Genomic DNA, 144,179 nt, shown 5'->3' on the forward strand with positions numbered 1-144,179 from the left:
CCACTGTTCAAAGAGCCGTCAGTGCGAACAAGAGGTGACCGAGACGTGTACCAATGGTACTCAATGGCATCATGCAGGGTGATACGCCAGTATGGCGATGACGAATACACGCTTCCAATGTGCGTTCACCGCGATGTCGCTAAACACGGATGCGACCGTCATGATGCTGTAAACAGAACCTGGATTCGTCTGAAAACATGACGTTTTGCCATTCGTGCACACAGGTTCGTCGGTGAGTACACCATCGCAGGCGCTCCTGCCTGTGATGCAGCGTCAAGGGTAACCGCAGCCATGGTCTCCGTGCTGATAGTCCATGCTGCTGCAAACGTCGTCGAACTGTTCGTGCAGATGGTTGTTGTCTTGCAAACGTCCCCATCTGTTGACTCAGGGATCGAGACGTGGCTGCACGATCCGTTACAGCCATGCGGATAAGACGCCTGTCATCTCACCTGCTATTGATACGAGGCCGTTGGGATCCAGGACGGCGTTCCGTATTACCCTCCTGAACCTACCGATTCCATATTCTGCTAACAGTCATTGGATCTCGACCAACGCGGGCAGCAATGTCGCGATTCGATAAACCGCAATCGCGATAGGCTACAATCCGACCTTTATCAAAGTCGGAAACGTGATGGTATGCATTTCCCCACCTTACACGACGCATCACAACAACGTTTCACCTGGCAACGCCGGTCAACTGTTGTTTGTGTATGATAAATCGGTTGGAATCTTTCCTCATGTCAGCACGTTGTAGGTCTCGCCACCGGCGCCAACCTTGTGTGAATGGTTTGAAAAGCTAATCATCTGCATATCACAGCATTTTCTTCCTGTCGGTTAAGTTTCGCGTCTGTAGCACGTTATCTTCGTAATGTAGCAATTTTAGTGGCCAGTAGTGTATTTTCAAGTAGCAAAATTATAAAACATGATAAGTTTTGTAATACTACAGCCTTTCTTCGCAGATAAAACTTAGCGAATCCGTATTAATTGCATCTGAAACAAAATTTTATTATTAGTGCTTAGAACCAGTTACTTCATTGATATGGAACTTAGAGTATTCTTAATAAATTATTTGTTTTCTAATTTGTCTCCTTATTTTCTGAAGTGAAGAAGCGAGCAGCTTAATACTGTGTGTCAGAATACCTCAGCAAGTTTTTGCTTACAAGTAATTTGTATGTGGAAGAAGATAATGTTGTTTTATTTATTTTTTTATAATCATGAAGCATGTGCGGTTTGACACTTAGAACCTTCGATATCTCCACTCTTCTTATATTTATCATCAAAGAGTAGGTCTCAATGAAAAGTGACCATAACTTCAACCGTTTCACAAAATATGATAGGAGACCTTATTCCAAAGCCGACATACAGCCAGCAAGATACGAGAGGAAGGTGGATCACTGTATGGAGAATAACCAGTGTATGCGTAATGGAGACCCTTCTCTCTCTCTCTCTCTCTCTCTCTCTCTCTCTTTCTCTCTCACTCTCACTCTCACTCTCACTCTATTCCTATCCCTGAGTGACTACACACAACCGTTTCCCTGCGCCCTGCCTTTAACCTCTGCAAGCCCTTTGATAAACCGCTTCGTTGTGTGAGTGACAGGTGAGCCCTCGACTGACTGCTAGGTCAATACGTACATTCCGCTGCTTCCTGGATAACATAGCTGCAGTTTAAACTGTCCTTTGATCATCCGCTCTACCTATCTTTACTTAACAAAATATCTCTGCTGGACTACAATCCGAATGCAGTCTTCCGGAACGCAATCTGATTTACAGAGAATAACCAGCATTGCATAGGTTCGTAACACACCTAAGCTGCGTGCTGTCAGAAAATACACTCCTGGAAATGGAAAAAAGAACACATTGACACCGGTGTGTCAGACCCACCATACTTGCTCCGGACACTGCGAGAGGGCTGTACAAGCAATGATCACACGCACGGCACAGCGGACACACCAGGAACCGCGGTGTTGGCCGTCGAATGGCGCTAGCTGCGCAGCATTTGTGCACCGCCGCCGTCAGTGTCAGCCAGTTTGCCGTGGCATACGGAGCTCCATCGCAGTCTTTAACACTGGTAGCATGCCGCGACAGCGTGAACGTGAACCGTATGTGCAGTTGACGGACTTTGAGCGAGGGCGTATAGTGGGCATGCGGGAGGCCGGGCGGACGTACCGCCGAATTGCTCAACACGTGGGGCGTGAGGTCTCCACAGTACATCGATGTTGTCGCCAGTGGTCGGCGGAAGGTGCACGTGCCCGTCGACCTGGGACCGGACCGCAGCGACGCACGGATGCACGCCAAGACCGTAGGATCCTACGCAGTGCCGTAGGGGACCGCACCGCCACTTCCCAGCAAATTAGGGACACTGTTGCTCCTGGGGTATCGGCGAGGACCATTCGCAACCGTCTCCATGAAGCTGGGCTACGGTCCCGCACACCGTTAGACCGTCTTCCGCTCACGCCCCAACATCGTGCAGCCCGCCTCCAGTGGTGTCGCGACAGGCGTGAATGGAGGGACGAATGGAGACGTGTCGTCTTCAGCGATGAGAGTCGCTTCTGCCTTGGTGCCAATGATGGTCGTATGCGTGTTTGGCGCCGTGCAGGTGAGCGCCACAATCAGGACTGCATACGACCGAGGCACACAGGGCCAACACCCGGCATCATGGTGTGGGGAGCGATCTCCTACACTGGCCGTACACCACTGGTGATCGTCGAGGGGACACTGAATAGTGCACGGTACATCCAAACCGTCATCGAACCCATCGTTCTACCATTCCTAGACCGGCAAAGGAACTAGCTGTTCCAACAGGACAATGCACGTCCGCATGTATCCCGTGCCACCCAACGTGCTCTAGAAGGTGTACGTCAACTACCCTGGCCAGCAAGATCTCCGGATCTGTCCCCCATTGAGCATGTTTGGGACTGGATGAAGCGTCGTCTCACGCGGTCTGCACGTCCAGCACGAACGCTGGTCCAACTGAGGCGCCAGGTGGAAATGGCATGGCAAGCCGTTCCACAGGACTACATCCAGCATCTCTACGATCGTCTCCATGGGAGAATAGCAGCCTGCATTGCTGCGAAAGGTGGATATACACTGCACTAGTGCCGACATTGTGAATGCTCTGTTGCCTGTGTCTATGTGCCTGTGGTTCTGTCAGTGTTATCATGTGATGTATCTGACCCTAGGAATGTGTCAATAAAGTTTCCCTTTCCTGGGACAATGAATTCACGGTGTTCTTATTTCAATTTCCAGGAGTGTGATTACACAGAACGTTCAGTGGTACGTTTACAGTTTTCAGTCATCTGACTGGTTTGGTGCCACTTAATGTTTCATTCCAGTTCTGATACAACTTTCGTCACGGCATACAAGCAATTACTAACGTCAACAATAATCTTCGTTACACATTGTAACTTCTCAGCCCTCCGGTTTTTTCTCTACTACTGTTAATTCTGGTGCTAATTGTGCACTCAGATCATATTCCTTATTAAATAGTAAGTCACTTGCACACAGGGTTGTCCATTTGTAGTAGGTCAAACGGATATCAACTGCGTTTTTATAAAATATGAACCCCTAATCTTTATTACATATTCGTGTAGTGCGTAAGGAAATATGAATGTTTTAGTCTGACCACTTTTTTCGCTTTTTGACAGATGGCGCTGTAATAGTCACAAACGTATAAGTACGTGGTATCACGTAACATTCCTCCAGTGAGGACGGTCTTTGCATTATGATACATTACCCGTTTCAAAATGGACCGTTTACCAATAGCGGATAAGGTCGATATCGTGTTGATGTATGGCTATTGTGATCAAAATGCCCAACGGGAGTGTGCTATGTATGCTGCTCGGTATCCTGGACGACATCATCCAAGTGTCCGGACCGTTCGTCGGATAGTTACGTTATTTATGGAAATAGGATGTGATCAGCCACATGTGGAACGTCAGCCACGACCTGCAACAAATGATGATGCCCACGTAGGTGTTTTAGCTGCTATCGCGGCTAATCCGCATATCAGTAGCAGACAAACTGGGTGAGAATCGTGAATCTAAAAAACGTCGGTGCTGGGAATGTTACATCAACATCGATTGCACCCGTACCATATTTCTATGCACCAGGAATTGTATGGCGACGACTTTGATCGTCGTGTACAATTCCGCCACTGGGTACAAAGAGGAATTACGGGACGATCACTGATTTTTTGCACGCGTTCTATTTAGCGACGAAGCGTCATTCACCAAAAACGGTAACGTAAACCGGCATAATCCACGATGGGTGCGACAAGTGGAACATCAGCTACCTTGGCTGGTTCATGTATGGTTCGGCATTATGGGAGGAAGGATAACTGGCTCCCATTTTTTCGATGGCAATGTAAATGGTGCAATGCATGGTGATTTCCTACGAAATGTTCTACCGATGTTACTACAAGATGTTGCACTGCATGACAGAATTGCTATGTACTTCCAACATGATGGATGTCCGGCACATAGCTCGCGTGCGGTTAAAGCGGTATTGAATAGCATATTTCATGACAGGTGGAGTGGTCGTCGAAGCACCATACCATGGGCCGCACGTTCACCGGATCTGACGTCCCCGGATATCTTTCTACGGGGAAAGTTGAAGGATATTTGCTATCGTGATTCACCGACAACGCCTGACAACATGCGTCAGCGCGTTGTCAATGCATGTGCGAACATTACGGAAGGCGACCTACTCGCTGTTGAAAGGACTGTTGTTAAGCGTATTGCCAAATGCATTGAGGTTGGCAGACATCATTTCGAACATTTATTGCATTAATGTGGTATTTACAGGCAATCACGCTGTAACAGCGTGCGCTCTCAGAAATGATAAGTTCACAAAGGCACATGTATCACATTGTAACAACCGAAATAAAACGTTCAAACACACCTCCGTTTTGTATTGTAATTTAAAAACCTATCTGTACCAACTGTTCGTCTAAAATTGTGAGCCGTATGTTTGTGACTATTACAGCGCCATCTATCACAAAGTGATAAAAATGGTCCAATTGAAACATTCATATTTCTTTACGTACTACACAAATACGTAATAAAAAAATGGGGGTTCCTATTTTTAAAAAAACGCAGTTGATATCCGTTTGACCTACGGCAGTGCCATCTAGCGGGCCAACCATAGCGCCATCCGGTTAGGCCCTACAAGCTACACAAGTTTCGTTCTTTGTGGTTGTTTCGTTTGCCGCTTATTTCGTGAGACATTTGGCCCGGTCACTATGAATGGACCAGTTTGTATACTGAGGACAGCGAAATGCACAAATACAGATGGTGGTAGTATCACAGACACAAGGTACGAAATGGCATTGCATTGTCAGAACTGTCATTTGTGCTCAGGTTACTCACGTGAAAAGTGTTCCGATGTGATTATGGCCGCAGGACGGAAATTAACAGACTTAGAATGTGGAATGGTAGTTTAGAGCTACATGCATGAGACATTCGAATTCGGAAATCGTTAGGGAATTCAATATTCCGAGATTCACAGAGTCAAGAGTGTGCCGAGAATACCATATTTCAGGTATTACCTCTCACCACGGACAATGCAATGGCCGACGGCCTTCACGTAACGACTGTGAGCAGTGCCGTTCGCGTAGAATTGACAGTGCCAACAGACAAGCAACACTGCCTGAAACATCCGCAGGGAACAATTTGACACCTACGACGGACGTATCCGTCAGCACAGAGCGGTGAAATTTGGTGTTAATGGATTATGGCAGCAGACGACCGTCGCGAGTGCCTTTGTTAATAGCACGACATCGCTTGCAGCGTCTATCCTTCGCTTGTGATCAGTTTCGACCCCGTTGTTGTTGTTGTTCTTGTTGTTGTTGTGGTCTTCAGTCCTGAGACTGGTTTGATGCAGCTCTCCATGCCACTCTATCCTGTGCAAGCTTCTTCATCTCCCACTACTTACTGCAATCTACATCCTTCTGAAACTGCTTGGTGTATTCATCTCTTGGTCTCCCTCTACGATTTTTACCCTCCACGCTGCCCTCCAATGCTAAATTTGTGATCCCTTGATGCCTCAGAACATGCCCTACCAACCGATCCCTTCTTCTAGTCAAGTTGTGCCACAAAATCCTCTTCTCCCCTATTCTATTCAATACCTCCTCATTAGTTACGTGATCTACCCATCTAATCTTCAGCATTCTTCTGTAACACCACATTTCGAAAGCTTCTATTCTCTTCTTGTCCAAACTATTTATCGTCTATGTTTCACTTCCATACATGGCTACACTCCATACAAATACTTTTAGAAACGACTTCCTGACACTTCAATCTATACTCGATGTTAACAAATTCCTGTTGTTCAGAAACGCTTTCCTTGCCATAACCAGTCTACATTTTATATCCTCTCTACTTCGACCATCATCAGTTATTTTGCTCCCCAAATAGTAAAACTCCTTTACTTTGAGTGTCTCATTTTCTAATCTAATTCCCTCAGTGTCACCCGACTTAATTCGACTACATTCCATTATCCTCGTTTTGATTTTCTTGATGTTCATCTTGTATCCTCATTTCAAGACACTGTCCATTCCGTTCAACTGCTCTTCCAGGTCCTTTGCTGTCTCTGACAGAATTATAATGTCATCGGCAAACCTAAAAGTTTTTATTTCTTCTCCACGGATTTTAATGCCTACTCCGAATTTTTCTTTTGCTTCCCTTACTGCTTGCTCAATATACAGATTGAATAACATCGGGGATAGGCTGCAAATCTGTTTCACTCCCTTCCCAACCACTGCTTCCCTTTCATGTTCCTCGACTCTTATAACTGCCATCTGGTTTCTGTACAAATTGTAAATATCCTTTCGCTCCCTGTATTTTACCCCTGCCACCTTCAGAATTTGAAAGAGAGTATTCCAGTCAACATTGACTGGAAAACTGTGGCCTGGTCAATGATTAGCGATTTCAGTTGGTGAGAGATGATGGTAGGGCTCCAGTGTGACCCAAACATCACGAACCAATGGACCCCGGTTGTCAACAAAGTACTGTGCATCCTGGTTATGACTTCATACTGCTGTGGGCTGCTTTCACATGAATCGGCCTGGGTCCTGTGGCCCAGCAGAACCGATCATTCAGTGGAAATGGTTATGTTATGCTACTTGCCGCTTCATCGCGAAGTCAGTTCGAATACAAAATCCTGGAACGGCAACACTTTCGTAATTATGGAGGATTTAAAGGCACATTATTGTTTCAGTGAATTTCCAACGACTTGTTCAGTCTATGCCACGTCGATTTGCTGTACTAGAGCGGGAAAAAAGGAGCTCTGACACGGTATTAGGAAGTATATCGCATAACTTTTGACATCTCAGCGTACATCGTAGTCTTTATAGGAGGCCAAATGTAACAGAGTTAACTATACTCGAGGAGAAAATATTGTAGATGACGCATTTAAGAATTTTATGCAGAACATGTTGTATATGAGAACAACAACTCAGAAATACTTTATTTACAGACGTCTGAAATCTTCACATCGGTGGAGGTGAAACTTTCTTGCTCAAGATCCCACACTTGACACTATGGGGCGGCACTTTGGCATCATACGTGTTGATCTTATTAATTGTTGGTAACCTACATGAACGTTATCTTATGAACCCCCAATAGACTAGTGACAGTGAGGAGTCGATAAATTGGCCGCTGTCCCCCAAGTACTGATAGTTAAAAGTCGGCACTATTCGGAACAGCTCGCCTCAACTGTTCTCCGTTTTATATTGCTGCCACCATCAGCAATACCTGGGCTGCGCCATTGAAATTTCTTGACGAAATGTGTTGCAGAAGATTAACTAATCGATAACAGCACTTACACCTACGTTTAAATGCATTATGCAATATGAGACGCCGGCCGTGTTGGCCGAGCGGTTCTAGGCGCTACAGTCTGGAACCGCGAGACCGCTGCGGTCGCAGATTCGAATCCTGTCTCGGGCATGGATGTGTGTGACGTCCTTAGGTTAGTTACGCTTAAGTAGTTCTAAGTTCTAGGTGACTGATGACCTCCGAAGTTAAGTCCCATAGAGCTCAGAGCCATTTGAACCAACCAGTAAGAGACACTACAACTTTGCTGTGCGGCTGGTCCCGGCGGAGGTTCGAGTCCTCCCTCGGGCATGGGTGTGTGTGTTTGCCCTCAGGATAATTTAAGTTAAGTAGTGTGTAAGCTTAGGGACTGATGACCTTTGCAGTTAAGTCCCATAAGATTTCACACACATTTGAACATTTCAACACCACAACTTTCATTGCTCGTTGCAGTGTACTGGAACAGCCTCCATTTAATTTTGTATTCCTATGTACTGCATATGAAGATGACCGTCTTTGTACTGCTCATTCAGGAATTCACGCTGCTTCCGAGACAAAACTTATACCATAGCAAGTGATCGCTTTTAGTCGCGCAGGCTCGTGAGCTGGCGGTACTCACAAAAAATAAACGTTCCCCATGTCTCTTTTGTTAACCCTACAGCGGCCGTGCCACATACTCCTCTGCCCGTGAGGTAAGCGGCTCATTTTACTTAGCTTACGTCCGAATTCACCAACCCCAAATAAAATGAAGCACATATTAAATTACTGCAGTATCTGTAAGCATTTTTGTTTGCTACCGAGCAGGAAAAATACGCTCTTAAGAAGCATTGTTGTTTGTTGAACATTCAGCATTCGGTTGTAATTTGGTAGCTGAATATTATTGAAAAATATGGCTGGGGGCAAGGGTCACACGAATGCTTCATTCGCACCTAATGCGGCCCGCAGTCCACAGTATGGCGACCACTGCTCTAAACGAAAACATTCTATTTTATTTTCCATGTATGTTTTATCTTCATTTTGTCTGTGTATAGCAATATTCGTTCCGCTAGAAGCCAGTATGTATGCGATTGAGCGTCAAGGCCGTCACAAGTTATTGTTCCGACACTAAAATATAACAGTGTGGTACATACGTACTACGATTGTCAACCAGCGAGACTGGATCGTTGGTCTAGGCTTAATTTAAAGTTAGGTTACTCTCTTTGGGAAGTGGCAATGAAATAACAGACTCAGTTAACTGTCTCCTTGGACTGCATTTTTAAAGACCGGCGGTTCTGCGCAACACTCCACAGCGGCTATAGATTTTGCTTGGACTGCCGATGCGAGATACTGATGATAGCGAAGCTGTTGCCACTGCAGGTAACTTCGTCAGAGGACATTATTACTGGAATTATCGGCAATTGGCAATTACCTTCGGACAGAATGCAAAATGAGATTCGCGATTGCCAGTCATCTGCTTCGGACTTGCACCGGAAACGTACACACTACAACGCACAGCTTAGATTCACCATATGGTTGCAGTCATATCTTACTAATAGAAAACAAAGGGTGTCATTACGTAACACCTCAGCAGTAGGCAATCAGACATCATCCGACTGGGAAAAAATTGCATGTGGTGTTCTCCAAGGTTCCATACTAGGTCCACTAGAGTTTCTTGTGTATATTAATGACCTGTCATCTGTTACAGTAACGGATGCTAAGTTTGCTTTATTTGCAGATCATAGAAACACTGCAATAAATAATAAATCAAATATAAATTTAGAAAGGGCAGCTAATCAAATTTTTACTGACATTAATAAGTTGTTCATAGCCAATTCACTGTCATTAAACTTTGAAAAGACCCACTATATGCATTTCAGAACTTCCAAGAGATTTCCTTCTGGTGTGTGTATAAAATATGATGACATGGAAATAGGAGAAGTCGAGAGTGTAAAATTCTTGGAATTACAAATTGATAATAAATTCAGTTGGGAGCAACATACTAACGAACTCCTAAAGCGCCTAAACAAGTCTGAGTTTGGAATGCGAATGATGTCAGGTATAGGAGATATAAATATAAAAGACAGACATATTTTGCTTATTTTACTCCATTATGTCATATGGTATCATATTTTGGGGTAACTCCACAAACAGAGAAAAATTTTTTACAGTACAGAAGCGTATAATAGGAGTAATGACTAGTGTAATTCCAAGAACATCATGTCAAAACCTATTCAGAGAATTGAGCATATTAACCACAGCTTCTCAGTATATTTATTCCTTAATGAAGTTTGTTGTAAATAATACATCTCTTTTCCAATTAATTGCGTAGTACACAGTATCAATACTAAGAATAAGAACACTATACATACGGATTTAAAATCACTTACTCTTGCCCAGAAAGGAGTCCAGTATTTACCAACGCATATTTTCAATAAGTTGCCAGAAACCATTAAGAGTTTAGTTTCAGACAAGGCACAATTTAAACGTAATTTAAAAGAATTTTTGGTGGCCAACTCCTCCTATTCCATCCATGAGTTTCTCAACAAGTGCAGTAGACCATTTTAATGAAAATTTATTATACTTTAATTTTTGACAATATTCGGTTGTAACAGCCAAGTAACTACATACGGTGTGAATGATGGATGTATGGAAAGCAGATGTAAGTCTTAAGTCTGTAAAAAGTGGAAGTTCAATTTTAAATCTTGTACATAATCTGACTGTTCTTAACTGAGGATCACTGAAATGAATAATTTACTTAAATTTTTGACAATACTTGGTTGTAATAGCCAAGAAACTAGCAAATGTCTGAATGATGGATTTAATGAAAGCAGATGTAAGTATTAAACCTGTAAATATTATAAGTTTAAATTTAATTCATATACATAACTTTACTGTTTATTGACTGAGGATCATTAAAATTAATGAGACTCAAATTTTTCTAATTACATTTTTGTAATGTGTTTATCTGAAATGTTCCACACCCAGGAGGATTCCCTCTTTTATGGGTCTATGGAACGAATAATTAAGCTAATCTAATCTAATATACTGAGAACTCTGTGATGTGTAGCTCAGTACTAGTACAGGCACAGAGCATTCGCTGACCTTTCTGAAACACTTCAAAGACGAGACACTGCTTTAATCATTTTGCTGAGTGATATGTAATGTCATTGCACGATCAGTACATCAGGTACAGCGTCTGACAGCTGAAGATACCAAGTACTAGTTGGGCCGAACGGTGACACAGAGTATGATGACGACATAACAAAAGCATCGTAAACAACGGGGGTGGCGATACCGTATCTACAGTCTCGCCAGAGACACAAACGAACAGAATCAGAGGACAGAAAGGTGAAGGTAGATGCTGTAGAGTTTTTGTAAAGCTTCTGTTTCCACAGTACCACCACCACGCCAGCTAGAGGCAGTAATTATTAGCAGTTGGCTCGTTGATAATTGTGTAACTTCATTGCCGACATCAGATGATGTGAGGTAGGAAATTCTTCACAGATGGAAGTACTTTACTTAACTTGCGGCTGTCTTAGTGCTGATGTTGTAATACGGGATTGCTGGACAAAAGATCAGAATAGTGCAGCAACTTCACAAGTAGCACAAGACAAAAATCTTGCACTGTCAAACGGTCTTCAGCACATGACGATAGCTTCACCGCATTGTACAATCTTAGATGTTCAAACGTGCAATCACCAGTCTTCTGCTACAATGTATAACTGTGATGTCTTGACGGAGACGTCAGTGGCATAGAGTAGGAGTGTTACTCTGCTCTTGATCATCACATTCACAACTGGCCTCCTCCACGCCAATTACCTGTGAAATACAAACGGCAGCTTAACAAAATCGGCTGGCAAGGGTAGAAAATTTCTGTTATTATTTCATTGGGTGGTTGGCATGTGAATGGTTCATGGATGCCGTCAGAGAGAAGCTCCTACAATCACTATAAGGAGCTACTACCATAAGGTTCATCTTGTATTTATCACTGATGTGCCGTTAATCAAATTAATGTACCATCTTTTACCAACCAATAGCATATCAGTGCCCGTCAAAGTAAATATGACACGGTACAGCAGTGTTAGTGTGGTATCATGTGCCAATACCAACCTGCAGTATAACAAGGTTAACAATGGAACTGCAGGTTTCCGTTCAGTGCCGACAGCGGTCGTGCAGTATCTGGCGGACCAAACTGAGCCAAAACTCCAGTGACTTTGTACTACGAGCGACCTCTACCACCGCAATATTTGGAACCGTAGGCAGCGAAACAGCCACTCGCGCTCGGAGACATCGGAGACACAACGCTAAATGAAGATACGTGGACGCCACCTAGTCGTGGTGGTGTATGGCATATTGTATGGGCTCGACTCTGTTTCTCGTTGCGTCATCAGTGATGAGTCATCGTACATTTGGAGAAATGCAGGTTAGGTAATGTTCTGTTTGAGGTGTTTCTTGTTCACTAATCAGTTCTGCAGCTGTCCAGCTTCCCAATGACGACAGGTGTTGACCCACTCTGTAGCCTCTCTCTCCTTACCATTGTGTACGATGTCATACATAACTGTCAGAATCTCGACTGGAGCAATGCCTTCATCTTCGATCAGCTCTTTTCCTGGATACAGCGGAAACACCTCTCCAGGTCCTAGTAGATAGATTTATAACGTGACGAATAGTAGCACTGCAGCCGCAAAAGTTCCTGAATTTACCTGAGCTACACTAAATCTTTCAGCATCAATTACTATTTATCAACTGAAGCAGAAGTACGCGGTCATAAATTGACTTCATCTTAAAGGGGCACAATTTTTTCTTACGTACTTTGAAACATTCAAATTTTTCCGTCCTTCTGAGCTTCTGTTGCGTCTGGCGCAGACCCTGTCGATGCCGGGTCTAGAATCCACGCACTCGTAGCCCGCTAGACGATTCCGGCGACGTATTGCTTCGCAGACGTCCTCTCAAATGATTGTTGGTGGACGTAGATTATTTCTATGTTCTACTACACACTTACCATGAAGCTAAATAACGATCACCTGTCTCTCTTGGAACCACAACACAGGGTTGAAATAATATCTTCTATACCACTAATCAGTGCCCTGTAGCAATCATACTGCATTCAAAAGATTAACAGATCCGAGCACTGGATTCGGAAAGGAGCACCACATTCAGTTACAACTACTTTACGACATATATTCCTATTCTGCTACGATACATGGACGTGATCAGTTTGTGACTGCCCGCATCTCGTGGTCGTGCGGTAGCGTTCTCGCTTCCCACGTCCGGGTTCCCGGGTTCGATTCCCGGCGGGGTCAAGGATTTTCTCTGCCTCGTGATGGCTGGGTGTTGTGTGCTGTCCTTAGGTTAGTTAGGCTTAAGTAGTTCTAAGTTCTAGGGGACTGATGACCATAGCTGTTAAGTCCCATAGTGCTCAGAGCCATTTTTTAATTTGTTATACACAAAAATTTGTGTCGGACCAGAACACGAACCAGAATTTCCTTGCTATCGTGAGCGGTCGCCTTAAACAACTTGCCCATCCTAGCAATCCTTCAGGACCGATACAAGCTTCCACATGTTCAAATGGTTCAAATGGCTCTGAGCACTATGGGACTTAACATCTTAGGTCATCAGTCCCCTAGAACTTAGAACTACTTGAACCTAACTAACCTAAGGACATTACACACATCCATGCCCGAGGCAGGATTCGAACCTGCGACCGTAGCAGTCCCGCGGTTCCGGACTGCAGTGCCTAGAACCGCACGGCCACCGCGGCCGGCGCTTCCACATGTCACTTAGTCAAAATCCTTACGTTCGCACAATTCGTGACTGGACAAATATTATATTGTCATTTTAGCCAGTCAAACGTGAATACACCATTGACGCTCATGTGGATTAATATACCTAATTGTATTTAATCTCTTTATCATCAGATCACAACAGATTTCATGGCACTGTAAACCATTTACTGAAGTGACATGATCTGAAAACGGATCTCAGGCTCCATATACCGAACTGCTTAGGTTTTATGGCTTTTATGACACCACAGAATGTGATTTTCAGTGCCACGAAACCAGTTGTGATATAATAATAAAAAAATTGAATACAGCTAAAGCAGCATCTTAAATCTCCTAGATAAATAGTCACATCTGTATTTGCCGAGTCGACATGGTTTTCTGAAACATCATTGATGGTTACCATGTCTCGGCTTATACAATGTCTCCACCTTTCCAATGTTTTTTATACCAGTCTTTGATGACAATCTCAATTCTTTAGACGATGATCGGTTTCAGTCCGTAACGACCATCCTCAGATCTATAATATACAAATGCATACACCTAGTGAGCAGTGTGTCTTTCAACATAAAATAGCAATAGTATTACAATATACTATCACACAACCAGGGAAATGTACAGGTAAAATACGGCAAAACGTACCTATTTTACACCATGTCCTAAAGTGCTAAGGCCATATTGGCACCGACAAAACATATAAATATAATCAGCACAGCATCGTCATATACATCTAAAATAAGGTGTAGAATAGGACACTTCGTCCACACAATGATTATTGCAACTGGCTACTGAAGTAACAGTAGCTACCAGAAATCTGTTTTCCTACATCCTCCCTAGATGTCGCTACTATGGGTTTAGATGAAGTCATCATATAACACAAAAAACATTATCTGATAAAACACATTATATAAAACACATGTAGCAGACCTTTAAAATTAATTACTATCATGGAAACCGTGATACATTAAAGAATACAGTTACCCACATAAAATTATTAACAGGAAATATATGAAGAGAATAGTTCCGATCCTTTCTATGGTGAATTTATGGTCAACAATTAATATACGTAATACATTGCCTGTAGCAACCTATAAATTGCCTATGAAAGATAAAATGTCTATATGACAGCTGAAAAAGACAGATCAATGATCAGCGCCCTCTGTTGGGTCGGCCGCCAGAATGTTATGTAGGCGCGCACCGATCGTAAGAACTTAACCACTAGAGGGCTTTACATACATCGTGATATGTCTCCCACAGAAAACGTTTAAGCAACATATTAACAGTCATTAAATAAAATTGAGTAGTCTGGCTATACATCACATGAATAGGTTGGACTTAATCAATTACAGATCTGAGTTTCTCCTGGCGGTTTGCCTTGAAAATGGCGGGGTGTTCTCCCGCCGAAATATCGGCGGTCGCTGAAAGTGTTACCTGGCTGAATTCCCGGAAGTTATTTGATAATCAATTACAGGCCTCCCCTGAACCCACTTCCTGGCCCCTCTTCGGCGCACCTCGGTTGGACGACGCCGACGCCACCATGGCGCTTGCCCAGCCCGACTTCGCCTCGCAACCGCCACCGCTGCGGCATTCCAGCCGCCTCGCGTGGCTGGCGGCGCCCTACTGTTCGGCGGCTGGGTTCCACCGCCTCCTTCAGGAGGTCGTAGCTGCAGATCAGCCTATGGCACCAGGCTATATTGGTACTCTCTCACCCGTGGTCACCCCTGCCGCACCCGCTTTTCCTAGGGGTGAGGGGAGTTGGAGCCAAGGTAGCCCCTGAGGGCCAGCAACCCATATAACACCACACAGGACGAGGTTGTCTACGCCCAAGGCATACCCAAAAGCACCATGGTAAACACCAGCTATTTACATACACGGTAATGGAAACAGACATTCCGAGCACTACTTCCTGCAGGGGGAGCTCGAGCCACGGCCTGCTGGAAGTATTACTACGCCAAAACCTGACTGGCTGGAGACAGCTATTTAGGGGTTAGATCCAGACCCGAAGGTCAGTTCAGGCCAGATGCCGACCTCGTGTACTACGACTGTTGAAGATTACGTCTTCGCCTCGGAATTGGACTATTACTAGTGTGTGAGAGTGTTACCACTAACCTTTGTGGAAAATTAGAAGTGAACTTCTGTATGCCTCAATTAGAAGACTTTTTTCGTTAGTGTTACCTTTCGTTCGTATGTTCAGTCATCAACCTTGTGAACTTACATCAATAAATGTTATGTTAGTGAAAAATTGCGAATTGTCAGTCACAACACTAATGTTTCCCAAATCTCAGTCCAATAGAACTGTCGTTCTATTTTGTTCATTCCTTCGCTTTCCTTTCGTTCCCGCATTATGGCTCTTGATGCTAAGTGTAGTGACTATCTGATTTCGGCAACTTAGATAACTGAACTCAACATAGAATACCCTCACATTATATTAATGACTGTTGATATTCTGCACTTCATTCGGGGGATGCAGACTTCGAGGTGTAATCGTCTCGAAAAGTTGGCTGGTTATGATTTCTCGCGAGTCTATTTTAAAATTAACTGGGCTTATGACAAAAAGTGCAGAGGCCTTTTTATCCGTTATATCAGTTAATCCTAGTTCACCATTTTAGAGTCCAAAGTGGCTACTTCAGCAAGTACTCTGAACACTTCAGCTTTCCACAAAAAGTTTGTGATTTTGGACATTATTCTCTTCGCTATCATTCTCGGTATTGGAAACAGCTGGACAGTATAATAAGCTTTAGCAAGGATGCATGAGTTGATATACTTTGTCCTTTGAACATGGCTCATATATCGAGTTAAATTCTCTGTAATGTCTCCTTGCACTTTATCTGTTGCAACCTTCCAGTTTAAAGTTGTCATTTTCACGGGGCATGTTGTCATGGTGATCCCAAGTGTTTTATGTTGTGGGACTAATTCCGCCCACTCGACGTTAGTATTATCAAAACCTCTGAGTTAACATCTTACTTTTTTTCGTTTGCATTGGCTCCAGATGCTCTACAGTTCCTATCAATCAGTGTTGCTAGCGTGGTTACCTCTTCATTATTCATTATAATGACCCCTACATCGTCAGCATAGTCTCTTATAACTACTTTATTTCCTAATAATGTTAAGCGTTTTTATCTAGCATGGACATGTCGGAGGAAAGGTTCCGGTGAAATGGCAAAGAGCAATATGGACAGAGGACTTCCTAGAGGAACACCTCGTTGTATTTGTATCGGCCTGGACTGTTGACAATTCACCGCTATTTTTTCATTTATTCCAGTTGTTATGTTCTTCATCAACTCTATGACCCTATGGTTGAAACCTATTTTCTTTAACTTCTGTAGAAGGTATTCATGGTTTACTAAACCGAAGGCTTTATAAAAATCTAAAAAAAGGAACGCACACTTTATGTTTGTTACAGAAGTAATTGTAGTGATATCCCTGAATTGTGCTAGATTTTGGAAAATGATTCTGCCTTGCTTGGAGTTCTTGTGTTTACTAATAGTTTTATTTGTAAGGCATAAAATGCTCTTGTTTACTTTTCTACCTTATAATTTATAATCAGAATTCAACAGTGAAACTGAACGAAAATTATTTAAATCTTTGTTTCCATTGTTTTTTGGCACAAGAACAATTTTACTCTCCTTAACCTCAGCAGGAATCATTTTACCCTAAATAACCTAATTTAAAATGTCCGTGATTTTCGCACCCACTATTGGCCAGTAACGGATGCAAAACTCTGCTGGCAGACCTTCCGATCCGGGGAATTTTTTTGGTGGTGAGGCACACAGAGTTCTCTTCACTGACTATCTCGAGAATATTTCCGTTGTCATCTTCTGCCTGCTGTGGGGCTAGGATGTCAAGTAATTCTTCCAAGGATGCATCAGTACTTTGATTTACAGATTACAGCTCGCAATAATAGCGACAAATCTCGTCCCTCATATCCTGCTGGGTACTGAGAATCGCACCGTTTTTTGTTCGAATTTCATCAATAAAAGCCGGCCACTGGTGGCCGAGCGGTTCTAGGCAGTTCAGTCTGGCACCTCGCGATCGCTACGGTCGCAGGTTAGAATCCTGCCTCGGGTATGGATGTGTGTGATGTTCTTAGGTTAGTTAGGTTTAAGTACTTCTAAGTTCTAGGGGACTGATGACCTCAGATGTTAAGTCCCATAGTGCTCAGAGCTATTTGAACGATTTCATCAATAAAAGTCCTTCTTCCGTTTTAAGTACGCTTCACTAAACGATACAGGGAAGTAGTTTCGTCTTCTGACATCGAATTTGCCTTCGAATTTATTTTCAACCCTTCCATTTGATTTCACTTGATATTAAGTAACTTGGCTTTGATATTTTTGATGTCTGCTATCCGAAGTGAGGAATCTGCTGATACCTGATCATCTCAAAACGGAATAGTAATATTGTATAGTGCATTTCGTTTCTCTTGAGCTCTGGGCACTGTATTAAATAAGAACCTTCGTCAACTTTGGCTTCGCCGTTTTAACCCACCAGTCCATAGCCGTGGCAAATCTACTACGAGATCCCAGGTATGTTGCCCATGCTTCTTTAATCAGGTCTTCAAAATCATGATTCACGAACAAGGAAATGTTCAAATTCCGCTGATTCTTGAATCGGCAGACTGGCAGACTTGTTAGATTAATGCAGGCTAAGACACTTGAATGGCCTGAGAAGTACGTAGGAATGGTTTCTACTGTTCTCACGGAATTTTCAAGATTTTTAGAAATATAAAATCTATCAATCCTGCTACGAGATGTTGCCGTGACATAAGTGAACTCAACAATGGAGGGGTATTTGAATACCCACATATCCGATAATTCTAAACCAGTAACTAGTAGTTTTAGTGCACTTGAGAAATTAAAATTAGGCAACTTATCTTTCCGATTTAAAGCACAATGAAAATCACCCCCAAGTAATAACTGTCTTGGATTTTTTCTTAACAAGAATATCAGTTCATCTTTGAAGAAACGTGCCCTGTCGGCTTGGTGAGAACTTCCTGAAGGGGCATACAAGTTGATGATAGTCACATCATAGATATTTAGTCCTATTCCCCTTCCAGATTCCAGTCGTTCCATCTCACTTACTGGATTCGGTTCCCTCACCAAAACAGCTGCTCCAACACTTGTTTCGGGAGGCACATTTATGTAACTGACAAAACCGGGAATTACTAAATCCGACATTAGAACTTCCTGTAACGGGACAATATCAGTCGCGGCTTCTTACATAAAAATTATTTAAGTGCCGATAATTTCAAACCGGAGGTAATTTTATTTGTGTTGATAGTTGTGACAGAATAAGATTGCGTCATAGCGCTGCCACTATGTAGTTGCTTGAAGAACTAATTTAGTTTCCAGTGGTTCAGGGCTCAGTAAAACTATTAACAGTTTTCTCGGAAGGCTGAACGTGGAATAGTTTATTAGTTACTGCCCTGACTTTTTCTACTTCTGAGGGTCCTATTGTACCGCTAGCAGGCTGATTTCCTTGTACACTTTCTGATTTTTCCCTCCAGTGATTGCCGGCCACGGTGGCCGTGCGGTTCTGGCGCTGCAGTCCGGAACCGCGGGACTGCTACTGTCGCAGGTTCGAATCCTGCCTCGGGTATGGGTGTGTGTGATGTCCTTAGGTTAGTTAGGTTAAGTAGTTCTAAGTTCTAGGGGACTTATGACCTAAGATGTTGAGTCCCATAGTGCTCAGAGCCATTTGAACCATTTGAACCCTCCAGTGATTCTTGTAGGAACGTTTTGTTTCGAAGATTCTTTGGGCTTGGGTCGCCCTTTCCGGATTTTCCCTTACCTTGGTTACGAGCTACATTCACCTTTGGCTGCGTTTGTATTCTACTTCGCGGCTCATCTGGAGCAGCAGCGGACGCTTTCTGAATTTCTGTTGCTGGCGCCTGATCTGCGATGTTGACCGTGATTTCATTTTGGCCACAACTTCCTTGTTCTTTATTAATATCGATTATTTAGTGATCGAGGGAAAGAAATGGAGACGGCAGTTTTGCAACCTCTCCCTGAATATGTTTACTAACAGATAGCTGCTGAGCTTTGCAATCAGCTACTTCACCTGTTGTTTCTTGCAAATTAATACTTACTACACCCCCAGTCATTTCGTGGTACCGTGTGTTTATTATCTTTCTGTTCATCAGTTTCAAATCTCATTCTGCCTTTCGGTGCCTCTGCCTGCTCATCGCCCTTTTTCTGCTTGCGAACTGAGGGAGTTGTACAGTACAGCTCTCCTCTGAGCAACTACCAGTGGTCTCCAGAAATTGTTTTTTCGGTAGCATTTCAGTTTCACGAGTAGTGGATCAGGGTTTCCTTTTGTTGTTAACGGGCTAAATTGACTGTTATCGTGAAGGGGGACATCAGCTTGGCCCGCTGCGTTAACATCCTCAACCAGTGGATCCGGACTCTTCTTTGGCAACAGATCATTTAAGGGAAGTTTCTGACGCTGTATAAAATTAGTTTTAAGAACAACAGTTCGAAGCGCGCACTCCTGTCTCAAGTGGCCGGTTTCGTTACATATATGACATGTTGCGTCCTGACCTGTACAAACAATTTGTGCCTTATTCCCACAAACAGTTATCTGAGACGGAATATTTTTCTTAACGTCCAGCTGGACCCCGTTGAAACACTGTAGTTTAAACCGGGCGACAATCTCTCATTGACAACTAATTTAATGTCTCCGTAGTTTGAAAGAGCTTCCTTAACACTAAGACCGCCGAGTGGTCTATTTGACCACTTTTCATATTTTAACATATTATTATTCGGTCAATTTCTATTCTATTCTGTTGTGTGTTAATGACTTTTCCTAAATGATCATGTAGATCATATAAATAGTCCAATATTTATTTTATCTTCATTAGTTTTCTTTGAATGACCACTTATACTAAAAACCGCCGAGTGGTCACTTCGACCACATTACATGTACGAGGGCGGTTCAGAAAGTAACCTCCGATTGGTCACAGTGCGGGTTGTGGGGGGAGTAGCGACGCCATCTGTGCGTTCACGCACTCAACAGGTCAGTCGGCATCAAGCCGTGGTCGAGTGAACGTCGTACCTGCGCTAGTTTAGTTTTTGTGGCAGTTTGAAATGTGTGCTGCAATAGAAAACCCCGCCAAATGTGAAGTGCGTGCTGTCATAAGGTTTTTTACAGCCAAAGGATATTCTGCAGCAGCTATTCATCGTGAGCTTTGTGCCGTGTACGGACCAAGAGTTATGACTGAAGGAGTTGTCCGTGAATGGGTACGTTTATTTAAAAGTGGACGAGAAAACGTTCATGATGAAGAGAGGAGTGGTAGACTATCATTGGTGACTGACGAACTCGTTCAGACAGTTGATGCAAAAGTTCGTGAAAATCGACGATTCTCAATGTCGGAGTTGTCTACTGGTTTTCCACAGATTTCTAAGACTCTCTTGTACGAGATAGTGACAGCAAGATTGGGTTACCGTAAGTTCTGTGCACGATGGGTGCCCAAAATTCTTACCGACCACCACAAAACTCAAAGAAAGGCCTCTGCATTAGACTTTCTGTCACGTTATGAGGACGAAGGAGAACCATTGTTAAACAGAATCGTGACCGGTGACGAATCCTGGATTAAGTACGTGAACCCTGAGACAAACGAACAATCAAAGATGTGGGCACATTCAAATTCGCCTACCAAACCAAGAAAAGCCTCGAAAGATTTTTCTGCCAGAAAACTGATGGCAACGGTGTTTTGGGATGCCAAAGGGGTGTTGTTGGTTGAATTCATGGAACGTGGTACGACCATTAATCAAGACGTGTACTGTGAAACAATAAAAAAGTTACGACGGGCTATACAGAACAAACGCCGTGGTATGCTGATTTCCGGTATCGTTTTTTTGCACGATAACGCCCGTCCTCACTCTGCTCGCGGAACAACGGCCCTTCTTGAGTCCTTCAAGTGGGACGTTATCAACCATCCACCTTACAGCCCAGACCTAGCGCCAAGTGATTATCACCTCTTCATGCATTTGAAGAAATGGCTCGGGTCACAGCGGTTTGATGACGACGAAGAGCTCAAAGATGCGGTCACAGGCTGGCTCCAGGCACAAGCGGGTGATTTTTATGCAGAAGGAATTTCAAAGCTTGTGAAGAGATACGATAAGTGCCTCAATCGCTATGGAGACTATGTAGAAAAATAGTGCAAAGATGTAGTTGTAAGATGTATATATTAAAATATTTTTATTTAACTTGGTGTATTTTTGAATCAACCGGAGGTTACTTTCTGAACGGCCCTCGTATATTTGAAAACAGATTATTTAAGGATTGTTGTGCGTCACTCCCCGGATTTATTCTTAGCACCCTTGAACAATGTACTAAATATGTTGGTTACTGAAGTTGATTCGCAATGTTTGAATTTAAAAGCTCAACAATTCAATATGTCATTTATTGCTATAGGGTTTCGCATAAATAAGACTGATTATTTGAGTACTGTTCTCAGAGCAGTAGACATGGCTCAGATGTCACGGCGATACAAACCACGGCCACGGCCGCTTTCAGATGAAGAAATTGTCGCACTTTTGTATGAATCGGATTTTGAAAATGATCCTGAAGGTGAGGACCTTGTGAAATATTTTACACATGAAGATTACCAACCTTTCACTAACGTGGAGAGTCACAGCTCCGAGACTGAAGATGAAGGTTATTTACATTCACTTATATTATTATTATTGTTATTATTATTATTGTTACTATATGAATAATGATCACTATTATAATAGAGCTGACACTTCTACTGCTACTTCTGTTACTGCTATTTAATTGTGTGGTATGTTGTCTTTATAATGAGTTGTAGCTTTCTAATAGTCTCTTCCTCACGCAGCTGCTGAACCAGGACCAAGCAGTAATATAAACAATGCTAGAGAAGGACCTACCCTGGGTAAAAGAAGAACTGCACCTCCTGTAAGTGGACCAATACAGAATGGACGTAGAAGAGGAGAACGAAGTGAGGGTTCACTTCCAGAACCTGGCTCAAAACTCCTGGGGAAGGACGGGATCACGGAGTGGACTGTAGCAAACTTCGGTGTTACTACTCCAGGCAGGATAGGTCAACAGAATATATTGAAAGAAATACGGGGACCTACTCCACACGCAAAGCGGCACGTCTCAAATGATAATGTTTCGAGTGCCTGGCGCCTTTTAGTTGATCAATCAATGTTGAAACACATAAAGAAATGCACCTTCTTGGAAATGATTCCTGGAGTTTGCATTTAGAAGAATTAGATGCATTTGTTGCTTTATTATATGTTCGTGGTGCACTAGGTGCCAGATGTATTGAAGTAGATGAGTTGTGGTCGAAAATGATGGGGAGGTCCATTTTTCACTGACACAATGAGCAGAAACAAGTTTCGAGAAATTTTGAAATATCTGCGTTTTGATGAAAAAAATACAGGGTCGGAACGTTTGAAAAGTGACAAATTTGCACTTATATCAACTACTTTGAACCATTTTGTAGAAAACTGTCAGTTGAATTACATATCTGGATAAAATGTCACTGTGGACGAACAACTTTTCCCCAGCAGAACCAGGTGTCCGTATTTTCAATATATGCCGAATAAGCCTGATAAATTCGGAATCAAATTCTGGCTTCTAGCGGATGTAGAAACAAAATATCTTTGTAATGGGTTCCCTTATGTAGGAAAGAACGAACAGAGGGCACCTAATGGGAAACTTCCAGAACAAGTAGTAATGAAGTTGGTAGCTACATATCGCAATAAGGGGCGAAATGTGACTACTGATAATTTTTTCACTACCGTCACACTTGGGGAGAGACTGGAAAAAGAGAAAACTATTCTTGTCGGCACTATCAACAGTGCAAGAAAAGAAATTGCGAACACTATAAAAAATGAAAACTCCCCTTTATACGTCTGTTCTCTTGAAAAGGGAAGGTGGTACTCCGGCAGTTTACGAAGGGAAAAAGAACAAAAATGTTCTTCTGTATAGCACCACGCACACAGATGTTGAAATACAAAATAATTCGAAACACCTTTCCGAAACAGTGAGCTTCTACAATAGCACAAAATTTCATGTAGATGTCTTGGAAAAGATGACGAGGAAATATTCTGTCCGCTCTGGTACTCGTCGATGGCCTGTACACGTATTTCACAATATCCTTGATTTAGCCGCCATCAACGCATGGATAATTTTCAAGCTAGTGACAGGGATCAAAATAAGTAGGAGGAATTTCATCTTAAATATAGCAGAAGAATTACGTAGAGCCTATATGGAAACCAGAAATCAGGAAAGAATGCCAAGGGATGGAAAAGAAAAGGAAGAAAAGGATGATGGTGATGAAGAATGGGAAGAAGCGGAAATTCCTGCGAAAGTAAGAAAACTATGCCAAACGAAGAAATGCAGAAACAAGACAAATGAAGTATGCAGTAAATGCAAGAGATATGTTTGTGGGCTGTGTACATATAAAGTAATAAAGACAGTAGTTTGTAATGCTTGTAAGTAGGATTAGGTACTATATATGGTCATATTTTATGATTGGTCTTTCTCTTAACATATTCATGGATACTTAGTTTCTCAAGTGAGATTAATTTCTATTAATTTTCAAACTACTGCAATACAATTAGTATGGTTGCAGATAAATATTGTGAACTATGTTCTTTAATATTAGTAATATTATGTTCCCGTTGTTGTTGTAAAATACAATGATACTGTTATTAAACGTACTTAAAGTGAATGTTATCAAGGTCATTAATATTTACATTAAACAGCACAGCATGTACTTACAAAGAAAGTGGTCACTTTGACCACATCGGCAGTTCTAAGTATAGTACTAGTTCCGGCGCTTCTAGTGTTAATCTTATCATTTTTAATTTCAACGGGAAGAATCAAGACACGAACGGCTTTGTAATCAATGTCAGCTCTATAGATGGAAACCTTAATTTTATAACCATTTAACCATTTCTATGCAGAAAATCTACCTCATAGCCCGTCTTTCGTAACACTTTATCAACAGACGCAGCACTGAATAACTTGGCTGCGGGGGTAGCCGCGCGGTCTTAGGTGTCTTTTCACGGTTCGTGTGGCTTCCACCGTCGGAAGTTCGAGTTCTCCCTTGGGCATGGGTGTGTGTATTGTCCTTGGCGTAAGTTACTTTAAGTTAGCCTAAGTAGAGAGTAAGCCTAGGGACTGATGACCTCACCAATTTGGTCCCTTAAGACCTTACAACAAATTTCCAATTTTACTCAATAAGTTGACAAAAACACAGTATTTTTTTCCTGACCCATTTACCAGGGATGGACGGTTTCAGAAATGAGACCAATTGCGTGTGTAATCCAGTCATCTATTTCCAGGGATGTTGGCTGAACAGAACGGGATTCCTTATCAAAATCAAATACCAGAGTATTCTTTCTGAGGTTCGTAGCCATGGTTAATCCAGCGACAAAATTTCAGTTAAGCAACCGAAATTACAATTAGCAGCAGCACGACCACAAGGAGCCATCAGATCACACGGAATATGAACAAACACGGAGATTAACGGACGGACGGCATTCGGCGAAGCACTAGTGCAGTGATGTAAACACGGAAGTGTAGCACAGCAAGAAACAACGTCCACTCGCTAGCGCGGCTGAAAGGGGACACCATTAGGCTATCTGAGCACAAACCACGGCCATTCTTCCTTATGTCCTCAACCACTGTATATTCTTGTAAGGGGAGGCAATGTAATTGAATGTCCCTAGCACAGTGTCGGCGAATAGATACGATATTGCGTTGCCTGTGTAGTTCAGAATTACGGTGTAATGTTCTTTTGGCCATACATTAATGTCCGATGGAAAATCACATCGTAATTATAAACAACAAAGTCACTGCAATATCGTAATACACCAAAGACTGATCACAACATAGTCACTGCAATATCGTAAGACACCAAAGACTGATCACAGAGGCCAATTCTGCGTTGCGATGATGAAAACGCGGATGCTCCAAGTTCCTTCATAGGCAGCTGTCCTGGCTTGGCTAGCCGTTTGCGATTAAATTCAAGGTTTACGTCAGAGCGGTAAGATGACAGACACTTCACTCAAAGACTCAGATTGAGGAACTGCTGATGCGGTTGGCGTGTGTGGTCAAAGTGAATCCTCAATGTGAATTGGCACGACGGCTGAGGCGATATGTCATTCCGTGACCGTACACCAGCATAAGAACTGTCGCAGCGTGCAGCTATGGCGCAATCTGCTCGTTGGCAGGTGACTGCGCAAATCAAGGTAAGAAATTATGGGACAATCCAGACGCAGAAGAACCAGCTGGATAAAGCATTTGAACTGACTATCCAATACCGTACATTTCACAGATTTAAAATAGACATTAAAAAATTTAAAAAGTAGAAAATCACCTGGATTAGATGGAATTAACTCAGAACTGATAGTACATGGTGTGTCATTACTAATATTCAGAATGTTCCATCTCTGTAACATGTATTGGCGTACGAGTGAAATAACCAGAAGAATGGAGATTCGCTAGGTGGTCATTTCGCGAGATGTATGTAGGAGGAAGTATTTTGTTGTAAGGCTCTTCCTGGACACTGCTCTCTAAATTTCAATAGAAAACATCTTCGTGATGGACAATACCTGTCTTGTAATGTCTTCCACTGGAGTTTGCTGAGTATGACTGTAACGCTCTCGCGCCGACTAAACGATCCCGTGACGAAACGCGCAGCTCTTCGTTGGATCTTGTCTATCTCTTGTATCAGCCCCACCTGCTGAGGATTCGAGACTCATGAACAGCACTCAAAAACAGTCGCCTTGCAAGCTACGTCCTGGTGAGGGGTATTTCCGTAAGATTCTTCCTACGAATCTGTCTGGCATCTGCTTTTCATATTATTTGTTTTATGTGGTCATTCTAATTAAGGTGGCTCAGGACTAGAACTCAGATGTTGTACGGTAGATACTGTTTCCAGCATCTGTCGATCTGTAGTGTAGTTGTACATTAGTGGATTCCTTTTCCTGCGTATGCGCAACATGTTACATTTATTCACGTTTAGGGACAACTGCTAGAGCCTGTACCATTCATCAGAACTTGGCAGGTCATTCTACAAATCGATAGTGACATCTGAAATTGCTACTTTCTTACAGGAAATCGCGTCATCTGCCAATTGTCGTAAGGATACAGGGTACTTATAAATGGTGGACAAATTGGAATTGTTTATGACTTTATTAAATTCTATGGTCTTTCCGAATTATATATATATATATATATATATATATATATATATATATATATATATATATATATATTTCATTTGGAACCCTAATATATATATATATATATATATATATATATATATATATATATATATATATATATATATCTCTTAGGGTTCCAAATGAAAAATGACCTGCATATACCAAATTTTTAAGTTACAGTCACGTACGCCGCCACGCCCTCTTCATTTCTGTTTCAGAAACCAGTATTATTTCGAAAAGAACTGTGAACTTACTGTTTCCAGCGATTATACGTATGATAAATTGCACATGTTGGTAACAGTGCAGGTATCTAGTGTCTGTAAATGATTATCTTTACTAGTATTCACTTTTGTTTCGCTGAAGCAGTTGGTTCAAGTGTTACTGAATGTTTGTTGCACAAGTGCTACATATATTTGTGGAAGTACATATCCTTTAGCGTAAAATAAATACGAACTACGCCACGAATCAAGAAATTCAATAAAAGGAAATTCCGTGGTAACCAGTTCGACAAACAAAGAAAGCCAATCTGTTGAAGGTAACCGATGTATCAATTGTTCTGGGAAGAAACTCTCACATGGCACGCCTCCTGGTGATTCAAAATTTTGTGTAAACAGTGATGCTCTTTATAGTAGATTTTTGTTGTTGATGTGGGCATCTTACCTTCTTTGATAGAGGAAGTGGCGAAATGTTAACAATGTGATGGTGTAGGGTGTCTGGAAAGAACTGAACAACAAAGTAGAAGGAAGAGGTTAGCGTCAAAATTATTTGTTACGTCTAGATCCTGCAATAAATCTACCTCGAAAATTACTTCTAACATTCTGCATAATTCATATGATGTGAATTTCAAGTTAGTGTACGCAATGCGTGCAATAGGAGAAGGAAAAAAAGGCTGCTAAAACGTTTTGTGGTTTGATGTACCTTCCTCCTTCTCCTAGTAGGTTCACCAAGAATGTAAAAATACTTTTAGGTGTCTTGACGGTTGTGTCTAAAGATCTATGATACGTACATTAGAAGAAACTGTAAATATTAGTGGAACCAAGGACATTGCTGTTGCACTTGATGGGACATGGCAACGTCGAGCATATCGTCCCTTGAATGGTGTTGTAAATTCTACTTCTCTGGATAATGGAAAAGTTGTTGGTAATGAGTGCTTATGTAATGACTTTTTGGTAGGAAAATATTATTAAAATTAAAATGTAAGATGTGATATTTTTTATCCTTGTAATGTACATAATAGGTGGAATTAAATATGTGTAGTACCTCAGCCATCATGTCATTCATATCTGGTAAATATTTAGTCTCCTTCAGATGTATAACATTGGATAAAGTGGTACATCAATCTGAGGAAGCATTTTGGGAAAGAAATTGCATCAGTTTTTTTGTAATTTTTAATAACCCTAAGGAGGTTCAAAACTATTCAAAATACTTCTAATCTGTTCAGAAAGTGTGCTGCATTACCTGATATCAACAAAATATATGTAAAACATATACATTATAAACAGTGCCTGAATGAAATCGGTGTTGTTTTTTACATAATATTGAGCCGGAAAAATACCCAGTATCCTTAAAGAGATTCTGACGCTTACCACTAGCATAAGAATTGGGACGAGCAGCGCTATTTGCCGACGACCAGCTACTCGAACAGAGCAGTGAAGGTAAACCACAAATTCCGGTACATGGATTAAATAATATAAATCTAATTTATGACCTAACGATGTCCACAACTACAGCAAGAATAATTAAATTTATCTGAAAAATACCGCATGAGAGCCAAGGTAATCTGCAAGTAACATGAAAACAGACCAGATATCACACTGCCAGTATATATGATCTGAAATGCCTTTTGCAGAAGAGACAGTCTTAAATAAGAAAATTAATACCTGGTAGTATATATGTGGCACGATAAGAGGAACACTGAAGGAAAACACGAGTAGAGAAACCCGAATGAAATTGTAAATGGTTACAGCACTGCCCACAGTACTATGTGGAGGAGAAAGCTGGACTTAAGTATCAAAAGCTCTAAGACAGTTTTAAACATTTATGTAAGTGAAAACCTGCACAAGTGAAGAGAAAATAAGAAACGAAGAAACAAGGGAAGATCTTTGTGTACATCCATTGGCAGAAAATCCCTCGACTAGCGATGAAATACAATCCTATTGCAAGAAGGAGTGTGGAAGGCCGAGGATGAGATGTCGAGGCAGCAGCCAGCCAGGAGACCTAATCTTGGACTGGCAGAAGAAGAAAAGAAGAACGCGCACGCTTCCGGACATGCGTTAATGCGTTTCTTATCAAAGCTTTGTCTAGTAAGTCGTCTCTACAATAGGGATGGCCGCTATCGCAGAAACAACTGGTTTTCGGTTACATCGCTTTATCTTTCAGGGCCAGTTTCACCGAATTACTAAAGCCGCACAAAATAAGCGGCGTTGTATTCCTGTTTCTCCTGTAATACACACAGAAATCGATCAAAGACCGAAAACTTAGGGCTCTCTCAGTTTTAAGGTACGAGGAATCAAAATATTTAATTAAATACGCAAATAAAAAAACTTAAAACCGTCCACCTATCGCTGCTTTTCTCTGAAAGTGATAAATAGCTGACTGCTACACTACTATTCTCCTAGCCATTCCAATTTTTTGAAGCTCTCCTCAAAAGTCATGTTGTTATCGGACTTCATAGCACTATCTGGACATTACGAATTGCCACAGGCAGTGGCTGGAAACAGCGCTACAAGCAGATCGAGGCATATTACGTAGACACATGCAGAAGATTAGCTGTTTTCTATTTTTTTTGTAAACTATGAGCAAATTGTTAACTTTTATAATTTTTCCTTGTCACAAGTTCGTTGTGGTTCCTACCGTCTGTAGTGTTTTAAAGCACATGGAGCATTGCACGGCACTTCGTAAAATACTTTCCTGTCGGTATTGCTGTTAAAATAGCACTAATCACTTTTTCACCGCAATATTTCAATGCACTGCAAATTTTACGAATAAAAATTACTTGTTCTTTAAAAAAGAATTAATTTAAAAAGTAAACAGATTACCGCTACTGCTGTGGCTGATTGAGATTTCCTTTTTTAACCCGTTTGTTAGTAAAAAATAAAAATAATTTGTGTAAACAAGATCAAAAAATACCGAAAAGTACCAATTATTCAGAACTAAAGTACCGGTGTGGTGTCACCGCCAGACACCACACTTGCTAGGTGGTAGCCTATAAATCGGCCGCGGTCCGTTAGTATACGTCGGACCCGCGTGTCGCCACTGTCAGGATTGCAGATCGAGCGCCACCACACGGCAGGTCTAGAGAGACGTACTGGCACTCGCCCCAGTTGTACAGCCGACTTTGCTAGCGAAGCTACACTGACCGATACGCTCTCATTTGCCGAGACGATAATTAGCATAGCCTTCAGCTACATTTGCTACGACCTAGCAAGGCGCTGTATTCAATTGATAATTAATATTATGAAGCATGTACCGTAACGAGAGATGTTCTACAATTGTGGATTAAAGTTAAGTATTCTACCAGTTACCTCCTGTTTTGCTAGTCTTATTTCTCTGACCTGTTCCAGGCCTAACGCCAGTCAGCGTATAATTAAACGCGTGCATTTCGGCCTCCTCTAGAAAAACAGTGTTGGCTCTTCTGCCAACACTACAACCGGTATCGGTTTTAACCAGTGGGTTTTCCTCATCCCTATTCTACAGTCCTATGACGTCTGTAATAGGAATTATGGAATAACACGTACGCGGGTTAGCCCACCGATCTGTCGTTTACTGCACGACAAACGAAATGCTGAAAAGCTGTTGAGTGTGGAGCCACGTTTCTTCAGATACGGGCGTAACTGCTGAGCTGCTTTACACTATCCACCCACCATTAGCGATGTTCGGGCTTCTTTTGGACGCCCTGGAGACATTACATTCCGATATCAGGCTGAAACTTTATCCGAAGGTGATATCCACTCACCTGTTTCCTCTCCGCTGTCATCTAGCTGTACGTCAAGCGAGAACAGCGGTGGCGTCGGTTTCATCGCGGCAGGTGCGTGGTGGCGGAAATTACTGTTTGCTTCTGACAGAGTCGGGTGAATAGACCGCCGCCGGCACAGCCTGGTGACTGCCGGGAGCTTTGATGTTCTCCGGCTTGTCTTCGGTCTCGGCGGAGGCACGTCCCCCTGTCGGCCTGACAGCCAATTAGCATCTGCCTAGGCCGCGCCTGCCCGTCGCAGGCTGCTGGAGTTTCTGCAGACACGTCCCATCCTCATGCCGCACTCACCTCAGCTCCTCGACCTGACGCCACTCCGTGGGCGTGCAGTCCTATCTACGTGGGACGTGACGCGCCAACTTAACACCACCTTCTGTTCGAACAGAATTCTGAGTCATCTTGTCGAGTTGTTCTTTCTTCTTTTTCAGGTGGAGCCCCTCTACGCCCACACAAAAGACCTAATGCCATCTCTGCATAAGGCTTAGCGTTCACTAAATGTGTTCTCGTAGCCGCGCGGTATTAGCCGAGCGGTCTCGGCCGCTGCAGTCATGGACTGTGCGGCTGGTCCCCGGCGGCGGTTCGAGTCCTCCCTCGGGCATGGGTGTATGTGTTTGTCCTTAGGCTAATCTAGGTTAAGTAGTGTGTAAGCTTAGACACTGATGACCTTAGCAGTTAAGTCCCGCCGGCCGGAGTGGCCGAGCGATTCTAGGCGCTTCAGTCTGGAATCGCGCAATCGCTACGGTTGCAGGTTCGAATCCTGCCTCGGGCATGGATGTGTTGATGTCCTTAGGTTACTTAGGTTTAAGTAGTTCTAAGTTCTAGGAGACCGATGACCTCAGATGTTAAGTCCCATAGTGCTCAGAGCTATTTGAGACATTTTGAGTTAAGGGGCTCCGGAACGCCCTATACTTGCAATGTTAAAATAACGCTTATAAATTACATCTTTCCTCACAACGTATTTGAGGTAGGAAGTTGAACTTTTTACACATTATTTATTGGAATATGGGCTACAACTTAACACAGAGATTATACAACATTTTAGTTCAGTTATTAAAGATGATTTTTTTCAATTGTAATGAAAATTCACATCTTTTTTTTTGCAAATTTTTATTTATATATTCAAAAATATACAGTTTTTTGGAGAAAGGCTGTGTTAAATTATGCAGAAGGTACTGTGTAACATTTACTGATAGTTTGAAACAAATATTTTTGGAAGATCCTTAGAAAACATGTAATTAGTATGAGAAAATAAAAGTTTTGGGAATCGAGTGACAAAGATTGCAATAACTTTTTAGTGCATTCCAGGTCCATAGGATGGATTATCTTTATCCTCTGCAAACTCCTCCTCCAGCTTCCTCTTGTTCCTCCTCCTGTTTACTCTTGCTTGTATTTCTAGACTCTTTACAGCCCTGTCTGCAGCCCGAAGGCGTTCCTTGTCTAAAGCAAGCATCGCTCGTTGTTGTGTTCGTAGATTTTGCTACCATTTTCTTCAGTTGCAGTTACTGCAACACTGTTCCAAAAGGTGGTCATGTATGAACACTTATCACATTTCAGTTGTATTTCACTAGCAAGTCCTACGTGCTTTATTATGGAGAGTTCCAGGTCAACTTCACTACAATGAATACATCTTACACAGTTTGAAAAAATTCCTTTGAGAACCGACATATCAAATATTTCATTCACATCCGATTCGCCCATAAAACATTCATAGTTTTCACTCATTGATCCAAGCTTCTTCTGTGAAGTATTTTCTTTCCCACTTTGACTGCTATGGGCAGGTGTACTTGAGAGGTTAGGTTCACACACCTGGTTATCGTCTTTAACACATACCTTTGGCTTTCCAACATTTCTCCTTTTCTTAAAAGCCTTCAGAGGATGTCTAATAACTTTACTTTTACTCATTATTATACTTCAACAAAACAGAGACTCAAGAAACAAAAGTAATTACGAATATTTTCGAGATAACGACAGAGTAAATAAACATGAAACAATCGACAATCACACCAGCGATATATATTGAACCATCACAGGTTAGCCACAACACATACTTTATCTCACATCACTAAAATGTACCTGATGAACACGGACGTTAATAATAACACCATTTGACAGCAGTTTAACAGCGCCACAGTGGGTCACGCCCTTGTAGAACACATTTCAAAAACAATTTAAAAATAGTTGTAGTCTTCGGAATTGAATAAATTATATATCTATTAAAAGGTAATAGTCTGCAGATTCAGAAAACGCAAAAAAGTAAAAATTGAACTTTTCATGATTTTGAGCCTTTCCGGAGCCCCTTAAGTCCCATAAGATTTCACACACATCTGAACATCTGAGTTCTCGTAGCAAGTGGGTACTGCGATGTTTGCGTGCGTCTATTTAAGGTTATCCATTAATACGTGCTCGTCTGCAGATAGACTGAGTCGAAAATTGATCGAAGGGTAGCGGTTTGAAGGGCAGAGGAAAAATATTGTCAGGGTAAGAGTCAAGGGAAAAAAGCCTCTGCTATAGTAGGGTCGCATAGTAAGAGCAGTAGCGGATTCCTTGCTGCCTCCGACTGGTCTGGCATGGGTAGATTTTGTTAGTAGTGACATCATGCATCAATATCTCATCAGTGCCATAGGTCGTAATAGCGAGAGGAGTCCGCTGCGGCAGTGCTGTGTACACTCACTGCCTTAGGCCCCCTGCTGCGCCATGTCGTTGGCGATGTGACACAGCTTCATCAGGCTAAAGTTGAACGGTGACATCTCGCTGTTGATTTTTGGACAACGTGGTTGTGGAGATGAAGCAGCGATTAGTACGATTAATCAATTATTCAAAAACAGTCTTAATCGCATGACAGACAATCTTATCAACCTTGACAATGGCTACCAGCTGTGTAATGCGTGGAACCCCGTCATCTCTAATATCTGCTCCAGACCAAGACGTCAGAGTACTCCGATGGCCGCGGCAATTGACAACGCCGAAGACAGCTGAGTTCTGCAGTTCCAGCAGCGCAGGCGCTGCTGACGGTCGGTATGGTTTAAGTGGTGCTAAGTCTGGTGAAGAGTTTGACACAGCACTGAATCAAGGCCCCGGGAGTAGACTAAATTCCATTAGAACTACTGACGGCCTTGGGAGAGCCAGTCCTGACAAAACTCTACCATCTGGTGAGTAAGATGTATGAGACAGGCGAAATTCCTCGGACTTCAAGAATAATATAATAATTCCAATCCCAAAGAAGGCAGGTGTTGAAAGATGTGAAAATTAGCGAACTATCAGTTTAATAAGTCACAGCCGCAAAATACTAACGCGAATTTTTTATAGACGAATGGAAAAACTGGTAGAATCCGACCTCGGGGAAGATCAGTTTGGATTCCGTAGAAATGATGGAACACGTCACGCAATACTGACCTTACGACTTATCTTAGAAGCTAGATTAAGGAAAGGCAAACCTATGTTTCTAGCATTTTTAGACTTACAGAAAGCTTTCGTCAATGTTGACTGGAATACTCTCTTTCAAATTCTGAAGGTGGCAGGAGTAAAATACAGGGAGCGAAAGGCTATTTATAATTTGTACAGAAAGCAGATGGCAGTTATAGGAGTCTAGGGACATGAAAGAGAAGCAGTGGTTGGGAAGGGAGAGAGACAGGGTTGTAGCCTCTCCCCGATGTTATTCAATCTGTATATTGAGCAAGCAGTAAAGAAAACAAAAGAAAAGTTCGGAGTAGGTATTAAAATCCATCGAGAAGAAATAAAAACTTTGAGGTTAGCCGATGACATTGTAATTCTGTCAGAGACAGCAAAGGACTTGGAAGAGCAGTTGAACGGAATGGACAGTGTCTTGAAAGGAGGGTATAAGATGAACATCAAAAAAAGCAAAACGAAGATAAAGTAATGTAGTCGAGTTGACTCGGGTGATGCTGAGAGAATTAGATTAGGGAGTGACACACTTAAAGTAGTAAAGGAGTTTTGCCACTTCGGGAGCAAAATAACTGATTATGGTCGAAGTAGAGAGGATATAAAATGTAGACTGGCAATGGCAAGGAAAGCATTACTGAAGAAGAGAAAATTGTTAACATCGAGTATTGATTTAAGTGTAAGGAAGTCGTTTCTGAAAGTATTTGTATGGAGTGTAGCCATGTATGGAAGTGAAACATGAACGATAAGTAGTTTAGACAAGAAGAGAATAGAAGCTTTCGAAATGTGGTCCTACAGAAGATTGCTGAAAATTAGATGGGTATATCACATAACTAATGAGGAGATATTGAATAGAATTGGGAAGAAGAGGAGTTTGTGGCACAACTTGAGTAGAAGAAGGGATCTGTTGATAGGATATGTTCTGAGGCATCACCCATTTAGTACTGGAGGGAAGCGTGGAGGGTAAATGTCTTAGAGGGAGACCAAGAGGTGAATACATTAAGCAGATATAGAAGGATTTAGGCTGCAGTAGGTACTGGGAGATGAAGAAGCTTGTACAGGATAGAGTAGCATGGAGAGCTGCATCAAACCAGTCTCAGGACTGATGACCACCACCACAACAACAACAACAACAACGCTAGGGGACTGATGACTTGAGAACAACAACAACAACAAGCCTAGAGGACTGATGACTTCAGATGTTAAGTCTCATAGTGCTCAGAGCCAATTTTAGCTGCCACGGTGGCCCCCTCCGACGCCATGACGGCTTTGAGGGACGCCGTGGCTTCCTCCACGGCGGTGTGGAAGTCAACGCCAGAGTTCTGAGCGGTGACAGCCACATCCCGCCCGTCCCCCTCTGGACGGCCGCCCGTGCGGCTGAAGGCGGGAGCTGCTTCTGCGCTGACGCTCAGCTTAGTTGGGCTGGTCTGTGCCCGTCGTCGTCGCTGTCGTCTTCTTCTCCGCTGCGTACATGCGGCCGCAGCCGTCTCGCCGCCACCGGCACGGCCGTGGTTAGAAAAAGTCGCGGATCCGCGCCAGCTGGTCCGCTAGACCTGGCGCAAGTCGGCGGCACTACTGTGCCTCGGTCCCACGCGCGGCTGTCGTGCTCTCCGGAGCACTTGACGCACAGCGCCGCGTTCCATCAATACTTGGTGACGTGGCCCTCGCCCTGGAACTTGAAGCACTGGGACTGAGGGTGCATGCCGGAATGGAGAGCTTCTGCCCTGACAGGGAAGCCTAGCAGCTTCCGCAACGCGGAGACGTCGCCCCTGCCGTCAGCCGTTTGCGCGGTCACGGCATAGACTGGCGGTCTGGTTTGGTTTGTCCGGTTGTGCAACCATGCTGCCACATTACCGAAACCGGCTCGTAGCAGACCTCGGACCGCTGCCTCGTCGCAGCACCATAGTAACCCCTTAGGAGCGCTTTGGTCACCTTCATTCTTGCGGGGGAAGGTATCTTCTCACGCGCCGGGGGTGCGTCAACGACATGGGCGGTCACAGCGCTGAGAACGCAGATCAGCGAGTCTTAATCGACAGACTCGTAGCCCACCTCGTTCTTGCCGCAGCTCGTCATTAAGTCGAACAGCGCTCCCACCCGCCTCTGTACTTGACCTACAAAGGGGAAAAAGGCTGCGACTAATCTTCTAGATTTTTCTTTGCCTGGTCGGCAGACCCAGTGAGTCTGAAGACCGATGGCCAAATCGTGGCAGCAAGTTTCTTCTGCACAGTCTTCTTTCCAATGCTGTGGCGCGGATAACGCGACAGTCTGGTTGCGTTGTGAAAACAACACACGACGATTTAAATATCTTCAAGATTTCGAGGCCCCGTCAGGAACTCTGTAAATACACTACTGGCCATTAAAATTGCTACACCACGAAGATTACGTGCTACAGACGGGAAGAAGATTCTGTGATATGCAAATAATTAGCTTTTCAAAGCATTCACACAAGGCTGGTGCCTTTGGCGACACCTACAACGTGCGGATATGAGGAAATATTCCAACCGATTTCTCATACACAAACAGCAGATGACCGGCGTTGCCTGGTGAAACGTTGTTGTGATGCCTCGTGTAAGGAGGAGAAATGCGTACTATTGTTTCCGACTTTGACAAAGGTCGGATTGTAGCGTATCGCGATTGGTGTTTATCGTATCGCAACATGGCTGGTCGAGATCCTATGACTGTCAGCAGAATATGGAATCAGCGGGTTAGGAGGGTAAAACGGAACGCCGTGCTGGATCCCAACGGCCTCGTATCACTAGAAGTCGAGACGGCAGGCATCGTATCCGCATGGCTGTAGCAGATCGTGCAGCCACGTCTCGATCCCTGAGCCAACACATGGGGACGTTTGCAAGACAACAACCATCTGCACGAGCTGTTCGACGACGTTTGCAGCAGCATGGACTATCAGCACGGAGACCATGGCTGCGGTTACCCTTGACGCTGCATCACAGACATGAGCGCCTGCGATGGTGAACTGAACGACGAAACTGGGTGCACGAATGGCAAACGTCATTTTTCGGATGAATCTAGTTTCTGTTTACAGCATCATCATGGTCGCATCCGTGTCTGGCGACATCGCGGTGAACGCACATTGGAAGCGTGTACACGTCATAGCCATACTGGCGTATCACCCGGTGTAATGGTATAGGGTGCCATTGGTTACAGGTCACGGTCACCTCTTGTTGGCATTGACGGCATTTTGAACAGTGGATTTCAGATATATTACGACCCGTGGCTCTACATTCGATCCCTGCGAAACCCTACATTTCAGCAGGATAATGCACGACGGCATGTTGCAGGTTCTGTACGGGCCTTTCTGGATACAGAAAATTTTCGAGTGCTGCCCTGGCCAGCACGTTCTCCAGATCTCTCACCAATTGAACACGTCTGGTCAATGGTGGCCAAGCAACTGGCTCGTCACAATACGCCAGTCACTACTCTTGATGAACTGTGGTGTCGTGTTGAGGCTGCGTGGACAGCTGTACCTGTACACGCCATCCAAGCTCTGTTTGACTCAATGCCCAAGCGTATCAAGGCCGCTATTACGGCCAGAGTTGGTTGTTCTGGGTACTGATTTCTCAGGATCTATGCACCCAAATTGGGAGAAAATGTATTCACATGTCAGTTCTGGTATAAAATATTTGTCCAATGAATACCCGTTTGTCATCTGAATTTCTTCTTGGTGTAGCAATTTTAATGGCCGGTAGTGTATTAATTTTAATTTTCATAATTAACAGCCTCAGTTGGACAGTACAGCACTCGTGGCTGCCGCATCGCATAGTTAACTATTAAAATTAAAATTAACACGACAATTTGCTCCTCGCTGCGGCCACATCACAGAAATTCATCCCAAGCAATCTTCGGCCCAGTGAGCGTAGCACGCTGCAGCTGCAGTGTGCACGCGTCGCTGTCTCAGACCGACAACTTGGGAGCCTGGGGACCGTAAGATCTGACACGGCAACTTTTCAGTGTGCATACAAGCTAGCGTTCCCCTCTCAGTGGTGTGAAGACATGTCATTCGGTTTCCACGTTAAACTGTACGACCAGATTCCCAGGTGTGATTGCTGGGGTAGATTAAAAGCGTGGATCTTTTCGAGCTGGCTTCAGATTGAAATAACTTGCTAAAAGGCAGCTGAACATCTCTTTTGAGACATTCCCAGCAAATAATACCATATGGCTTTACCTTTTATGAAGCATGTCATTCTGTGTCACAGAATCGGTATGCCAATCGCCGGCCGCGGTGGCCATGCGGTTCTAGGCGCTGTAGTCCGGGACCGCGCGACTGCTGCGGTTGCAGGTTCGAATCGTTCCTCGGGCATGGATGTGTGTGATGTCCTTAGGTTATTTAGCTTTAAGAAGTTGTACTTTCTAGGGGACTGATGACCTCAGATGTTAAGTCCCATAGTGCTCAGAGCCATTTGAACTATTTGAATTTCGGTATGCCAATCAGGCAAAGTCACTATGAGCGTTAAAGCGTCATCCGACCGACGCACCAGGCTGAAGTTACCCGTTTGAGGAAACACCGTGTCCTGACGCGTGAAAAAGTCCGTAACTGCGTGCTGCACATCCCAGTCCGACAAGAGCAGTCGACACTTTAAGGCGTTTTTTGAGGTACCGAAAGCGTGATAATCGCAAGGGGAGAAATCTGAACTACATTGAGGATTCTCGGGTGTCTCCCATTTGAGTTTAGTGAAACTTCGCCGTTACCAGATTTGCACTGCGGGAACGTTCGTTGACGTGAAGCAGCAGCACTTCTTCTGGAAGTTTTTCCGGACGTTTCGCCTTCAACGCGTACACATTTTTCGTTTTCCTCTTGATGTATACTGGTATTTGTCCTTCGGCAGCCAAGAAAAGAATAACGGTGCTTTAGTCTTGGTAAGACGTGTCTGGTAATAACGTCGGCATAGTTCAAGTTTGCACATTTACCGCACGCACGTCGGGAAGGCGCTAATGCCACATCAGTCCCCTGCCTACGCGTCAGTGCTTGTATACCCGCATCGGAGTCGCGCTACTTAGCATGTTTGCTGCGGCAACGCCCGCAAACGGAAACTTTTTGATCGCGCCTCATAAGCTGAGGAGAATACTCAGAGCCTTTTATAGGATTTAGTTGGTGCCTGGTATCAGATAGTTAGAGAAAATCACTGCTGATGCTGAAATTAATTTGCACACATTCCTCTGTTCTTTTAATGAAGAAGTTGCGTATGTGGGCACCGATGCTACTACTCTCACCAACCAGCGGAGGAAATTACATGAACTATAAAGGAGTGCGCTGTTCAAAAATAGACAATTTAAGCAACATTCAGTCTCTCACAGAGAAATGACAAGAGGAGAACATTGAGGAAACGTAACTCTGTGATGCGTTTCTTTAACACATTTAAGTGGCGTACTAAAAAACAAAGTTGTATTTCACGCAGTATCCGACCACACATAACAAGTCTCACATGACATCCAGACGTAAAATCTCCTGTCTGCACCGGCCGGGGTGGACGAGCGGTTCTAGGTGCTACAGTCTGGAACCGCGCGACCGCTACGGTCGCAGGTTCGATGCCTGCCTCGGGCATGGATGTGTGTGCTGTCCTTAGGTTAGTTAGGTTTAAGTAGTTCTAAGTTCTAGGGAACTGATGACCTCAGAAGTTACGTCCCATAGTGCTCAGAGCCATTTGAACCATTTTCTCGTGTCTGCCCTCACAAAATATCGTCTTCAAACGAAAGTTGGCTCCCATCTCCGTTTTAAAGACACTACGTAGTCTAGATACCAGTGTGGATGGGCAACTGATGGATATACTCGCCCTTCATGCAAAACCATTCTTTGAATTTACAAGTTCCTGTTCCATACACGCTGATGAGTCAAAACATTATGACCACTTGCTTAATAGCTTGTTGGTTCATCATGTAATTCGCATAAACAACGGAATGCTGATTTCCGAACACGGTGATGGCACCCTATAGCGACCAAAATGGGTTCCATAGAATTTACATGTGGCGAATTTGGTCGCCGAGACATCAACATCAGTTGAACTGTTGATGGACGGTTCTGGATTCGAAACACGGAAAATTATACTGCTGAAGGACGACATCGCCTTCGGGGAAGACATTAAGCATGAAGGGGTGCGGGTTGTTCGCTGGTGTCAGAGTGTCTTCAATTACTGCCATAGGTCCCACACATGAGCAGGTGAATTTTTCCAATAGCATGATACTGCTCCCACCAGCTTGCATCTGTCATGTGCTGCACGTTTCGAGCCACTGCTCATCTCGATGAGGGTGTAAGGTGGCAGCTTGAATGAATGTTAATTTCGCACCTTACATGAGATTTTTTATACATCATAACAAGTAGATGGATATGTCACCTGACATATTTCAGCGATAGTGAGCAGATTTGCCTATCAAAATGTACAGTATGCAATGCGACGTTATTAACACACCAAACCCAAATACTGCATGTCAGTGGCCAAAAGGTGAAAAAAGTTCCTAGAAGAAATAGGTTATTTTGAGGGCAGACGCGAGTTGCGCTGACACAGCCCACATATAACGAAAGGTTTCTAACAGGGGTTGGTGATTCGCTGTGAGAGAGACAACGAATACGCCGGGAGATACAGCGAGTGGAGGAGGTAGCGTTCGAGCACTGCCTGTGACGGAGAAATCCCTCAGAAAAGTGTGTTGCGACATTTCCAGATGGATACAAACAAGCCAGAGTCGCAGTTGATCATGTGAAAAGCCTGTGGTATGCTTGTGACGTATCCGTGTAACTTTTAGGCTTCAGCAGCGGGCACAAAATGTCTGATTGCCTGAAATAGAAGGAGTAAAAGTGGCGATATTTCGACGTAATTTAAAGGTAGGCCCTTTTCTATTGGCCGGGGTAGTTTCCACAATACGAAAGGAACGTTCCCATTTGTCTGAAAAATCCATCGCGTGAAGCACGAAACGACACAGGTGGGGGATAGTTTGTTTAGAAAGACACAATACCGAAAATTTCAGGGACTCTCTTCTGAACCAGCTTCTATTTAAGTGTAGAACAGGGCGCATCATGCTCTGTACGACACCAAAAGAGGAATTTTGGTGTGAACACTGCATTCACTTTGATGACTTTCAGCTGGGAATTAGCTGAAATGTCGTTGAGCTCTGATAGCAGAGAAACGAAACATCCACGTAGTTGAAACTTCCTGGCAGATTAAAACTGTGTGCCCGACCGAGACTCGAACTCGGGACCTTTGCTTTTCGCGGGCAAGTGCTCTACCAACTGAGCTACCCAAGCACGACTCACGCCCGGTACTCACAGCTTTACTTCTGCCAGTACCCCGTCTCCTACCTTCCAAACTTTACAGAAGCTCACCTGCGAGCAGGAGAGGTTCTGTTAAATTTGGAAGGTAGGAGACGAGGTACAGGCAGAAGTAAAGCTTTGAGCATCGGGCGTGAGTCGTGCTTCGGTAGCTCAGTTGGTAGAGCACTTGCCCGCGAAAAGCAAAGGTCCCGAGTTCGAGTCTCGGTCGGGCACACAGTTTTAATCAGCCTGGAAGTTTCATATCAGCGCACACTCCGCTGCAGAGTGAATATCTCTTTCTGATCCACGTAGTTAATTGTTCATGCGAGAACTGAGGTAGCGTTGAAGTATACATGCTGGTCCGTATATGGATCTGTATATCGCCATATTTTCTAGATTACCGACGAGTGCATGTTTTCCCGCCTAATGAGAAACATAAGACAATTTCAGCTGCTAAAATCACTAAAGATTTTGATTAGCTTTTTATACGGTTTTTAGAGGGCGAGAGCAGCAATGCAACTGACAGCAAGTCGCAGCTAAAGGTAAATGCCACTGCCAGAGGAGTAAAATTGTCAGCTTGCATCCACTGTGAACCTGAGCAGCCTTGAGTAATCTTTTGCTCATCTTGTCACAAAAACCAACCATCCCCGGTAGACTTGATTGTCATCCTAAATAGTACCGAGCTTAGGACCAGAATCAGATGATTTGTCGTAATATTGACCACCTCATATGGGGCCACACAGTCTAGAAGTAAGAAAAATCTTGTAGAAAACCTTCTGATTAAAGTTGATATTGTTGTGTTCAGTGTTGTTTCTGCTAATCAGGACGCAATACGGTATCTTCACAACTGTCCTGAAATATCATGTTACAGCCTATGTAAACCGGTGCGCTTCTTTGACAACGAAAGAGAAATTAAACATGTTTTACAGCTAACCACCGCTGTCACAGAATAAGCGTCCACTCCTAGCCCCAGCAATTTATTCTAACGACGATAACGCCCTCAAAGCGTGTGCAAAAGGAGTGGGGTGTCAGAACGCGGTTAATGGAGTCGACCATCAACCTAGTGTAGCAAATACTGTGATTCGCCTAAAGAACCAACAAGTTTCCATTGATCAACGGTAGTATCTCGATGGTCCCATGCCCACTGCAATCGTATCTGTTCAAAATGGCTCTGAGCACTATGGGACTTAACTTCTGAGGTCATCAGTCCCCTAGAACTTAGAATTACTTAAACCTAACTAACCTAAGGACATCACACACACACCCATGCCCGAGGCAGGATTCGAGCCTGCGACCGTAGCGGTCCACGGTTCCAGACTGCAGGGCGTAGAACCGCTCGGCCACTCCGGCCGGCTAATCGTGTCTGACAGTATCGTTGTGTTGGTATGTGAACACACAGGGGGGTCTGCTGCGGAGCTCCATGTTCAACACCGTATGGTGAACTCTATGCTCTGAAACATTTGCACATGCAGCAGCATTCTGCTCTTTCGGCAGAAATGCCACAGATCATCATTTATTCTAATATACACAGCAGACAAACGTCCGAGCCGCATGTCCTGTCAAGAGTCGTACACGTCCAACCATTTAGCGTCTTTTCGTAGTTTCACTGTCCAATCTCTTCCGTAAATTCTCACGATTATGGCACGAGAACATTCGACCTGCTTCGCTGTTTTCGAGATACTCGCTTCCAGGCTTTGTGTAATAATAATCTGTCCTTTGTCAGAGACGCTTATCTCAACACATTTTCCCATTTACAGCCTATATGTTCGCTAGGGTGATCCACTATCCGTGTCTGCACTTTTGTTACCATGTCACATGCCCGCTAAACCCCCAGGCGGCATCCAACGTCATGGTGGGAAGTGGTGATAATGTCCTGGCTTAAGAGTGGAAAACTGCAATTGGTACGATAGAGACTGTTGGATAAAAAAATCACAAAGCCAAGATGAAGTTGAACGACATACACAAGAGTATGAGGACTCAAATTATTTAAATACATTCCGTAACAGTCATGACTGATAGTTATCTTTGAGTTTGGACGTGATAAGTTCATGTTAGTCAATAATGCCCTTAACGGTGACAAAAACGTGATTATCAAACACCTCACTGAGTTTTAACTAGGTCGTGTAACAGCGCTACGAGAACCTTGATGCTCGTTCTTCGATAGCGCAGAAAAATTTTGCTGGAACGAAGGCACCGTACATGATTGTGGGCAGCAGTGGTCACGAATACGTACAGTAGCAAGAAATCCGGGCTCCGGACGGCCATGTGGCTCTACCGAGAGGGAAGATCATCGTGTTCGGCACATGGCTGCAGCGCATCCTACTGCATCTGCAGCAGCAATTTGAGCAGCAGTTGTCACTATGGAGACACAACGGAATGTTTCACCCTTTAGCGTGAATTCCACTGAACCCAGATCACATCAATTTGTGACTTCATTGGCGTCAAGCGACAGCTCATTTGAGGGAAAGGTGGGGAGCTGTTGTGTTTTCTGATGACAGCTGGTGCAGCCTCAGTGGCAGTGATGGCTGTATTTTGGTTATAAGGAGGTCAGGTGGGGGCCTGCAACAAATGTGTGTGATGCTTCACACACCTGGAGTTATAGTCTGGGATGCGACTTCATGTCAGCAGGAGCACTCTCGTGGTTATCCCACGCACCCTGACTGCAGATTTGTAAATCAGCTGTTGATTGGATTTGTTGTGCTGCCGTCCACAAACAGCGTAACAGAGGGTGTTTTCCAACAAGGTAACGCTCATCCACATATCGCTGTTGTAACGTAACATGCTCTACGGATATCGACATGTTGCTTTGGTCTGCTCGATCCCCAGACTAGTCTCCAATCGACATCATTGGTTGGTAACTCCAGCGTCATCCACAAACAGCATCTGTCCTTGTATTGACGGAACGAGTGCAACAGGCATGGAACACCATCTCATAAACTAACATCAGTAACCTACGTAAGACAATGTATACACACTTGTACGCTTTCATTCAACGTTTTAGCGGTTACACTGGTTATTAATGTACCAGAATTTCGCCTTTACAATGGCCTATATCACGCATACATTGTGATCCTGCAATTTTAAATGTATTACAAAAATTTCATTACTCTACATTAACTTTTTTGATATTGAAATTTTTTCTATCAATGTGCAATCCACAACTAGAACCAACTCAAAACCATTGACATAAAAATGCGCGTTGTAAATAATAGTAACACAAATCATGACTAGAGCTCAAGAAACAAAACGGCGTACAAGACCACCAATGTGTGTGTCCTACTCCTTCAGACGTTACAGAAGTACTCTATGTTAGGATCATCATTATACGCGCGTTCGGATTCAAGACTTTCTTGCAGATAGAACTCAACACGTCATTCTTAATGGAACTAAATCGACAGATGTAAAGTTAATATCCGGAGTACCACAGGCAAGTGTGGTAGGACCGTTGCTGTTCACAATCTATATAAATTATCTAGTAGAAAGCGTTGGATGCTCTTTAAGGCTACTCTCAGATGATGCACTTGTTTATGCCAAAGTAGGAACGCCAGAATGCCGTAAAAATCTAGGTGTAACCATCCATATGAAACAGATGGAAAAACAGACACCAGAACTAGAATTATCGGAATAATCTTAAGGCAATGTAACTCATCAACGAAAGAAGTGGCTTATAAGGCGCTTGTTCACCCGATTCTTTAGTATTGTTCATCCATCTGGGATCTCTGTCAGCTAGGACTCATAGAGAAGATAGAGAAGATCCAACGAAGAGCGGCGCTTTTCTTCACGGGACCGTTTAAGTGTCGAGAGTCCGCAGCTCGTGGTCTTGCGGTAGCGTTCTCGCTTCCCGCGCCCGGGTTCCCGGGTTCGATTCCCGGCGGGGTCAGGGATTTTCTCTGCCTCGTGATGACTGGGTGTTGTGTGATGTCCTTAGGTTAGTTAGGTTTAAGTAGTTCTAAGTTCTAGGGGACTGATGACCATAGATGTTAAGTCCCATAGTGCATTTGAACCATTTTTTGAACTGTCGAGAGAGCGTTATGGAGATGCTGAACAAACTCCACTGACACACGTTACAGGAGAGGTGTTGTGCATCACGGAGAGATTTACTATTGAAATTTCGGGACAGCACTTTTCAGGAAGAGTCGCACAACATATTACTTCCCCCCACATAAATCTCGAGTATTGATCACGAGGAGAAAACTCGAGAAATTAGAGCCAATAGAGAGGCTTACCGACAATCATTCTTCCTACCCACGATTCTCGAGTGGAACAGGGTTGGAGGAATCAGATAGTGGTACCGAAAGTTCCCTCCAACACACACCATTAGGTCGCTTGCGCAGTATGAGGTAGATATAGATAGATGATTTTAAAGCGCTGAGAACTTTTCTAGGCGTTCCAATAGCTACTCTACGGCGTTCTGGAATACGCAATACGACATAGCATCTATACACACCAGAAGATGCAACTTAGAAGTTGCAAAACCGGTTTTGTGGATCTATAAATGACTTGAATAAACACACCTACAGAATGCTATTGGACTTTCCATTCAGTTTTTATTTAATAACTACAACACTTGTATTAAAGAACTGTTTACTGTACGAAATGCCAATCAATCATGCACTACCTCAACGTGTTAGCGCTTTTTCTGTAATCTCGCAAGGAACTCGTGAAGATACTATCATTGTAGCCTCACGCACCAACTCAAAAAAGACTGTATTCAGCGCGCCAGAATCGGATATTGTGGGTAAATTCGGAGATGATACTTGTTGTGACTTGGCAAGACAGCCAAGCCACTAGGAGGTAGCCGAAAGGCACGCGTTTAAGCTCAAGCAGGCTGGCGTGAGGTCTGGAACAGGTAAAGTAATTGAGACTAGCAAATAAAGTACGTAGCTGCGGGAATACTTAACTTAAATCCATAATTGGTAAACATCGGTCTCACGGTACATGCATCACAAGATAAATGGCAAATGATAATGGCGCCTTGCTAGGTCGTAGCAAATGACGTAGCTGAAGGCTATGCTAACTATCGTCTCGGCAAATGAGAGCGTAATTTGTCAGTGAATCATCACTAGCAAAGTCGGCTGTACAACTGGGGCGAGTGCTAGGACGTCTCTCTAGACCTGCCATGTGGCGGCGCTCGGTCCGCAATCACTGATAGTGGCGACACGCGGGTCCGACGTATACTACCGGACCGCGGCCGATTTAAAGGCTACCACCTAGCAAGTGTGGTGTCTGGCGGTGACACCACAATACTAGCCAGTCAACGCATGGGCGAAACAATTTCATCATTTTTTCTTAAAATTCCAGCTTTAGTACAAAACGTTTAAAATTAATTTTACGATTTAAAACGGCCACTATAAAAGGTGAATTAAGTAACTTGGGTACCCTTAATGCACTCCTGGAAATTGAAATAAGAACTCCGTGAATTCATTGTCCCAGGAAGGGGAAACTTTGTTGACACATTCCTGGGGTCAGATACATCACATGATCACACTGACAGAACCACAGGCACATAGACACAGGCAACAGAGCATGCACAATGTCGGCACTAGTACAGTGTATATCCACCTTTCGCAGCAATGCAGGCTGCTATTCTCCCATGGAGACGATCGTAGAGATGCTGGATGTAGTCCTGTGGAACGGCTTGCCATGCCATTTCCACCTGGCGCCTCAGTTGGACCAGCGTTCGTGCTGGACGTGCAGACCGCGTGAGACGCCGCTTCATCCAGTCCCAAACATTCTCAATGCGGGACAGATCCGGAGATCTTGCTGGCCAGGGTAATTGACGTACACCTTCTAGAGCACGTTGGGTGGCACGGGATACATGCGGACGTGCATTGTCCTGTTGGAACAGAAAGTTCCCTTGCCGGTCTAGGAATGGTAGAACGATGGATTCGATGACGGTTTGGATGTACCGTGCACTATTCAGTGTCCCCTCGACGATCACCAGTGGTGTACGGCCAGTGTAGGAGATCGCTCCCCACACCATGATGCCGGGTGTTGGCCCTGTGTGCCTCGGTCGTATGCAGTCCTGATTGTGGCGCTCACCTGCACGGCGCCAAACACGCATACGACCATCATTGGCACCAAGGCAGAAGCGACTCTCATCGCTGAAGACGACACGTCTCCATTCGTCCCTCCATTCACGCCTGTCGCGACACCACTGGAGGCGGGCTGCACGATGTTGGGGCGTGAGCGGAAGACGGCCTAACGGTGTGCGGGACCGTAGCCCAGCTTCATGGAGACGGTTGCGAATGGTCCTCGCCGTTACCCCAGGAGCAACAGTGTTCCTAATTTGCTGGGAAGTGGCGGTGCGGTCCCCTACGGCACTGCGTAGGCTCCTACGGTCTTGGCGTGCATCCGTGCGTCGCTGCGGTCCGGCCCCAGGTCGACGGGCACGTGCACCTTCCGCCGACCACTGGCGACAACATCGATGTACTGTGGAGACCTCACGCCCCACGTGTTGAGCAATTCGGCGGTACGTCCACCCGGCCTCCCGCATGCCCACTATACGCCCTCGCTCAAAGTCCGTCAACTGCACATACGGTTCACGTCCACGCTGTCGTGGCATGCTACCAGTGTTAAAGACTGCGATGGAGCTCCGTATGCCACGGCAAACTGGCTGACACTGACGGCGGCGGTGCACAAATGCTGCGCAGCTAGCGCCATTCGACGGCCAACACCGCGGTTCCTGGTGTGTCCGCTGTGCCGTGCGTGTGATCATTGCTTGTACAGCCCTCTCGCAGTGTCCGGAGGAAGTATGGTGGGTCTGACACACCGGTGTCAATGTGTTCTTTCTTCCATTTCCAGGAGTGTATTTCTTTAACTTTTAATTTCGTAGTTTCCATGCCGCTGAGTATTGGGATCTTCAGTTATGAGTTATTTAGTTAAGGAGCACAAACCCTATTTTCATCCTAATTTTCCATTCAGCATCGTTTGCTGTTTACTGTATTTGCCTTGTATTACTGGTTAGAAGTACTAGACATCAATATGTGTGGGTGTATTTTGACCGTGCACGTTACTCTAGTCCACCAAGTATTTCGTGGAACGTTAATTTTTGGAGATTCTATATTTCATTAACTAACATGTGGGTTTATTAGGGGACGAGCAGACATAATAGTCTTTGCGCAAATAACGGCCATTAGAAATTGGGGCACAATACACTACTGCAGTCGTTCGGAAATTGCATATCGGAGTCACTCGAAACCCACAGCTAGATACAGTCATTTGAAGGAGCCAGGCTGCGTTGTTCTGCAGTCACGTTTTGTGTCGTTTTGAGACCTTCTGATCAGAGGTAATTTCTCAACCTGTGTAGTTATTACAATCTTACACAGAAAATTAGGTTTTTCTAACACAACTTTGTTCAAAGAGTGGTTGCTAAGCGACAAAATTTCCATGTCAGCGATTGTTTCATCGGAGATTAATGCCAACTAACACCAAATTTTGTGGAATAAGTCCAGGCGTGGAGAGCGGTCAGCCAGTGCTCAGTACAAATTAAATTTTGAATTAAAACGTTCTTATGTTTTTACTTCTATTTATATAAAAAAAATATTAAATTTGATTGTAATACAATACGCAACATAGTAAACAGTGTTAATATTAATAGTACTTCACAAATATAATAATTAATCAATATTATAATAATAATTATTAAATAATACGTACGAATTTACTTTGTTTTCCACTCATTGAGGGTATGCGCATATAAACGCAAAGGAGGCAGTCAGTTATGGGATCCATGTGACATGCAGAGAGCAATACAGCCAGTGACAGTGCACACGCCTTTGAATTCTGCTGCAGCCAACTGTCGACTTCTGAGGAATACGCTGAAGAGGAGAGTTTCGAAGAAAACTCTGCATGTTACTTACAACAAGAGGGTATTTGGAGGCTTTAATCATTTTTACTCAAAAGAAGAAAAGTAAATAATCGAGTATCTTGTATTGCTGAAGACAAACGTTTTCACCATGACACTTAAGGATCTACGATGCAGAATATTTGAATTATCCGAGAGCATAATTTCAGTAAAGAGACCAGAATGGTTGAACTGGGGTAGACTGTTGGTTTTCGGTAAAGGTTTTCAACATTCAGGCTACCGTCAACTGCCTAGGATATCCATTGTGGAATAGGTCACGGGTACTGGTGAGGGCAAAATGACTACTTATCTGAAAACTGTTTTGGGCATTAATCTACATATTTCATATGCTCGAAGTACATTTTTGCATGTATGGAATTAAATATTTACGGTAAGTGCAACTATTACAGCTTGCTGCCTGTCAATATGAGGAGAAGATTTGTGAAAAAAATTTCTCAATATGAACGACTCTGCCGAAATCTATCAAATTTACTCTCGTTATTTTCTATGCTACACTGAGGGCCTAACAAACTCGTATACCTGACTAGTATCGTGTAGGGTCCTCCATGAGCACGAGGAAGTGCCGCAACACGACGTGGCATGGACTCGACTAATGTCTGAAGTACTGCTGGAGGGAGCTGACTCCATGAATCCTGCAGGGCTGTCCATAAATCCGCAAGAGCACGAGGAGGTGGAGATCTCTTCTAAACAGCAAGTTGCAACGCACCACAGATAAGCTCAATAACTTTCATGTCTAACGAGTTTGGTGGCCAGCGGAAGGGCTCAAACATAGAAAAGTGTTCCTGGAGCTACTGTCTATCAATTCTGTAAGTGTGCGGTGCCGCACCGCATTGTTTTGCTGGAATTTCCTGAGTCCACCGGAATGCACAATGGACATTAATGGATGCAGGTGATCAGACGCGATACTTAAGTACATGTCACCTGTCAGAGTCGTATCTAGACATATCACTGCCCCATATCACTCCAACTGCAAACGATCCACATCATTACAAAGCCTCCACCAGCTTGAACAGTTCCCTGCTGACATGCAGGGTCCATATATTCATGAGGTTGTCTCCATATCACAGTCCATTGTGGATGTTGATGGGCCCAGGCGAGGCGTAAAGCTTTGTGTCGTTGAGTCATCGAGGGTACACGAGTTTCGTTGAATGGATATCACGCTGACATTTGTTTGTGGCTCAGCATTGAAATGTGCAACAATTTGCTGAAGGGTTGCACTTCTGTCACGCTGATTGATTCTCTTCAGTCGTCGTTGGTCCTGCTCTTGCAGGATCTATTTCCGGATGCAGCGACGCCGGGTGTTTGAAGATTTACCGGATTCCTGATATTCACGTGACACTCGTGAAATGCTCGTACGGGATAATCTACACTTCATCGCTACCTCGGAGTTGCTGTATCCCACCGCTCTTGCGCCGACTATAACACGAAGTTAAAACTCACTTAAATCTGGATATTCTGCCAGTATAGCAGCGGTAACCGATCTAACAACTGCACCAGACGCCTGTTGCCCTATAGATACTTAACCAACTGCTGCGCCGTATTCTGCCTGTTAATACACCTTTGTATTGGAATACGCATGTCTATACAAGTTTCTTTGGTGCTTCAGTGTAACAGCATGACTAGGATAATATCAACTGGGTGATAAAGTGAAATCCTAGAAATAAAGAATATTTTTGTGAGATCCTATGCAGTCACTGTTATACACTATGTGATCAGACGTATCCGGACTCCTGGCTGAAAATGACTTACAAGTTCGTGGTGCCCTGCGTCGGTAATTCTGGAATTAAATATGGTGCTGGGCCTCCCTTAGTCTTGATAACAGCTTCCATTCTCGCAGGAATACGTTCAGTCAGGTGCTGGAAGGTTTCTTGGCGAATTCTTCACATAGTGCTGCACTGAGGAGAGGTAGCGATGTCGGTCGGAGAGGCCTGGCACGAAGTCGGCGTTCCAAGACATCACATAGGTTTTCTATAGAATTCAGGTGAAGGCTCTGAACAGGCTGGTCCATTACAGGGATTTTACACTCCACCGCAGGCCGTGGATTATGAACGGGTGCTCGATCTTGTTGAAAGATGCAAACGCCATCCCCGAATTGTTCTTCAACAGTGGGAAGCAAGAAGATGCTTAAAACATCAATCTAGGCCAGTGCTGTCATAGTGTCACGCAAAACAACAAGGGGTGCAAGCTCACTCCATGAAAAACACGACCACATCATAACACCACCGCCTCCGAATTTTACTGTTGGCACTACACATGCTGGCAGATGACGTTCACCGGGCATTCGCGATATCCACACCCTGCCACCCGATCGCCACACTGTGTACCGTGATTCGTCACCCCACACATCGTTTTTCCACTGTTCAGTCGTCCAATGTTTACGCTCCTAACATCAAACGAGGTGTCGTTTGGCATTTACGGGCGTCATGTGTGTCTTATGAGCAGCCGCTCGACCATGAAATCCAACTTTTCTCACCTTCCGCCTAACTGTCATAGTACCTTCAATGGATCCTGATGCAGTTTGGAATTCCTGTATGATGGTTTGGATAGAAGTCTGCCTATTACACATTACGACCCTCTTCAACTGTCAGCGGTCTCTGTCAGTCAACAGACGAGGGCGGGCTGTACGCTTTTGTGCTGTACGAGTCCCTTCACGTTTCCTCTTCACTATCACATCGGAAACAGTGGACCTACGGATGTTTAGGAGTGTGGAAATCTCGCGTACATACGTATGACGCAAGTTACATCCAATCACCTCACCACTTTCGAAGTGCGTGAGTTCCGCGGAGCACCCGATTCTGCACTCTCACGATGTCTAATGACTACTGAGGTCGCCGAAATTGAGTACCCGATAGTAGGTGGCAGCACAATGCATGTAATATGCAAACGTATGTTGTTGGGGGTGTCCGGATACTTTGGATCACATGGTGTACCTGTTGTGTATGTTAGTGAAACAGTTTAGCGGCTGTTACAGTTCTCAAACTTAGAGGCCTCGGAGAATGCATGTAGTTGTTCAGCTTTTATAGAATATTTTGGGTTGACAAACGTTCCCTGTTACCCTAACAGCTTAGGAGAAGGCACTGGATTTGATGATAACTGCTTATGGCTCCGCCGCCTCTGAAGCACGCGTGGTACACCTGCCATCGTACAGAGTTCCTGAAGCTCCATGCACAAAACGGGGGACAATGTGACTCACAGGAAATTTCCGACCATCCCGTATGGATCAGCAAAGAGGACGAGTCTCCGGTACGTCACACATGTTGGGCTCATATGCTGCTGTTTCCGCATACTGTAACGTTTTTTCTGCGATACTGAAGATCCGTTGAAGACTGTTGTCGTCGCAAACGCGAATTCGTGGAGATCTCCTAGGTGCATCTAGCACAGGTTAACGTTCCACGCCTAAAGGCGGTTAACTCGAGAAGTGCTGTCATTTTCACTGCACATTCGGCTGTCACAGACTGCTCGCTTATCAAGTCTACACTCGCCCCAAACGTAGAATTCGGACGTCATATACACGTCACATGTCCAGAACGGCCAAATCTTCAAGTGACTTTTGGCCACTAACTTCAGTAGATCATGATACCTACAATGCATGTAGCAAGATGACGCGCAGATTGTACAACTGTAAATATCTGAAATTATTAACTACGTGATACAAAGTTTAATTTTAAGAGTCCTACATGTGTTTCATTTTCCCTCCGTAAATAAAGATCCGATCGCATTCACTTCTGGACAAGGTGCGTATACAGATTGTTTCAAACCTTTAGGGTCAGGGTTATATAGGCGGTGGATGATTCTAAATTCTGTTTGTAGATGCGGAACAGACTGTCGGGAATGAATGTTTCAACCGGTACGATGAATGACCAACGCGAAAAAGGCACACGTTTTGTAATCTGCTTACTTTCCATAAGAAACAACTGCCTTTCGCAGAGCCATTTGCGACAATGGGTCACGTAATTGCTACCGTTTTCTCGGCAACTTCTCTACTGCACCGCCGCCAAGCGGATCGATCGTATAAACACATTGTTTACATGGAATGAAGAAGCACATTCATAGTGCAAATGAGGTCGTATTTCGGACCTTATTGTCATTCAATAAATATTAAAAGGTGTTTTAGAATGGGGATGAAATAAAACGTGTTTTTAGGGTTCCGTCAGTTAATTTGTAAAAACGGAAGGCTGATAGGATCGATTTATGTCCGTCCGTCCATCTGTCTACGTGTTTGTCTCTCCCCCCGACTGTTAAGAAGCAGTTTTCTCAGGAACGGGTAGACGTAGGAAGTTCATATTTATGTCAAATATCAAGCTCCATTGTATCTTAAAGATGTATGAATTTTGAGCTTCTAAGCCACTTCAATCATTTTAGACGGCCATTTGTATTTCATATATTCATACTCGACAATTCACTTATCAGAACTTGTAAGGTGGTTCCCAATAACCCAGAATCATGAAATTTTGTAAGAAGCGAAGTTCCACAGTAAAAGTAAATAAAAAAATCCGAAAATTGTTAATTTGTAATTACACAAAATGAAAACATAGTTTTTCGTGATTTTTTATCCGTCTGCCTGTTTATCTGTCCGTCTTTATAGGCCATTTTTCTCTGGAATGGTTTAGCGTATCACGTTGAAATGTATTTCACATAATACGAAGCACTGTGGTCCCTTGGTGGTGTAAAATTTGTAAGCTTCTATCTCAATGAAGTTAAAAGATACGGCCATTTATGTCACATATTTTCATACTCAAAAACTGGCTCATCAAAACCTATAGGGTAGTTCTTGAACTCTTAGAATCATGAAAATTGGCAAGACGCCACGTTTCACAGTACAAGTAAAGGGGTAGGCATTTAAGACCCTTTACAAGTTGGAATAGAAGTTCAGATTTGTCATATAGTGAAGTCGATAGTCTCTTGGCGGTGTAAAATATTTAAGTTTCTAACTCAGTGCAATCAAAATATTCGGTCATTTAGGTGACGTATATTGATAATCGCAAAGTCACTCATCAAAACCTATAGAGTCCTTCCATTATACTATAATCATCCAATTCGCCAAGAAGGAAAGTTTCGCAGTACAAGTAATGTAATTTAATACTAGCCAACATAAATATTTAAGACTGTAGACATGTTTCAGTATGTAAATAAAAAGTTTTTATAAATATTTTCTCTTTATGTGTATCAACTCAAGACCCGTGCTCGCCTCTTTTTGTATGTCCGGGCCTGTCTAAGAAATTGCTACAGAGATTTTGATAATTTCTTGGAATCATAGGACCAATGTCTTGTCAGTATCGAGATCGGTAACAGGCGAACATCGTTGTGACACTCTATTTCCAGGTTGGATGAACTACCTATGTACATAATTACGTTTGTACAGAACTCTTGTTCGCGAGTCCTACTCTGTCTTTTTTGACTTTTTTTGGGCAGTGTGTATCGATAACACTATCTGTATTGAGAGCGAATTACAGTACCCTGTATTAACAGATTTGTATAAGATTTGAAAACTAGGAAATGTGTGACACAAGTTCATTGTGGCACTGGCGTTTATTTTTTCATTGAAAGGGGACTGATGGAAGTAAACTACGATTGGTGATTGTCAAGGAAGGAAAATAAGCACACACATCAATGGTAGCAGTAGTTGAACAGTAATTGGGTTTTCTGCTAAATGTAATGGGGCATGTGCTAGCTGCACATTAAGATAACGCACTAAAATGAGTCACAGGGTGTACCTGTTGGATAGACAAAAAGAACCTTGAAGGCACCTGGGAAGCACAACAGGTAAATATGATGCACACAGACGCAAGAACAAAGTCAACAGACCTACAACAATAAATAGTGGATAATAAAGAACGTCAAAATCGTACCTAGTTTTGAATATATTAAAATGAGTCTGAAATCTGTAAAGAAACTCAAACAGCTTACTACAAAAAAACAGTACATCACAAAGGAAATGTCAAACTCGCGGATTGCTCGTTATCGATTTCTTTTGAACTTCACACATAAGGTCACAGTTCATTCTTGTTAAACTATTTTCGATATTATGAACAGGACTCGGCTACTGTGAACCGTATATGCTATATTGTACTCAGCTTTAATTATTAAACACTCCTGGAAATTGAAATAAGAACACCGTGAATTCATTGTCCCAGGAAGGGGAAACTTTATTGACACATTCCTGGGGTCAGATACATCACATTATCACACTGACAGAACCACAGGCACATAGACACAGGCAACAGAGCATGCACAATGTCGGCACTAGTACAGTGTATATCCACCTTTCGCAGCAATGCAGGCTGCTATTCTCCCATGGAGACGATCGTAGAGATGCTGGATGTAGTCCTGTGGAACGGCTTGCCATGCCATTTCCACCTGGCGCCTCAGTTGGACCAGCGTTCGTGCTGGACGTGCAGACCGCGTGAGACGACGCTTCATCCAGTCCCAAACATGCTCAATGGGGGACAGATCCGGATATCTTGCTGGCCAGGGTAGTTGACGTACACCTTCTAGAGCACGTTGGGTGGCACGGGATACATGCGGACGTGCATTGTCCTGTTGGAACAGAAAGTTCCCTTGCCGGTCTAGGAATGGTAGAACGATGGGTTCGATGACGGTTTGGATGTACCGTGCACTATTCAGTGTCCCCTCGACGATCACCAGTGGTGTACGGCCAGTGTAGGAGATAGCTCCCCACTCCATGATGCCGGGTGTAGGCCCTGTGTGCCTCGGTCGTATGCAGTCCTGATTGGGCGCTCACCTGCACGGCGCCAAACACGCATACGACCATCATTGGCACCAAGGCAGAAGCGACTCTCATCGCTGAAGACGACACGTCTCCATTCGTCCCTCCATTCACGCCTGTCGCGACACCACTGGAGGCGGGCTGCACGATGTTGGGGCGTGAGCGGAAGACGGCCTAACGGTGTGCGGGACCGTAGCCCAGCTTCATGGAGCCGTTTGGAATGGTCCTCGCCGATACCCCAGGAGCAACAGTGTCCCTAATTTGCTGGGAAGTGGCGGTGCGGTCCCCTACGGCACTGCGTAGGATCCTACGGTCTTGGAGTGCATCCGTGCGTCGCTGCGGTCCGGTCCCAGGTCGACGGGCACGTGCACCTTCCGCCGACCACTGGCGACAACATCGATGTACTGTGGAGACCTCACGCCCCACGTGTTGAGCAATTCGGCGGTACGTCCACCCGGCCTCCCGCATGCCCACTATACGCCCTCGCTCAAAGTCCGTCACCTGCACATACGGTTCACGTCCACGCTGTCGCAGCATGCTACCAGTGTTAAAGACTGCGATGGAGCTCCGTATGCCACGGCAAACTGGCTGACACTGACGGCGGCGGTGCACAAATGCTGCGCAGCTAGCGCCATTCGACGGCCAACACCGCGGTTCCTGGTGTGTCCGCTGTGCCGTGCGTGTGATCATTGCTTGTACAGCCCTCTCGCAGTGTCCGGAGCAAGTATGGTGGGTCTGACACACCGGTGTCAATGTGTTCTTTTTTCCATTTCCAGGAGTGTATATTGTCGTTGGTAGGATGTGCGATATTAGTTTAAATTTTCCTGTTCGTATTGGAAAAAATCACCGCCCCGTTTAATTAGTGGGAAATATGCAAGTAACAGAATTAAAAATTGGAATTTCTCAGTTGATATCACTCCATTTTTCTGTTACTGTAACCAGTTGTTTGGAGCACCAGCTTTGCTGCAGCTTCAAAACGTTGCACGTTCTTGCCCTATAGGGTTTCTCCTCTGTTTGTCGCAGACTTCGGGACAACCTTAAGAACGTGACGGTGAAGATCCCAATGTTTACAGTTCATGGCTGATCGTCGAATTTGAAGCAGTTGTTTTTATAACAACTTGCCGATATATATTTAATGTACTAGAGTCTCCAGAAGGTCGGGTGCATGCACAGTTAAAAGTTTTCCAACAGGTGTCATCCTTACTGGGACCAATATGTTACCGCGACTAGAAACGTACAAGAGTAGATTCGTTGAATCCACACAAATTTGCTAGGAGCTCTCGACAATCGCACAGTATACCATTAGATGATATTGTTGAATTATGTGAGGCGCGATTCATCAATAAACACTCGCCAACGGATTTCTAGAAGACGATTTGGAATGTACGAGTGGAACGGTAGTTATATCTCAGTCATAAAAACGTTTGGAAAGAGTGAGTTTAGGTTACTTTCAAGGGAGAGCTCAATGCTATCTATAGGCTTTCCATTTCAGGAATGTACCGCTAAACTTCCCACAGTCTGTATTCTTCATCAAAGTGAAGACAAACAAATAAATTATGGAGTTCGCATCCGAAGACGAGTACTAAAAGTACTGCCATCCCTGCAGTTCTGAGCCGCAGAACATCAAGAATTCGGAAAATCAAGTATAACATGCTGAACTACGAAGACGCCCATTCCAATGGTGAAATAAATAAAACTGTGGGCGATATCGGACACATCCCCGAAAATTGTTGCTAACAGTCTTTTGCTAAATGATACACTGAAAACAGATTTCAGTTGTATGCAATTAACCTACAGGAATAATTATTATAGCTTCAACGAGCAAGTCAAATCGAAAGAATTGTACCCGGCGAACGGTCTACCCGACGGGAGTCCCTGGTCACACGACATTTCCTTCTTTTATTATTATAGCTTAATAGTATTTCACGAAAACAGTATTCTGGGGTTAGTTTCTTGCAATTCTTCTCCATTAACCCGAGAGTTTCGTGTTAATCCTTTGTAGTGTGCTCAAATCAGGATCCGGTTTTTGTAGTTCAGATTGTTAATGATAGGAAAACTATGTATTAGGTTGCTCCGTAAGTCCGTAGTGGTTTTGTTTTGTATGCTGGTATTGCAGTTGCCACGGTTTTATTTATCGATCGTCATTTTTTATTTGTAGTTCACTGATGCTATTGGAGTTCACACGCTGTCATTTTGTCATTCGGAGATAGTGAGTGGAGATGCGGGCGCTTTAAAATGGAGTGCCAAATGGAGAAGGCATATTTCCAACATATTCTTCTGCTAGTTCAATGGCATGATGACAGCAGCGGAGACAGAAACTTTTGCGTCGTGTATGAGTGTCATGCCATTGAGCAGACCAAGGCAAGGAAATGCTTTCCTCGTTTCTAGGAGGACTGTTCTGACATTAATGGCTCTCCGTGTCCAAGAAGACACTAGGGCTTCGATGAAGATCGTTTAAACTCATTAATCAATAATGATCCACTCCAGGAAAGAAAGGACAAGTTGAGCCCAAACAAAACAGCAACTCCCCGTACAAAGATTTGTGCGCATCGGCGAAAGTTAATGTTAAGCATCTGATAGAATAGCGACGGTCTGATGTACTACGAATTGCTTCCCCGAGGTGTAACGATCACTGCTGACATTTCTTGTCAACAATTGAGACGTCTTGAAGATGTAGTCTAAGAACAACGAACAGGAAGACCGCGTGAGAGACGTTACTCCATGACAACACCCACCCGCATTCTAATAGACTGACAGAAAACATTATAAAGGAGTTTGGTTGGGAAGTCCCGCACTCACATATTTTTCACTTTTTCCGCTCTCTATCGAATAACCTTCAGGAGACTTCCTTTCTAAATGAAAATGCGCTCGAACATGGCTCGACGTGTTCTTCGCCTCAAAACCATGTAATTTATACAGCTGCGGAATCGAAAAGTTACCCCAGCGTTAGCAGACTGCTGTAAATAGTGAAGGAGAATATACAGGGTGATTCAAAAAGAATACCATAACTCTAAAAATGTGTATTTAATGAAAGAAACATAATATAACCTTCTGTTATACATCATTACAAAGAGTATTTAAAAAGGTTTTTTTTCCACTCAAAAACAACTTCAGAGATGTTCAATATGGCCCCCTCCAGACACACGAACAATATCAACCCGATACTCCAACTCGTTCCACACTCTCTGTAGCATATCAGGCGTAACAGTTTGGATAGCTGCTGTTATTTCTCGTTTCAAATCATCAATGGTGGCTAGGAGAGGTGGCCGAAACACCATATCCTTAACATACCCCCATAAGAAAAAATCGCAGGGGGTAAGATCAGGGCTTCTTCGAGGCCAGTGATGAAGTGCTCTGTCACGGGCTGCCTGGCGGCCGATCCATCGCCTTGGGTAGTTGACGTTCAGGTAGTTACGGACAGATAAGTGCCAATGTGGTGGCGCTCCATCCTGCTGAAATTGTGGAATTTGCAGCTCTCTGCTAGCTCTGCAAGTCGATTTTCCTGGGCTGCGAACAAATGGTTGCTGGATGCGTGCTACATTTTCATCACTCGTTCTCGGCCGTCCAGAACTTTTCCCTTTGCACAAACACCCATTCTCTGTAAACTGTTTATACCAACGTTTAATACACCACCTATCAGGAGGTTTAACACCATACTTCGTTCGAAATGCACGCTGAACAACTGTCGTCGATTCACTTCTGCCGTACTCAATAACACAAAAAGCTTTCTGTTGAGCGGTCGCCATCTTAGCATCAACTGACGCTGACGCCTAGTCAACAGCGCCTCAAGCGAACAAATGTACAACTAAATGAAACTTTATAGCTCCCTTAATTCGCCGACAGATAGTGCTTAACTCTGCCTTTTGTCATTGCAGAGTTTTAAATTCCTAAAGTTGTGGTATTCTTTTTAAATCACCCTGTATTATTGCTGACTTAAGACTCTGTGCGGTGTATCTGTCGCGTGGATTAAACTTATCGAAACACGGTACGAATTTATGCACCTACCCAATGTATGACAATAACGTAGAATCTACGTTGTTTGTAATGCGCAGCAAGTTTGAGTTGTGCAGTTCAAACACGACCAACGTATCGTTTGGGATTTATATTATCTCTTCTGCGGAATCTCTGCTCCCATGCTCGCATTTTTCCGGCTGCGACACTCAGCAGTTTCCTGATGAGTTTCTGTGTCGGCCGAAGCATGTACGTGATAACATTTTCTGAAAACCAGTAAGAATGTAGTATATATTTCTATATTTCGTGAATAATTACGCTTCTCGTGCTGACATGAGCGGTAAATTAGAACTGCGCCTGTAGTACATTATGTGATCAAAAGCTTCCGGACAAACCCAAAAGCATACGTTTTTCATATTAAATCCATTGTGCTACCACCTACTGTCAGGTTCTCCATACCAGCGATATCAGTAGTCCTTAAACATCGTGGGAGAGCAGCATGGGGTGCTCCGCGGAACTCACGGACTTTGAACGTCGTTGTGATTGGGTGTCACTTGCGTCGTACGTCTGTACGCGACATTTCTACACTCATAAACATCCGGAGGCCCACTGTTATTGATGTCATAGTGAAGTGGAAACGTGAAGGGAGACGAACACAACAAAATCGTACGTCTGTTGACAGAGAGAGACCGCCAACAGTTGAAGAGGGTCGTAGTGTGTAACAGGCAGACATCTATCCAGACCATCACACAGGAACTCCAAACGGCATCAGCATCCACTGTAAGCACTATGACAGGCGGGAAGTGAAACAACTTGGATTTCATGATCGAGCGGCTGCTCATAAACCACACATCACTCCGGTAAACGCCAAACGACGTTTCGCTTGGTGTAAGGAGCGTAAACATTGGACTATTGAACAGTGGTAAAACGTTGTGTAGAGTCATGAATCACTGTACACAATGTGGCGATCCGATGGCAGGGTGTGGGTATGGCGAATACTCGGTGACCGTCATCTGCCAGCGAGCGTAGTGCCAACAGTAAAATTCGGAGGCGATGATGTTCTGGTGTGGTCGTGTTTTTCATGGAGGGGTCTTGCACCCGTTGTTGTTTTGCGTGGCACTATCACAGCACAGGCCATAAATTGATGTTTTAATCACCTTCTTGCTTCCCACTGTTGAAGAGCAATTCGGGGATGGCGATTGCATCGTTCAACACGATAGATCACGTGTTCATAACGCACGGCCTGTGGCGGAGTGGTTACACGGCAATAACGTCCCTGTAATGGACTGGCCTGCACAGAGTTCTGACCTTAATCCTAGAAAACACCTATGGGATGTTTTGGAACACCGAATTCATGACAGGCCTCACCTACCGACATCCATACCTCTCCTGAGTGCAGGACTCCGTAAAGAATGGGCTGCCATTCTCCAAGAAACCTTCCAGCCCCTGCTTGAACGCATGCCTGCGAGAGTGGAAGCTGCCATCAAGGCTAAGGGTGGGCCAACACCATATTGAATTCCGGCATTGCCGATGGAGGTCGCCACGAACTTGTAAGTCATTTTGCTGGCCGCAGTGGCCGAGCGGTTCTAGGAGCTACAGTCTGGAACCGCGCGACCGTTACGGTCGCAGGTTCGAACACTGCCTCGAGCATGGATGTGTGTGATGTCCTTAAGTTGGTTATGTTTAAGTAGTTCTAAGTTCTATGGGACTGATGACCTCAGCACTTAAGTCCCATAGTGCTCAGAGCCACTTTTTGTAAGTCAATTTCAGCCAGGTGTCCGGATACTTTTGATCACATAGTGTACTTAATTTTTCATCTAATGCTGTAAAAGTTTGGCTGTTTAATATTTAGTCTTCTGTGTATTGCATCTCCGTATAATGGAAACACAGTTATGACACGTCCACAAAATAATGCGATGTACATTTGAGACTAATCTAACTGAGAAAAGTGGGTTCAAGGAGATACTTTTGTCGGATTTGTAGCCATTTGTAGCCAAGATGAATTGATAAAAATAATTAATTGAAGATACTCGACCACTTTAGACCATCAGCTATGTACGAACAGTATTTTATTACCTGCCTTGGTTGTGTGACGCCAGAGGACACTCCATAAGACAGCAGTTGTCCACAAGAACGCTGTACTGACCTGAAACAAAAGGGTCGATCTCGGTTATGTCAAACGTAGAAGGCAGCCGCGTGTATTAATTATACTTTGCAAAGTATTAATTTTCTTTAATATCATCTTAGTTCGTTATGCAATGGCTATAATTCCCTTGATCATAAATTTCACATATTAATTTAAAATTAAAGGAAATAGTGTTAAGTAAATTTGTTGCAGAGGTGAACTGATCATTCTGTTAGTTGATGAACACTTGTCATAACTGTACACAGTTATGACAAACTGAACTAGCAATTCGAAGAACGAGAACGGAACATCGTACCTTCCTGCAGGTGTTTATCAGCGAGGCTGGGAATGATGCGATTCTGTAACATATCGGCGTACCTCTCACACGTCACGGTAGCAGTTACAAAAACAGAATCACGCATTTCCACGAAGAAAAATGGCCCGATAACGGTAGATGTGGTAAATCAAACCCATACCGTGACTTTCACGTCGTGCAATGGAGTTTCCACGACAGTTCTAGGATTTTCGATAGCCCAAATCCTGCAGTTGTGAGCGTTGACAGACCCTCGGAGGATGAAATGAGCTACGTCGGTCCGCAACACGTTACTCAACCAATCGTCATCTTCCGCCATCCTTTGCAGCGCCCACACCGCAAATGCCCTCCGCTTCACTAAATCGCCAGGTAACAGTTCATGATGCCGATGGATTTTGTACGGATAGCATCGGAGGGTACGCCTCAGTGCCAGCCATACCGTAGTGTATGGAATGCCAGTGCAACATGCGACTGCACGAGCGCTGACATCCCCGTGCATAGACGAACCCACAACAGTCTCCATTTCTTACTGAACTGTCTCAGCAGCATTACGCCTTGTGCTCGGTCGGCCACTACGGGATCTATCGTCTAAACAACCCGTGGCTTCGAACTTCGAAATCATTCTCGCCACAGCTGCATTTGTCAACGGACCTTTACCCCTTCGAATCCCCTTCCTCTGGCAATAGGATAGTAACCCTGAACCAGCACATCGCCATTCTGATAATTCAGCTTCACTAAAAGCGCCTTTTCAGGTAACGTGAACATGCTGCGACTGCTGGCGCATCTGATTCTCTCATTACAGCTCCTTTTATACACGATTGTCATGCGCAGTCACTGACGTTTTGCTGTCCAGCGCCATCTGCCGGACATTTTTTCAAATTTTGTATTTTTTTTAGTTCTAATAAAACCCCATGTCATTCCAAGCATGTGTGTCAATTTTTACCTCTCTATCTACATTATTCCGTGGTTTATTAAGATTTCAAATTTATACTGACTATTTGATCACCCGGTATTTATTTTTCAGCGTAGTCACCCTTCCGATGAACACAGTTCTCTCAACTAGAGGCCAGTTTTTTCACACCGTTTCTGTAGAATGGAATGGAACCAAGTCGGGAGTGTACGGAGACTGATGGATGACAATGAACCCAAAGAGCAGGATTGCGGCAGATGTTGCAGCGCTCGACTATTGTCTATCATTGTCATGCTGGCGGAGGGAGTGCTCCACTTGTGGACGAATTTTTCGAATTAGGATCTCGATTAGGGAACGCTGTTTCTCACGCACCGACATAGTTACATTACATGCTGCCATGTTACACGCTACTATTCGGAGACCTCTTGCGACAGAGAGCTGGGAACATGCAGACATGAAGAATGAAGACGTAGAACTTTGATAACGTTCGTTTTATTTAGAAAGTCTTCAGAGTTTTCACATAAAAAATTCGGAGACATTTTACTCTTCGACACGCTCGTATCTTGGTTACCAGTCGATTGGTACAGTCTTAATGCCCTTTGGAAACCTGAAAAAAATGGATTGAACCTGTTTAACTGCATCTGTTGTTTGGAAGAAGTCTAGCAGGTTTAAAGAAAGCTGCGCTTCACAAAAGTTAAATTGTTTGTGATTACTTGAGAAAACTGAGTTTATTCCAAGATTTTTATAATGCTTGATCTTAGAATGTGGCTTAAGTTTCTGCAACAGACGGATGTCAACAGGATTAGTCTGAACTTTTAAAATATTTTATCTCATTTTTACGCTCTTCTCCAATAGTGACAATGGGTGATGTTGATGAGAGGTAGGTTTAATTTGCTATCAGTGAGCGAGTATTTCTCAATGTTAGACATGATGGCCGAATCGAAGTGTATGACTTGCGTAGAAGGAGGTTGACCCTTGTGGTCTTGCGTACAGCAAGATGAATGCCGCTAGGTCACAAACACCTGTAGACACTTGAACAAAACACAGCCATTCCGGTCTTAATAACGTGATCAGTCTTGATCTTAAAATATTTTATCAGTTTTGAACAGTTTAGATCTTTGAAGATCATCTTCAGACAATTATAGCAGGCAGAGCAAAACATATGCCAAAAGGCACATTCTTCGACTGCAGTCGCAGATCGCTAAAGGAGACACTTAATGGTCTGAAAATTATCTACAACAATTGAAATCCTGAAAATATGAATGAAAAATACTGGATCAAGACTGCCTACTTTGTTAACAATAAAGAAGCGACTTTGACGTTGTGGGGCCGCCGTACCGACTCAGGAACGCGGACCAACATATAAAACGATTCGCTGTGAAGACCACAGCTAGCACTGGGAACAACCGCAACAAGGAAAAGAAGGATGACAGAGACGTTCTCGGGTTATGTCATCCGCCACAAGGTCGAAAATTTTCGTCATACATGAAGACTCAGAAATGATGTTAGGCAACGTCATTCGGTCACTGGTTGCAATTGCGAATTTTGCTCGCCACGCCAGAGCTCATAAGACAGAGAATTCAGTATCCTAGGGAACGAAGCGCAGGAAATGAGGAATAAAACTGCAAAGAAGCTACAACTAAGAGATTCATGCAGCCAGTCAGTGTGAAATAAATCGATCATCGACGCAAATATGCAGAAAAATCAAGAAACACTCATAGGAATTGTGCACCTGTAAAAAGCGTTATACAGTCCAAACAGGGGGCAAGACGTTCGAAATTATGCGAAAACTGCCTCTAGTGTTCAATCTAAGAGTAGTGAAAGCAATGATGGAAATAACAGGTAGGTAAAACAATGAGGTTAATCTCCAGCGCGAAAGGATATCGATGATAAGATTCCCGGATTACTTTCCTATCTGTTGCACACTGAGGTGGCAAAACGGAATACTTCATTTTGTAGCGCGTAGTGCAGTTACTCGTCCTGGCAGGGACTCAACAAGACTTGGAAGTCCCCTGCAGAAATACTGAGCCATGGTGCTTCAATGGTCATCCGCAATTGTGAAATCCTTACAGATGCAGGATGTTCTGCACGAACTGAACTCTCAATTACGGCCCATAAATGTTCGATGAGATTAATGTGGGGCGATATGGGTGGCCACACGAGTTGTCTGAATTATCCAGAATTTTCTTCCAAATAATCGCGAACGGTTGTGGCCTGGTGACATGATACGGTCGTTCAGGAATACGAAGGCCATGAATGGCGGGAAATGGTCTCCAAGTAGTCGAACACTGCCAATGAATGGCTGAAAATGGTCTCCAGATAGCGAATATATCCAGTTTCACTGAATGATCGGTTCAGCTGGACTAGAGGATGCAGTTCATTCCATGTAAACTCAGCCACCACCAGCTTTCACAGTGACTTGTTGCCAACTTGGATCCACAGCTTCTTGGAATCAGCGCCATATTCGAACCTTACTATCAGCTCTTACCAACTGAAATCGGTAGTCATCTGATCAGGCCTTGGAGAGACGCTGCAGGCTATGTCGTGCTGTTAGCAAAGGTACTCGCCTCGGTCGTCTTCTGCCATGGCTCACTACCGCCACATTATGTAGCACTGTCCTAGCGGATACATCTACAGCTACATACATACTCCGCAATCCACCATACAGTGCGCGACGGAGGGTACCTCGTACCACAACTAGCATCTTCTCTCCCTGTTCCACTTCAAAACAGAACGAGGGAAAAAGACTGCCTATATGCCTCTGTACGAGCCCTAATCTCTCTTATCTTTGTGGTCTTTACCCGAAATGTAAGTTGGCAGCAGTAAAACTGTACTGCAGTCAGCCTCAAATGCTGGTTCTCTAAATTTCCTCAGTAGCGATTCACGAAAAGAAAGCCTCCTTTCCTCCAGAGACTACCACCCGAGTTCCTGAAGCATTTCCGTAACACTCGCGTGATGATCAAACCCACCAGTAACAAATCTAGCAGCCCGCCTCTGAATTGCTTCTATGTCCTCCCTCAATCCGACCTGATAGGGATCCCAAACGCTCGAGCAGTACTCAAGAATAGGTCGTATTAGCGTTTTATAAGCGGTCTCCTTTACAGATGAACCACATCTTCCCAAAATTCTACCAATGAACCGAAGACATCTATCCGCCTTCCCCACAACAACTGCTATTACATGCTTGTCCCACTTCATATCTCTCTGCAATGTTACGCCCAGATATTTAATCGGCGTGACTGTGTCAAGCGCTACACTACTAATGGAGTATTCAAACATTACTGGATTCTATTTCCTAATCATCTGCATTGATTTACATTTATCTATACTTAGAGTTAACTGCCATTCCTTACACCAATCGCAGATCTTGTCCAAGTCATCTTGTATCCTCCTACAGTCACCCAACGACGACACTTTCCCGTACACCACAGCATCATCAGCAAACAGCCGCTCATTGCTATCCACACTATCCAAAAGATCATTTATGTAGATAGAAAACAGCAGCGGACCTACGACACTTCCCTGGAGCACTCCAGATGATACCCTCATCTCCGATGAACACTCACCATCGAGGACAACGTACTGGGTTCTATTACTTAAGAAGTCTTCGAGCTACTCATATACTTGGGAACCAATCCCATATGCTCGTACCTTAGCTAGGAGTCTGCAGTGGGGCACCGAGTCAAACGCTTTCCGGAAGTCAAGGAATATGGCATCCGTCTGATATCCTTCATCCATGGTTCGCAAGATATCATGTGAAAAAAGGGCGAGTTGCGTTTCGCAGGAGCGATGCTTTCTAAAGCCGTGCTGATGCATGCACAGCAACTTCTCTGTCTCAGGGAAATTCATTATATTCGAACTGAGAATATGTTCGAGAATCCTGCAACAAACCGATGTTAGGGATATTGATCTGTAATTTTGGGGAGCCTTCCTTCTACTCTTCTTATATACAGGCGTCACCTGCGCTTTTTTGCCGGCCGAAGTGCCCGTCCGGTTAAAGGCGCTGCAGTCTGGAACCGCAAGACCGCTACGGTCGCAGGTTCGAATCCTGCCTCGGGCATGGATGTTTGTGATGTCCTTAGGTTAGTTAGGTTTAACTAGTTCTAAGTTCTAGGGGACTAATGACCTCAGCAGTTGAGTCCCATAGTGCTCAGAGCCATTTGAACCTGCGCTTTTTTCAGTCGCTCGGGACTTTACGTTGGGCAAGAGATTCGCGATAAATGCAAGTAAGGAGCTAATGCAGTAGAGTACTCTCTGTAAATCCGAATTGGAATCCCATCAGGACCGGGCGATTCATTTATTTTCAACCCATTCAGCTGCTTCTCAACCTCAGGGATGTCTATCACTGTGTCCTCCATACGGGAATCCGTACGAGACACAAACGGCGGTATGTATGTACGATCCTCTTGAGTGAAAGATTTCTCAAATGCTAAATTTAAAATTTCAGCTTTCGTTTTGCTGTCTTCCGTTGCCAGGCCGGACTGATCAGTGAGTGACTGGATGGAAGCCTTCGACCCGCTTAATGATTTTACGTAAGACCAGAGTTTCCTTGGGTTTTCAGCAAGATCTTCGTCGTACGCCCTCCGTTGATTTCTGCGGTTACTTCAGGCAGTGTGAATTTACTGTTAGCACTCAGAACTCCACGCAGACGTCGGAAACCTTTACAAATGAATCACCTGAATACAAATGACTGCCCCGCCAATGCACTGCCGTTTTACACCTTGTGTACGCAGTATCACCGCCATTTGTATACGTGCATATCGCTATCTCATAACTTTTGTCACCTCAGTGTACATATGCAGTGCAGGGCCCCTGGAAATCAAGCCACCACATGCTTGGATGTGCTGCGCGGTCACCGCGCGGCCCCTGATTACCTCCGGCAGCTGTTTATCAATAGATCCACTGCACGGTTTACCGCCAAGCCCCCGGCGACTGTCACAGCGTCCGCGATCGCACACCGCGCAACTAACAAGGGAACCTCCCCATCGCACTCCCCTCAGATTTAGTTATAAGTTGGCACAGCGGACAGGGCTTGAAAAACCTAACACAGATCAAACGAGAAAACAGGAAGTAGTTGTGTGGAAGTATGAGAAAAATAAGCAAAATTACAAACTGAGCAGCTGTGGAACGAGAGGTCCTTGGTCCAAGTCTTCCCTCGAGTGAACAGTTTACTTCCTTAATTTTCGCAAAGCTATGATCTGTCCGTTCGTTCATTGACGTCTTTGTTCACTGTAATAAGTTTAGTGTCTGTGTTTTGCGACCGCACCGCAAAACCGTGCGATTAGTTGACGAAAGGACGTGCCTCTCCAATGGGAACCGAAAACATTTGATGGCAAGGTCGTAGGTCAACCGATTCCTCCACAGGAAAACACGTCTGATATATTCTATACGACACTGATGACGGCATGTGCGTCACATGACCGGAATATGTTGTCGAGCCATCTAACTTGTACACTTGGCCAATGGGTAAAAAGATTCTTCTACCTTTCCCGATTTAGGTTTTCTTGTGGATGTGATAATCACTCCCAAAAAAGTGATGAAAACATAAGAGTTCGTCACATAAACTGCAACAAATGAATGCAACAGTTTCACAGTCGCACAGTTTTCCCTGTGCTTTGTCAAAAGATATGTTTTTTACGTTTTCAAATTTTTCCGTATGTAGACTGTCAAATCCTGCATATGTCCAAGCAAATCTGAACATGTCTTGGAATTTTGGAGAGCGAAGTTGATTATTTGTCAGTGACTGAACTTTGATAATTGTCTAAAAATAAAAAATCAAACTTTTCACTCGAGGGAAGACTTGAACCAAGGACCTCTCGTTCCGAAGCTGCTCACACTAAACATGGGACCCCGGCGCTCCTGAGCTCACATGATCCTTGATGTTGCTTATCTTCCACATGGACTACTCAGTTTGTATATTTTGCTTATTTTTTTCATAGTTCCACACAACTTCTTCCTGTTTTCTCAATTGATCTGTGTTCAGTTTATCAAGGCCTATCCACTGTGCCAACTTATAACTAAATCTGAGGGGGGTGCGATGGGGAGGCTCCCTTCTAAGTAGCGTACCCGTCGCCGTGAAGTGCGCTGCAGGCGCGAGCGACCTACATGCGCCACCTACTATTTATCTTTAGTTATATGCGTTTATTATTTACTCGTGAAGCAAATGTAGTTTACACTTTGTCACTCCATAGCGAGACACCCGCCGCATCAATGCCGTCTGACCGAGCGAGGTGGCGCATTGGTTAGCACACAGGACTCACATTCGGGAGGACGACGGTTCAATCCGGCGTCCTGCCATACTGATTTAGGTTTTCCGTGATTTCCCTAAAACGCTTCAGGGAAATGCTGGGATGGTTCCTTTGACGCAGCACTGCCAACATCCTTCCCTAATCCGATGAGACCGATATTGTCGCTGTTCAGTTCAAAAAATGGCTCTGAGCACTATGGGACTTAACATCTATGGTCATCAGTCCCCTAGAACTTAGAACTACGTAAACCTAACTAACCTAAGGACAGCACACAACACCCAGTCATCACGAGGCAGAGAAAATCCCTAACCCCGCCGGGAACCGAACCCGGGAACCCGGGCGTGGGAAGCGAGAACGCTACCGCACGACCACGAGCTGCGGACAAGTCGCTGTTCAGTCTCTTCTCCAAATCAATCCAATCCAATCCAATCCAATCCAAATCAACGGCGTCTGGTGTCGAAAATTTGTTGCCTTAGTATGCCAACCAGAAAACTTTCACTAGTCTGCTTTACACGTCACTTTACCTTCTTTTATACAGATATCTGGTGAAGGCAATGTCCTGAACGCGTAATATTGAGCCAATAAAGTTAAATTGCTTCCAATCAATAACTTTTTCCTCAGATACCTAGTCAGAATTTCGCAGACCACACATATTATTCAGCGTGGTCGCGCATCTTCTTCTTGACTTCATGTTGCAGCTCTGTTATATAAATTTTCCCTCCATTTTGAATGGGCGAATTGTTGCGATCCTGAACGTGGGTCTTTAAATACCCACCTGCACTTACTTATCTAACCCCGGCCTCCGAGTATTACGATAAAAGTGCTCGTGCGAGAGAGTTACGGCGGGTAATAGCCGCCTCCGGTGCAAATACAGGGAGAACGTGCCCGCCGCCGAGCGCTCTACATGCGGGGATTACGTCAGCCGGCGCTGAGGAACGAATGAGTTAAGCTAAAAACTACACGAAACAGAAACCCCAGGTGTTTGAGTTGCGCCGAGCTGGCACCTGCCGCAAACACTTTGTTCAGTGGTGCGATACCACTTGTCAAATTACCGGGTCGTCTCTCTCTATTTGTATCAAATATATTATAGCAAACATAGTTGTTTCCAAATTTTAATCCGTTTAATCATTCATTTTACTACATTTTGACTCCAGCTGAAGGGGCTTCCATTCTCGTCATACTACGGTACAGATTCTCCATAAATACATTGGTTGGAGGGGTGGGGGGGTCATTCCGTAGTGTATTCAACAAAAATGTACTGGATATCCTACGGTAGAGATTCTCCATAAATATGACATAGGCTACGGGGGTAATTCTGTAGTGTATTCAACAAAAATTTACTGGATATCCTTCAAAGCTTATTGTCTTTAAGTAGTGTTCATTATTTTTTCCAATACCACTCGTTTATGTGCCTGTTCAGCTGGTGCGTTTCTGGTGCCAGTTTCCATCGGTCGTCATTTTGATCTTTGAGTCGACTTCGATGCTCATTTGTCTTCTGCTGATCTTTGGCTGCGCGGATTTAACGGCAGCGCGTGCGCTCTGCTGGAAAGGTGTGTCGGGATCGGCGGTGAGCGAGAATCACGCGGGACTGTGTACGCAGGCAGGACGGCAAGAGGACGAGTCGGACAAGGAAGGAGCGGGGCCAGCGGCTACGGCGTGTTGAGTTGTGAGGACGGATCCACCGCCCATGGTGATTTGGTTTGCCTAGAGGTCAGAAGGACAAGCTCCTTCGAGTCTGGTATAAGCTACACCGACAGATGAAACTGGAGTCGCCGAGATGCTTCGGTGAGTTGCGTGCGGCTTAAGTGAATATGCCAGTGTACTAAAAAATCCTTTGGAATTGTTTTAGTTGTATTTCACTCACTTCGGTGTCGTGACTAACCTTCTTGACGGCAGTTGAGGAAGTGTGGCTACACCCAACCAACCAACATGAAGCGGGGTTAAAGACGTAGCTAGAAGTGCAACAAGTAGTGAGTAAGTCCGGCTCTAGCGTTTCAAGACACGCCAAGATACGTCCTCTATTCTACTTTGTAGTTCATTTGGTAGTTTGGCGTGGCATGATTTTTAGCGAACTTATTAATCAAAGTTTAAGGGCTCTCACTGGCCAAGTAACTCACGGAGGCTAATTTGCTTCTGTTCAGTTGTATTGATCACCTGTTCTCTAGGTAAGATTGTGTGGTTTATGTCTCAGAATACTGTCAGGATGTGGCTGAGGTGGAAGTGGGGGCCTAAAAAAGAACATGTGTTAATTTTTCAACTCCAGTCGGAGGCAACCGGCCAATGCGTCTGATCTCTTCGGGGGCCAGTCAGTAAAAGAGGGCCATCCACACGCCTCGTTCGTGCAGCTCGACGTGGTGGGCGCTCACACGTGATCTCCTGGACCTTTCTGATTGGCTGCTGTAGGAGCTCTGCCTAGGCAAGCGACGCTTCCCTAATTGTCACCCCGTCACCAGAAAGGCTGTTTGTTCGTCGAGAACGTGAACAAGCCGTGTGATAGCGGCACATATTGGAAAAATCTGATGTGTCGCCAACCCAGGGCCCGTGCACGGCTTTGTGAAGATCCATTGCCATCCATAGCTCACGCATTTAGGAAAAAAATTCCCTTTTCTTTTATTGAAAATAAAGGACTCCCGTACTCAATCCGTCAGCACCTGTACAATACTGTCTGCCGTTGATGTGTGTTGTGTGACAGATAATTGGCAGCTGTCGACGTGAGTATACGGGAGCAGAGCACGACGTGGGCAGAGAGATATTTAGGGCCCTGTCCTCTCCTTTACATTTTGGGTTATGTTCTCACTGTTGCGTGATTCCATCTTTGCGGGGGAGAATTACAGCATCTGAAGTTCAAGTGCAGTACAGAGTTGAATACATTTCTATGTCATTTCCTGTCTCGTGGATCTCTCGTATTGAGTTAATGCTTCGTCTGATTGCGTCTATCGCTAATTCACACGTAATATTGAAGCAACCTCATTTTAGGGGTATTGTCATATGGTCATGTTTTAGTTGTAATCATTCTAAGAATATTGTTGATTAATCAACTGAGTAAGTAAATTTGAAGATTGGTTTGGTGAAATTTAAAGCACCTCCTTAATTGTTTTGTTTAGGTAAGATGGCTAGCAAAACATTAAGATCTGTGTTCTTACCCCTAATCTGGTCCTCCGCTGATGGCAAGTAACGAAAGTTCTGATGGGAATTGTATGGCCATTTGTACTATTTAAGTAAAGCTTCACCTGAGTATATTTACCTAGTCATATTCCAATTTCAATTTTTATGGGTCTTGTTCTGGTTAAAGAAATCTGTTAATTGTCCACGTGATCTGGCCTTGTAAGGTAGTCTCCTGTATTATTGTGATTGTGATTTTGTAATACTTTTCATTGTAATAACATGTGTAGCAACTACAACTGATTACTATTGTGATTTTGGTGTGCCACTACTATTACACATTTCACCTGTGCTTCGGGTGAACGATGGAAAGGAAACATCATCATGATACATTACATAATTAAATACTGCATTTAGTATTTCTGATTCCAGTTTGCTGTTTGCAATTTGAGCACTAGCTGGAGCTACGCGAGATAGAATGGAAGATTATAATCTCTTCAATGTCTTTACATGTGACCTGAACTTCCCGGAATTTACTGATAGATATTTCGCCAGATATTGTTTTGAAAGTTACTGTAGGATTCACACAAATGCAGTAGCTGCTGTTTATTTTCTGCATCCGTTTCCCTGTAGTCATTTATGCAGCGAGAGAGTTACGGTCTCCGACTATGCAACGTTCTCCAAACTGTGCATTTGAGTCAAGAATTATCCATCTTGTCTATTATTACTGTAATTGGTATATATTTATTCATATTACCGTTCATTACATGTTTCAGATTTAACCCTAATCGTCTTGCGTTTACCATCTCTCAACTAGATATTCTCAGTCAGCCGTAAGCTGATAGGGACTAGCAATTTGACCAAAAACAAATACTCTCCTACCTTTCTTGAAGACCATCGTTTGTGTAGTAACTTCTTGGCCATTAATCCCTCTGTCTTCTCAGAAAATCTCGAAAAGTTGGTGTCTGTTTGCAGGTAGGCGGTTTAAAATGTCTTTTGCAGTCGGGTTGTTGGACTAGTTCTCTCAGGCTATGGTCAGACAATATATTCATTGTTACAGCACACGACACTTTGTCCTTCCCGCCTACAACGTATGTGTAACTTTCCCATGTGATTTTAGAAAGGTTACAGTCACTATGTATCGGCACAGTTTTAACAAGGTATTTTCTTGCTATTAGTTTTAGTCCATCTTCGACAATCGCGCCCGGTGCATCTATACAGGGTGTTACAAAAACGTACGGCCAAACTTTCAGGAAACATTCCTCACACGCAAAGAAAGAAAATATGTTATGTGGACATGTGTCCGGAAACGCTTACTTTCCATGTTAGAGCACGTTTCATTACTTCTCTTCAAATCGCATTAATCATGGAATGGAAACACACAGCAACAGAACGTACCAGCGTGACTTCACTTTGTTACAGGAAATGTTCAAAATGTCCTCCGTTAGTGAGGATACATGCATCCACCCTCCGTCGCATGGAATCCCTGATGCGCTGATGCAGCCCTGGAGAATGGCGTATTGTATCACAGCCGTCCACAATACGAGCACGAAGAGTCTCTACATTTGGTACCGGGGTTGCGTAGACAAGAGCTTTCAAATGCCCCCATAAATAAAAGTCAAGAGGGTTGAGGTCAGGAGAGCGTGGAGGCCATGCAATTGGTCCGCCTCTACCAATCCATCGGTCACCGAATCTGTTGTTGAGAAGCGTACGAACCCTTCGACTGAAATGTGCATTAACCACATGTTGTGTCGTACTTGTAAAGGCACATGTTCTAGCAGCAAAGGTAGAGTATCCCGTATGAAATCATGATAACGTGCTCCATTGAGCGTAGGTGGAAGAACATACTGACGACACTAAAATGAGCTCTAACAAGGAAATCAAGCGTTTCCGGACACATGTCCACATAACATCTTTTCTTTATTTGTGTGTGAGGAATGTTTCCTGAAAGTTTGGCCGTACCTTTTTGTAACACCCTGTATAAGGAACATTACTGTGGAAGACAGTAGTATGGCCGGCCGAAGTGGCCGTGCGGTTAAAGGCGCTGCAGTCTGGAACCGCAAGACCGCTACGGTCCCAGGTTCGAATCTGCCTCGGGCGTGGATGTTTGTGATGTCCTTAGGTTAGTTAGGTTTAACTAGTTCTAAGTTCTAGGGGACTAATGACCTCAGCAGTTGAGTCCCATAGTGCTCAGAGCCATTTCAACCATTTTTTTAAGACAGTAGTGAGCTACGTAACATCGAAGTAATAAGTCTCTTCTGAATTTGCTAATGCGGTAATCAGAAACATTTTTGAAATCTTCTCGGGGTGTTGCGGAGTGGGTTGTGCTGAGAAATAATTGTTCTGTAAAGAGTTTGATACGTCATTGAAGTTACCCAATCAGGTCTTCGCGCTTGGAAATTCGACCTGCCGGCCAGAGACGGTATCGCTAAACGTGTTCCTCGTTTTGTTTTCTAAAACCGAATTACAGAGCGATATAAAAATTGGACGTGGAATGATAGTAAGGATCAAATCCGAGGCAAAGGCTGAGTAGTCGCGAGCGCCTATCATCTACGCACTGAAGAAAACTAACACTAACTGTACATCGTGCGCCGCTTGAATCTACGTGCGCAACGGCCTCATCGGCTAACCTTAGTGTTAATTAACTCAGAAACGGCGCCAAGTATCGAATTTTTTTCTTAAGCAACATTTCTCAGAAAAACCTACTCTGCAACATCCTTACAAGTGTTTCGAACTGTTTTTGAATGCCCTGCATATGTACTTATAAATCAGCATTTAACACAATTTTTTTACAATAAAGAACATCGCTACCATATGCATAGAACTGAGCGCCACAGAACAATCTACAGCATTCAAAGTTTATGTTACTCTGTTATTATGTGTACTTAATATACGTAAACTTATTAATTTTTTGCCTTTTTGTAGATGTCTGCTTCGACAGCTCCCCTGCCGATAAATCATATTGTATGGTCTATGACTTGGAAGAGCTGTTGAACGGAATGGACAGTGTCTTGAAAGGAGGATATAAGATGAACATCAACAAAAGCAAAACAAGGATAATGGAATGTAGTCAAATTAAATCGGGTGATGCTGAGGGAATTAGATTAGGAAATGAGACACTTAAAGTAGTAAAGGAGTTTTGCTATATAGGGAGTAAAATTAACTGACGATGGTCGAAGTAGAGAGGATATAAAATGTAGACTGGCAATGGCAAGGAAATCGTTTCTGAAGAAGAGAAATTTGTTAATATCGAGTATAGATTTAAGTGTCAGGAAGTCGTTTCTGAAAGTATTTGTATGGAGTGTAGCCCTGTATGGAAGTGAAACATGGACGATAACTAGTTTGGACAAGAAGAGAATAGAAGCTTTCGAAATGTGGTGCTACAGAACAATGCTGAAGATAATGTGGGTAGATCACATAACTAATGTGGAGGTATTGAATAGGATTGGAGAGAAGAGAAGTTTGTGGCACAACTTGACTAGAAGAAGGGATCGGTAGGTAATATGTTTTGAGGCATCAACGAATCACAAATTTAGCATTGGAGGGCAGCGTGGAGGGTAAAAATCGCAGAGGGAGACCAAGCAGATTCAGAAGGATGTAGGTTGCAGTAAGTACTGGGAGATGAAGAAGCTTGCACAGGATAGAGTAGCATGGAGAGCTGCATCAAACCAGTCTCAGGACTGAAGACCACAACAACAACAATGGTCTATGAATCTGGTGGTCGGAGTAAAGATTAGTGTTTTAAACAACGCATACCATCCCTGTTGCCTTTGTCTATATTATTTCGTTGTCAGATCAATTTTTGAACTCACTACACCTAATGTTTCTGCTTGCCACTATGGACAGACTTCCAACTAGCGAGTCCAATCTGTCTTTCATAGCTGGCCGAGGTGGCCAAGCGGTTCTAGGCGCTTCAGTCTAGAACCGCGCGACCGCTACGGTCGCAGGTTCGAATGCTACCTCGGGCATGGGTGTGTGGGATGTCCTTAGTTAGGTTTAAGTACTAAGTTCTAGGAGACTGATGACACATAGTGCTCAGAGCCACTTTGAACCATTTGTCTTTCATACCGGACGTTCTATTCGCTGTAACAGAGAGATAGTACCCGACAATAATTGATTGTAAAATTAGTGAAAAATTTGTGCTCACTTTGCAAAGGCTACGCTATTAACATATTTGAAATGGGATGATTACATCAAGCCAGGACAACGAAAAAAGAAATGAATTCTTATATTTTTCTGCAGGTAATCTGGTAAACTCCGGGCCATCTGCAAAATGAACGGCTACGGCAACTATTCCAGAGTACCGCTCCAGAATTTCAAGCTTCTATCAAGCGACCGTGACAACATATATCGTAATCAGGGAACAGGAAATCAATAATGCCAGCACAAAAGTATAACAGAGATGTTCAACGAACTAAAATGAGACTCATTTGATGAATGGTGACGTTCTCGTTAAACTCCATTTAGTAAATTTAGGAAACCGATATTAGAAGAGGATTGTTAACATTTCAGTTGCCCGTCTCCTGGATTTAGCTTACCGAGCACGATATTAAGACAAGACATACCGACAGCTAGTTATCTACCTCCTCTCGATGCTCTAATTGGAGACTTCCCATTACTGGACTGAATGCTCTCTACCGTGCTTTCTACACTGGATACTTTGCGTGGTGTTCCAGCAGTGTTGTTAATACATCAAAGAAACGATTCCACCTCAGGTGCTTTGTTCCTTCAGTTATCTGTAAAAAGCGACAAGTTTTAAACACAACGCCAACTGCCAAATCTATTTACCGGAACACGAATACGAATTTGTTGTCAGGCTCCATATAGATATCTCCAGTTGTTGTGTTAATTTAATGTGGAACATCTTTGGTATTTATGCATCTTAGGATTATGCAAAAATAGTTGTCCACTGAGATTCACCCATTACGGCATGTACCGCAGTTAGTTACATGGCCAACTGTACGCGATATAGAACTGTTGACGTGTTACGTGCAGTGAGATGTAGAATAATCAGAAAGTGAAGTGCAGTTACCTTGCGGTCACGATAAAAGTCTAAAAATCAGTCCAGTAATGGTTGGAGTTTTCACAACAGCAATCAAAGAAAACATTTGTTGTACATACTGAATTACTACTTTTGAATACATTCACCTTTAAAGTATTGCACTTTTTCATGCTTTCACATCAAATTTGGTAGCAATTTTCCACGGTGTGATTTTTACCTCAAAGACAAGGTTGAAGGAAGATTTTGGCTATCCTTTCTAATATATTCGGTGACATGTCACAAACTAATTTTTTGTTACCGCTCAGGATTAATTGGTTTCCGAACTTGTAAATCTGTGGATACAAGATATCCTCCAGAAGAACTAAAGAAGGAAGTGATCATTTCAGTGGAGCGCCTCACAAACGAATCACATATGGAAGTTTCGTATCCCGTTTCGATGCATTTACTCACTCGAAATGCTTGAAAATTTCCCTGCACCAAATGAGGCGATGTTGTTTTAGAGGTCCAGTCTAACTGTGTGGCATCCACGGGAACAGATGTTCTTCAAAACTAAATGTTCACGTAAAACTGAATGTACTGGAGGCTTTTATACCGTAGAGAAAGTCTGTGTGTTACCGTAAGTCACTTGCCAAGCCTCTTCAGTCATATGGCAATGTTTCTTGAAACGACAGACCATTATAAACGATTTTCACGAAATTCATCGCTGACGAAAATGGTATTGCGACGAAATTTTTCAAACCATTTGTGATCAGTCTCGATGAATGTACGTGATTAAGTGACGTATGTTAATATTTACGGCTTTATGGAAATGATCCAATGCCAGCCTTCATTTTTCATTAATTCACAACAGTATTTCATTAAAAGCTTTCTATAAACTGTCCACTCGGCCTATTACGTAGTTGCCGTTGTATAAGCAATAACAAATGATACATCTTAAGGGGCTCCGGAAAGGCTCAAAATCATGAAAAGTTCAATTTTTACTTTTTTGCGTTTTCTGAATCTGCAGATTATTACCTTCTAATAGATATATAATTTATTCAATTCCAAAGACTACAACTATTTTTAATTTTTTTTTTTGAAATGTGTTCTACATGGGCGTGACCCACTGTGGCGCTGTTAAACTGCTGTCAAATGGTGTTATTATTAACGTCCGTGTTCATCAGGTACATTTTAGTGATGTGAGATAAAGTATGTGTTGTGGCTAACCTGTGATGGTTCAATATATATCGCTGGTGTGATTGTCGATTGTTTCATGTTTATTTACGCTGTCGTTATCTCGAAAATATTCGTAATTAATTCTGTTTCTTGAGTCTCTGTTTTGTTGAAGTATAATAATGGGTAAAAGTAAAGTTATTAGAAATCCTCTGAAGGCTTTTAAGAAAAGGAGAAATGTTGGAAAGCCAAAGGAATGTGTTATTACTGTAAACAATAAAGACGATAACCAAGTGAGTGAACCTAACCTCTCAAGTACACCTGCCCATAGCAGTCAAAGTGGGAAAGAAAATACTTCACAGAAGAAGCTTGGTTCAATGAGTGAAAATTATGAATGTTTTATGGGCGAATCGGATGTGAATGAAATATTTTATATGTCGGTTCTCAAAGGAATTTTTTCAAACTGTGTAAGATGTATTCATTGTAGTGAAGTTGGTCTGGAACTCTCCATAATAAAGCACGTAGGACTTGCTAGTGAAATACAACTGAAATGTGATAAGTGTTCATACATGACCACCTTTTGGAACAGTGTTGCAGTAAATGCAACTGAAGAAAATGGTAGCAAAATCTACGAACACAACAACGAGCGATGCTTGCTTTAGACAAGAAACGCCTTCGGGCTGCAGACAGGGCTGTAAAGAGTCTAGAAATACAAGCAAGAGTAAACAGGAGGAGGAACAAGAGGAAGCTGGAGGAGGAGTTTGCAGAGGATGAAGATAATCCATCCTATGGACCTGGAATGCACTAAAAAGTTAATCAAATCTTTGTCGCTCGATTCCCAAAACTTTTATTTTCTCATACTAATTACATGTTTTCTAAGGATCTTCGAAACATATTTGTTTCAAACTTTCAGTAAATCTTACACAGTACCTTATGCATAATTTAACACAGCCTTTTTCCAAAAAACTGAATATTTTTGAATATATAAATAAAAAATTGCAAAAAAATGTTGTGAATTTTCATTACAATTGAAAAAAAAATCATCTTTAATAAGTGAACTAAAATTTTGTAAAATTCCTGTGTTAAGTTGTAGCCCATATTCCAATAAATAATCTGTAAAAAGTTCAACTTCCTACCTCAAACACTTTGTGAGGAAAGATGTAATTTATAAGCATTATTTTAACATTGCAAGTATAGGGCGTTCCGGGGCCCCTTAAATGGACAGCAATTTCAGAAATCAACATCACCATCTATTGGTCACTTGTTAAAACATGTATGTATTGCTTTACAAAATTAAGTGCACTGTTATACAAAACTAAGTAAGAAAGTAACTTTTGCATGATGTATCACTACCAGTTAACATAACTCATTGAAACAGGGGATGCGTAGAGAGAACTTCAGTATTACAGTAGGGAAGGTAACTCGAAGAAATGCGCAATGATACGAAAAGAAAAATAATTGTTTTTGACACTGAGTTCAATGCGGATTACGATAGCCCCTTGGACACTAGAAAAGGATAGACATCGTTCCTAATAGGGTGTGTGGTAACAACGGGTGGCGAAGCATGTTCTGCAGCATGCTCCTGTGATGGCCACAAGGTTAGTGAGGGTTTCTGTTGGTAGATCGTTGCACTCTCTACCACCGCAATTGACAACTTTTGGTAGATTGTTGGTGAATGCGTACCTGCTACTGTACGTTTCTCCAACGCACCCCTGACTGCTCTTCGGAATAACGGGCAGGTCGTGCCAGCAGCTGAATATCCTCTTTCCAACAACTCCTCCACCAGCGCTGTTCGATGCGGTCGTGCGCTGCCATTTGCAAAACTGAAGTCAGGGCCGAATGCTTAACTGAACGGTGCGTATGGGGAAGAGTACAGTGCCACAATAACATTGACCGGTGACAGCACCATGTTGTAAGATACGGAGGTCTGTACGCCCATGCAGTTTGCCTGCCCACACTATAACACCTGCACCAACAAAACGATCACCCGCGACAGTGATGTGATTCAACAAGGCATGAGTAGTGAAAACAAAAGACGACTAGAACTAACCATGAATGCCTCTGTGCGTTACACCTGCAACATTCGCCGATATGATCATGTTAGCGCTTCACACTCCGAGTTACGGTGGCTGCGGCCGGACAAATTGCGTGACTACCACACTCTATGTCTACTTCACCGACTCTTCGTCGCGCAAGCACCCCAGTACCTTGCTTCAGAGAATAAAAACCTGTCATGCCATCATAATCGAAACACGAGGTCACTCTTGTTTGGCATCCTAACTGTGCCCACTCACAAAACAAAAACTTTTGCAAACTCCTTCTCAGTTCCCGCAGTCCGCCTCTGGAACAAACTGCCCCTTACCTTGCGCAAAATTCAACCTCCTGCTGCTTTTAAGAAGAAGTTGAAGCACTTCCTACTATCATCCTCATAACGTTCTCAACACAAAATTAATGTGCAACGCCAATCCTCTCATCTGTCAAATAGCAAACTAGCGTCTCCTATCTTGCTCCTGAGATGCCTTCCTCTTCATCTATCTCTATTAGCCACGCAATCCTCTTTTACTTCATATTTCCTTAATTATGTTTCATCATGTCTCTCTATTCTTTTCCTCCCTTCACCACCAGTCTCCCTCATACTCCCTGCTGCTAGCACTCCCACCTAAAATCTGTCTCTTCAATAATGTCTAATTATAACAGTACTTATGATCTACGAATATAAACTCTATATGTATGTATTTTTCCAGGTGTGCCTTTGCAATGGTTTATTTCATTTTTTTTAGTAGATGTAGTTTAACATACCTACTAAAACATATGAATGTAAAAGAAGTAGAATGCCTGGTTAGATGTAAGAGAGGGCTTGATGGCCCTAATATTGCGACGTTAAATAAATAAATAAATAAATGAGTATTCCTGGGTGTGTCGCGTGTCTCTACCTTTCGGTATATAAGGAAATGCAAGGGTACATTCCGCCCTGAAATCATTTTAATAAATAGCAATGCGCGACCGCATCGAACTGCGCACGTGGAAGATCTCTTGGAACGAGAGGGTATTCGGCGAGTGGACTGGCAGCCTCCATCGATGACGTGCAGGAGGCGCCGGGCAGACGTACTGCAACCAACATTGAACAGCTGCCATTCGTGCTGGTGCATGAATGAAACGCCCTAACGCCCTAGTACATTATGCGCTCCCGTCAGTGGTGGTCACGCGCCATAGTAAGAACCATTTCTCGCCATTTCCTCCGTGGACGATCATAAATTGCGGTGACTTCAATACATTTACTATCTTTCAATAAAAGTCTCGTTTCTCTTCGTCTAATTGCGTATTTCTTTCAGTTACCCTCTGTACCATATTGTAGCAGTGCTGCCCGGGTTTAATAGGTTGTGTTATTTGGTAGCGACACATTATGTGAAAGCTATTTTGATACTTATGTTTTGCACGCTGGTGTAGTTCGCGAAGAATACGCTTGCATAGGAGGACGTAACTATGATTTTCTTCTTTAGGGCCAGCAGCGTAATATATGTCTGATAACAATATGATTGTTACAATAGATACACCAAATAACTGCTTATAATGAGTAATCTTTATTTACAATTACGACAGGCTGTTTCGGCTTTACCGCCATTTTCAAGTACGTCCAGATGGATGTGACATCCATATTGCGTCGTTAGTGGACTGTTTTGTAACTGTCACTGCTTTAATAAGATCATAAATGTTGTTGTCAATATGTTAAAATTAAATGATAATTACGACGTGACAGCAGTTTGACAGTTCCACTATTACGATGCTGTAGTGGAACTTCCGTATTTGCAATTAGGAACAAAGAGAGACAGCATTTGTTACACAACAAAAAGCTAACAATAGATAGTAAATTAAAGATTAAAAACTATTCTTAAAGATACACTCAGCAGAAAGCTTAGAACTTATAAAGAAGGGGTCCGTCACTGCTAAAAAGAATGCGTTTCCGGGGTATTATCTAACACCTTGGTTCAAAAAATTTTACAAGGACGTAAGTTTTAGCCGACAGGTGGCACTGGTGGTAGAGCTGTTGCCTTCAAATTTTGTTTCATTTTGTTGTTTACGTGTGTTTCTGTTTCTTCACATTTATGAAAACTCAGACCGTCTTCAAAATGTAAACATTAAAGGTTAAATTATAAAACCGGATTTAAGTGAATATATTTCTAAATTGAGTTCACAACAGTCTCGATCGCAATAAAATATTCACTGGCAGTGGTACCTGTTTCAGTCAAAATGTGACAATCTGTAGACCATAGTACACCGAATATTAAGTATAGAATGGATTTAGACGGAAATCTCATACAAATAGTAAAATATAACATTGTGAAATATACCAAAGTTTGAAGAAAAAACTGTACCAGTGATGAAGAAAACTGTAGAAATCAATGTCAAATACCACAGATCAGTATGACAAAATTACCTGCTTACTTCACTTGTCAGCTACGTTGTCACATTGATCTGTATTAACCGTCAGGCACTTTTGCCGCTTTTTTACCTGTATGCCAGTACTGCTTAACAGTTAGTCGTCCTCGTTGTTTTGAATTCGTCTTGTGTTGAAATGTGCATATCGATATACCTAAGACCCGTCCGTGGTAATTACCGGCGTCATTCAAGCTTTCCTTTTGCTGGCACCACGATCGACGAGCATCCAGCAGTATCTGTCATGCACTTTTACATCCCTACCTGTAAGCCAGTACATATTAACGCCAGCTACAGTCGGACCACTGAAAGCGTCTTCTGATGGATGGTGCTTATCGATACTCGCACACCGTCTCCATAGGAACCCTCAGCGTTATTCAAGCTCTGTCTTTGCTAACATACAATCTACGAGTTTCCTGAAAATCTCCACAGGTGGCAGTATATTCATAGCCATTTATGGCTGATTATCTCTCTTGTAAACCAAATAAGCGCCTAAAACAACTACAGTAATAGTTAAAAACTTCAAATAATATTTTTATTACATTTGGACGAAATGCTTTTTTTTTTAATTCTAAGGGACCAAACTGCTGAGGTCATCTGTCCCTAGACTTACACACTACTTAAACTAACTTACGCTACGAAGAACACACACAATCCATGCCCGAGGGAGGACTCGAACCTCCGACGGGAGTGGCCTCGCAGTCAGTGACACAGCGCCTCCAACCGAGTGGCCATTCCCCGCGGCAAATGCTTTTTATGGCAGCTATATATATTGCGACAACGGTCTTGCCCCGGTGGATACACCGGTTCCCGTGAGATCGCCGAAGTTAAGCGCTGTCGGGCGTGGTCAGCACTTGGATGGGTGACCATGTAGGCCGCCATATGCTGTCGCCATTTGTCGGGGTGCACTCAGCCTCGTGATGCCAACTGAGGAGCTTTTTTTTTTTGGTCATCAGTCCACTGACTGGTTTGATGCAGCCCGCCACGAATTCCTTTCCTGTGCTAATCTCTTCATCTCAGACTAGCACTTGCAACCTACGTCCTCAATTATTTGCTTGGCGTATTCCAATCTCTGTCTTTCTCTACAGTTTTTGCAGTCTACAGCTCCCTCTAGTACCATGGTAGTCATTCCCTCATGTCTTAGCAGATGTCCTATCATCCTATCCCTTCTCCTTATCAGTGTTTTCCACATATTCCTTTCCTCTCCGATTCTGCGTAGAACCTCCTCATTCCTTACCTTATCAGTCCATCTAATTTTCAACATTCGTCTATAGCACCACATCTCAAATGCTTCGATTCTCTTCTGTTCCGGTTCTCCCACAGTCCATGTTTCACTACCATACAATGCTGTACTCCAGACGTACATCCTCAGAAATTTCTTCCTCAAATTAAGGCCGGTATTTGATATTAGTAGACTTCTCCTGGCCAGAAATACCTTTTTTGCCATAGCGAGTCTGCTTTTGATGTCCTCCTTGCTCCGTCCGTCATTGGTTATTTTACTGCCTAGGTAGCAGAATTCCTTAACTTCATTGACTTCGTGACCATCAATCCTGATGTTAAGTTTCTCGCTGTTCTCATTTCTACTACTTCTCATTACCTTCGTCTTTCTCCGATTTACTCTCAAACCATACTGCGTACTCATTAGACTCTTCATTCCGTTTAGCAAATCATTTAATTCTTCTTCACTTTCACTCAGGATAGCAATGTCATCAGCGAATCGTATAATTGATATCCTTTCACCTTGTATTTTAATTCCACTCCTGAATCTTTCTTTTATTTCCATTATTGCTTCCTCGATGTACAGATTGAAGAGTAGGGGCGAAAGGCTACAGCCTTGTCTTACACCCTTCTTAATACGAGCACTTCGTTCTTGATCGTCCACTCTTATTATTCCCTATTGGTTGTTGCACATATTGTATATGACCTGTCTCACCCTATAGCTTACCCCTACTTACTTCAGAATCTCGAACAGTTTGCACCATTTTATATTACCGAACGCTTTTCCCAGGTCGACAAATCCTATGAAAGTGTCTTGATTTTTCTTTAGCCTTGCTTCCATTATAAGCCGTAACGTCAGAATTGCCTCTCTCGTCCCTTTACTTTTCCTAAAGCCAAACTGATCGTCACCTAGCGCATTCTCAATTGTCTTTTCCATTCTTCTGTATATTATTCTTGTAAGCAGCTTCGATGCATGAGCTGTTAAGCTGATTGTGCGATAATTCTCGCACTTGTCAGCTCTTGCCGTCTTCGGAGTTGTGTGGATGATGCTTTTCCGAAAGTCAGATGGTATATCGCCAGACTCATGTATTCTACACACCAACGTGAATAGTCGTTTTGTTGCCACTTCCCCCCAATGATTTTAGAAATTCTGATGGAATGTTATCTATCCCTTCTGCCTTATTTGACCGTAAGTCCTCCAAAGCTCTTTTAAATTCCGATTCTAAAACGGGATCTCCTATCTCTTCTAAATAGACTCCTGTTTCTTCTTCTATCACATCAGACGAATCTTCACCCTCATAGAGGCTTTCAATGTATTGTTTCCACCTATCTACTCTCTCCTCTGCATTTAACAGTGGAATTCCCGTTGCACTCTTAATGTTACCACCGTTGCTTTTAATGTCAACAAAGGTTGTTTTGACTTTCCTGTACGCTGAGTCTGTTCTTCCGACAATCATATCTTTTTCGATGTCTTCACATTTTTCCTGCAGCCTTTCGTCTTAGCTTCCCTGCACTTCCTATTTATTTCATTCCTTAGCGACTTGTATTTCTGTATTCCTGATTTTCCCGAAACATGTTTATACTTCCTCCTTTCATCAATCAACTGAAGTATTTCTTCTGTTACCCATGGTTTCTTCGCAGCTACCTTCTTTGTATCTATGTTTTCCTTCCCAACTTCTGTGATGGCCCTTTTTAGAGATGTCCATTCCTCTTCAACTGTACTGCTTACTGCGCTATTCCTTATTGTTGTATCTATAGCGTTAGAGAACTTCAAACGTATCTCGTCATTCCTTAGTACTTCCGTATCCCACTTCTTTGCGTTTTGATTCTTCCTGACTAATGTCTTGAACTTCAGCCTACTGTTCATCACTACTATATTGTGATCTGAGTCTATATCTGCTCCTGGGTATGCCTTACAATCCAGTATCTGATTTCGGAATCTCTGTCTGACCATGATGTAATCTAATTGAAAGCGGTGGTCTCGCGGTTAAGGCGCTCAGTCCCCCTTTACATACTGCATTACCCTTTCAATATCCTCATACACTTTCTCTATCTGTTCATCTTCAGCTTGCGACGTCGGCATGTATACCTAAACTATCGTTGTCGGTGTTGGTCTGCTGTCGATTCTGATTAGAACAACCCGGTCACTGAACTGTTCACAGTAACATACCCTCTGCCCTACCTTCCTATTCATAACGAATCCTACACCTGTTATACCATTTTCTGCTGCTGTTGAAATTACGCGATACTCATCTGGCCAGAAACCCTTGTCTTCCTTCCACTTCACTTCACTGACCCCTACTATATCTAGATTGAGCCTTTGCATTTCCCTTTTCAGATTTTCTAGTTTCCCTACTACGTTCAAGCTTCTGACATTCCACGCCCCGACTTATAGGACGTTATCCTTTCGTTGATTATTCAATCTTTTTCTCATGGTAACCTCCCCCTTGGCAGTCCCCTCCCGGAGATCCTAATGGGGGACTATTCCGGAAACTTTTGCCAATTGAGAGATCATCATGACACTTCTTCAATTACAGGCCACATGTCCTGTGGAAACACGTTACGTGTCTTTAATGCAGTGGTTTCCATTGCCTTCTGCATCCTCATGTCGTTGATCATTGCTGATTCATCCGCCTTTAGGGGCAATTTCCCACGCCTAGGACAAGAGAGTGCCCTGAACCTCTATCCACTCCTCCGCCCTCTTTGACAAGGACGTTCGCAGAAAGAGGCTGACTTCTTGTGCCGGAAGTCTTCGACCGCCAATACTATTCGACCGAATAGTAGCGGCTTCGGTCAATAATATCATCATAACGACCGGGAGAGCGGTGTGCTGACCCCACGCACCTCCTATCCGCATTCTCCACTGAGGATGATACGGCGGTCGGATGGTCCCGGTAGGCCACTCGTGGCCTGAAGACGGAGTGCTGCATTCTTTTCTTCTTCTATTCTATATATTTCAAGTGGCCATTTCTGCATCCGTTGTTACCTTTAATGTAATTATTCAGTGTATCTCTTATCTTATGCTGGTAACGGTTTTGTTTCTTGAACACGTGACTAGCTGTTACTGAATTAATGTGGTATACGGTGCGGGGAGCATGGCGCCATTAAGTAATAACTCCGTTATACCCTTCAGCTGTTTACATTCGTAGATCCTTGATAACTGCTCCTCTCACAGCCACCACCACACACTATTGGTATTACTCTTTCTGTTAATTGTCATAAAATTCATCTGTTTTATATTGTATTATTATTATCACATTTCCCTCCAAATTGAATTCAGTTTTTATATTGCAGTACAATATGATCTGAAGGAGATCACATTTTAACCAAAACCATTGACATTAAATATTTTACTGCTGTTAAGGGGCTCCGGAACGCCCTATACTTGCAATGTTAAAATAACACTTAAAAATTACATCTTTCCTCACAAAGTATTTGAGGTAGGAAGTTGAACTTTTTACAGATTATTTATTGGAATATGGGCTACAACTTAACACAGGGATTTTACAAAATCTTGGTTCAGTTATTAAAGATGATTTTGTTTCAATTGTAATGAAAATTCACAACATTTTTTTGCAATTTTTTATTTATATATTCAAAAATATACAGTTTTTTGGAAAAAGGCTGTGTTAAATTATGCAGAAGGTACTGTGTAACATTTACTGAAAGTTTGAAACAAATATGTTTGGAAGATCCTTAGAAAACATGTAATTAGTATGAGAAAATAAAAGTTTTCGGAATCGAGCGACAAAGATTGGATTAACTTTTTAGTGCATTCCAGGTCCATAGGATGGATTATCTTCATCCTCTGCAAACTCCTCCTCCAGCTTCCTCTTCTTCCTGTTCCTGTTTACTCTTGCTTGTATTTCTAGACTCTTTACAGCCCTGTCTGCAGCCCGAACGCGTTCCCTGTCTAAAGCAAGCATCGCTCGTTGTTGTGTTCGTAGATTTTGCTACCATTTTCTTCAGTTGCAGTTACTGCAACACTGTTCCAAAAGGTGGTCATGTATGAACACTTATCACATTTCAGTTGCATTTCACTACAATGAATACATCTTACACAGTTTGAAAAAATTCCTTTGAGAACCGTCATATCAAATATTTCATTCACATCCGATTCGCCCATAAAACATTCATAGTTTTCACTCATTGAACCAAGCTTCTTCTGTGAAGTATTTTCTTTCCCACTTTGACTGCAATGGGCAGGTGTACTTGAGAGGTTAGGTTCACTCACTTGGTTATCGTCTTTATTGTTTACAGTTATAACACATACCTTTGGCTTTCCAACATTTCTCCTTTTCTTAAAAGCCTTCAGAGGATTTCTAATAACTTTACTTTTACTCATTATTATGCTTCAACAAAACAGAGACTCAAGAAACAGGATTAATTACGAATATTTTCGAGATAACGACAGAGTAAATAAACATGAAACAATCGACAATCACACCAGCGATATATATTGAACCATCACAGGTTACCCACAACACATACTTTATCTCACATCACTAAAATGTACCTGATGAACACGGACGTTAATAATAACACCATTTGACAGCAGTTTAACAGCGCCACAGTGGGTCACGCCCATGTAGAACTCATTTCCAAAAAAATTTAAAAATAGTTGTAGTCGTCGGAATTGAATAAATTATATATCTATTAAAAGGTAATAGTCTGCAGATTCAGAAAACGCAAAAAAGTAAAAACTGAACTTTTCATGATTTTGAGCCTTTCCGGAGCCCCTTAAGAGTGTTTTTAAGTCAGTTTTAAAATATTTAGTCAAAACGCCTTACATTCTCCACGAGAAACGGTGTCAAAAATTACTGATTATATTTCTATTCAGGTGGCGTCAATGGGTCCATGTGGAATTCCTCAAACTAACAACAAGTATTCATTACATACACTGCATAGTAATGTCTATATAACAGTAGCACGAACTTAAGTTTCACAAACACTTTTTACACAATTATGGTGTCGCAATTATGACAGCAGTACTTTCTGCTTTAATTACGAGCGTCTGGTAAATAAAAAGCCGCGCCATGTTATCCAAGATGTTGTTAAACAACACATTAAAGTCTGTAAACGTGCAGAACATTAAAATGGATAAAACAACGTAGTTGTTAAATTGGAATATTATGGAAGGCGGCCGGCAGCGGTGGTCTCGCGGTTCTAGGCACGCAGTCCGGAACCGCTCGACTGTCACAGGTTCGAATCCTGCCTCGGGCATGGATGTGTGTGATGTCCTTAGGTTAGTTAGGTTTAAGTAGTTCTAAGTTCTAGAGGGACCGATGACCACAGTTGTTAAGTCCCATAGTGCTCAGAGCCATTTGAACCATTTTATGGAAGGCGCACCAGTGGGCGCTACGCGGCTCAGCAGATACGAGGCGATGTGTAGCCCATTAACAGCGGGAGAGCACACATCGCACTAGCAGTCCTTCAAAAATGTGAAAAAAAATCGTTTAGCGTAAAACTCACTCTGTTCACTCAGAATTGTTCGGCTCGTTCTGTTTATGCGGATAAAAATTTCTGGGCCTTACAGTACGTTTACGCGATGTCCACTTAGGGCTGTCTGCAATACTTCCATGGTTTTACTTATCCTGCTTAGCTTACGCTTATGAGATTTTAGTGTGTCGCCAGTGCACTACCGCTCCCGTGGTGAAAGTGTACCCTGAACCTCATCATGTGTTTCCTTCCTGCCTGTAGTGTATAAAACTTATCACAAACTTTGCATCTTATTTTATACACCCATGAGCAGTTGTAGTGTCTGATTGTAACTTTGCGGCGTCACCAATTTCCCAGACTGCGGTCTGAAAGCCTATAACCACATTAGCTTTCTCAGAACTGTACGAAATCTTTTGTGATTGCGAACGACCAAATGTTAACGTTTTGTATCTTTTATTATTCTGGAACCCTGGTCGAGCACTACATTTCGATTATGTCACGATTTTTTTTTTCCATTTGCACGATATATTGCATAATTATTGGAAGCTTTTTCTGAATGATGCCCAGAATCTTGAATATATCCTTGGATTGGGACGAAATTGTCTGGAAAGCTAAAATGATATGAGCAGGCATATATGGTGGTCAGAAACAGTCTAAAAAGCTTGCAAGGGTGTTGCAAGAAGAGTGTGCTGAGAAATAAATGCTATGAAAAACATTCGTTATGTTGGACCATTCCAAATTTATTTAGCACCGAAGTTAGCCAATCACGTCGTTACGCGAGTAAATTCAGGCATGCTGACAGAGTCGGTTTTGCTAAACATGTCTTCGTTTGGTTTCATCAGACCGAACAAGCGTGGCTTTTGCCCACATAGGGTAAATTTATCACTTCCTAAAAACGCACATATTAACTGATAATGTGCATTTTAACACGTGCTGACTCACCGATTCACATATGTCAGCCCATAACCGGATTTTAGCGCGTGCAGGTGCTTGAATCGGTTAACTTCAATGCCAAACAACTCGGAAATGGCGCAGTGTATGGAATTTGTATCTTAACAATTGTTTCTCAGCATGACCTCCCATGCTACATCCTGACAAGGTTTTCAGACGAGTTTTTGAGCAGCCATTATGAGTTAGACGTACGTATGAAAGAATTCTGACCGAGCGAGATGGAGCAGTGGTTAGCACACTGGCCTCGCATGCTGGAGAACGGCGATTCAAACCCGTGTCCGGCCATTCTAATTCATTTCTTCCGTGGTTTCTCTAAATCGCTTCAGGCAAATGCCGGGATGGTTCCTTTGAAAGTGCACGGCTGGCTTCCTCACCCATCCTTCCCTAATCCGATGGGACTGATTACCAACCAACCATCAAAGAACTCTGTTGTAAAGTACAAATGAAACAGTCTTTACAAAGTAGTTATTCATATCTCTTTCGTAAACTGCCTACACTATGGGTTTTGTTCTTCTCTTTGTATACCGCCGTAACGATTTCTCTCCACAGTTCTGTAGAATTAGCGTACATGTCACTTATTATAACAACAGGTGGCACATAATAGTACAAGAATTGGCCAAAGTAAATGATATGCAGTCCCATGCCGTAAACACACGAGAACGGTTGCGCACTCACAACACACATTCACACACATACCCATGCGCGCACACACACACACACACACACACACACACACACACACACACACACACACACACATACCCACGCACACACACACGCACGATGACTACAGCATGTACGGACCGGTATTGACAGCACGGGACGCATTCCCTTCATATTGGTCATCAATCAAGAATGTCATCATGCGGAGCCGTCAATGGCGTGTCAACAGCGGAACGTGGGGGTTTGCGGGAGGATCCCAGATGGAAATTTATGGGGTCTGCCCTCTCGCCTTGGACGCTCGGAATGCAGAGAGCAGGTTTCAGAGGGCAATGCAATGTGACGCGGCAGCCTTCTCCTGAGGAGTCCAATTTCACGCCTCGGTACACAATCTTCGCAGTCGAGCGGTCGCGTTACCGATCTCTCTTTCGGCATGAAGAAAAGAAACACAAGGTGCAGCACTCGCGTGTTTGAGAGTCAAGGATTAGAAACTGCTGCGGAAGATGGGGGTTAAGATGGAATACGCACAGGCAAGTTTCTTTCTTGCCGTGAAGAGATGTTGCCAAGTTTAGTAAATATCAGAACGGAAAACGCTCGTATCACAACACAAAAAAGGCGACTGTGTCCTGCACGGAGTTAGGGATGCAAAAGAAGCAAACTGGCTTTTCGACTTATCTAGAAGCTTCGAAGACATTTAAATCAAAACATCTTGACATATTCGCGCTTTCTTCGTTGTTAGTATTAGTACACATGTCATGCAATATATCGCATCGTCTCAAGTAAAGTAAGATGATACATGATGTCAGTGCTTGATTTGTAAGAGAAGAGGCTTCGGTATTCCGACCTCAGGGTTCTTTTTTTCAAAAATGGTTCAAATAGCTCTGAGCACTATGGGACTTAACTTCTGAGGTCATCAGTCCCCTAGAACTTAGAACTACTTAAACTTAACTAACCTAAGGACATCACACACATCCATGCCCGAGGTAGGATTCGAACCTGCGACCGTATCGGTCGGACGTTATTTTAACGCTTTTCTGAGCATTTTGAAATTGTGAACATAAGATCTGTGCCGGTAAAAAAAAAACTCTTTTGTACACCAACAGTCTCCAATTACATGTCTTATTAATTACGTTAAACATTAATTTACGATTTATTACAAAAAGGAAGTTAGTTAAGTGAACACACGTATATTTGAACTAAAAGATACTCAGTAAGAGAAAAAACTTCAATGTTTTAACTCACAGTTTATACAGATGGCCAACTTTAAAAGGCGAAAAAGGGTCACTGAGCGGCCATTCAACTTCACAAAAAAGTCGAGGAGGAACAGTCTTAGTTACCAGAGAGGCTCTGCTGTCGGTAATGATCACATTCATATTCACTAGATTACTGTGGAAATATCTTGATGGTGGTTGGCAACGGAAGCTAATTTGCGGGATACTTCCCTTTGTAATCACAAACTCCGCCAAAGTTCTTACAATTATCAGAAACACACAAAGATCTTTAATCGCATCTCTTTAGTTCAATTGAAAGTGTCTGAACATCTTTTGCCCCCAAATTTCTGTCGTATCGCGTCTCAAATTCTGCGGTTCTGACGTTTTTGTCGCCATACCGGAAACGTAGTACTGGAGCACACCATCACAAATAAAGCAGTGCATGATGTCATCCCCCTCAGGAATAAATCCATCTACAGAAATTCCACCCCTCCTCCTCTCAGAAAAACTTTTATATCTATTACATATATACTCTTCAGGCATATGATATAATGTATTGTCTACTACGGCTGGCGAATCACCTGGATTTAGGGCATAGGACCAGGGACTGTGGCCTATAAATTGTAAGATGCAGGTGTGCCAACACCTTACGGCTAAGAAGCTTACTGCGCCGGGAAAATTTGCTGTAACTCGTAAAAAAGTGCTCATGCCCAGAATATATTCGACTTTATTTGTGCTATGATAGAAGCATTTTTCACTCTGGTTCCGAGCTTTTACTCTACCATAATTTTGACAATACACCCCCATAGCTTGACATCCTAGGTAGTGTCTCAGGCGACAACTGATCTGGTATAGGTTTCTCTTAATGTCTTTCGAACCCTATTGCTTATATCGTGGCAACGGATAAAGCTTTCACTAAACAACAGGACTGCCATTCATGAATTGTATTTGTATACTTTCTTATAAAAATTCGACCGACTCGCACAAATGTGAAACATATAAACGGTGCGCGTAAAAAGGCTCCAAAAAGAACATTTTTCGCACGCAGAATCCGAGAGAACCTAGATTTTTGACAGAGAATTTTCAATTTTATCTGAAAAATGCATTTTTATTTAAATGAATTACTGTGTATAGCTTCCGCGCGTTGAATTCACGTAACAAAGAATTTAATGTGCCACATTTAGTTCTAACTTGAACCATCGTATCTCGATAATGGTTATTGAATAAAAATGTCGTTTTGAGTTTATCCGTTCATCCACCTTAGTGCAAAGATTGAACCAAGTCCTGCAAGCTTAAAGTACAGAAGTGGCGTGTTTTTGCACGTAAAAGCCGAAAGATGCATACAAAAATGGTAGGAGTAGTTGAGAATTATTTTCAGCCGATTTTACAACTTTTGCAAAAGCAATTAATGAATTCGCGCAATTCGCCCGGGTGAAAGCTCCGGATCGTCACTTTAACCTTCCTTAATATTTATTAATTGTTCAGCTAATTCCATCTATACAAGATGTAGCCTCTTTAAGTTAATAAATACATTTTCAAGAGGTGTTTCCATGCATCTCTGTTCTCTGCTGTCTTCTACCAGTGGAAGCCTGCAGCCTTCCTGAGTTCCTTATCCCAGCGATCAGATGGTCTTCCTGGAGGTCTTCGTTTATCTCTAGGACTCCACTCTAAAACTGATTTCATTCATCTTCCATCCTTCGTTCGTGCAATATGTCCTGCCCACTGCCATTTTAGTGTCTTAACCCGTTCTATAATATCTTTTACTCTTGTTACTGCTCGAATGTCTTCACTTTTCTCTCGATCTTTCTTAGTGAGACCTAACATTGACTTTTCCATAGCTCTCTGAGCAGTTCTAAGTTTCGTTTTGAAAAATTCATTTAAAGTCCAAGTTTCACACCCGTACGTTAAAACCGGTAGTACACAATGATCAAAAACTGTCATCTTAAAGTAGACTGGCATGTTAGATTTCAAAACTGTTGCATTCCTTCCGTAAGCCCTCCAATACAGTTTAATTCGACGTAAAATTTCAGCTTTCAAATCCCCTTTTGTCTCAATTAATTGCCCCAGATAAACGTATCACGTAACATTGTTTAGGATGTTGCCGTTCAGTGTTACTTGTCCTGCAGCTGCCCACTTAGTATGCATAACCTGAGTCTTGGAGTGATTTATTTTAAGTCCAATTTCCTGACAACGATCTGTTAAGTCTTTTATAGAGGACTGCATTTCCATCTTACTGTTAGCTAGGACCACTATGTCGTCAGCAAATCTCAGGCTGGTAAGCCTTTTAGCATTTATCCTTATTCCTCTGTTGTTCCAAATGATTTTGGACATAGCCATCTCGAGAACTGCTATAAATAACTTCAGAGATATAGGATCGCCTTTCTTTACTCCTTTACGAATGGGAAATTTAGACTTGTTTTTTCCTATGATAGATGCTACAGACGTGTCATAAATGTTGCACAATATGTTTATATAATTTTTTCCACTCCTTACTCGGCCATTGCTTGTATGACTGCAGTGTGGCTGACAGAGTCAAAGGCTCATTCAAAGCCAGTTTCCCGCCCCCCCCCCCCCCCCGACAAAAACCGCGATTTTTTATCGCGGCCTTCTCAATCGCAGTTACCTGTTAGGATAAATTTGCAGACGATCAATTAAGACTTTGATTTGATGACGTTTATAATAAATTATTAGATTCTCTTTCTATAATGATAAAAACTGAGGATAAATATAACTAAGAACGTCTGGATAATCTCTTACTCCTATTTCCCCATGTTATTCATTAATGATTTTAATCTTACATCTATATCCAGATTTCGCTTTATTTTTAATGTTTATTTTCTTCGATTGGATACCTTACGACACATTTTTTGCCTTTTCTTTTCTACAAGCGTGCTGGGCGCAATTTCTTCGATGCCTTTTTTCCACTTTTTTGTCGCCCTTATACCTTGTATGTTGTATGTATGTTATATGGTAACCAGGGACCTAGAAACGACGGAGAGGCTCCGTCCCCGCCGCAGCCGCAGTGGTCCACAACCCCACGACGACTACCGCAGTCCACTTCACCCCTCCGCCGCCCCACACCGAACCCAGGGTTGTTGTGCGGTCCAGCCCCCGGTGGACCCCCAGGAACATCTCGCACCAGACGAGTGTAACCTTTATGTTTGCGTGGTAGAGTAATGATGGTGTATGCGTACGTGGAGAACTTGTTTGCGCAGCACTCGCCGACATAGTGTAGCTGAGGCGGAATAAGGGGAACCTGCCCGTATTCGCCGAGGCAGATGGAAAACTGCGTATAAACCACCCACACACTGGTCGGCTCACCGGACCTAGACGCAAGTCCGCCGCGCGGATTCGTCCCGGGGACCTGGCGCTCCTTCCTGCTCCGGAAAGCCGTGCGTTAGACCGCTCGGCTAACCGGGCGGGTGCCATTATCCCTTAGTAGAAGTGTTAGTACGGTTTTCGGAATATTTTCTAATGGTCTATTTGCCACGGGGGGTGGGTACCAGCCCAACATTCACCTAGCCGAATGTGGGGAACCGCCTGAACGACATCCACCCTGGCTGGTACATATTCCATATTCGTTAGCCGCCTGGTCGATTTGATCCGTGCTGGAGAGACTCACCGGGCCCCGTAAGCGGCGTTCTAGCGCACGAGAACATCCGGGCGGGAATGCACTCTTTCTTTATGTGCTTTATTTTTCAAAATTCGCCAATAATTCGACTAATTTGTCCCTGAGGTCACATTTTCTACTCTAACACCTATAGGGCGTCCTGTAAATATTTATAACAACTATTATGGTTGGTGAAAGCAGAGATCCGATCGGAAAATACGTAAAGACTTATTAAACATTAAGTGAACATTTTAGAGACTTTAACACGTTAATCCACAATATTCGGAAGCGGCAGCAGTCGAACAAGGAGGCCATGGACCAGTTGAGGTAGCCCAACAGCAGTCAGCACTTCGACAGATTAACGAAAGAGCAGATGGACAATGCTTCCAAGGACAACAATGACCAGTACAGTTCGCACATTAGCGGTCAATGCTCCAGGAACTGTCATCATACTGAACTCAAGTGCGTGACGTATCTGAAGATGTGGAGCAGGAGGACTGAGCAGTACCCGACCACGTCAGCATAGAGGTAAAGCAAGGAAAGGGCTGCAAATGTATCGGGTGCTGTTGGTAGGTTTCCGCCCTCTGTTGCAGGCCACACGGTATCGTTCGGTAGGCACGGTTGCGGTTGTTTGTCTTCTTCTCGTGTTGACTGGTGCCACTCGGTTTCGCAAGTGTTGCCTGTCCGCTAGTGGCAGCAGCGGCGGTTATCGATATGTAGTAAGTGTAGCCCTATCTCTGGGGCGACGCCGTCGTTTTTCCGGGTCGTGTGAGTGTGCCGTGTTCGGTTGGGGGCTCAGGAGGAGCCAGGTCCACTCAGTGCGAAAACTGGCTGGGACCGCTGGCAGCACACGTGGACTGCCAGATGGAAGTGCTGTGGTCACGAGGGTGCACGATCTCGTCGTAAACCGGATCCATCAAGCTTTAAGAGAGTGCACTTCAATCCAAGTAGAACGGAGTCAGTTACCCGTGTGGGCACTGTACTGATGGTGCGACAGATTATTATGGGGACGTCATGTGCAGTTTGGTGGATCTGCACACCGCCCAGAACTTGAAGATCCTACTACGTTAAAAGCACTTGGCTCAGTGATTGGACGATTTAGTTACTCAACTGTGAATTAATAAACTAGTGAAGAGATTTGTTTCATTTGGCCAACCGTCGTTAGAGTTTCCACAGTGAGAGTTCAGTGTGTGTTTGTGTGCCTAATGAATTTGATGTCACTCATTTGGTACTTGGTTTTGGCTCGCTTGGCGAGTGTTTCCGCAACGACGTGCGGTTGCTGAATCTGGTTGGTTACATTTCGGTTTTGCATCGCACGCAAATCGAGTGGGGTTTCAGTTACTGTTAGCTTGTCTGATGTTCTATACTGTGACTTGTTTGTTCAGATTTTCGCGTTTGTGGTATCGGTCGGAAATCTGGGTGGTGGTTCCTTTCATATTCCAGGCGTTCTTATCACAGTATTCTGGGGACGTAGTGCAGACTGCCGGTTCCGGCTTTGGCGTATTGTTCCATCATTGCATCTGGTTTACCGGACGTCACGTAGCTTCAACAACATTCGTTAGACTGCCATTAGTCTGAGTTACCACCTTGCGAAGTGAATGCAACTCTTGGCTGCCTATCTCATAGCTCGCGAAAGTGTTTGTTTCGGGACCTTTTGAAGGGTTGATTCAAATGGTCTAGAACGGTTCGACCACCCCGGCCGGCTGACATGTTGGTCTCTCCTATTATATGTACTGGAAAAAAGTGACATCTATTAGCAAATATTTATTAAGTAACATTACTTGATTCGCGCCAGAATAACTGTGCTTTTCCTACGTACCACGCTGATGACGTAACTGGCGTTCTCATGTCTGGCCACACTACTCTCCACTGGCTCCTTCAGCCAGCGTGCGAATTGAAATCTTCCTACAGACTTTGTGCGTTTTGCAGTACAGCTTTACTCACTGAGTGCTAGATCGTATATGCAGACGCAACACAAAATAGTAAAACTGGAAAATAAGAAAGTATAATGAGACTAGAACAGAAGGGTTACCTTACAACCTGTGTGGTTTTGAGGAGCGCCAAGATGAGTTTACAGTATTCACCTGACAACCAGACTCCTTGGATTAAAATCCAATCAAGAATCTGTGGGACTAATTGGATCAGTCTGTCCACGTCCTGGGTCATGAATCGAGATACTTAGCGTTGCGGGCAGCGGAACAGGTGGCGGTTTGGCTCCACATTCCTGTCTGTACTTCCCAGAAGCTCATAACCTCACTGACTCTCTACATGCACTTGTTGCAGCTGCTAGCGGTGCAAAAGGTGGCTTTTCAGGCTTTCGTCAGATGCTGGCATTAATGTACCGGGACAGTGTATTTTCCTGCCAAGTGCACGATTGTATGAAGACTACCAACAAAACAATTATTTTTTGTGAACACATGTGCCTTTCACCATGGTACTAGAAATTGCAATTACTATTATATCAAAAAGTAACTATTTACTTTTTATCAGTCAGAAGGTCCTGAGGTTCGTTGCCACGGATTTATATCATGGTTGCTAAAAGACAAACGGAACTGGCAGTAGAATTTCTCGAGGTAGTTGTAATGCATTTACCGGGCAATGATCGGACTGGTGGTGGAAAAAGTGTAGAGGCGCTGGAAGCAGCTAGCGACATGCCGTACTGGCGTGAAGGTAGCAAGCAGAAGTGGCACAGCTGGCTCCATCTGTAATGATCCGACGGCGCGAATTTTGTGGGCAGCGTGTGACTTCGGTAGATGCTGCCCTGAATGTAAAGCGCTGTTTGTGGTGATGTGCCCGCGAAAACACCTTTATGATATATTTTGCGCTGCTCAAAAATGTCACGGTCAGAAAAAAAGTGCACACGCTGTTTAACTGTACATGGACTTCCTCCACTGTGCAAACTGCAGGTCGGCAACTGCGAATGCAGGTCTTGTGTCCGGTAGATTCACCGTTACCAACACTTCTGTTTACGTCTTCATTCATTTCAGCTTGACAAGGTGTTGGGTGTGCTACCGCTCCCACACTTCTAACAACAGTCCATCACAAGCAGACCAGAAAAAAAAAATTCTATATATAACAAGTGTCCCTTCTTCTTGCAAACTTCAAATGCCTTCTTATCTCCAGTTTGATAATGTGTTCCAGGCCACGGCCCTTTCACACATTCCAAAAGCAGAACGGCCGCTCGCTGCGACTCAAGATTTAGTTATTCGTGATTATCGTTTCTAAGTATTCAGTTGAATTTACAGCCTTTAGATTTCTGTGATTAGCAGATTTATTTCAGTACTCATGTGGCCTTGGGAGGGCCAGTCCTGACAAAACTTTACCATCAGGTGAGCATGATATATGAGACAGGTGAAATACCCTCAGACCTCAAGAAGGATATAATAATTCCGATCCCAAAGAAACCAGGTGTTGACAGATGTGAAAATTACCGAACTATCAGTTTAATACGTCACAGCTGCAAAATACTAACATGAATTCCTTACAGACGAATGGAAAATCTAGTAGAAGCCGACTTCGGGGAAGATCAGTTTGGATTCCGCAGAAATATTGGAACACGTAACGCAATACTGACCTTACGCCTTATCTTAGAAGAAAGATTAAGTAAAAGGAAACCTACATATCTAGCACTTGTAGACTTAGAGAAACCTTCTGACACTGTTGACTGGAATACTCTCTTTCAAATTCCGAAGGTGGCAGGAGTATAATACAGGGGGCGAAAGGCTATTTACAGTTTGTACAGAAACCAGATAGCAGTTACAAGAGTCGACAGGCATGAAACGGAAGTAGTGGTCGGGAAGGGAGTGAGACAGAGTTGTAGCCTCTCCCCGATGTTATCCAATCTTGATATTGAGCAAGCAGTAAACGAAACAAAAGAAAAATTCGTAGTAGGTATTAAAATCCATGGAGAAGAAATAAAAACTTTGAGATTCGCCGATGATATTGTAATTCTGTCAAGCAGCAAAGAACTTGGAAGAGCAGTTGAACTGAATGAACAGTGTCTTGTAAGGAGGATATAAGATGAACATTAACAAAAGCAAAACGAGGATAATGGAATGTAGTCGAATTAAGTCGGGTGATGCTGAGGGAATTTTAAATTAGTAAAGGAGTTTTGCTATTTGGGGAGCAAAATAACCGATGACGGTCGATGTAGAGAAGATATAAAATGTAGACTGGCAATGGCAAGGAAAGCATTTCTGAAGAAGAAAAGTTTGTTAACATCGAGTATAGATTGAAGTGTCAGGAAGTCGTTTCTGAAAGTATTTGTATGGAGTGTAGCCATGTATGGAAGTGAAACATGGACGATAAATAGTTTGGACAAGAAGAGAATAGAAGCTTTCGAAATCTGGTGCTACAGAAGAATGCTGAAGATTAGATGGGTAGATCACATAACTAATGATGAAGTTTTGAATAGAATTGGGGACAAGAGGAGTTTGTGGCACAACTTGACAAAAAGAAGGGACCGGTTAGTAGGACATGTTCTGAGGCATGAAGGGATCACAAATTTGGCATTGGAGGGGAGCGTGGAGGCCAAAAACCGTAGACGGAGACCAAGAGATGAATACACTAAGCAGATTCAGAAGGATGTAGGATGCAGTAAGTACTGGGAGATGAAGAAGCTTGCACAGGATAGGGTAGCATGGAGAGCTGCATCAAACCAGTCTCACGACAGAAGACCACTACAACAACAACTCATGTGGCATATTTAACAGTTTTCATTATGTACAGTCAATTGCCACTTTTCGAACAATACAGATATATTATGTACATCATTTTGCAGTTGGTTTTGATCCTCTGATGACTTTAGAAAACGGCAAATGACAGCATTATCTATAAAAAATCTAAGAGACCTGCTCTGATTGTCTCCTAAATCGTCTGTGTACATTAGGAACAGCAGAAGGCATATAATACTTCTTCGGGAAACGCCAGATATTATAAGTGGCGATCAAAAAGAAACGAGGGCGAAGCATAATTACAGAAACCGGTACCTGTATGTTAAAAGTAATGACCCTGGCTATTGAGACACTTGACCCACTGTGACACAAGGCGGTGAATGGCTGTCTCATAAAATTCCAGTGGCTGCGATGTTAACCAGTTCCGCACGTGCCGGCCAGAGTGGCCGAGCGGTTCTAGGCGCTACAGTCTGGAACCACGCGACCGCTACGGTCGCAGGTTTGAGTCCTGCCTTGGGCATGGATGTGTGTGATGTCCTTGGTTAGTTAGGTTTAAGTAGTTCTAAGTTCTAGGGGACTGATTACCTTAGAAGTTAAGTCCCATAGTGGTCAGAGCCATTTAGTTCCGCACGTACAGTTGGGCGTCGTCGTCCGAGGTGAATCGGAAAGGTTATGCTGACGTTCTTCTTTGACCAAGATGGTCCCCTTCAGACTCACTTCCTGCTGCATGGGCCAAAAGTGAATCATCAGCACTACTCGCAAAGATTGACCATCCTTCGCCAAGTAATCAAATCAAAACGACCAATCTCATCCGTGGGGTCATTCTGCTCCATGACAATATAAAACCGCATACGGCCTACATAGTCGCGGACTCCTGCAGAAATTCAAATGTGAGGTTCTCAGCCGCCCTGCATACACTTCGGACGTCTCTCCCTGTGATTACGCCATTTTTGGCCCTCCTAAAAAGGCTCTGAGGGGCAAACGACAACTGGAGACGCATGTCTGGTTCCGCATCTAGACAGCTTCGGTACTTAGATCTGTGGGCAGCATAGATCGAGAATCCAGATTCACACATGTATGTTGTGGCAAACGGAAGAAGTTAACATTTTGCCTTTTCAACAAGGGGTAAGTATTTCTTGTTATCCAAACGGATCCAAAAGTGTGAGTAACCGTCAATGTCAAACCTTGATTTCAAGGTAGGGTCTGTGGAAATTTCTATCAACAACTCATATTCATTTGATGATAGAATGTTCGGCTTTTTGGATACAGTGAGTGGGTTGACCACCCATTCCTATTTCTGCGGCTTCTATCTTCAGCTGTTGGGAAATAATGCTGTAACAATGACATCAAGCTTCGGATTTGTTCCAGGATTTGATGAAACAAATTCTTCCCAAGCGCCAATGTTTTGTTTTTGAAAAACTCCTTGAGAAGAGGAAAACACTCGACCTCCCCCTCCTCGACACTCTCTGCCCAAAAATTGATTTTCCTCTTGAATGCTCGAACTTTGTCGATAGCAGTGACCTTTGTTTCACTTTGCCGTGGACTGAAATATTCATTTCGTTCATTTTGGAGAAAATATCTGACAAATAGGCAAATATACACTGCCAATTTTCGTCTTTAATAAGGTCTGCTAATTTGGTGTTATGCTCCAAAAAGAAAGCTAAAACCTCCAATCTTAATTCGTGCAACCGAGAGAGTGCATTCCCACGTGACAGGCACCTCACTTCTGTGTGGAGAAGCAGGGAACGACGAAGGCTTCCCATATCTTCACACAGTATTGTGAAAAGTCTTGACTTCAACGGCCTTGATTTTATGTAGTTAATGATTTGAATGGATTCTTCTAAAACTTCCTTGAACGAAACAGGCATTTGTTTCGTAGCTAAAGCGTATCTGCAGAGAGCACAATGACTTCTGCTGCAATTCTTGGCGTTTTCCTTTATTTTCGTTATTACTCCGACTGTAGTACCTGTCATAGCTTTGGCACCATCTGTGCACACATCTATGCAATTAGACCATGAAACTTCGTCAGTCCTTAAAAAAAATCACCCAATAGACGGAATATTTCAGCACCTGTTGTGTTGGCAGGTAGTGGTCTGCACTATAAGAGGTCCTCCTCAAAACATAGTACCCGTCATAGCTTTGGCACCATCTGTGCACACATCTATGCAATTAGACCATGAAACTTCGTCAGTCCTTAAAAAATCACCCAATAGACGGAATATTTCTGCACCTGTTGTGTTGGTACGTAGCGGTCTGCACTATAAGGGGTCCTCCTCAAAACATCCAGAATATTCATAACGGACAAAAGTAAATAAAATCGCTAATCCTGCAACATCAGTGGATTCATCTATCTGCAGAGAAAATGAATTGTGTTGGATGTGAGAAACAAGAGCGTCTTTCACATCATTTGACATGTCAACAATGCGTCTCTTGACAGTATTGTTTGACAATGGCACCGAAGATACAAGCTTTACTGCCTTTTCGTCTAGCATGCAAGAGCCAATATCATTGACACACGGCTTTATTAGATTTTCGGCAACGGTATGAGCTTTGCCTGTTTTTGCCACTCAATAACTAACCAAGAAAGAATCTTTTAATGAATTTTCATTAATTGTTTTTGCGTGAGTTTTCATGCAATGCTGAGAAGCAACTAGTTCAGCACTCTTCCTTTTGAAAAAATCGATGTCTTTAGAAGTGAAACCCTAGTGATTACTTTCAAAATGACGGTGTAATTTAGCTGGAACCACTGATCTGTTCGGAAAGACTCGCGCACAAATTACATACTGAACTTTACCCTCGTTTGTCTCCATAAAGCCCATTTCTAAATAGCTTTCGTTCTACTTAAGCTTCTTGGTTATTCCCCTTACACTGGATATTGCAACCAATGGAGTACTTGCAGCGTTTTCACATAATAAATCCGGTTGTGGAGATTCTTGTGATCGTTCTTCCTTTGGTTGTCCTCCCTCCTCATTCATTTCAACTGGAAACTTCCCTTGTTGTGAAGGCGATGGAGAAACTGCACCCTTCTTCATCGTCCTGACTTCAGCAACCGATCTATGTTAGAAGTAATAAACTGGTCAAAAATCGACTTATGAAATAGGAAGTGCACTGACAAAGCAAGTTTAACATTTAATGATGCCTGGGGCCGCATACATGCCAGCGAGCGCTGTGATTGGTCGACAAAGCTCGCTCCACACATGCGTAAAAGGTTTCAGTGCATCTAGCGCCGTGAGCCGGCGCACAAACGACCACAGTATTGTTGTGAAAGAGTCGATCAGAGAAGCCGCATTCTCCGGCACTAAACTGTGTAAGCGTTCTCACTTAGGAACCGCAAAGGCTGCTTGGAAATACGACCTGAAGTAAAAGGACACACGTTTTTCACACGAAAAAAAGTGATGGGTTAGATTTTCACATTTTTATTCAATAATTTTACTCATTACTTTACACGATTTGGTGACAGGTGGCCGCGGAAGAAAGAGCCGGTGGACCCCTAAGGGGTCTGCAGACCACACGTTGGGAAGCCCTGTTCTACAGACATGAACCCTGTCTAAAATACCAGGAATAGATTGAAAGGAGATGTTTATGGACGACGTGACCCACCAACTCCCCTGAGGGATCTACGCCGAATCGCCGTTGAGGATTGGGACAATCTGGACCAACAGTGCCTTGATGAACTTGTGGGTAGTATACCATGACGAATACAGTCATGTATCAATGCAAGAGGACGTGCTACTGGGTATTAGAGGTACCAGACTGTACAGCAATCTGGATCACCACCTCTGAAGGCCTCGCAGTATGGTGGTACAACATGCAACGTGTGGTTTTCATGAGCAATAAAAAGGGCGGAAATGATGTTTATGTTGTTCTGTATTCCAATTTTCTGTACAGGTTCCAAAACTCTCGGAGCCAAGGTGATGCAAAACTTTTTTTGATGTATGTACTTCGTCTTACTTGGTGAAGGGATTTCGGAAAGTGTTATTTGGTCATTCTGCTGTAGTGGCACAGCTATCAGTAACATGTCCTTCTCTAAATGGTGAAGTTAGTGTGATAATTGGTAACGTATTTCCAGAAGTAAATCAGCTGAATAAAATATAAAGGGAAACTGGATAGTAATTCATGGATGTGATCGAAGAACAGTTAAAAATTTGCTGCCTCTGCGTCCGCTACCATGGCCTCCAGTCCGCTTGTCGGGCTGCGAGTTGAAAGGCGATGGTGCGTAGGGCGCACCTACCGAGTCCTTAGGGCCCGAGCAGACGTCTGCCTCCAGTCGATTGCCGTGGACCGTGCGCTCTCCAGGGGCCACTAACGACTCGCCGAGGGCTGAGCACCGATTGTCGATTGCAGTTGAGAGTTGCCGCCCCACTTCCCCTCCCTCGGCTCCTCCCTGGTGAACGGCAAACGTACAGACCTCCCTCCCAGTTAGTGGGGCGTGCAGGGTGCTTTGTGGTCGACAAACGAAGTGCCGCCGCCATGGCGGAGCCGGAGACAAACTCGCCAACAAATCGGTCGCGGTTAGCGGGAGACGCGCCGCAGTGGCAACTCTGCCGGCGATGCGGGCAATTGCGGCGTGCTCAGCTCCTCGTCTCTGTCCCGCGCTTTCAAAGGGATATTTCCCGTAATTAGCGATACAAACATTAAATGCGACCCCTATAACTGCATCGCTGCCACCGTCACGTACACACCTCGCTACCCCGAAATCATGTACAAAACATTGTCAATTCATTTGTATTTCAATACAGGGCTGTATGGGATGCTACCAGGTAGCTGCTTTGAAACTTCTGGTGCAATCTGATGTTCAAAATGACCTAACATGTTCTCATTTTATCTACTCGCTAAATTAAATCCAACTGATTTTCGTTGTTAGTATAAAACGGAAAACTAGCTTCTGTCATCTCACATACTTTACTGAGCATTAAAATTGCTACACCAAGAAGAAATGCAGATGATTAACGGGTATTCATTGGACGAATGAATTATACTGGAACTGACATATGATAAAATTTTCACGCAGTTTGGGTGCATATATCCTGAGAAATCAGTACCCAGAACAACGACCTCTGGCCGTAATAACGGTATTGATACGCCTGGGGATTGAGCCAAACAGAGCTTGGATGGCGTTATACGTACAGCTGCCCATGCAGATTCAACACGATACCACAGTTCATCAAGAGTAGTGACTGGCGTATTGTGACGAGCCAGTTGCTCGGCCACCATTGACCAGTCGTTTTCAATTGGTGAGAGATCTGGATTATATGCAGGCCCGGGCAGCAGTCGAACATTTTCTGTACCCAGAGAGGCCCATACAGGGCTTGCCTGCAACATGCGGTCGTGCATTATCCTGTCGAAATGTAGGGTTTCGCACGGATCGAATGACGGGTAGAGCCACGGGTCGTAACACATCTGAAATGTAATGTCCACTGTTCAAAGTGCCGTCAATGCGAACAAGAGGTGACCGAGACGTGTAACCAATGGCACCCCATACCATCACGCCGGGTGATACGCCAGTATGGCGATGACGAATACACGCTTCCAATGTGCGTTCACCGCGATGTCGCCAAACAACGGATGCGCATTTCTCCTGCTTACACGCGATACCACAACAACGTTTCACAAGGCAACGCCGGTCAAATAATGTTTGTGTATGAGAAATCCGTTGGAAACTTTCCTCATGTCAGCACGTTGTAGGTGTCGCCACCGGCGCCAGCCTTGTGCGAATGATCTGAAAAGCTAATCATTTGCATATCACAGCATTTTCTTCCTGTCGGTTAAATTTCACGTCTGTAGCACGTCATCTTCGTGGTGTTGCAATTTTAATGGCCAGTAGTGGACCTCGCGATTTCTACTGATGAAACACTCACTCGGTCTGTGTGATATGAAGATCAAATAGATGGCTATTCCCCGTTGCTCGCTCACTAAAATAACCTTTTGATATATTATACTATCAAAAGAAAGAAATCTTGTTATTTCTTCACATGTCTTTATAAAATTATAGGTACGTTAGTTTTTTTAGGAAATACATGTATCAGACCTACAATGAGCTGGCGATAAAATAAATCTTTATTAACTAGCAGTTTTGATGCTATTATTATCTTCTGGTACCACAAATTTACAGCAGCCTGCAACTGTCATTGCACAAATTATCGATACCTCATATGAATTCGACATAATGGTTTTAAATTTCGATTGATTTTGTTGACTTTATGTGTAACTCCCGTCACATCCCCAACCAGCTGCTAAGAACGAAACGGGTATTTTATGTCAATAGCACAGTCTTTCGGGTCCCTGTCATTTGACACCTTCTCACACTCCCAGGCGTGATACGGTATCGGGATCAACACGTCAGTCGAAGTGCGGGCAGAAATCATAGAAGTAACAACGGTGACAATATCGAAGGGACCAGCATCGTCATAACTGGCAGTTGGTGATATAATGGCGTACTGCCAGTCATAAATGCCAATGGCTAGTTTGAAAGCGCATGCTATTTTGAACATTTGATGCCACTTGGGTCCGAGAACATTTTTGGTGTACATTGCCTTAGTGAAACTTTTTGAAACATAGTCGTCGGAAATAACAGCAGTCATAAAATAGTATTAAAGCTTTACGTTACTATTAAAGAGTCTTGGCCACATACAATAATTATATTTTAAAAAACGGTGACCGGTCTCCTTCAGTGTTTTATCACCTTCACACCGTTACTCTTTAAACGGAGTAACTTGTAAGCAATTAGAGGAGACTTTCGAAAAGAGATACTACAGAACATGATAAAATTCGGTTATAAACAGAGAAAGAAATACCCACGCCGACTGCTGGACAAGGTGGGGTGGGTGGGGTGGAGCATGAACCGGTCTAGGACGGCGTGAAGAACATCAGCTGCGTGACGTGTGGCAGCCGTCCTATGAATAGTGAGAGCTCTGCCCCCCCCCCCCCCCACCCTTCGATGATTTATTATTATGCTTATGTGGTTGTTTTACTTTTTGTCAACAATGGTGATCTTCCCATTGCATCTAATGTATCTGTTACCTGTGGTGTATATAACAGTGTACGCTGCGTTGTGTTCTGATTAAAAAGTTTAGACCAATACTCTCGTATCTTTGGCTTGTAATCGGAAAACAGCTATCGTCATGCCGTTGCTATGGTTACTGCTGGCGCTTCTTCGTGCCATCTTTGCTCTACTTATATTACGCGTAAGACTCCAAACAGGACATCTAATGTCAATTTCTAATGTCAATGGTTATATCTTTATTATTATTCGGTAACAAGTCGTTTAATAATTTTTTTTAAAGTCTGTGTTTCTAGTTACTTGAATGCGAAGGTGATCCAAATATTTCGTTCTACAATAGCATTTACTCTGATCTTATTCATATTTCACAGCCACTGGCTGTCATTGGCGTAATGCTGGAGACAGTACGCGGAGCTGTCGCTATTTAGCCGGCCGGAGTGGCCGAGCGGTTCTAGGTGCTACAGTCTGGTACCGTGCAACCGCTACTGTCGCAGGTTCGAATGCTGCCTCGGGCATGGATGTGTGTGATGTCCTTAGGTTAGTTAGGTTTAAGTAGTTCTACGTTCTAGGGGACTGATGACCTCAGCAGTTAAGTCCCATAGTGCTCAGAGCCATTTGAACCATTTTGTCGTTCTATGTGGGACACCAGCTGCACGCCATACGGCTTTTGTTCTTCACGCCATCCAAGAGCGGTTCAATCTCTGTGCCACCACATCCAGCAGTAAACACTGGTGTTTCCTCTGCAACTTATACTGTCATTATATCATCTCATCTTACTCAATCTACAAAGCAACGGTCTGACGACGATCAAACACTGATCGAAACCAGTCACCGGCTTCAAAATAAAATTTTTGTATGCGATCTGTACTGTTTTTATTATTTAAATGTTTAATACATTAGTGAAGACTACTGTCGTATTAGTGTACTTTGGCAACTTCGGCTATGATAAGTGGCAGCGTGTAGTAACGAAATTAGAAAACTACAGTCCATTATCAGTACTTCAGTAAACACAATAAAGGCTCAAAATATTTTAGAGTCATTGTTAGGACGACTAGTTTGCTGCAGCTCTCCTTTAATTTCCTGATGACGACACCCTCTTGAGTAGTCAGCACCCGAAAATTCGATAAGGTGACTATTTTACCTAGAGAATATATTTTTAATCATCATTAGGATATTCAACAGAGCTGCACTTACTCCGAAAAAGTTATCAGGGTTGTAGTTTCCCCTTTCTTTTAGCCGTTCGCAGTAACAGCGCAGAAAATCTACACTGAAGAGCCAAAGAAAATGGTACACCTGCCTAATATCGTGTAGGGCCTCCGCGAGCACGCAGAAGTGCCACTACACGACGGGGCATTCACTCGACTAACGTCCGAGGTACTGCTGGAGGGAACTGATACCATGAAACCTGCAGGGCTGTCCATAAATCTGTAAGAGTACGAGGGCGTGGAGATCTCTTCTGAACGGCAGGTTGCAAGTTATCCCAAATATGCTCAATAACGTTCATGTCTGGTGAGTTTGGTGGCCAGTGGAAGTGTTGAAATTCAGAAAAGTGTTCCTGGAGCCACCATGTTACAATTCTGGACCTGTCGTGTCCCATTGTCCTGCTGGAGTTGCCCAACTCAGTCGGAATACACAATCGATATGAATGGATGATCAGAAAGGATGCTTACGTACGTGTCACTTATCAGAGTCGTACCCAGACATATCAGAGGTTCCATATCACTCGAACTGCACACGCCCCATGCTATTACAGAGCCTCCACCAGCTTGAGCAGGCCCAGCTGACCTGCGGTGTCCATGCATTCGTGAGGATGTCTCCATACCCGTTCACGTCCATCCGCAAGATACATTTTGGAACGAGACTTTTCCGACCAGCCAACATGTTTCCAGTCATGAATAGTGCAATGTCCGTGTTGACGGACACAGGTGAGTCGTAAAGCTTTGTGTCATGCAGTCATCAAGGGTACAAGACTGGGCCTTCGGCTCTGAAAGCCCATATCGATGTTGTTTCATTGAATGGTTGGTACGCTGGCACTTGTCGATGTCCCAGCCCTGAAATCTGCATCAGTTTGCGGTAGGGTTTAACTTCCGTCACGTTGAACGATTCTCTTTAGTCGTTGGTTCCGTTTTTGCAGGGTCTTTCTCCGGGTACAATGATGTCACAGATTTGATGTTATACCGGATTCCTGATATTCACGGTTCACTCGTGAGATGGTTGTACGGGAAAGTCCCCACTTCATCGCTACCTCGGATATGCTGTGTCCCATCGCTCGTGCGCCGACTGTAACACTTAAATCTTGATAACTTGCCATTGTAGCAGCAGTAACCGAGCTAACAACTGCACCAAACACTATTTGTATAGTCATTTCCGACCGCAGCGCCGCATGTTGCCTGATTGCATATCTCGCTACTTGATTTCGCACTCCTATACCATTTTCTTTGGCACTACAGCGTATAATGGCAAACGTTACACGGGACAGATCTGTCATTCATTCACACTGTGGCCAGAGAAAATACCTAAAAAGCCTCTTACCCATCTTCGGGACCCAAATGTTAATTTGGTCACTCAACAGACAGCCGTACGTTGTAGTTGCATCTACAGTACCACTACATCTGACGTTGAGGCACGCAAGCCACACCACCTGGCAAAGTACATGAACCACAGGGTAATTTTCGGTTGGCAAATGCCAGTTTTCTATATGCAGGATTCAAGAAAACGATTGCGACAACTTTCGGAGGATTCATAGTGGGCACCTTGTGGAGTAATTTGAGATTATAAACCTTACGAGAAACATTATACAACGTTGGTACAGGGTATTGACGTCACAGGAGCCAACAGTTGTGACTGGACAATACCTATCTGCAGCTATAACAGCTGACTAACGAAATTTAAGCTGTGTTTTGCAGGCGTGGATGTGTGCTGTCAGGCCCATGGGAGAAGTACAATTTCGATTAATCAGCGTGAATCTTTCGTCGTCAGATGTCGTTCCCCGACATGTGTTCCTATCCTCAATTCGTTCCTCAAGAGCAACTTTACAACGGTTATCGTTAAACTGCGCCCCTGGATAGCATGCGGTTCCAAGCAAATATTCATGCGGCCCGCTATTCTTAGCCATATTTTATAATAAAATGCATCTAGCAACAAACAGCCAAATTCACAAACATCAAGTAACGTTAAGAGACACAGAACACTGTAGTATTTATGGTCCCCGACAAACAAAAATACTTACATAAACGATAGTATTTTAATATGCGCTAAGTTTCACTTGATGTCGGTGAATTCGGCCGTCAGGTAAGTGAAAATGATTTAAATGGCTCTGAGTAATATGGGACTTAACTTCTAAGGTCATCAGTCCCCTAGAACTTAGAACTACTTAAACCTAACCAACCTAAGGACATCACACACATCCATGCCCGAGGCAGGATTCGAACCTGCGATCGTAGCGGCCGCGCGGTTCCTGACTGTAGCGCCTAGAACCGCTCGTCCATCCCGGCCGGCCCAGGTAAGTGAAGTTCGCCGCTCACCACAGGGTGGAGGGGTAAATAGTACAGCCACTATGGCGGTAGAGAATGTGAGAGCGGGAATGTATTATTGTTTGTCTTCCAGAACTGACATCTCACTGACATGTGTGCGTCGAACCGATCAGTAGGTAAATTTTGACATGGAAGAAACACGGATTCGTGAATGCACGTTACAGATACCATCTTAAAAAAAATATGGTACATATTTATAGCAAGAAACATTAGATTGGGGCTGTTGTAATGCAACGCAATGAGTAAAAGAAAAAAGAAACATTCAAAATATTAAAAGTACGAGATCGTATGTCACGCTGCATAGTGCGTTTCAGTGTAAGTGCCGTTCCTCTTATTATTAAATTAACCATTATTATTAATAATAATAACGATTATTAATAATAACGATATGCGGAACAAGGTTCTGCCTCACGAAGTCGGTACTGGTTTCCGAGTAAGAACGTTTGACGACCAGTGCTCTACAGGATCTTGAATTTTATCGATATCGTTTTGTGACATCCTGTATGTATTCTGTTATATTGAAGAAAATGTTGCTCATCATTATCGTTTATTTATATCCTCTCTCGTGATCAAGCTATCATTATTTCTTTCGGTTTCGGCTGGGGGGAAGTGCTTAATCACTCACAATTTATCATTGTCAATACACCTGCGTTCAGAGTTAAGGAAAATGAAAAATGACTACTTACAGTCATGCATTTTCATTTTAACAACGTACCTCCATTCTCCCACTAAATAAAGTTCTATAATCATTTTAATGTTCGAAGGCCGTATTCAGCACGACACAGTAAATCACATCGTATTTGTAACATCGCATCGATTTCGCCAGTACCTTAACTCACTTCAGAAGTTCCATGATTGATTGTTCATTCTTTCTCAAACGTATTGTTACATGGAAACGTTTTTTGTTTTTCAGGCGACTGTCAACAGCAACGATATACTTCGAGAAACGCATTGAAAAACAATGCGTTGTCTTAAAATAAGTTCATTCACAGCCGGTTTCAATCATTGATGATTTTCACATTGGAGAAATATCGTGAAACTTCACACGTCATACATGCTATTTAAACATAAAAGATGCCATGGCTAGTATGTTTTTGTGGTCTTCAGTCCTGAGACTGGTTTGATGCAGCTCTCCAAGCTACTCTATCCCGTGCAACCTTCTTCATTTCCCAGTACCTACTACAGCCTACATCCTTCTGAATCTGCTTAGTGTATTCATCTCTTGGTCTCCCTCTACGATTTTAACCCTCCACGCTGCCCTCCAATACTAAATTGGTGATCCCTCGATGTCTCACAATATGCCCTACCAACCGATCCCTTCTTCTAGTCAACTTGTGCCACAAATTTCTCCTCTCTCCAATTCTATTCAATACTTCCTCATTAGTTATGTGATCTACCCATCTAATCTCCAGAATTCTTCTGTACCACCACATTTCGAAAGCTTCTATTCTCTTCTTGTCTAAACTATTTATCGTCCACGTTTCACTGCCATAGATGGCTACACTCCATACAAATACTTTCAGAAACGCCTTTCTGACATTTAAATCTATACTTGATGTAAACAAATTTTTCTTCTTCAGAAACGCTTTCCTTGCCATTGCCATTTTACATTTTATATCCTCTCTACTTCGACCATCATCAGTTATTTTGCTCCCCAATAGCAAATCTCCTTTACTACTTTAAGCGTCTCATTTCCTAATCTAATTCCCTCAGCATCACCCAATTTAATTCGACTACATTTCATTATCCTCGTTTTGCTTTTGTTGATATTCATCTTATACCCCCTTTTCATGACACTATCCATTCCGTTCAGCTGCTCTTGCACGTCCTTTGCAGTCTCTGACAGAATTACAATGCCATCGACGATCCTCAAAGTTTTTATTTCTTCTCCATGGATTTTAATACCTACTCCGAAATTTTCTTTTGTTTCCTTTATTGCTTGCTCAATATACAGATTGAATAACATCGGGGATAGGCTACAACCCTGTCTGACTCCCTTCCCAACCACTGCTTCCCTTTCATGTCCCTCGACTCTTATAACTGCCATCTGGTTTCTGTACAAATTGTAAACAGCCTTTCGCTCCCTGTATTTTACCCCTGCCACCTTCAGAATTTGAAAGAGAGTATTCCAATCAACATTGTCAAAAGCGTTCTCTAAGTCTGCAAATGCTAGAAACGTAGGTTTGCCTTTCCTTAATCTTTCTTCTAAGGTAAGTAGTAGGGTCAGTACTGCCTCACGTGTTTCAACATTTCTACGGAATCCAAAGTGATCTTACCCGACGTCGGCTTCTATCAGTTTTTCCATTCGTCTGTAAAGAATTCGCGTTAGTATTTTGCAGCTGTGACTTATTAAATTGATAGTTCAGTAATTTTCACATCTGTCCACACCTGCTTTCTTTGGGATTGGAATTATTAAATTCTTCTTGACGTCTGAGGGTATTTCGCCTGTCTCGTACCTCTTGCTCACCAGATGGTAGAGTTTTGTCAGGACGGGCTCTCCCAAGGCTGTCGGTAGTTCTAATGGAATGTTGTCTACTCCGGGGGCCTTGTTTCGACTCAGGTCTTTCAGTGCCCTGCAAACTCTACACGCAGTATCGTATCTCCCATTTCATCTTCATCTACATCCTCTTCCATTTCCATGATATTGTCCTTAAGTACATCGCCCTTGTATAGACCATCTATATACTCCTTCCACCTTTCTGCTTTCCCTTCAGTGGTTAGAACTGGGTTTCCATCAAAGCTCTTGATATTCATGCAAGAGGTTCTCATATCTCCAAAGGTCTCTCTAATATTCCTGTAGGCAGTATCTATATTACCCCTAGTGAGATAAGCCTCTACATCCTTACATTTGTCCTCTAGACATCCCTGCTTAGCCATTTTGCACTTCCTGTCGATCTCATTTTTTAGACGTTTGTATTCCTTTTTTCCTGCTTCATTTACTGCATTGTTATATTTTCTCCTTTCATCAATTAAATTCAATATTTCTTCTGTTACCGAAGGGTTTCTACTAGCCCTCGTCTTTTTACTTATTTGATCCTCTGCTGCCTTCACTATTTCATCCCTCAAAGCTACCCATTCTTCTTCTACTGTATTTCTTTCCCCCATGCCTGTCAATTGTTCCCCTATGCTCTCCCTGAAACTCTGTACAACCTCTGGTTTTTTCAGTTTATCCAGGTCCCACCTCCTTAAATTCCCCCCTTTTTGTAGTTCTTTCAGTTTTAATCTCCATTTCATAACCAATAGATTGTGGTAAGAGTCCACATCTGCCACTGGAAATGTTTTACAATTTGAAACCTGGTTCCTAAATCTCTGTCTTACCATTATATAATGTAGCTGATACCTTTTAGTATCTCCAGGGTTGTTCCATGTATACAACATTCTTTTATGATTCTTGAACCAAGTGTTAGCTATGATTATGTTATGCTCTGTGCAAAATTTAACCAGACGGCTTCCTTTTTCATTTCTTCACCCCAATCCATATTCACCTACTATGTTTCCTTCTCTCTCTTTTCTTACTCTCCAATTCCAGTCACCCATGACTGTTAAATTTTCGTCTCCCTTCACTACCTGAATAATTTCTTTTATCTCCTCATACATTTTATCAATTTCTTCGTCATCTGCAGAGCTAGTTGGCATATAAACTTGTACTACTGTAGTAGGTCTGGGCTCCGTGTCTATCTTGGCCACAATAATGCTTTCACTATGCTGTTTGTAGTAGCTTACTCGCACTCCTATTGTTTTATTCATTATGAAACCTACTCCTGCATTACCCCTGTATTCACCTGACAAGTCTTGTTCCTCCTGCCACCGAATCTCACTAATTCCCACTATATCTAACTTTAACCTATCCATTTCCCTATTCAGATTTTCTAACCTACCTGCCCGATTAAGGGATCTGACATTCCATGCTCCGATCCTTAGAACGCCAGTATTCTTTCTCCTGATAGCTGGTAACATTTGGTAAATAACGGATTGTCATATCCACCCTACCCTTCCATCTATGAAGAAATGACGAACGTAACACAATGTCCCCCTTCAAGTTAAGCAGCTTTTGTTTGAAAGATTAACTTATACCAGTAATAGTGGGCAAGTTATTCAGGTGACCAGTCTTAAGTGCCTCTCCCTGTACATGTATTGTACTGTCTTCATCATGTCCTCCACTCACGTGACCCACCCCACTTTCTATAATGTCGTAAAAACCTCCACCTCTCCTAATCCACACCCCCGTTCTTGGCCATAATCGAAACAGAGAGCTCTTAAGAATCTTAATTTTCACTTCTTGGACAACAGGAGAGCTTCGACAAACACAAACCCGTATTTAGATTTCCCAAATAGAATTTAGTACTTTAACGACCAATCAGATTTTTCTTCTTCTTTCTCGGACAGTCAGAGAACTTTTGAGAAAATCCAGCCATTTATTCATCTCCGAAACTCAGTCCAGTATTTTTGCGACCGACTATATTTGTAACTCCTTTTAAAACCACTGCCAATCACAGAGTTTCTAGGCCAATACACATATTTAAATCTCGCAATCAAAACCCAGTGTTATAGCGGTTCTCAACTCAGTCTTAAGCCATACTAATTAGTCTGTCACAGAGTTATTAATCCAGGAACTAAATTTATTGCTCTTGTCATGTCATAGCAAAGTATTTTTCCAGCCAATCACACTTTAGTATTTTGCCGGCCATTAGAACGAAACAGCCAATTTGCATTTTTATTCTTAGTGCCTCCCACTTGCCAATGAGCAAAGTCCATATTTGTGACACATTTCGTGCAATATTTTCACAGCTGTCTATGTTGTTTATTAAAATATATAAAGATTACGTTTCTCTGTAACAGTACAAAACACAGAAATGGTTCCAGCGTTCTAATTTACAAGTGAAGCTGCATTTGTCAATGAGGGGAGTTCGATTATTGTGCCCTACTTCGTACAAGGCACAATGGACCCCATAATACTGTTCCACTATCTTATCTTCATCTCTAAATTGATCTATAACAGAAAAAATGAAATGCGACTCCCTTATCTGCGCTACTGAAGCACGCTTGGCGTCCCATTGTTATTTTCAGCGCTGAAACGTCTGTCAAAAATACGTAGACATATTGAAAATACTTGTGTAACATATAGTAACTGCACGTTTGGTTACGTTGCACTGGTGCACGGAAACGAATTTTTTGATATTAGGTAACCGAAACCACGATTCCAAGCCTATAACATTTCACAGACCGTGACAAACAGTGACATACGTGAAAAAAATGCTGCATCGTGCAGGACGTTTAGATTTATTATTTCTTTGCTGTTAATTTCATTCCCAACATATTTCGCAGGAAGTAATTGCGTACGCCGCTGAATGCACCTACAAAATTATATTTTTCTATGACATGTAGATTCGGAGATATGGTGTTATAAACGCTGACATACGTGAAAAGATGCCGCATCATGCATGAAGTTTTAGTACATTTATTCTTTACCACTAAGACCCTCCCACAGTCGAGTCACCTTAAGGAATGGTCTGACATGTGGCAACACTTCTAACAAATTTCAACTGCGAAGCGCAAATGGCTGTAGGCGAAAACTATTGCCGTCTCTAGAGTTATAAACAGGCGTTCCCATAGAGACGTATACAAGATCCTGTTGGAGACACATGAAGCAGCTGCGACCAGTGTACAGAAACTGTCCATGTTTTTTTAATCTGTATATTTTACTTACAAATTTGTACATTTCGCGAATTTCTTTGTTCTGCTGTTTCATAATTTCAAAGGTGTTTTCACAAAAACGTGGAAATAACTTCCATATAGAGACACTTCACTAGAAACGCATTTCATTTTTTGTTTCCGTTTCTAGTAGAAAATTTGTAAAACGAACACCCGGGAAATGCCACGTTGGCAGCTAGTAATAAAATAATAAGAAAACGTACACCTAAATTTCATTACGCCACTACAGAGAATGGGATATAAGATAACACAAAAAATACGCAACAAAATATAGTTACTCCTATTGAGCATAAATATCTTGGAAATAGCGCAAATAATTACAATCCGACAGTATAAAGTAAGAATAGGAGATAAACTTTTCAGTTAATTGGCATTAAACAAGATGAAACTAAAGATATTACATTAAACTATATTTATCGTTATCTATGGATCCCTTGGACAGGAGTCTCTGGGATGTGGAAAGGGTGAAATTTCTTTTTCTAGATACTTTTTTACTCATTATAATGCAAGCAGAGTTGTGAGCTATAATCCTTTTGAAGATATTCATCGATTGAGTAGAAGGAGTTAGCCAACAGGAAGTTCCTTAATTCACTCTGATACCGATCTTTATCAGTTACAAAACCTTTGATAAGCTCTGGTAAGTTATTGAATATGAGTACCCATGTATCTGACTCCTTTTTGTACTAATGTTAAGCTTTTATAGTCCTTATGCAGATTGTTTTTGGTTCTGGAACTATAAACATATTTTGCACTATTCTGTGTAAAAAGAGACATGTTGGAAAATGACAATGACGTCAATGTGTATATGTACTAAACAGTAGTACATAGAATATAAAGTTTATTAAGGAGGTCTCTGTATGATGATCTAGGACTGACAACAGATATAATTCTAATGACTCGTTTCTGAATTTTTAAAATGTTCCTTTTGTGAGAGGAGTGATTCCGTGACTCATTAGTGAATGGAAGTAGGCCGAATAAATTAACATATTCATTTTTATATCACCTCTTTGTACTATCATGCGTACTGCAAATGTATCTGAACTAAGGCGTTTCATTAAGTCTAGAGTGTGAACTTTCCAATTTACGTTGTGTTCAATTTGCAGCCCTAAAAATTTGACACTGCCCACAGCTTTCATTTCATACATTTCATACATTATTGGACCAGGTATTCTTTGTGATGTACTAAACTGTATGTACTGGGTCTTGTCAAAATTCAGTGACAATCAGTTTGCTGTGAACAGTCCTTTGATACTTACAAACATTTCATTAGCTGGTATGTCAGTGAGATCATGGTTACTCTTTTTTATACCAATATTTGTATCATCTGCAAAGAAGACAAATTTTGCATTTTGTGACACTGAATATGGAAGGTCATATGAAATTCAAGTACCCACACATTTGTCTGCTATGAAATAGGGTATCACAAAGATTTTTCGTGAAGTAATTTGCCTCAATGCGCATTGGGTTAACATGTTTTATACGTTATCGTTTGTTTCAGAGATGTTCAGTTAATACCTATAAACTACATTAAAGTGTTACTGAGAGGCAACAATCTGTTTTTCCTCACAGGATTTAACTACACACAAACCATGCCGAATTTAAATATTACAGACTAACTCTTCTGACTTGATCTGTTGCTTGGATTTCTCTCTCAACACTGTAACGACTCTGGGAGAGACGTAGAGGTAGGGATGGGGGTGGAGATAATTTAGCTGTACAAGGTTGTCACTTGTGTCTTAGTTGACCTCTGTTACTTGAACATGAGGACAGCAGAGCCTCTTGTCAAGGGGGAGAGCCGGGGATGATGGATAACTGCCCGTGGTGGACTTGGAGCAGACCAAGCCACACATGTAAACTGGAAGTATTCTGCAAAGTGACTGTAAATTTTTGTGATCCATCACAAGTTACCCTGTCCTCAGCGAGCGAGAAAGCTTCTACTCACAAGACAAATGACCGTCAAGATAACTCTGCTGAAATATTCGTTATGGCGTTAATTAGAACCCCTATTTTCTACTTTCTACATAAATTGAAGTCCCTATCACAACTCCTGTCATGCCTAAAACTTTGAATTACATTTTCTATGCCACAAACACAAAACAAAAAGATGAAAGATAAAATCAAATTTTCTGAAAACTTTAATCAATTTAATGCTCTTCGAGAGTTCTTTCGAGGTTATTTACACATCCTGGAAATAGTTTCCTGCAACCATATCCTGGCGCCAGCTTAGTGAGGTAGGAACGCAGGGGGAAAAGAGGCAACTCGCCTCTCCCATTATCAGTTAAAAGCAAGAATACTACAAATTTATCATTATATAGTGTCGTTTCCTGCAAGAGTTTCTCAACTAAAGCATCAGATGTTTTTAAATCTATTTAGCGAAAAAGTTAATGAAACGAATTTTTTGCTTTTGTTTCCACTTGCAATCAGATCGAAAGGCCATAAAATCAGTTGAATACCTAAAACTTACAATAACGAACAACTTAAACGGGAGAGAACACACAGAAAATGTTGAGGGGAAGGCGAAACAAAGACTGTGTTTTATTGGCAGAACACTTAGAAGATACAAGACAGCTACTAAAGAGACAGCCTAACTACGCCTGTCCGTCCTCTTTTGGAGCACTGCTGTGCGATGTGGGATCCCCACCAGATAAGATTAACGGAGTAGATCGAGGAAGTTCATAGAAGTGCAGCACGTTTTTTACTATCGAGAAATAGGGGACAGAGTGTCACGGACATGACACACGATTTGGGGTGGACGTCATAAAAATAAAGGCTTTTCTAGTTTCGGTGGGATCTTCTCAAGAAATTTCAATCACCAACTTTCTCCTCCAAATGCGAAAATATTTTGTTGACGCCGACCTACATAGGGAGAAACGATCATTGTAATAAAATTAGGGGAATTAGAGCTCGCAGCGGAGGATATAGGTCTTCAATTTTTCCGCTCTGTTCGAGAGGTAATAATAGAGAATTATTGAGAAGGTGGCTCGATAAATCCTCTGCCAGGCACTTAAGTGTGATTTGCACGTTATTCATGCAGATGTAGATACTGATTCACCACTGAATCATAATAGCTAGATTCGTGGATCGAAGCAAAACATTTCTTCTAGTTACCTCGCTCCAAATTTACGGTTAAGTCCTCGTCCGTGAACACGAAGTGTCGTTCATCCCTAAAGAAGGTACGTGAAAACAGATGTCTTCAAGGTTATTGTAGTACTTATAGTTAGAATGAATCGAACTGAATACACCACAACAATAAAAATTGATAAAATTTTGGCGGATATAGAGAGGCAGATCTTTAATTATCACTATCACGCCTATCTTTTGGGTGCCATCGCCATGGTTATCTTGTTAGGAGCTTTAATCTGTTGTTCTCGTTTGGTTACACGATTAATATATAGGTTTCCATGGTGCTTTACTACCCATTGTTAGACTTAGGGAATTTTATTTTTAGAGGAAGGAAATTCATCGTACAGCCAAAATTTTTATGAAGTTTATTAGCAGACTAATTTTATAGCTGTATTATTAACCCTGCAGTCATTGGAAGTAAGAACGCCATTGGGATTCCGGCCTAGTTAAAAATCCCGATGCGATTATTTAATTCAGCATGACTTTGCTCGCTCACATGCGGATAGCTACGTCAGTGAATATTTTAGGAAAGAAACAATACATATATTATCCAGTGCCCATCAAGATTCTAACCCTGAACCCGTGGTTTGAATACTCTGATAGCCATGATGTAGCTCATAGTCGTTTCTCCCAGCTGTTCACCGAGAGGAAAAGAAAGGTAACTGGCAGTGTAGACGGAGCTTACAGGAACCTCCAGCAACGTAATCACACAACACTGCAAGTCCACGTTGTGTTTCTGTTTAGGGTCATCATACGCCACATTGACGTTGAAGTGCATAGTTTGAACCTACGAACGTTTCCCAAATATTCTACAATTTGATATCCTTAATTTACAATAGTAAAGCGTTATATACGTAATTCTCCGTAAGTCTCATAAAATTGCGTTGTGAAATTCCAGGCTGACGCTGCTATGACTGGTCTTAATTTTATTGGCAATTTCATGGTTCAGGAATACATGATCCGAATGTAACAAGTATTATGGTTGCTTGTGCACATTGTATTTGAAGCTCATAGAAGGTCAGGCCGAAGTGAGATGAAATAGCAATGCATATGTGTCGTCAACAGTGAGAAGCGAATTAATTCATCCAGTAGCCCCTCTACAGTGATATAAAAGTACGATAAAGCAATATCTCTAAATGTTTAGTTACGCCTCTTCTACTTCTAAAATAATCTGATTTATCTATGTAAGTTGTAGTCTTCTTTTCGCATTATACAGAGCACATAAAAAACATAAGTTCACGTCATGGAGGTTGTCGTAAAATAGAACAAAATTTGCCAGAAACAATAAGTCGGAATTACATGGCTGTGCAGCTACAGCCAAACGAGATATTTTCAAAAAGTAACAGGAGTTTGGAATTTCGCGTGATGTATTAGTCCTATTAGCACGATATTTTCAATGTTGTGTTGATACCCATATCTAAAGAGGTACCCAGGTTGGTTATGTATTCTGTTGGCAGCTGTCAAAAGTTTACACATGCTTTGGTAGTATCGGCGATTATTGTATTAAAAATGAATCAGAGAATTTTTATAAAATTTTGCTGTAAGTACCGAGTAAAGTTCAACAAAGGTTTAGGAATGTTGAATAATGCTTTCGTTGAGTGTGCTGTGACTGAAAGTAGTGTTTACGTGTGGTACAAGTGATCAGAAAGCGGTCTTGAAGTCGACGATGGCGAACATTCTGTTCGCCCCGGTACATCACCGACCGATGACATTTCAGAAAAGTGAAGGAAATGATCTTGATGACGCCAAATCACAATCAGTGAACTCTTTGATGGCTATGATATATAAATCGGTTCGTACCATGAAAATGTTTAGCATATGAAATCAGTGGCTGCGGAGTATGTTTAAACATTAATTTTGAACAAAAATAGCAACGAATGAAGTTGTTCGGAATATCGATACCAAGGTTCAGTCGTTCGAGTGCAAGCATTTGGGATCACAAAGACCGTAAAAGCTTCCACTAGAGAGATCAAATGTAAAGGTTATGCTCATAGAGTTTTTAGAATTTGTTGCCACAAGGTCGAAAGAGCAATAAACAGTGCCACTTATTGATTCAATTCACGTTGCGTAACGCTGTTCTAAAATAATTATTTAAATGAAAATTAATTTTTAATATATAACGTTTATAAATAGGACTGAAACACGTACAATACTTTCTGCCACCTCAATAGGATTGCTAACCCCATAAAAATAGTCATGAAGATTTCGTGATTGTGAATTTTTAATAGCTTTGGAGATCCTTTTAAGACTTAAAACTAAAAACGTGGGGCACATGCAATAGATAACAGTGAGTAGATGAGGTGTTCATGCATTAGTTAGTCATTAGTTGAATGGTAACTAGGTGAATTATTCATATATCAATTACGTAATGAATGTGCCCCATATTTTTTGGTTTTAAATTTTACAAGTATTTCCATAGCAATTAAAAAGAGTTTACAAAATTCAGGGCTTTCTGTATGGCGTTAGGAATCGGTATGAGGCTAGGAGACATTATTTTATACCTTTTACTCCCACTTAGAAACGGTACACTAGAAGTTCATTTTTATTTAAAAAACTATTTTCTATCTTTCAGTCTCATGTGTGTAAAATTTTTCAGTTATTCCAACATTTTTATTATGCTACAAAAGACATGTGATTCATTTCAGGTGCTCATCACCCGACTCAACCGTTATATCGCTTGTTCATATGTTTGTATCGCGAAAAAAACATTAAGGTAAAACACAAGAGATACTGGAGCCGACACGAATGGTTACCAGCAATCGCTCATCCCACGAACCATTCATGACTGTGACAGGAAAAGGGGAAATGGTAGTGATATACAAAGTACCCTCCGCCATACATCAGACAAGAAAGTGAGTTAATATTGCATGGCCGGCCGGTGTGGCCGAGAAGTTCTAGGTTCTACAGTATAGAACCGCGCGACTGCTATGGTCGCAGGTTCGAATCCTTCCTCGGGCATAGATGTGTGTGATGTCCTTAGGTTAGTTAGGTTTAAGTAGCTCTAAGTTCTAGGGGACTGATGACTTCAGAAGTTAAGTCCCATAGTGCTCAGATCCATCTGAGCCAATATTGCATGTCACTCAGCTCCGAGGTCATCGGGGAGTCAGTTTGAAATGACCTGCAAAATTTGTACAGCATAGACAGACTGACTAGAAGGTGACCTACGAAAAACATGGAAACATGCCGAGATTTTTGTGTACCACCCAGCCTCCATATTCGCCAGACATGGATCCATGTGACTTGTTTATTCCCTAAAATTATGAAAGCTCTGAAGGGCCGCCGTTTTACAAGCATAGATAATATTAACAAAGGTACCGCTGAGAGAGCGAAAAACTATCCCGTAGTATTTCGAGGATAGGAGCGCTGAGTTAAGCGTTTAATATACAAAGTGGGGTACGCGGAAGAGAAGAACATTGACATGGACGAATATATTAAATGATTGCCAAGAAATAAAAATTTCCGTTCGCTTCTGAATACACCTCGTAAAAAGTTTACCAATCAACGAGAACTGCTTGACAGTCAACACCCGTGAAGAGCCGGCTGCAAAAATTCTTCAGGTTATAGTAACGTGCCTGGTATTTTCTAGTATGTCCGCATTTCATTTCTTTGATAATGTCTAGCATAGATGTTCTAAGCAGAATTTTCGAGGATTTACTGTAACAATGGTGATTACACAAGAAGGAACGTTTAGTTGTTAAGTTAAATGTTCGAATGTGTGTGAAGTCTTATGGGACTTAACTGCTAAGGTCATCAGTCCCTAAGCTTACACACTACTTAACCGAAATTACCTTAAGGACAAACGCACACTCGCATGTCCGAGGGAGGACTCGAACCTCCGCCGGGACCAGCCGCCCAGTCCGTGACTGCAGCGCCTCAGACCACTCAGCTTATTCCGCGGGCCGACTCTTTTTTAAGTTACGTTTTGTTTTTAAGCAGTCTCTTAACTTAGACTTACTGATCAATTTTTCAAAACAGCTGTGACATTTCAATTTATACAATCATCTTGAGCAATGTTGACTCTGTTAAGCATAGAGCCGGCCGCTGTGGCCGAGCGGTTCTAGGCGCTTCAGTCTGGAACCGCGCGACCGCTACGGTCGCAGGTTCGAATCCTGCCTCGGGCATGGATGTGTGTGATGTTCTTATGTTAGTTAGGTTTAAGTAGTTGTAAGTTCTAGGGGACTGATGACCTCAGATGTTAAGTCCCATAGTGCTCAGAGCCATTTGAACCATTTTTTAGCATACCTGGTGCAGCAGGTTCCCAGAAGAAGGTGTTCGCAGGACAAGAACATTGGATGCGAGGACTTTTGAACGAATGATGCTGTACGAAAGCTACAGATCATTACAGGTATTAGTGGAATAAGGTATGTAATATACAGACACATGTCGCAGACTGAACGCCATTTTGTGTTTGTAGCTTGAAAGAAAGCCGCTGTAACGCGAAGATCTTTGTTTAGGGCGCAGTCGAGGAACACGCATAAGGCACCTGTCAACACAGAGTAGACCTGACATTAGAAAATTGAATGCTGGACTGGTAAATCTTTGAAACAGGGGTGGCCAGAAGTATCTTAGATGAGGCACCACTGTTGTAAACGACGCCTGCTAGTCGTAGGCTAAGGGTGTATTTATTTATCACTTGCAGTTTAAACACAAAGCCCTGTCACCACATAGAAAAACCTGATTTATGCACTTGTTTTGTGCATTCGATGTTGGCGCTTTCGACTAGCAACTTGCAGCACAATAATGAGATTGCAGCAAGCGACGTGCACTCACATCGTCTTAACATGACTGGAAATCGCAGGAGTGTTAGGGTTAAATAGCGTTTCATGCACTTTGTACTGGCCGTGAGAAATGTGGTGCATTCTTTCTCAACTTTGAGAACATCAGAACATGTAGCGATGTGAATACGTTTCTTAGTTAATCATCCATAAATAAAAGTGACTTACGAAAAGATTCCCTCACTCTAAGGGCCGTATTTCAGAAGTGTTGGGAAGCGACCTCAGAGTTTCCTCTGCTACCGTGAGGCGATACGCAAATGAACTGTTTGCTGCACTCGGAACTGTATTATAAATTTCCACAATTTGATACTTGTGCGCTTAATGAAATCTGACTAAGCAATACAGGCCTCTGTTGAAGAATCGTATTGGGTGGGATCGCCTGCCTCACAGAAAGTAATGATGGCTGTAAATTATTAACATCAAGTTAACCAAACCAAAATTTTTTCCTACGTTGTAGGATAAGGTTGGTGTGTCAATCTAGGTAGTCTGAAATACCAGGAGAGATAATCAGAATAGTCGCAGCTCGTGGTCGTGCGGTAGCTTTCTCGCTTCCTACGCCCGGGCTCCCGGGTTCGATTCCCGGCGGGGTCAGGGATTTTCTCTGCCTCGTGATGACTGGGTGTTGTGTGATGTCCTTAGGTTAGTTAGGTTTAAGTAGTTCTAAGTTCTAGGGGACTGATGGCCATAGCTGTTAAGTCCCATAGTGCTCAGAGCCATTTGAACCATCTGAAAATCAGAATTTTTCCATTTGAGAATTTGTATATTCTCGTAAATGGCATTAACGAGGTGATGTCTCTTGAATAAGAATAGATTACTAACTTAATAAGGAGATGGGAGTAAAGCATGCATCTACAGTTGTGAGGTGGCTATAATTTCGCAACTTAAAAGAATCATCCACATGCCTTGCCGTGATCTACAAACACAATTAGGTACCATGTGACAGGTTGTACATCGTATATATCAATATATAAAGGAGACTGACATCGTCACGTACGTCTTGTAAATAAATGTTAACGCTTCTTGCATGAAATTTGACGGAGTGGCTTTATTATAAAAACAGCGTAATGAATCATTGCTTATACTAGTAGAGGTTCGAACGCCAGTGGAGATGAAACGGCAGGCAGAACCCAAGCTCTGGATGGAAGGCCCGCACAGATGTTGGACCTGCTTAAACACAGGAAGTAGCTAGACAGACGTCGTGGCACCTGAGCTCTGGAGCACAATAGGGTGACGGCCGGCCACTATTGTAGTAGGGGCCGGAAGGATAACCGGATAATACTTCCGAACGCTGCAAAATCTTGGACGCAGCTGAGAGGAACGAAGAAGCGGCACATCGGTAACCACGCAGGCTGGGTTATTTCCTAGGATTTTTGATCAGAAGCGTACCATTCTACGAGTATAGGTTTTTCCTCTCAAACTTTCCGCACTGGACGACAAAAGACTAACATATGGTTGGTCGGCGTTCGGAAGAATCTGTAGAGAGGGAGAATATTCAGTGGTTTCTGGAATATGATTCGTTTTCGGAATTACGATGTTGGGGAGCCAAGTCTTGATGGGAAGCTAGCGGTGGAGAGGAGAGGTCTTCTGTTGTGAAAGCCAGTGGGTGACGGTCGCTCGGTATCAGGTTTTGTTGGTACAGAAGGGCTTGCTGTCTTTGCTCTCAGTAGAAAAAATGTTTCAAATGGCTCTGAGCACTATGGGGCTTAACATCTGAGGTCACCAGTCACCTAGACTTAGAACTACTGAAACCTAACTAACCTTAGGACATCACACACATCCATGCCCGAGGCAGGATTCGAACCTACGACCGTAGCAGCATCGCGGTTCCAGACTGAAGCGCCTAGAACCGCTCGGCCACAGCCGCCGGCTGCTCTCAGTAGAGTTTATAGTTAGAACAGTTAGGCACTGTACTGTTGCGAACCTATACGATTCTGGACTTCACCTCCGGGGTGGAAGTAGTCGTTGGGTACGCAGTATTCGGTAAGTGAGAGCACTTCCTCTGCCTATACTTGGGTTGAGACGTTATCTGAAATCCGTCCTTGTGGTTGGGAGTTCGCGTTTCTCGTCTGTAGAACACAGAGAGAAGACAGAGTATATTAGTCAGAGGACCGCCTTCTGTCGTCCTAGTGTTTGAAAGAGTTTACTTGTGGCTGGAGTTCTTCCATCGTCGCAGACGAGTACGTGAACCATCGCTTTGACGCACCGGACGCAGTACATACGGTGACATCGCAAATTGCTTCCGCGTATTAGGGCTATAAAAGCTAAACAGCTGTGATCACGTTAGTTTATTTCCACTGAGGTTCCACACCACCGTAGATCATCTTTGAAAGTAGTGTCTCCAAATGTGTGGTATGTAGATGATGTCAGTCATTTTGCGTTGTTGATGTTAGACCGCGCAGTCATAATAAGGGGCAGAGTTAGGCAATTGATTAGTAATTTTACTCAGGAAATGTAACATAAAGGTTTTTTTAATCTCCAATAAGTATATAAGCGGGAACAACTTTTACCATTTAGTAGGATTAGTAGGATTAGTTACCTTCATCATTCATTTATGTTTAGATTGTAATTTAAAGAAATCACAGATTGTAGGATCTGCTTCAGGCGGTAGTCTGACAAGGCCAAATCTTCATTTTAGCGTTTATTATTTTCCGTTGCGCACCTGGCCGGGTGGGCTTGCAGGATGGACAGCGTAATATTCGCTTCAAAACTATACAGGAAGTGTACTTATCCATTCACAAACGACCGGAGGCTGTTTCAAATGTCAACTGGTTTCCTGTATCGTACTGGGCGTGGTAACGTGTTGTGTTTTGATGTTCCCATACTTTTGTCCACCTCCTATATATTGGAGTCGAGGCTAGTACATTGTTTTCTTACCCTCTGGTCTTAACTGGGTGTACACGGATGGAGTAAATGCGTGCCGTGTCTGTCCTTCTAATACTTCCTCAATCCCGTCACAAATTTCATTTCATACTCGGTACGCTCGTACATTCATTAATAACCGTAGGTGTGGTTCTGGGTCAAATGCTTTCCGCAAATCAGTACATACTGCAACCAGATGTTTGTTATCCATTTCTTTCACTGTGTTACCTGTGTAAAGGTCAAGTTGATGCACTTGCTCTCCTGCACAATCAACAAAAGACCATGTGACCATCAAATGATATACCTATATCCGGTAAATTTTGTATTATCGTGGATTTTACTACCACTAATTAGAAAATGACACAAACACCACAACGCATTACAAGTACAAGAGCATCATGATGGTGTCCACAGAGAAACAGTATTGTACACACGGATGAAGCGAATAAGGTAGCGTTATACTAAACCTACTATCCATGTATTTGAGAGAGCGGAGATTCCAACGCTCATTCTGCCAGCCTGATCTAGATTTTCCGTAGTTCTGGTAAAATACTTCAGGTATATTCCAAGACTGTCCTACTATAAGAGCAAGGCAGGTTACCAGAGCAAGCCTCGCCAGACTAGATCTGAAATTATGTAAATGCATCTGTCAATGAATTTTATTATTTTTGGCGTTTTCGAGCAAGATTAAATACACGAACAGTGTCAAGAAATTGCATTTACAAACGCGACAAGTAGGTCAGCGTACTTAACACTGTACCCATGCAAACCAAACGTGATCACAGTGAGACCGATTGTACTTAGGGAGTTCATACCTAAGACCATTACACACAAAAAGTGGTGCATTGTCAGGAGAGAGTACATGTTCCTTCTTTCCTGCAGACATATCGGGTGATCAAAAAGTCAGTATAAATTTGAAAACTGAATAAATCACGGAATAATGTAGATAGCGAGGTACAAATTGAAACACATGCTTGGAAAGACATGGGACTTTATTAGAACCAAAATAATACAAAATTTAAAAAAAATGTCCGACAGATGGCGCTTCATCTGATCAGAATAGCAATAATTAGCATAACACAGTAAGACAAAGCAATGCTGATGTTCTTTACAGGAAATGCTCAATATGTCCACCATCATTCCTCAACTATAGCTGTAGTCGAGGAATAATGTTATGAACAGTACTGTAAAGCATGTCCGGAGTTATGGTGAGGCATTGGCGTCGGATGTTGTCTTTCAGCATCCCTAGCGATGTCGGTCGATCACAAATACACTTGCGACTTCAGGTAACCCCAAAGCCAATAATCGCACGGACTGAGGTCTGGGGACATGGGAGGCCAAGCATGACGAAAGTGGCGGCTGAGCACACGATCATAACCAAACGACGCGCGCAAGATATCTTTCACGCGTCCAGCAATATGGAGTGGAGCGCCATCCTGCATAAACGTCGTACGTTCCAGCAGGTGCTCATCAGCCAGGTTGGGGATGATGCGATTCTGTAACATATCGGCGTACCTCTCACCCGTCAGGTAGCAGTTACAAAACCAGAATCACGCATTTCCTCGAAGAAAAAACCCATACCGTGACTTTCTCGAAGTGCAATGGAGTTTCCACGATAGTTCTAGGATTTTCAGTAGCCCAAATTCTGCAGTTGTAGTAGTTGTCAGACCCTCGGAGCGTGAAATGAACTTTGTCTGTACACAACACGTTACTCAAGCAATCGTCATCTTCCGCCATCTTTTGAAACACCCACACCGCAAATGCCCTCCGCTTCACTAAATCGCCAGGTAACAGTTCATGATGCCGGTGGATTTTGTACGGATAGCATCGGAGAGTACGCCTCATTGCCAACCAAACAGTAGTATATGGAATGCCAGTGCGACGTGCGACTCCACGAGCGCTGACTTCCCCGTGCATAGATGAACCCGCTACAGTCTCCATTTCTTCCTGAACTGTCTCAGCAGCATTACGCCTTGTGCTCGGTCGGCCACTACGGGGTCTATCGTCTAAACAACCCGTGGCATCGAACTTCGAAATCATTCTCGCCAGAGTTGCATTTGTCAACGGACCTTTACCCGTTCGAATCCCCTTCCTATGGCGATAGGATCGTAACGCTGAACTAGCGCATTCCCCAGTCTGATAATACAGCTTCACTAAAAGCGCCTTTTCAGGTAACATCAACATCCTGCGACTGCTGGCGCATCTAATTCTCTCTCTCATTACAGCTCCTTTTATACACGATTGTCATGCCCAGTGACTGACGTTTTACTGTCCAGCGCCATCCGTCGGACATTTTGTGAACTTTGTTTTTTTTCGTTCTAATAAAATCCCATGTCATTCTAAGCATGTGTGTCAATTTTTACCTCTCTATCTACATTATTCCGTGGTTTATTAAGTTTTCAAATTTATACTGTCTTTTTGATCACCCGGTATTTCTGCTGCTGTGCAGAAAACAGGTACCTTGCATTGTTGGAGTGAAATAGGCCGGCAGTCCTAAACAAACACCAAAACTGAAGCACGTGGGCCAGTTCGATTCTTCTGGCAAACGTCTAAATGGCTCACAAAGTTATTCTCGAATGGCTCCGTGATGAAACAGTGGATTTCTATGTTCGAGGAACTGAACGAATGCTAGAACGTACCGATCGTTTTGACGGATACTCGGTGTCGGTCATGTTCCTCAGTCACGCTGAAATGTAGTTCACCATTCAATTAAAGCTCCTTGGCCTGCCGTGATGATGTGGAATGTAATTTTTGAAGTTCTTTGGAAGCAAGCAACCTACGCAGGAGTATCTCTCGCTAATGTTACTTAACTGGTCCGTCTCTCCGTTAAGAGCAATAAACGTCAACACAGCATCCGTGGATAGCGCTACTCATGGATGAACAGTGTTTCCTCTGATTCAGAAGACTATTCATTTAAGTATTCCGAAACAGACCGATATACATGTAAATCCTGATATGTAGATGTTACTGTATAGTACTTTACACGTATCAACTGTCGTCTGAAACTGAGTTACATTTTTAAGGACTTAAGTGAAACAGCCACAACAGCAATATGGCACAAAGTGTTACATTTCATTAGGCACTGTGATAAATAGTGTGCACCCAATAGTTATACAGCACTAGGTTTGTCAGTTAAATATACTTCTGAGGCAAAATAATTATCTAACCTGATGGAACTAAAAACGTCAAAGGAGACCTGTGTAATTCTGTGAATGTAAGACCAAGTTCGTATTATTATTAATATTATACGTCCTCCAAAATAATTAATTCTGTGTTAGTTTCTGAAATGATGAGGGTAATTCATTTGTACAACAATATGCAACGAAAACGTGTTATAATAAGGCTTATATTTAGGTGGTGACTAGTCATTGGATGCACAACGAAAGTTAAAAGGAAATAATAATAAAAAAAAGTTAGCTAACAATAAATGTCAACAGTAGTACCCCATTGTCATAATGCTCTGACAGTTAACTTTCCGTAATGATACGCTTGTAAGTACATCTAAAGAAATGCAGCCTTCTGCCAAAGTTACTGAAGAGTAACTCGTGTACATTGGTTTGTCACTCGGCTGCAATGTTAAATACGCTGAATGTGTGAGAGAGAATTTGAACGGTTTTAATTGTACGATTCGAGATAAGTTACTCTTTTCTTTGTTGTCCACAGTGTGTTTGGACGGTTGGCTAAAACTGCAGTTATGGCAAATGTGAGATCATTTAAAAAATCTGTAAAATGTGCAAAAGTATTCGTTACAGTACTCAGTGACTTCAGTGTATAAAATACAGTGACCCATACCAAATTTCCACACTACTCAAAAAGTGCTATGAATCCTTTCTCTCGTCATGTTAAGTACAGTTACCCTACAGTTGCTCGAAGCTCGACTATCTATATTTACTGAAGTGAAATACGAACTAGGATGAACAATTTATTCCAGCCGAATGTTTAAAGATGGGATAGTGTTGCTGTTATAATGAACGGCAACTGCTCGTTCTTTAGTTTGCTGGCCGTAGATTCTATCCAAATTTCTCACATGAAAGAATGCACAATAAATTTATTTGACGTTAATATTCATTTCATACAACAGCAAAAAGTGTTTAACAACTCAAGCACTACCTTTGAAATAACGTCCTATGAAGAATAATATTGTCCTTACGCAGTTCGCCATTCCTTGCACCTCTGTTTGTCAATCCAAAAGTGAATTAATTTGAAAACTGAAGTCTTGTATAAAGAGTGTTTCAGGATGTAACGTAAATGTGAACCGTTCTGAAGGGAAAAGGTCAGTTAAACCTCTGCTGTGCTGACCATAGTTAACGAGATAAACGCATATGAAGTTTCAAGTAATAACAACGATGAACATGATTGTAAATTAAATCTTGATTAACACGTGTTTTACATTCTGTTTGTTCTTTATATATTTTCGTTGGATTTTAGTGTTCGTGAAGCAACTGCTACGCTGCTTCTCATTTAGTAAGATCTCTGGTGACGATATTTGCTCTGACCTAATTCACTCTGGTTTATCGATGCAATGAAAAAAATTATCCTATCGCTCTAGATTGTTGCCAGTGAGCTCTAAAAAGAAATTTGCGATAAAACATAGTAGGCAGGAGATTGTTGATTCGTAGTCAGTTTTTACCGTTATTAACAGATGAAAAAATGTCCCTTGAATATAATTAAAGCAAATCATACACTACTCCTTGTATATAATTTCCTTACTGAAGATTCACGCTGCTGATTTAATCACATCTGTGTGAACTGTCATTTCTCCCTCTAATTCTTCTATGAATATATCCCTGAGCAATGCACTTCATTTGTCGACAATATAGACTCTCTGGTGGCAAATGAAAAACGTTTCTTTCCTGTGTCAATAATTGGTGGCTACTATTTCATATTTCATAATTCTCAAAACGGAATTCTTGTAGTTAATGGGTGTATAATTATATATGTACCATGTTAGCTTATCTTATAAAAAAGGAAATTGAAATGTTGTGTGCTTCGTATAAGGATGAAAACTTAATATCGTCGTTCAATGTTCCCATTCGGGCGTAAATTGAATTACCTGATTTTTTAATTTGATCCTTTTTTTCTCTAATTTCAAATTCACAATCGGTTCACGTTAGCGACGTTCTTTAGTGCCTTTACAGTTCATCAACTTTCTCATTTCGCCAGTAGAAGGAGCTTTAAATTTTTTATGTCACCTCTCCACCTACCTATAGACTGTTTGAAAAGATTGCCCACAGTGTCAAATAGAGAGAGAAGAGAAAGTACAAATTGCTTTACATTCAGTTTCCTCGGCTTTTAAAAGAAAGTTTAATACATAATTCGTGTATTAGCTGTGCTAACTAAATGAAAAAGTTTCGTAAAATACTTGTGAGTTGTAAAATTTGAGATCCTGCGTCAGTGGGTAGCACAGGCTTGTAGCTTTCTGTACTTCCCTAGTTGTTCAGCATTATTAATATCAACTAAAACTAATCCCTCCTAGATATAGATCTAAACGCAATTAAAATTTATTTTGTTAATCCATCTTAGCAAATGTTTTTCACACAGTGAAGATATTACTTACTATGATGGGTGAACTTTTTCCTCTTGCTTTTACTCTGTGCGAATGTCTTTGAGGGTTTGTAATATTTTTTATTTTGTTCTAGATTGGAAAATGTGACCGTTATGCGAGATCGATATCGATTGTGGCAGTCGAACAGTCACAACGTGCGAATGTCTTTGAGGGTTTGTAATATTTTTTATTTTGTTCTAGGTTGGGAAATGTGACCGTATGCGAGATCGATATCGATTGTGGCAGTCGAACAGTCACAACCATCAGTGGGTGTGCAGTGGCATGGGGTTCGCGCATTTCTGTTGCATAATTGTGCCTGACAGATACACACGAACATTTATAGACGCGTTCTTATTTTTTGGGCACTATTTGAAGTAAATTTCGGCGTGGACGTTATGAAACAAAGTGTTACACAGTGTAAATGCTGTAAACTTCGATGAGTATTATAAACGGCCATGACTATTTACATTGGAGTGGACAGTGACTGTCATCGTGAGAAACGGACTGTAACTGAGTTGCACAAACTAATATTCTTTGAAATATTTAACTTGTTTGCAATAAAATGAACTGGCACTGCGGTTAAAACATTAGCTGTCGGCTTGGAGACTTTCACACTGCATAGTTCGTGTTGGACTGTTTTCTTCAGAACTGTGAAATCACGAGCGTTATCACTAAAAGAAGACGGACTTTAGTTCTGCGACTGGCGAGTCAAGGTTCATTTTAAACTGTTTTGAAACACTATATGGGACGGTGACAAAGCGTGTGTGGAAGCGGCGTTATTGACGTCCGCGCACGTCCAGTACTGAATCCATACAATAACCATTACGTCTGACGGGACTGTGACCAAAGAAATGCGATGGAAGATAGCATTATCACGTAGGGAATCTCATAACAAGGAAGAATATGTATTTGTTGCAGGCTCACGACTGAAAGAGCTACTCCAATTACGCCGCACATCTACGTGCCGCAGTCGACGTCACAGCGCATCGACTACGAAAAGATAAGTTGGAATGCAAAACGTTCTTTCTTTACAAAGCCTCAAAGCATCTCAAATAGTTTCAGCTGTAGTTTCTCTCTCTTCTGTGACGAACTTCCCTTAATATTTATTTTGTTTAAAATAAAAAGTAATTTTAGTGGAGTGCACTAGAGTCTGTGTTATCATTGTCGATTCCCCTATTAATAATATTGTTTTCTACTTCCATCTGTTTCTTTTATTTCATTGTAGCTGTTATTGTGTACGATTTAAAATATCTTTCCGAGGGTTGTGTGGATGAATACACGGACAGTATTTTTATCAGACACATCCATTTTTTGTGTATGTGGCGTTGTGCTCTGCAAAAATTGTAGCGTCCATCATTAGATTCCGAGCGTCGACCAATCATAGCAAGGCTGCTCTGCTCGTCCGCTATTGGTACAAGGCACGCTATAGGCGGGAACTTTGCATTAGACAAGCGTCAGCTACATAAACTTTGTTTCCATTCAATAGGACGTCATTCTACTACATGCACACGTCCACCTGCGAGGTTTTTCTGTTCATTTATAACTGTACCAAATTACAGCGTGTTTCATGATCGTATACGAAATTATTTACGTGATTTTCTTTAATTTATATGCTTTAGGAGTATGCTACCAAACTCTGAAGTGGTTACTTTAGTTAACTGTAGAAGTAAAACAGGTTCCTTTGTGTCTAAATAATCAAATCTCACGGCCTACATTAAGCAAAATGATTTCTGAGAACGGTTTGCTTCACATACGGTTCAGTTCGTAACAGGAATGTGTAAGACAGGAGCTTATGGCCGTTATGGCTAAATTTCGTGAGACCTCCGATACATTTTCTGCAGAACATGTGTAATTCTTTGCCTATGCCATAGCTTTGCTTGGCATGCAATTACCTAGAATATTGTAAAAGACAGGTAGTAATCCCTTTAGCTCATATAAGGCATTTTACTAGTTAAGAGAGTATTAAATGAATCGTACTGCTGGATTATTTGCAACTTTTTTACCTTGGGGCCGTTTTACAAACGACTGCACGTTATGTTTAAGTAGAACTGCTTATATAACACGATTATTTTATCAAATGATTTTCTGTGTTTATGTATAAGCTGCAATTGATTTGTGAAGGAGAGGGAATCATTTTCCTGCCTGACAACATCTAGATACATTTCCCCTGATGTTCGGAAATCACTGTAAGTTATTAGCCGAACAGATTCTTCGACAGGAGCAGAACTGATTTCGTTTGAAATCATAGCGTTACCGAGATACTGCTCCAAATCTACTGTCTATGAGGTAAATGAATGCTTGATTAAAAAATCTGCTATTAGTGGATTTAAGTTCCGCTGGAGAACGAACGGGGAATAGGCGATGATAGGAGAAACATTAATCCCTGATTTCGTTTTATGTAACCATACGGCCGTTGAGAGAAAGCGAAGTGCGAAAACAGTTTATCAACCACAGCACAACGTCAGTGGATGCTTATGATGTCACAGCAGACATTACCATCTTAAGATTCTGTATCTATTAATGCCTCGACATGGATGCTTGGCACATACAAAAATATTCATTAGATACTTTCATCGTTCTGTTACTGAGAACCAAATAACAATATTTGTAGCATTGGAACAGGATAAAACCCGTCAGAAGCTCAGATTGTACTACGTGACGCACTGATATTGTACTTTCCGGTCATCCTTTCCTATCGTGCAATTTAACCAAATTACCTAGTTACAGCCGGAACGCATATCACAGTTAAGTTACTTCGGCTCATTGAACCGACAAACTAATGATACTTCAGTACATTCTCTGACAACGGCGACCCGTTCTGTGAAGCGACTGTCACAGATGATATTGCTGGAATGCTCACTTTATCACTGAAACCAAGTGGAAGTCTTAAGTATATTAGTCACAGTGCGTCTCCTTCCAGGAAAAAATTCAAGGACACTCTATTTGCATTGTTTTGCACGTCATTTCGAGAGAAAAAGAGCAGTTTGATGAATTAATTTCCTAAGAAGTCAGTAAAACTATGAACGTCGTGTTACTGTGAACGGTAACAAATAATGGACCGCATCATTCAGAGACACGAGAACTTAATATTCCGAGCATGTGTTGTGCAATATAACAATAATGATTCCATCGACAACTTCTGATCTTTCTTCCACAAATTCTCATGAATAAACCCAGTTCCTGTGTGTTCAACGCCTTCACCTCACGGATACATGCAAACAGTTGACACACGTTTCACATGCAACGTCGCTTTACAAAACAATAAACCTTTTTTTTTGTGAGTATATTGATATTCTGCACTCTTGCTGAGACAAACGAAAAATTATGGACCATAGTTCTCTGTTACATATCATTCTTGAGGTGAGCGACATCTGCCATCCATTTGTGTCCAGTGATACGAAACACAGACTGTAATTGTATTACTTCAGGCTAAATACACATAGAAAAAAAAGTTTAATATGCATGGAGCATACCTTCTTTATGTGAGGTGTGTTGGTATGAACGTCAAGCACGTCATTCTGGACACCGAGTTGTCCTATTGGACAAGTCCACATTGTTCATCACTGATTGTACAAGGATTCTCAGGGGTATATGTCAGTGGAACCCATGCAATTTTTTTTCTTTGGGACACGCAACGCAAAATATCCCTTATAATTACATGCTTATTACGAATATCAGCCAGCTACATTGCTCATTAAACGGTTTTTATTTTATCAGTCCTTCACGATGAGCCCATTTCGGCATACTGCCACAATCACGTGCTCTTTGATAACATAAGTAAGCGATGGTTATAATGTAATGGTCTGTAACTATAATCAGATAAGTTCTAATACATCATAAGATGTTTTTACCTTACATGTAACACCGTTACCGCCATGTCCTGTCTGTTTTAAGAATTATTATTTTGTCATTAGAGTTATTCTGAAGATGTATTATTTACTATAGTTGGTTTATGTGTATGATATTGTTCTCTTGAAAGCTTGGATGACTGGACCAGCGACATCACATGTTTACAAAGTTACCATAATAAATAAGTGGTATGTGTAAATTCGGTTGATTTCAATTATTTTTATATGTTTGGTTTTAATTATTTTTTGTCTGAGATTTGTTTTAGTAATATTTGAGATTTTTATGTTATACTTTTATTTTTTCGTAATAATTTTGTTATTGTCTATGATTTATGATGTCATCTTGGTGTTACGTCTTTGTCCCATAATCTTCATGTTGTTATCACTGTTACTATAATGCGATTTAGTGGATCTGATTTATAACTTTATCCGTTTTGTTGATTAATAACGTGAATACGGTGTTTTCGTACTTTAGGTCGGTTTGTTCACTCAATAAATTCGTGGGGTTTCTGTATGTAAGTGACTATATCCCTGATTCCTTAATGATGGACATGAATGTTCCCTTTTGCGTAATATGGAGGATTTCGAGTGCTTAGTTTATAGGTTTTATGTTATGTTTTTCTGTTTGTAGACGTTGCATAAATGTGAATAAGTGGTTTTATATTTCTCTGGTATGCTTTTTATATCTGCTTTTGAAGTTCCTACCGGTAGTCCTTTGTAGAAATTGTGGCATGTCTTAAATGAAACTTTGTAAATGCCGGGATGGTTGCGTATGGGAATTTTCGAGCTGCCTTTATGCATTTTCTGTTTGAGGCTGTGTATGTTCTGTACACAAAGGTGATGTCGGTTTTGTTGAATGATTTGTTAGATTTGTTCGAAAGGTTTCCGCATTAACTTGTGACTACATCTGTTGTTATCTTATTTCTAGTTGTGTGTATGTTTACTGTTATATCTTTATGTATACTGATCCTAGCTGGTTGATTTTATCGTAGTATAAATGTGTTAAATTAAGGGTCATAATCGCTTTGGTGGGCTATGTATCCTAAGAATTTTATTTCATTTTGAATTATTTTGTCTTCTAATGGCAGATTTATTAATCTGTTACTCATTGTGTGGAAGAATGCGAGTTCGTGGGCTTTTGCATAACATGACTGTGGATTAATAATACATTCTGTGGTGGTAGGCTTTCTGTAAATTTCGAAACTATGTTTGTTGTTTGTTTGTTTGTTGTTAGTTTCCTTAATAGTTAGATTGAGAATGCTAATTATTTGTTAGTTTCGTATTCTGTGGTAAATTTCGTTTTGGGGTGTAATGGAATCATGAATTTCTTCTATGTAAGTAAGGTTACCTTCTATAAGAATTAAGTGACGTCTACATATCTGTAGTAGTATATGATTTTTTGATTACTTGCATTTCTTGTCGTGAAGAAATTTTTTCAAAGTGTTGTGGAATATGTCAAATATGGCCCCAGTATTGCTACATCTCATAGCTACCCCATCCTTTTGTGTATATATTGTATTATCAAACTGCAAGTAATTTTGCCGTAAGACTAGTTTTGTTAGTTTTAAAATTTCTGTAGAGCCTTGTATTGGGATTTTTCTGTACTGAATATGTTTTGTTCTATGGTATCTGTTGTTTTCTGGATTGTAATATTTGTGTATACTTTAGTAAGGGAAAAGATACAAACCTTGCATGCTTAGGTAGTATGTAAGACTGTTAACATTGCCTACTACAGGCCGTAAAGAGAAAAAGTGTTTGTCTATTTTAGGGTGTCCACAGAGTTCTGTGTTCTAATATTTATTGATATACATGTCTTTTTTTTATTCTGTGAGTATTGTACGACGTATTTTTCTCGTTCCCTTGGTTTGTGCTGAAACCTTGGTTGCAGTGATTCTACTGATTTGCAGGACACCACTGTTACCAAATAAAGCATTAACGTTTTATGTATAGACATTTTGCTTCTGATAATTAGGCTTAAACATATAACTGATTTAGTTGCAAAGGCGTTGTTATTCGTTAATTTTTCATTAATTTGACATAGTGTTTTGTGATCTCAATAGTTACTGTAAGTTTTCTTGGTTTTGTGCTCTCTATCTGTTGTGTTCGCTAGTTTGGTATTAATTTTATTCTGTTGTTTTATGGGTAAGTTTGCTAAATCTAGTGCTACATTTGCAGATCCTGTTATTTGTGTCTGTACAATATTGTCCAATCTGGGTTCGATAGTATCCATTAATTCTGTACCCAATAGTTTCTCCTACTGGTCATTGCAAGTAACTTCAGTCACGTTGAAAAATTTCTTTTTCTGAAAACTGTAAGGAGATATTACGATGCTAGTTTTGACAATGGGGTATTGTTTTTCCATGATGCACTTGATGGTATTTTTGTGTATGGATCTGAAGTGGGTGCTGATGTCATGCACATAGCTATTTATGAGGTGTGACATGGAGTCAAAAGTTAATGGAGCTGTATTATAATTAATTTTAGGAGAGCCATATATATATCTTGATTTAGATGTTACTTACAAGATAGATTACTGTTAATTTCTCGTTGGATCCACAGTGTTCCTCAATATTGTCTGAGGTGAGGTACAAACATTGTTTCTGTTGAAATCTTGATGTTGACACAGGCCAGGACGAGTTTTTTTCCTTCGGAAAAACTTTACTGATAAGTACTTTAATGCGTATAGAAGGTGACCTTACTTATGAAAACAAAATTCATAAACAGCTGATTCAATTACAGACCGATATGAAATTTTCCGCAGAATACGAAACTAACAAACAATTAGCTTTCTCGATCAAACTATTAAGAACACTAACAACAAACAAACAACAAACATTGCTTAGAAATTTACAGAAAGCACACCACAACAGACTCTATTATCAGTTGACAATCGTATCATCCAAAAGCCCACAAACTCGCATTCTTCCACACAAAGCTTAACAGATTAATAAATTTGCGACTAGAAGACGAAGCAATTTAGAGTGAATAATTAATTTGCGACTAGAAGACAAAGCAATTTAGAGAGAACTAAATGTCTTAGAATACATATCCCAGACAGGAGATTATGACCCCTAATTTAACACAATTATATCATGATATAACGAAATAAACAAATCAGTCAACAAAAACGACGTTACCTTTACATATAAAACATAGCATTAAATAAAAAATGCAAAAATGTATCTCTAAAGCTGCCATACACAACCATCCCAGTGTTTACAAAATGTTATGTAACACTTGCCACAAATTATACATACATCAAACCGGAAGAAACTTCAAGGAGAGAAAGTTAAAACCACTTATCCACATTTTTGCAAGATCTACAAACAGAAAAACACGACGTAAAATCCATATACGAAGCACTAGGAATCTTTCATATTATGTAAAAGGGAGCATTCATGAACATCCTTGAAGAAACTGAGATATATTCACTTGCATACAGCAGCCTCACTAATTTACGGAATTAACAAACCGTTCTAAAGCACAAAAATACTTTGTTCACATTGTGAATCAGGAAAACGGATAAAGTAATAAATTAGATACACTAAATGTCACATTTACGTAGTTACAGTGATAACAACATGAAGAGTATAAAGCAAAAACATAACACCAAGAGAACATCCTAAATTATAGACAATAACAAAACTATCATGAAAAAATTAAAATATAACATAAAAATCTGAAATACAACTAAAACAAGTTTCAGACAAAACTTCAATTAAAACCAAACCCATTAAAAACAACGAAAAACAGCCGAAGTTCCACTATCACTTATTTGTGACGATAACTGTGTAAACATGTAGTACTGCTGAATCGCTATCATCCAAGCTGCCAAGAGGAAAATGGCATACATGAAAGCCCAACTAAAGGCCACTATACATCTCCAGCGTAATACTAACGAGGAACTAATAATTCGAAACAAGACATGACATCGCACAACGGTGTTACATGTAAGGTAAAAACAGCTAACGACGTATTATAACTTATCTGATCATAGTTATGGAGCACTGTATGAAACCGTATTTTCAGGGCACCTGATGATGACAGTAGGCCAACAAATCCATTTAAATGACAATGTAGATGGCTGATAATCGTAATAATAGTAAGTTGATTGTTTACATGAAATTTCACCTACGCAGGTCTTTCAGCACAACTCGCTGGGTCTTTGGCAGTAAGTGCAAGCAATGATCTTCGTTGTCTGTGGACCTATGAACACGCGTTCCTCCACTTTCATCTAACCTTCTACAGAACGAACTGCGCATGTACGGAAAGATCCTAGTCGCTATCTAGTGCCTTAACGAAATCTGTCACCCCAAGTGTATATGAAGAGATATCGTGTAACTACGCCACTAGAGACGTACAATTGTGCTGAAAAATATCCGAACTGCCTGAACTGTTTTTCGGCTGATTTGCATGCAGCCAACATAATGTAACTGCCTTGTAGTTCCTCTAATCTCGTTTTGGTACAGTCACGGCATTAAAAATGTAAGTTATTCACAATTCGTGATACTTGACGACTGTACCAGCCGTCGTTGCTGACTAACCATAATGAGACGTGATATATTACATTTTTAAGCAGTATCAGTTAGCAAATCTGAACTTTGGATTACATTACGAAAACTTTGCGCTGGATCTGAAAAACTGTCCGGAAACGGTTATCCCTCTTAATTAAGCAAGAAATATGTAAAATATGGTTTCATTCCTAAATAAACTTGAAATGGTATAACGTATGTGTTGGATTGCTATTCGAAGCCAGTACCTTGTACGACCGTTATGTAACGGCAGTTCAATTCTAGAAGTCTACTTTTCTCACCAGTTGCGAGATGTTTGAAACTGCAGTGACGAGAAAATTAATAATTTCCGCATTTCCTTGATTTGAACCCGGCACCTGTCACTGTAGTTTTCTAGGCACGAACAGACATTGACTATCGTTTTACTTTCGCTAGAAGCGATATGTGAGCGTTCTTAAGTTAGAAGTTGTAACAATAACGACGCTGTACTTTGTACATATAAGTAAATTTTTTTCCATCTGATTTTTCGATAAATTAGTGTAATCGATGTTCTGATTTCATTTCTTTTTTGTTTCATGTCATTGTGTTAAGAAAACTGTAAACGAATTTCAATGTGAATATTAATGTTTATGTCAAATGTCAAGCAATATTGTAATAGAATTGAAGTGTAACAAATGTTGAGACTCTTGTAAGATGTTAAAATTGTAATTGTGCGTCTGGTCCATACGTAGGCAATGAGTTGGAATATGTAGAATGCAAAACCTCGGGTGAATACCCGGTCTGTCAGGGAGCGGTAAAAGGTGGATGGCAGGCGAGCGCGGGAAAATGCACGCGGGCGCTGCACGGCACAACGCGCTCAGCAGTAGTAGTTGGAGTTTGGCATTGGTCTGAGCAACACGTTCTGGAGCGAGGAGGCTCTCCTGGAAGACGTAGTTTCATTGAGCCTCGGGTATGCCGTTCCAACGCCCATACAGCATGGCAAAATTCCATAGGCACTAAACGGAAAAGTACTGCGACGCTATGAAGAAGTAAAGTGCCGGTACGTCAAGAGCCATAGCTGTGGTTGTATGTGTGCTCTGTGCCTCGCCATCTCGCCGCCCGCCAACCGCCGCACCGATACAAACAGGTTGAAACTTTTAGTACTGTATTCGTATGGATCAGTGTTACTTTTGTTCCATACTGTTCAATAACAACTTAAATTTTACCAGAACTTTCCTATCATTTAATTATCCTCACAACTAACCTAGACAGGATCCTTTCCAAATGTTGTGCAATCCGAGTGTCCCGAGATGAAAAATTAAAGTTTGTGTTAATAATAATTACCTGCAGACCTGGCTATGTTAGAACGGTGTTTAAAGAACTGTTTTGTTAATGAACCAGTAAATGAATAACGAAGGTCTGATAAAGTTGGAAGATAACTTTAATATTGATTTAGTAATGAAGTTTAATTATTTCGAGACAGATATAAAGGTATTTAAATGAGTAGGAAATAAGATAAAGAGAGTAGTAACTCATATATTGGAAATCTTGAGCGCATAACGGTGTCAGTAATTAATTTTTTTTAATACAGTGATCACAACAGTTTCAAGGTCGCCCCCCCCCCCCTTTTTTTATTCATTTGAATTCTGAAGTGCTCTAAATTGATTTGACCAGCAAAACTTAGTCAATATATATGTCAAAAGTTATGAGTGTTTTATCTTTATCAAAAAATGACATTTTGTGTGTGGCCACAAAGTGCTATTCCTAGGGTAACCTATGCCCGATTTTAATCAGATCAATAGATAGTACGAAGTTTGGTAGTATACATTATAGTGTAGTGTTATGTATTTATGGTTTTTCCATATCAGTACAGAACGTGAAACTATCAGTTCAATAGATTTTCTGGTTCTAAAATTTACTATATTATGCAGTGTTACTACGTGTTTGTTTGCATGAATGTACATCAACTTGTACAGGGAAGAAACTCAGTTAATGCCTAATTAGGCTGGCGACCGTATTATTAACAAATTGGTAGCATCAGCTGTGTTGCTTTTTGTTCGTCCTGACGTGTAGTTGCATTTCGGACTTATTTGACGTATCATTGTTATTACAGAGTGGGTGTAAGTCTGATATGCCACCATTCAGGTACACGCGGTCAATATATATACAAAAATCCTGTCTCGTAAGGTGAACCCCACTCACTTACTATAGTACAGGCTTCAATGAGTATCGTGTGCCCCACGTGCACGTTACAAAGTGACGTGACGAAGAGTACAGTGATGACTGGGAAGCGAGCCCCGCA

Source organism: Schistocerca serialis, chromosome 9, assembly GCF_023864345.2.
Source record: "Schistocerca serialis cubense isolate TAMUIC-IGC-003099 chromosome 9, iqSchSeri2.2, whole genome shotgun sequence".
NCBI classification, from domain to species: domain Eukaryota; kingdom Metazoa; phylum Arthropoda; class Insecta; order Orthoptera; family Acrididae; genus Schistocerca; species Schistocerca serialis.